Source organism: Canis lupus, chromosome 1 (genome assembly GCF_011100685.1).
Source record: "Canis lupus familiaris isolate Mischka breed German Shepherd chromosome 1, alternate assembly UU_Cfam_GSD_1.0, whole genome shotgun sequence".
NCBI classification, from domain to species: Eukaryota; Metazoa; Chordata; class Mammalia; order Carnivora; family Canidae; genus Canis; species Canis lupus.
This window is the reverse complement of record NC_049222.1, coordinates 120659550-120803728: the sequence shown is the minus strand read 5'-3', so window position 1 is coordinate 120803728 and position 144179 is coordinate 120659550. Positions and strand designations below refer to the sequence as shown.

The window sequence follows — 144179 nt, the reverse complement described above, 5'->3', positions numbered from 1 at the left end:
TTAAAATAAATAAATAAATAAAATTTAAAAAAAAAATTTAAAAAAAGGATTAATCACACAGGTGTGCAGAAGCGAATTTCCAAGCCATCTAAAGCTGCAGTGTTGATGACAGCAGAAAGCTTCAAGCAATCCAGCTGTCCCACAGCAGAGGGTGAGGAGACTAAAAACCACTGAGTAAATTCATAGAAGAACACACTGTGGAACTATTTAAGAAGATGTGGATTTGTGTCCCTGTACTTGAAAAAAAAATGCACATAATGTAAAATTAAGTGAGAAAAGGTTGCAAACAACATTTACATGGGCCCTTTTTTGTTTTAAATAATTACATATATTTTAAATAATTACATATATTTTTGTTTTAAATAATTACATAATATAACATACATAATATAACATACATATCTATGTGTATACACACACACACACACACACTCACACACACACATAATTCATGGAAGCAAAGATTTCAGTGGGTGAATACCAAACTACTAATAATGGTAATAATGGCTGTCTTTTGGTTTCTTTCTTTCTTTCTTTCTTTCTTTCTTTCTTTCTTTCTTTTTTCCTTCTTTCTACCTTTCCTTCTACCTTTCTTTCTTTCCTTACTTCTTTCTTTCCTTCTGCTTTGCTTTGCTTTGATTTTTTGCCTCTCTGTATTTTTTAATGTTTCCAGGATTATTTTTTCAATTTAAACCATAAATATATGTGTATCATATGAGCTTCCCAGGACCTTCTGCAGCTCTTGGGAAAGGCCACGCTGACCAGCAGGCCTGCACGAGTGGAAGACAAAGATGCACAGCATCACTCTGAGCATTGGCCTGGGATGCTCCTGGTCTCCTCTCCAGCTTCTGCTCACAGAGAGGCGAGGCTGGCTCAGGCCCCGACGGTGACGCCTATGACGGCGACAGGGAGGTGTGCGGAGCCGGGCTCGGGCTGTGCCAGCTCTCGCTAATCCTCTGCAGTATGGTTCGCTGCTAATTTGTCATGGCACATATTTGCCTTATGTCTAATTAGCATCAAATTGCAAACTGCTATTTGCTAACAATTTGTTGCATCAATCTGCTTGAAAATCTATAGTTTGGAATTGGATTGCAACTTGCCCTGTCTATCAAAATTCTCGTTCACACATACACAAAATAACTTCCCCTTCCCGCCAAAAACGTCGCAATGTTTGTAGTGGCACAAAAGGAGAGCGATGTGGGTTTTTTCTTTTCTTTTTTTTTCGCAAAGGGAGAAGTATAACCATGGGGTATTTCCATTTGAATGTCCGGGCTTTGATTGTCCTTGTCCTGGGAACACAGCTGGATGGTGCTCACACCCAGAGAGAGTGCTGGTCCAGGCCTCTCTTCGAGACTTTTCAGAAAAATCAAGACACATAAAAAGACCAGAAATCCAGTCTTCAATCCCAGAAGTAGGACTCCCCCCTTCCAGGTCAAGCTATGCAAGGACAATTCTCAAACCCATGCCTTCAATCAATCTTGCTGAGGTATGCAGTGTCCCCTGGCAGCATTTCCCATGCATTCACCCATCTCATGCCATCCAAGGAAGCCAGGGTTAATATTTTCTTTATTTACAAATGGTGGAACTGAGGCTGAGAAGATGAATGTCATGTGTGGAACAGGTGCCAGAGCAGGAACTGAAAGCCAGCCAGCAACATTTTATGGCCTAGTTGACCTTCTAAATACCAAAAATAGGTAGTGGGATAATGATGATAATGATAAAAATCGTATAATGAAATATGAATGAAAAAATAATGAAATAAAAAGGAAATATATTTAAGTATCACATCTCACTCGATAGTTCAGCCTTGTAAGAGCAAAACATCTAGTTGGCTATTTGACATTTTGGTTTGGAAACTTGCCCCATGACAGATTGAGGAGTCAGGCCTTCAGACTCTCCTTGTGGTCTTAAAAGCCACTCCTGGTGGTCCAGTTAGAATGAAGAACTGTAATCTCCATACTGGCAGGAGAGATTATTTCTGTGGAGTCCAAGGAGAGTCAAGAGTGACATTGGGGTGGAGATCTCCTTCTTCCCTGGTTGCCAGATGGAGAGAAATAGAAATTCCCAGCACAGCCAAGCAGCTGCTCCATTGCAGGGCACAAGCAAGATAGTTGGGACCTCCTTTTTTTTTTTTTTTTAAGATTTTATTTATTTATAACAGACAGAGAGAGAGAGGCAGAGACACAGGCAGAGGGAGAAGCAGGCTCCATGCAGGGAGCCCGACGTGGGACTCGATCCCAGGTCTCCAGGATCCGGCCCCGGGGTGGAGGCCACGCTAAACTGCTGAGCCACCGGGGCTGCCCAGTTGGGACCTCCTTATCCCAGGATGCAGTTTCCTAAAAATGCTCCCTTGGTTAGAATTCCTTAGTCTCAGGAGTGACTCAGGGGTGAGAGGCTCTTCCAGTGTGTTTCCCCTGTTTTTCTTAGCATCCCTGAACAACCCTTGCTTTGGAAAAACAAAACAAAACAAAACTCCATGCTACATGGCATGAACATTCCTCAAAAAATTAAAAATAGAGCCACCATACAATCCAGCAATTCCACTCCGGGGTATACAGCCAAAGGAAGTGAAAATAGGACCTCAAGGAGGTACGAGCACCCCTATTCACTGCAGCATTGTTCACAGTAGCTAAGATGTGGAAACAACTTAAGTGTCTGTCCACTGATGGATGGATAAGAAGAGGTGGTACATGCATATACATACAATGGGATATTATTCAGCCATAAAAAAGAAGGGAAATCTTCTTATTTGCTACAACATGCAAGGACCTGGAGGGCATTATGCTAAGTGAGGTAAGTCAGACAGAGAAAGACAAATACTACATGACCTCACTTACATGTAGAATCTAACAAAGCAGAACGCAGAGAAACAGAGAGTAAAGTGGTGGTTGCCAGAGGCTGGGGGAAGGGTGTGGGGAATGGGGAGATGTTGGTCAGAGGGTCCAAACTTCCAGATATAAGATTAACAATTCCAGGGAGCTGGGGTGCCTGGGTGGCTCAGTCAGTTAAGCATCCAACTCTTGGTTTCGGCTCAGGTCATGATCTCAGGGTTGTGAGATCAAGCCCTCCATTGGGCTCCATGCTCAGAGGGAAGTCTGCTTGAGATTCTTGCCCTCTGTCCCTCTCCTGCCCTCACTCTCTCAAATAAATAAATAAATATTTTAAAATTAACAACTCTGAGAAGCTAAAATACAATATGGCGATTATAGCTAATAATACTGTATTATATACTTGACAGTTGCTAAGAGAGTAGATCTTTAACATTCTCACCACAAAGAAGAAATGGCGATTATGCAATGGGATAGAGGTGTTAGCTGATGCTATGGTGGTCATCATTCTGCAACATGTGAGTGTATCAAATCAACACGCTACACCTTAGACACTTACATGATGTTATATGTCAATTACATCTCAATAAAGCCCTCTTTGCTGATATTTTAAATAACAATACAAGTCATTCTTACTATTATTATAGTCAAAGCCTCTAGTTTGTAGCTTTTTCTTGGAATTGCTAGGGATGGAGATAAAATATCATCTCAGAGATCTTCAGAGAAGGAGCTAGAGAAATAACAATGATCTCTATAAGCTGACGAAATAGGTCCCTCTTTACTCCCATGAATACAGTCAAGAGTAATTATTTTGGTGTGAAAGACTGATGTTCCTTCAACAAATGCTCATAAAGCACCTTCCAAGGTGCCATGACCTATCATAGGTGTTGGGATGGGAGCGGAACCAGGTGACCCCAGCCACGGCAGAGCAAAAGGAAGTGACTACTCACGGGAATGAGCCAAGTTCTTGGCAAAACAGCCTAGTGAACAAACATTGGTCTGCATCAGACAAACAGAGAAGGCTTCCCATACAAAAATGCCCTGAGTGGAACAGGAGGAATAGGATCTGGGATGAGAGGACCCTTCCAGGCAGAGGGAGGAACAGGTGCAAAGGCCCAGAGATGAGTATGTACTTGGACTCTTCTGAGAAACCGGAGCATTGCAAGCGACAGAGGTCAGCCCCTGGGCCTTGGCCTTCGCCATTTGGGAGCCTCTTCCAAAAACCAGAGTCTTGGGATGCCTACAGAGCAAGTCCTTTCCCATTCTTCCTTGAGAATAAATTTGCCACCATTTCTCCCTTGGGCTCGTTGAAGGAGCTAGGCAAAGGGAAGGAAAATTCTGAGCTGATTTATTCAGACACAGAAGCAAGTTAAGAAGCTTTCTTTCTTCACATGTGCTCTTGGAATGACTCTTCCACTCAGTAAGACTTTAAATGACTGCCCCATGACAGGATCTGAGTAGAAATGATGCTACCACCTACTGCATAGATATACATTTTTCTCTATTTGACTGGAAGAAGGCCAAACACCGCATTGATCTGCAACCAACCCAGAAGTACACTGGGGAAGTAAATGGAAAGGTGCCCAGGAAAAACAAATAATCCCTAAACAATGGCCTCTAAAAGGAAGAAGGACATGTACTCTAAAGAACTGTGCTCAGGGATTGTGTTCAAGTCGACTCAGATAAGCCTTGGAGCATCCACCACTACATACAAACACACGTGTTCCAGATCTAAAAGAAAAGGCAGGGAATTTGGGGGTCACCGAGGAGTAGTGACTAGGAGGGCAGCAAGACCGTGAGGACAAGTCCATCTGGAGGCCAAGGACAGTAGTCTGCCCAGGATGCAAGGGCCACTCTCACTCACCATGCCATGTAAGGTCCATACCAGGTAAAGTGCTTCCTCATCAACACAGCAGGAAGAGTGGTACAAGCCATCCACCAAGCCCAAGACGTGGCCCCATGGGGCAAGGTGGCATCAGGGAAGGCAAAGCCATTGTGTGAACTAATGAAAGCCTGAACAAGCTCTTAGGATTCAGTTTAAGTCAGATATCAGAACAAAAGAGCTCCTTAGAAGCCAGGGGTACAAGTCTTCTGATTCCCCCACTAGTCTGTAGAATCTATGGTAGAGGCCCCACGTCCCATCAACCCCACTCCCTGGGTGAAGTGGATACACTTTCCCTACCTGTGCATCCTCCTTCCAGGTAAACAAAAGCCCAAGATCTGAAGCAACAATAGGTGTTTTCCTGCCACCTATTGTCCTTAGGAGACGGTGGCTTTAATGGAAGAGACAAACTCAACCGTGGATATGCAGTGATCCCACTAGAGTCTCCTCCACATCAGTCTGTGGGAGCCACCCCGGATCTCTATACCCTACGGCAGGCCACTCTCACATCTCCCCCTGCCTGTGCCACACACTGTCTTTCACTTTTCTCAGTAGCTCAGAGACATGTCTGGAACTTCCACAAGGCTCCTGTCAAAATGTCGGGCTGCTAACTATTAAACTTTATTCTGATGTCTTGCTTTTCGGGAATAATTACTCTGTACCTAAAATGTTGGCCTGTTTACTGCTTGTGCAAAAAGATGACAATAAAATCAATGTTGCACAATTCCCCAAAGTCCATCAAAGTCTTTCACAATGTTAATGGATCGGTGGGGCTAAGAGGTGTGAGCTCATGCTGGCCTGAGCGGATGCCCGGCTCCAGCGAGGGAATGTTCTTTCTTTTATTGGCCTGATCACCCTGTCTGACAAATTCATTCATTCTGAAAAGCTGGCTCAGACCCTGGGGTGAGAGCAGGGGTGGGATGGGGACAGAAGTGGTGATTGCAGATTGACAAGTACATGATATCACAAGCCTGTGAGCTGGCAGGCACTTACAGGGACTCGAGCATCCACCACTCCAATTCCATTATCCAGAGACAAGGACACAGATCCAGAGAGGGGGAGTGATCCACCCAAGGCTCTACAGCCAAAGAGCCGTGAAGTCAGACCCAGAAGCGGGTTCCTACTCTGAAATTACATCCACCATTCTGCTCTCAGAGTGGAATCATTTTTTCTTTTTCGTCTTGTGGCATTCCCTCTTAGAACATAGACATGGCTCAGTCCATTAGGCATCCAACCTTGGTTTCAGCTCAGGTCATGATCTCAGGGTCTTGAGTTTGAGCCCCACATCAGACTGCATGCTCTGGAGGGTGCTTGAGATTCTCTCTCTCTCCCTCTCCCTCTGCTCTTCTCCTGCTCGCATTCTCTCTATATATCTCTCTCAAATAAATAAAATTAAAAAAAAAAAAACATGGTCACGGACATGTCTAGAGCAACATGACCCCTATGGCCAAGAGGGCAGGCTCTACTATGGCTCCTTGTCATGCAGGTTAATAAGGTTCAAGCAAGGCTTCCATGCTCAGAGATGTTTCAGGGAGGCTCTAAAACTTCCCCTTGTTTGCAGTGTGTGCTGGTAGATCAAAGGTTATAAGAAGTCTTTCAATCAACATCACATCCAGGGGCACCTGGGTTGAGCATCTGCCTTAGACTCAGGGCATGAGCCCGGGTCCTGGGATCGAGTCCTACATCGGGTTGCCCAAAGGGAGCCTGCTTCTCCCTCTGCCTGTGTCCCTGTCTCTCTCTCTCTCTCTCTGTCTCTCATGAATAAATAAATAAAATCTTTTTAAAAATTAAAAAAAATAAACAGCATGTCTAGAGTGTCCGTGAGTATGGCACTTTGGTGAGGGGAGAGGTGCAGAGTATGGGTTGGAGAACTCATCTCAGTGAGCACTGCACATTCACTCGTCACCGCATCGTACTTGGTTGGGATGGTGATGGCTGTGGAGCTGCAGGAACCGGTGTGGGAAAGGCTCTGTGGAACTAAGTCAGGTGAGGACAAGGAGAAGGAGGAGAGTGATGCTAATAGACCTCACTGAGTCATTCAAGGCCCCCGTGGGGGCCGGGGCAGTTGGAGCGGTCTTATCCTAACGTGTGGATGGGGCAGGAGTGGGCTACATGAAAGAAAGCCAGGAGCAGGGACATGGAGTGGAGAGAGACACGGCACAAGCTGTGATGGAGCAGTCCCCCCCGTCCATCCAGTGTAGGGTCACATGTGACCATGAGGCATCCAGGGACAGTGGAAGGCAGGGGCTGGGCCACAGGGCATTTGGAAGGACCAGCACTTCCCTGGGACTGATGCCTCAAATGGATGCAAGGTCCCCCAGTACTGGGGTGTTGAACAATTTTTGAAGGGAAAACTTCACGTGGCTTGCTGAAATCTGTCATGAAGCCTGCTTCCTAGATTCCCTTCTCTTTTACTCAGAAAAACTCAATTGAATCAGGGAGGCATGATTCCCCGTTAGAGAAATCATTTCTCCTTTCCTCTGGTGGGTTAGATTTGTTTAGGTGTTCACTGATCCTATACTTGATTAATCACCCCTGCTGCCTTTTCCCAGCTCCCCGGTGGGGCCGTGGAAGTTGCTGGGCTCCAGAAAGTCATAAGGGTACATTAGTCCCATGGCCATGTGGGGACCCGCTGCACCTTGGACCACCACGCCACCATTTCCCATTTGAATTTCTCCAAAGCTCCCTGGTAAGAACAAACCTGTCCCAAATACTTGTTGCGGACTCCTCTGTGAACATAGCCCCACCACCACCACCCATATACTCAGCCGCACTTGAACTAAACCCTCCCGCCTGCCCTCCTCCAGTGGAACTGGATGAAGGAGACTCTCCGGGGGAAGCAGGGAGAGAGAGCCCACCAGGACCAACAAGAAGAGGTGGGAGCCTTGAGTAAGATGGTGAAAATTGAGTCCAAGACATTAGGAATGAGGGATGGGATGGAGAAGTAGAAAGAGGAGAGGGAAATGCATATTTAGTGAGGGAGAGAGAGAGAAGCTTTCCATTGCTCCTGCAGTGGGTCCCAGCTCCGGGCATCCATCACCAGGTGCCTGATGGAGAAACTCTGTCCCCTTACCTATGACCAGCGGCGATGTTTTTTCAACGATTCCACAGGAGTCAAAAACCCAACAAAGCGCATCGCGGGCGCTGTAAAGGGAGCATGCTGCTCGTGTCTGTGACCACTGTATGCAAAGCTTGGCATTAGTCACAGCCAGGCCGGCTGTGACAGGCCTGAAGTGAGGGAGATTAATGCGAGGCTGGGGCACTTTATTATTGTCATTCTGTTCTTTCAGACTCTGCCTCTGACTTTCAATTTTGCTCCAGAATTAATTGTCTGCTCCCTACAGTATGACTGATGGAGAAGGATACGCGTAGCCCAGGCACCTGGCTCTGGCCTTGACAGTCTAAGGCCCGGCGCGGGATGTATTGTACGCGGTCAAAGCAGGGGACAGACGGGCATCTCGCAAAGAATTGGCCTGCGCCACACCTGCCTTCAATCAGATGTGACCAAAGACCATCCTTTGCTAAGAATTACCTTTGCTTGTAGAGTACCTAAAAACATGCCCATGCTCTTGTTAAGGACTCACCCTGGAGCCCAGAGCTCAGTTGGTTGGTGGAGTCTTTCCCAGCCCTGCGGTTCTCTGATTTTCTTCCTGTTTCTGGGCAATAAATTCGAAGTGCAGCCTCCCAGGTCCCAGCCTTCCCAGATGTGAGCATGTTTGCGAGCACATTACATACAGGGTCTCTGACAATAGGAAGGCAGTGTTGGCACCAGTTTCCAGTTGAGTTAAATATTCACCTCTTTTCTCGTTACCCCACATCATCATCCCTCTTTTCAAAAAAAAAAAAATTATTTATATATTTTATTACACATTTAAACCAAAATGTCTCTCTCAATATAAAATCCTGAAAGAAGTCTCCAACCAAATAGCCATGTTCTCTGCTGTTGAAGGATTTGAGAGCCCAAGGCGGGCTTGTTGAGCCGAGAAGTGAATGGATGAATTCATGCAAAGTGGTGATCCTAAGCGAATGAAACATAGAGAGGCATATTTTGTTTTCATAAATAAATAAAAAACCCTCGGAGTCATTTTTCAAGCCAAGTTCAGACACTAGCCATTGTTCTAGACCAGCAAGCCACATTCCCACTGCAGATGTGTTCATGGAAAGTTCAGTGCGATTCTTCTTTTTTTTTATGTTAAAAAAAAAGAGATATTTACAGGCTTTACAAGGAGGAAGGGAAGTCATCGTGGAATATATTCACAACATTCACCTCCATGCTCTGGTCTGGATGTGTGTGGTTGGGACTGATTTTCGACCTGAGGATTACACGTGGCCGTTATGATGCATGAGATGTGTGAGTTTTTCTGGCCCTTCCCAAATAAAGTTTTATTGAAGGGGCATCCAGTATTTCCGAGGCACCTCTTCCTCTACACTGGATCCGATTGGCACCTGACAGGAGGGAAAACCAGCCAATAAGGGAAAGGCAAGTGTCGATGAGCCGAGAAACGTTTTAAAGCCTGGTTTTCTGTAGAACCTTCAGGAGTTCCTCCTAAATACGCCGCCTGACTATAACCTGCAATAAATTATTACAGCTTTAACTCATCTGGTACTTTCATACGATTACGGTATTATGTTAAAGGGTACAGAAATATATAATATGCTCAACTGTCTCCACAGTTGATACCAGAGGGGAAATTACCACCACTCAGTGAAGAAGATCCAACCTCATTACATTAATGATTTATCACAATGGGAAAATGTGAAAAGTAACTAGTTGCTTTTATGAAAAGAGGCAGCTTTTCCCACTGGCAACTCCTGCAGGCTCTCGGAGAAGAAGGATTTAGAAGGAACTCCAGACGGTCACGCTCTCCCACCCCCTTGCGGATCTCCCTCTGCAACCCGAAGGAGAAGGTGTGCGGGCAAACGTTGGAATATCCTTCAAACTTGACATTAAGTATTCAAATGTTACTTAAGCAAAGTGTGAGCAATTAAATTAATCAATCTTCCCAGCCATGTACAGAACAGATGTTCAATAAATCCTCTTTGCTTACAGTGAGGGGGGAGAGTCCACTTTTAACTGTCCTTCAGCGATGACACTGTTCAGGCGTCCTCCGCCAGCCTCCTGGGCCACCGGCAGGCACTTCTGCTGCACTTTCCTTTATTATAAATAACAACAGGCCACCTGGCCTACCTGCGCTACCTGGGAGCCGCAAGTTTAATGATCCTTCCGACGCCAGGCTCTACTCTCTCCTGATCCCGGGTAATGGGGCTGATGGGAAAGGCGACAGAGTGACGGCTGGCAGTGACGGATGACTTCTGGCCATCTTGTGCTGCTGACAAGCGGTGAATATGGGCCAGTGTTGCAGAAAGGTCACGATCAAAGTATTTGCTTGACTTTCAAAGTTTCTCTGCAAAAACAGGCAAACAAGCCAAAACCATGGAGACTTCCAACAAGGGGGAAAGCACCAGTCTCGTTCTGGGGGTGAGGGGGGGTGGGGGGGCTGGGGACAGCTTGGTCTCAGCTTGGTCTCAGCACTAGAAGATAAAGAAAAGAAATGAGTGGCCTCAATCAGAAGCTGTGGCTTCCGTGGGAATAGGAAGCCAGACACTGGGGAGCAGGAGCCCTGCGTTCTAGGCGTGAGTGGTTCCCAATGAGTAACTTCACCCCTGGGCTTCTAGGGGCAGAGAGGGGAGCCGCTCAGTATGTGATTCGGCCTCCAACCCTCAGGTGGCCATCCTGAGTCTCCCTGCCACCCTACCGCATCACCCCAACCCCATCGGTCCTCTCGACCTGCTGCCCAGGTTGCCGATCTGCAATTCATCGAAAAGCTCCACCCTCGGATGTGCCAGCTCCCCAAGACGGCCAGACCCGACCTGCCCACCGTGGCCTCCCTAGCTAAATCCCTTGTCCTATAGGGGAGCGTGGGAAAGCACTGGGCCCCAGGCCCACAGTGCCACTCCCTGCCCCAGCCTCAAGCCCCTGACCACGACCCGCCACAGTCCACGAGGCCACTGACATTCAGAAGTGGCGGTTACAACGCCTGCCCTACAGATATATAACTTCAACCTTTTGAAGGCTGCCTTTCCATATATGGACTTTATCCACATTTTAATGAGGCTTTAAAATCTCCAAGATTAAGCTGGTATTTTATGTAGAACTGCCTGCTTTTTATGATATCCTGACATGTTGTACAACATTTGGCGACTATATTGATCCTTATAAATTCAGCATCTATATATATTCATGAAAAGTACCTTTTCTCCCCATTCGGGCCACGAGATGATCCAGACACACATTTCCCTGAGTGGAGACAATAAAACCGCAATTGTCATGGTTTTGAGCGTACACAATGTTTCAGTGTTTTCAAATTAAACCCCTTTTACCATCTGCTTGCAAAGTCCTCAGTGAGGAAATGACAGTGTCTTTCCAGGTATCGGATGGTGTAAATGCCCCTGTTTCTCCTTCAGGTGAGCCTGTGATAAATCCTGCGGGGCCCAGAGAGGGCTTCCTCCCGCGTGGGACATTATACATCTTCATGCCCTCATGTTTGCCCGACCACAGAGACCAGCCTCCCCGAGTTCCCCTGTGCCATTTCACGCTTTTAATCTGAAACAAATGATGGCAGGGGGGAGAAAAAGCATTATCACCTTGGCGAAGCATCAGGAGTATAAAAAAATAAAAAATAAAAAAAGAAGAAGAAGAAGAAGAAGGAGAAGGAGAAGAAAGGGACTATGGGCAAATTCATCTTGAGCTGCTACAATCAATCTCTCACCTAAAGAAATACACAATAACTAGGCGGGAAAGAGCCAAGATTTATGACTTAGAAACATCTACACTGACCAGCATATACCTAGTCTTCTTGGCTCCCTCCCTACCCGAATGGCTCTCTCTAACAGTTACAATGATAAACTGTCTCTCCCTACTGTTTTACAAGTACATTAGCTTTATTTAATGAGATCTCAGAGTAATTTAACAGATGTATATAGGACATAAGACTAGGAAAACTCTTGCTACTTGGGTACTTTTGCCAAGGTATTCTAGGACGGCTAATCTGAGGTGTAGCTTTATGTTCTTTGCAAAAGTATTATTCAAATTTTCGGGAGGCTTTTAAAAATGATTTTTAATAGAAATATTATATGATGATCGACGAGCGAGCCACCTGCCCATGCACTTGCATTCAGCCCATCCAAAGCCAGGATAAATGGGCTTTCAGAAATCACGGGGACTCACTTACATAGTGAACTGTCATGAAGAATGTCACTGTCAGAAATTAATAAATCTGTAAAAAAAAAGTCTCCCGTTCACTCACCTCCCAGAAGCAGTAGGGACACCCGGGTATGAGGAAAGGAGAGAGGGCGGGCACAGGGAGAAAGAGGAGGACCTCCCTGAGGGAGACGGGAGGCTCGGCCAATGTCACACGCTCCCGCAGAGGAGGGGACCCAGGCTGGTGTGGTGTAGGTGTCCCTGCCGCCTCGTCCCTGCGTGCTTGCCAGGCCCGCCTCCCCCCCACACGCTTCCTGGCCAGCCTCCCTCTTCCTTCCTTGACATCTTGTACCATGCAGGGCTCTGGTTGCTGCTAAGGGAGAAATGGCAATGGTATTCACTTTTTAAAAATTGCTTTAATAAACTACCAATTAATAAGCGAGACAAGGAAGCCAGGGGAAATTACCTGATCGTGCTTGAAATAAAATTAAAGGGGGAGGGGAACTTTTTTCCTCCTCATTTTTCCAAAAGCGCGGGGATCCTGCTCTCACACACCAGGGTTGCGATACTCAGAACCAAACCCTCCGAGACAAAAATCCATACAGCATGGCACCACACACTCATCTCAGCGTCAAGTCATCCTCACTTTCAAAGTGGAGTATTTGGTTTGCTCCGTGATTATAAAAAAATAAAAAAATACATTGAGAAAACAGAACAACAACAACAAAAAAAGGCAACTTAAAACTTCACTTAATGGCCATACCGGTTCTAATTGTGCTTGTGGCTTTTTTCTTTTAAAAACATGGTTTTCTCCATGATTATAAAAAAAAAAAAATACATTGAGAAAACAGAACAAAAAAAAAAAAAAGGCAACTTAAAACTTCACTTAATGGCCATACCAGTTCTAATTGTGCTTGTGGCTTTTTTCTTTTAAAAACATGGTTTTCTCTATGATTATAAAAAAAAAAAATACATTGAGAAAACAGAACAACAACAACAACAAAAAAAGGCAACTTAAAACTTCACTTAATGGCCATACCAGTTCTAATTAATTGTGCTTGTGGCTTTTTTCTTTTAAAAACATTGAACTAACTTAAAAAAAAATAAAAATAAAAAAATAAAAAAATAAAAACATTGAACTATCGGTTGCCTTTTATTGAAACATTTTATGTTTTTTAATCCTTTCAATTCTTTGTAGGTCTAGTTGATATTTACCATTCTGCAGAAGTGTTCCATGCCCCTGTCCCAGAAGCCTGGTACAGTCCCTCACAGATGGAGTCCCCGGGAGAGCGCTCTCACATGGGGTCAATTCTGAGCGCACAACACATAACGGCAGGTGGGTATGGATTAAAGCATGTGCCACGTGTGTCTCCATTCAAGGCAAACACATGCAGCATTCTCCATAATATAATTTTTTTTTTTACCGTGCTAATGGCTCCTTATGAATAACTTAAGAAATCCAATGTGGTCTTTTTAAAATACAGCTTTCATGGTGAGCAAAAAAATTTTGCTCAAACGAAAGGTTCTGGAACTTAGTGGTCACCCTACGAAAACGCAATGGGAAATCACAACACCCCAGCTCACTCTGGGGGTGCAGGGCTTGCAAAGGAAGGGGAAGAAGGAGAGATGGAGGGACAAGCTGACAAGTTGAGGGGGCGGAGCCTACCAATCGGGCAAGAACAAATCTGTTGCATGAAATTTCATTTCTTGAGAGCTATACATCAAGTCGGATTTGTTTAATGAGGTTGGCACCAGAAAGATGTATAGAACATGTCAGACACCCGGTACCAATGCGTAGTGGGGGAGAGATAACATCTCAGGCTCTGACCACTCACTTCGTCTTCCAGCCAGCTTCTCTATCTGGTGGCTCCTTGGGGAATAATAAATGAGAGGACAGAAGGAACAAGGAGCCAAATAATGAAAAACACACACACAAAAAGAAAAATTATAACATCGGGGAGCAAAGTAGAGCCAGATTTACTGACCTCACAACTACATAATCAAGAGAAAGTTATCACTGAAGAAACTTTTCCTAAGCGGCGTGATCTTAAATAAAACAGGGAGTCCTGTGAAATTTACAGCACTTTTAAGATATGCAAATTGAATGCAAGGTATAGACATAAGGGTAATTAATTGTAAATCTAAGAATAATGTTTCTTTGTCAGGCTGTCTCCATGTTGTGGAATACATTCTAATGTGCCTTAACTTGGAATATTTTTTTTTTTAAAAAGGCTGATCTAATTATAAGATGTTCAGAATTTCAAAATACTACTTATTCTTACCATTTAATTTAGCGGCTGTAACGTTTAATAACAGAATTCACCGATTGTGTGAAAAATATTTTAATCTTTTGCCACGAGAGCGCTGGGCTTCCAAGTCCAGGCCGCCGGGGTCCGTGTGCAGAGAGGACGCCACCTGGAGAACCTTCTGCCCCGGGTCCCGACGCGGTGTTGGGTTTGGATGATCCGAGCCACCCAGTTACCTCGGTGCCTCTCCTCACCCTTTGGCTCATGCTGCCGGCTCTCGTGGTGATTTCTCTGGGATGTTGGGAACAATGCGGCTGATTCGCATGCTTCACATTTAGCTTTCTCCTTCTGCCTGCGGATGAAAACCTCTGACATCCCTTTAATGCAAGTGGTGGGCACATCCTGCGAATCGCAGTCCTCCCTTATCCACAGGGGATGCATTCCAAGACCTCCTGAAACCACAGATAATACTGAAGCCTGGTATATTATGTGGTTTGGTTTCGTTCTGTTCCTATCCTTTCATATCTTTTTTTTTTTTTTAAATCTTTTTTATTTTTATTTTTTTTTTAAAGATTTTATTTATTTATTCATAGAGACACAGCTAGAGAGAGAGAGGCAGAGACACAGGCAGAGGGAGAAGCAGGCTCCATGCACCGGGAGCCCGACGTGGGATTCGATCCCGGGTCTCCAGGATCGCGCCCTGGGCCAAAGGCAGGCGCCAAACCGCTGCGCCACCCAGGGATCCCTATCCTTTCATATCTATGATAAAGTTTAACGTCGATGTTCGGCACAGTAAGAGATCAACAACAATAACAATAAAATAGAGCAAGTATAACAATATACTATAATAAAAGTTATCTGAGCGTGGTCTCCCTCTCTCTGTCTCTCAAAATATCTCATCGTACTGTGCTCGCCCTTCTCGTGATGATGTGACGTGGGCTGAGATGCAGAGACGTGAGCGATGTAGGCGTCATGACTTGGCATTAGGTTCTCTGACCTTGCGGGGACACTCGAGGTTGGATCATCTGCTTCCAGACTGCAGTTGACTGCAGGTGACTGATGCCACAGGAGGTGAAGCCGTGGATTCAGGGGGAAGGGGGGGGTGCTGCTGTGTGATGGGTCCCTAGAAACTCCGAAGTGTGAAGGCGGGAGGAGGAGTTTTCAGATCGAGGGAATCTGACACGTGGCTCTCATCAAGAAAGTTCTGCATCAAGATGCCCTTGGAGAGACCCGGGAAGGAGGGGCAGGGGGAGCTTCCACGTGGTGAGGAGAGGTGAGGGCTGGAGGGAAAGCAGCCCGGTCCTCTGATGAACCCCAAGCATCCAGCTCAGAGGAGTGACTACTATACGGAGGGGATGTGGTTGCCTCGTCCTCTGAGGTTAAAGACAGATAAACTCTCTGGAATCCCATCTCCTGTCCCTCGGGAAACAGCTGATCAAGAACGGACCAGGCAAGGGCAGATAGTCCGGGTGGTAGCAAGGTATGGATGGAACTGGCCCAAAGAAGAACACCATGAAAGGTGGAACTGGGCTCCTGGGCTCCAGACTGGAGCATTCTCGATCTAGAGCTCTGCACTTGGCGGCCAGCGGGCCCTACTGCCAGGACAATGCTCACTCCTGCCTCTCCTCTCGCTTTGCTCGCTGTTCTTTATTTGTTGTTGTTTTTAAAGATTTTATTTATTTATTCATGAGAGACACAGAGAGAGAGAGAGGCAGAGACGCAGGCAGAGGGAGAAGCAGGCTCCCTGCAGTGAGTCCAATACGGGACTCGATCCCAGGACTCTGGGATCACACCCTGAGCCAAAGGCAGATGCTCAGTCACTTTCCTCATGCCTTCTCTGGCTTCTTGTCTTCTGTTCAACCTAAAAAAGAAAAGAAAGGAAAAAAAGAAAAGAAAAGAAAGAAAAGAAAAGAAAAAAGAAAAGAAGAGAAGAGAAGTAGAGGAGAGGAGGGGAGGGGAGGGGAGGGGCGGAGGGGAGAGGAGAGGAGAGGAGAGGAAAGTAGAGGAGAGTAGAGGAGAGGAAAGGAAGGAAAGGAAAGGAAAGGAAAGGAAAGGAAAGGAAAGGAAAGGAAAGGAAAGGAAAGGAAAGGAAAGGAAAGGAAAGGAAAAAGGAAAGGAAAGGAGATGCTCCCCAAAGCTCTGTCCAGGGCCTTCTCCTTCTCCTTTCTCTCTCCTCTCATCACCATTCATGCAGCCCCAGAACACTCAACAACAGTGCACCGGGGACTCCTGAGTTGAAATTTCCAGCCCAGACCTTCGAGACATAGACTGCTTACAGCTTCAATGTCTACTCCTGATGACCAGGCTACATCCCTGGTGGTGCTCCCCTGCCTGGAACACTTGCCCTCCCCCCCCCAGATGATTCATTCTCAGGCCTTGGGTCAAGGCTCAGTCTTGAGTTTTCTCTAATCACCCTATCGCGCAGCCGATGCCTCTCTCGTTTCTTTGTCTCATGTTCCCCTACTTACTTCTGAAAACCATAACAATATATATTCATTTAAATCTGCATTTTCTGCTATCTGTGTGATCCACTAGGAGGGGCTGGGGGTAGGCAGGGCTCGGGGAGGACGTAGGATCTGTCTGCCACTCCTCTGCTCGTCCCGCTGCCTCTGGCCTTTTGTGTGCCAAGAGCGAGCTCTCAGTGGGTAACTGGTGAACCACGCATGGTCTGTGCTTGCACCAGGGGGGGTCACAGACATTCTGCAGCAGATCCCACGTCACCCTGTGCAGATTGCTTATCCGCGCACCTTGCGTTCACCTCTGGCCACCTGGGCTGAGCCACGCGATGGACCAGAGAGGGACCGTGTGTGTAGCAAGGGCCTTGCAACGTAAGCCATCTGAGGCTTGGGTTAAGGGACTAAGAATACTGAGCCTGGAGAAGATGGCTAAGTAGTATTATAGCAATTATTCGACAGAGAGTCTGGAAGAAGGAGGATTTCAATTGCCACGTACAACTGCAGGGAGCTCACTTTGGCTGTGCGAGTACAGGGGCAGTGTGGGGTGGTGGAAGGAGCCCGGCGGGCCCCAGAGAAAAACGGCCCTGGGCTCAACCTCAGCCCCACTGGCTCCCTGGTGGGATGTTGGGCAATGACTCCAGTTGGCTGTGACTCGGCCCAATTCCTCGTTGAAAGCATTTAGCAACATGTGTGCAAAGTCCGTAGCCTTCAGATGTTAAAGAGAGAAGATAGACATCCCCCAAAGTCTTATCCTTGTGGCAACAGTGAGATTCCATCAAGATTCATTGATGAATCTAATATAATAGTCAAGAATCTAATCTAATCTAGTCAATCTAACAGTCAAGAATTTCTTGACTATTAATTCCTCAGCAGCTCATGCCGTAACTCGAGGCTCTGGCACGGTTGAACCATTCCCTGCCCCACCCCCTCAGGTATGTTTGGGATTCATCAAGGGGCTATCTTCCCTGTCCTGAAGGATCATCCGCCTGCCGCTGTTGGCCTTGGTCACGTTGAGTCCACTTAGCCCCAGGTACTTCCAATAAATGGAGGTCACCCCAGACATTCATCCCGGTTGCTGGAGTTCTCAATATTCATGCTCTAGAACAGCTCTTAGAAGGCCCAGGATCAACGTTTCCTTCCCCCAAAAACACCATTAAGAAAATTAAGGACAAGCCAAAGCCTTGGGGAAAATAAGCACAGTACACATATCTGACAAAGCGCTTGAATCCATAATACGTAAAGAATTCTGACAAGTCAATAATAAGTTTTTAAAAATCCAAGGATCTAAGGTACGAAATGAGCAAAAGACCTGAATAGATACCTCCCACACACACACACAAAGAGAAACAGAAACGGGCCACATGCGCATGAAAAGATGTTCATCGCCGGTCATCAGGGGAACGCAAAATAAACCCACAGGGCGGTACCATCTATACCTTGCATAATGGCTAAAATCGAAGACACGGGAGACCCCAAATGTGAACCAGGACACAGGGCGATTATAAGGCATACCTGGCCCGTGGGGATGCAACACGGAACCATCACATTGAAAATCTGCCATAGGGGATCCCTGGGTGGCGCAGCAGTTTGGCGCCTGCCTTTGGCCCAGGGCGCGATCCTGGAGACCCGGGATCGAATCCCACATCGGGCTCCCGGTGCATGGAGCCTGCCTCTCCCTCTGCCTGTGTCTCTGCCTCTCTCTCTCTCTGTGACTATCATAAATAAATAAAAATTAAAAAAAAAAGATTTAAAAAAAAAAAAAGAAAATCTGCCATAAAGTCAAACACACACAATCTGACCCAGAAAATCCCACTCCTCGTGATTTCTTTATTTTTAATTGTTCAACCAAAAGACATATACACAAATATTCAAAGCAGCATTAATCCCATGATACCCCAAAACCGGAAACGACTCCGCGTCCACCAACTCAGGAATGAAGAAAGCGCGTTGTTTTACAGTGATACAACGAGAAACCGTCCAGAAACTCAAAAAAAAATTTTTTTTTAATGTAACTACAGATAATGTTCAACAATGGAAGAACCCCAAAGATGTCATCACGTTGGGTCGACCCCAAGAGGATGGAGCCTGTCCCCTTTATGCGAGGAGCTAAAGCAGGTGAAAGCAAGAGACCGCGACAGACCCTATGCCAGCGGGCGGCTTGGCGAGGAGGGGCCGGGCCCTTCGAGTTGGATGTGGTCTGACTCCAGAAGCGGGGGGGGGGGCTTCCTGGATGCCGACACTGGTCAAAACCCGCCAACCCCTACGCTTAAAGTCTGTGCCTGTTACTCCATCTAAATCCATTTTAATAAAGTTGAGTAAAATAAATGGGGGGGGCAAGAAAAAAATGAACCGAACACCCCTCCGCACCTTGGATCATGAGCGGTCTGGAAAGGGGTGCCCGGGGATATCCTGGGACCCAAAGTATTGGGCGCCCGGCAGAGGATGCCTGTAAGGTCACGTGTGTGACCCTGTTGTCCCCCAGGTGCCCCCAGGCTCCCAAGTAGGCGGGTGTACTTCGGCCCCCTCTGTAACTCAAGGCCCAAGAAAATCAGTTCATGCAAAGAGAAAACGGAGCAAGGAGCATCCTGCCAAGTACCCTCAAGAGGCAGCGACCCAGACTGGCTGTAAGGTCACTCCCCTCCCTTGGTACCGATCCCCCAGGAAGAACCACAAAGAGCAAGAAGGCCCGGACCTGCCTGTGTGCGGGGCCCCGACGGCTCCCTGCAGCGGAGCCCACAGAGGCCCAGAGCACCGGCTCCCAGCTCAGCAAGTCTTGGCTGCACCGCCCTATTAGCCGCGTGACCTCGAGCGAGCTCCTTAACCTCTCTGCGCCTCGGCTAACCCATCCCCAGGACAGGTAGGGTCCCCCCCCAACCCCTGGGAGGCATAAAGGGCTTCCAACCTCACCAACTTTAGCACATCTGTTAAAGGGAACACAGGGGGGATCCCTGGGTGGCTCAGCAGTTTAGCGCCTGCCTTTGGCCCAGGGCGTGATCCTGGAGTCCTGGGGTCGAGTCCCACGTCGGGCTCCCTGCATGGAGCCTGCTTCTCCCTCTGCCTGGGTCTCTGCCTCTCTCTCTGTGTGTCTCATGAATCAATAAAATCTTAAAAAAAAAAAAATTAACGCAGCCCATCACGTGATGGGGTGAGCCCTGGGTGCTACTCTATATGTCGGCCAATTGAATATGAATAAAAACAAATAATAATAAAAATAATGAATAAAAAATAATGAATAAAAAATAATAACAATAACAAATAAAAAATAAAGTGAGCTCAGGAACGTTAGGTAGCACTGTCACCCCGACAGAGAAGTCGGGGATTGGGAGGGAGGCGGAGGGCTAGTGAGAAAGAGAGAGGGGATCGACTACGGAGAGGAAGACGCAGCTGAGGGTGCAAGGGAGGCCTGAGACAAAGAGGGAGGCGCAGGAGAAGAAAGGACCTGCATTCGGGGTCCTGCGGCTGCCCCCCCGCGCTCCCCCCGCCGCCGAGCATCCCTGGGACGTGGTTATTTAGAGGGCGCCGGGATAATACAGTGGGAGACAGGTCTGCCGTGGAACTCGCACAATTTATCACCCAGGGAAGAGCCACTAATCTTTTGAGGAAACAAGGTATTCACAGTTATTTAAGGCTAATATTTATGCATCGCCACACGTTGTGAGCACAGCCCAATCCCCGTCCTCCGCGGCCCAGATCCGGGAAGGTCTTGAGCGGCGGCCTTCCATATTTTAAGCCCCTTCGAGAAGCCTGGCCCAGTGGCCTGGCCCAGCTGTGTTAGCAACTGCATCTGCACAGCGCTGTGCGCATCCACGGCGCTAAGGCCAAGGGCAGGCCCTCCCCAGCTGGCGGACCTGGGGGGACGGCCTGGCGTGGGCTTCCGACGGCCAAGGCCCAGGCCACGGCGGCGCTCTGCAGCGTGGAATCGATTATTCAAGCTCCGAGGCTTCTGGGCGTGCATAGACTCGGGCCCGGCAGCCCGGCTGGTCGGCTTCAAAAGTCTGCACCTCGGGAGGTGCGGGGAACAAAGAAAAATGTGGGTGCGGAGGGGGGGTGACTGCCAGCGGCCACTAGGAAGAGCCCTGGCCCCTGGGCATCCCACCGAGGACCCGACTTACCGACCGTGAGCCCGGCGGCTTCCCAGAAGAAGCGGTTTCTTTGCAGCTTAGGGGTGTTAAGAGGACAAGGTGAGCTGCTGCAACCCTTTCCGGATGGAATTGGAGATGCCGACCTGGCTCCCCGAGCCCAGTGCTCAGGGGTCCCCCCGACCGCCCCCAGCCCTCCCTCCCCTCCCCTCACCTGCTCCTGCAGCTCCACTGCCCCAGGTTCGGATTGTCTGCCCTGTGGCTCATGCTGGAAGCACCCAGAGGCCCAGGCCCTCCTCTGAGTCACCCTCGTAGCATAAGCCACGTGGAGGGGCGCTGGGAAGTGGCTCGCCAGGGGGTTTGGGCAGGGGCAGTGGGGAGGCTGCCCTGGTCCTTCCAGAGCCTGGCCACATACTACAGTCACCTGTGGAGGTCTCCAGGAACCAGGGGCAGTGGGTCCTCCAGGCACCAAGGGCAGTGGATCCCCAGGGACCAGGGGCAGGCGGATGAAGTTTTGCGTGCAGGAGGTATGTTAGGGACGGCTCCTGGCAAGCGACACGTGGGACAGGGGGAACGGAAAGAGGAGCGGGCCTCGGGAGGAGCAGGCGGGCCTCGCGGGCCAGCCATGCCAGGAGGACTCTTTACAGGGCTCTGCAGCTAGCACGGCCCTTCAGCGCTGTCCAATTGTGGTCCACGCTGGGGGACGACGTGACCCTGAGTAAGTCACCTGTCTGCAGCTGAGGCGACCCCTGAAGGGAGGGACAGCTGAAGGCCACCTGCCAGAGATGCTCCCAGCAGGTGAGGCCACACTCCACTGAGGGGAAAAGTGGGGGAACACATCCCAGTGTCCAGCACAGCCCCTGATGCCAACACGGTGACACTTCTCCTCGCCTGCTATCGCCTTGGCACAGGGAACCCAAGGTGTCTGGGCAGCACTTACAGCTTATCCTTGCCCTGTCTGGTGGCAAACCCAGAGCTGTGGGGACACACTCTCCCCCGGTGGGTTAATAGGAGTGATGGCAGCCAGGATACTCCGGATACTACCCCAGGGCTCCTGGGTCCATGACTTTTTATTATGTAGGAGGCACATATAATCATCTATGGGGATGAAGCATCAAAGAAACATCTTTGAATCCAAGTATGTTTCACATCCCGGAGGGAGGTTGGTGATGGGTCACAAATTGTCACCTCTGTGCCGGTCAGTGACTTAGCTGTGCCTCTGACAAGCCATGTTAACAGACTGTTAGGCCAGCAACTTCTGGATGGCACAGTATATATGACATGACCAGGGGCTCCATGAGCATGGGCCCAATCCCAGACTTCCTCTGCTATGGGGGCGGGGGTCTCCTAGCCCAGTGTGATAATCTGTGGGCCCCTATTCCGGTGGATCGAGTGCTCTGTAGTGAATCACTTGGAGAGGGGAAGGGCCCCCATGTAATCGACTTGCCGACAGGAATCCAGGAGGTCTTCCGGAGAGAGGGTGCTGTACCGGGGACCCGGCACTGGCCCCTATTGCAGGAGTAGCTAGATTGGCCTTGGTAAGTGGGAGCCCACACTGTTGGGCCCATGAAGCACCACCATCCCTGCCCCTCACGTTCTATTGCAGTAGACGATGACAGTTGATGCATCGGGGGCTAACATCAGCCGCTTGACTTGGTTTGTCCACGTGATCGCTAAGTGCCTCTGTGAGGATGAAAGCTTACCCTCGGGCATTAGGATACAATACCAAGATCTCCAAACTTGGCGCCTACTCCAGTGCCCATCCGCCACTCCACCCTGGTTCTCCCAGCCCCGGGCATCCACTCTTTCTACTGCTAGGCCCTGACCAGCCAGCCAAACCATTCACCCTTCAGCCCCTAAGACCATATAGAGTGGCCTTGGCCAACATCTCCACGCACAATGGGTGACCAGCGTTGCTGAAGTTTTTCCCTTTAGACGTTCCCTCACCACCATGCTTCAAGGCCATTCCTGAGAAGGACTGGAGTGTGGTTGCCGTCCTTGGTACCCTCATGCAGAGCCAGCCTTTCCATGAACTAATCTCAGGCTTTGTTATCCTCCATTAGTTGGACACACGAGATCCCCAGTCGGGGGAGCAATGTGAGGGAGAAGTGTTGGTACAGCCGCGGAGAACATGTGGACCTGGGCCACCTGCTGATGCATTTCCACCTGCTGATGGTTTATTTCTGGACGTGACTAGCCCTATGAGTTGGTGATCTCATAGAGGGGAGCTCTGGCGACATGGTCATCTGATGCCCCCTTGGTCAGGTGCTTCATCTCCACCCACAACACAATCAGGAGCCGTTCTTCAAATGGAGCTATTGTCCCTGGCAAATGACATGGCCCCGATCCAGAACCCGGGGTCAAGTGCACATTCTGATTCTTTCACAGGAGTTTGCCATAAACTCCACACAGCATGCTTTCCAAGCCCTGGGACCTAGCTCTGATACCACCGGGTTGGCTGGATTTTACAGCCCAAATGGCAGGGCTGCTTGCACCGTGGCCAGGGCCTGTGGCGGAGTCCATTCTTATTCTAGAAGCCCTTCAAACAGGATGGCCTTTCATGTCACCCAGTCTCGGAGTCAGAGCAGTACTGCCAGGTATAGATTTAGCTGCCTATGGAGCCCAAAGAGCCTACCAGACATTGTGCTTCCTCTGTCAGGGTGAGAGATGCAGGACACGACAATTTCTCCTACTCTTTGGATGGAGTGTTGTTTGGATAGACGTTCCCCTGACCACTGAACCCCTAAAATCTTTATGGGTGTGGCAGCTTCCCAAATCTTTGGAGGGTTTATCTCCCAACCTCTGGAACACATATGTCTTACCACGGCCCCCAACATGCTAGGTGCATTTCGTTAAATGTTAATCTGCTAACGTGGCCCAATGAGTTTGTTCTCAATGTAGTGAATCAACGTGATATTTTGCTGGATGTCCACACGGAGCAGATGAACGTGGACCATAGCACGACAGAGGGTGAGAAGGGTAACACAGCCCTGGGGAGAAGCGATGTGTACTGTGGTCTGCTCCATGTGAATACAAACTCTCTGATCATCCCTGATTGGGCTGGGAAGGAACACATTTGCCAAGTCAGCGCTCATGTCATGAACTTCAGGCCATGTTACTCTGTTCTAACAAAGATACCGCACCTGGTGTCACAGCTGTGATCAGGGCAACTGCAAGGTTGTGTGTGGGAGACACTGTCATCTTTCAGGATCCATTTGTGTTCAAACAGGGACTCTCCTGATGAAGTCGATGGCCACACGACACATATCTTTAGATCTTTACGAGTGGCACTAATTTTCACCATCTCCCTCATCCTGGAATAATAGACTTTGACTCTCTTGGCTGGAGGGAGGGCCAGGGCACGGTTTCCCCGCCATGGTAGCACTCAGTCTATAGTCCAAGGATGCAGCATGGGAGTTGCACCATCTATTCTGATTTGACATTCAGGATTCAGGCAAATAAACACTGGGGAGATGGTCTTTGACCAGGACTCCATTTATTACCTGGTCCCATGTGCCGCTACTCATACAGAAGGGCCGTGATGACATTTTAAGCCTCCAGATCTCAATGGCACCTCAGATGCTAGGTCCAAGACTCCAAATGCTTGACTATTCCCCTCTCCCCAGGATAGAGTTACCCAAGTACAAGGCTGGAATTGTCTTTGGGAAAGGACTGAGGACTCCTAACCAGGCACACGGCCTTAGGGCTACAGGGTCCTTCCCCCTGGGTACATGGGCTTTTGTAGTCAGTCCAAGAAAATATCTCAGGTCTAAAAACTGGGCATAATATTGTGTCATTTTATTTGGGGTAATTTCCTATAGTCTCCTGATCTTCTTCCAAAGGAAATCAAGAAAAACAGAGCCGTACTATTGAGTCATACCTGTGTGGGCTGCTCCTAGGGACAGCTCTGTTCTGTCCACCAGCTCCACATCGCAGGCCAAATTGGCCCGCCCACCTTCGTGGCTACTCATTAAGATAATTACGTCTACCTGGCTTCTGGTAGTTGAGCTTGGCCATCTGGTCTCTATTGTTCTGAGGGATCCTATCATCCCCATTACAGTCACTGAGCCTCGTTCTACAACGCCTCTCCTAAAGTCAGCCCCGGCCAACACAGATGTGCCACCACCAAACTTCCTAGTGATGGTGACCCCCTCCCCACCAGCACTTTCCAGAAGGCCTGAGAAAATCATGTGCCGCCTGGGTGTTCCTATGGAACATAATCCCCCAGAGGGTGTATCAGTCTTTCATGAACCATATACTCGGCATGCCCACATCTCTGAATTCCTTAATAATCCTAAACACTACTTTTCATGAAAATCCTGGCACATCAACCACACTTTTTCGATCTCCTGGGACCTTTGTCAAGCCGAGGCATTTTGGCAGGCCGAGGAGAGTGTTCCAAGATTGAATAAACTCTCCCTCATCAAGCCCACTAATCTGGTCCCCTCGATGCCCCCTCAGAGACTCCAATTCTTATCACACTCCTCCTGCCCCAGCGGGCACCTGCTGCCTCAGTTCTGGGACATAGAGAATCAGGCCAGGCACATCTCAGCTGTGTTGCTTACCCAAGAGCTCACACGAGTGAGTAGTAAAGGCCAGAGTAGAGTTCGTGTCACTTGCATTCCCTTCTCTCCCTGGCACATCACTGCTGCCCAAAAAGAGGTTGCCCTAATTCAGGGATTCTAAGGATTTGGCATTTCTCTGTTAATTTGGCAGGTATCATTGGTGATGATATTTATATAGAAAAATATTGGTTAATTCTCCAATGTTCCATCTCTCACATAAGTATAAAAGGAGCTCCTGGGTACCTCTGGTAACATTCCTGAACCCGTTCAAGGAGTTGTCCAGTCATGGTTCAGAGTACTGTCTCTAAAGCGTTATTGTGCTCCTTCCAGAATCTCTCCTCAAGCCATATTTACTTGGACAAGGATGCCTTTGTCTCCACTCGCCAACAGGTAATTGGAGAGGAAGAAAGAACATCACTGCTCAGTAGTGACCCCAGGTTCCCTGGGGAGGATGTCAGAAAATGCTCGGGTATTCAGTCTGGAGGAAACAACCCAAGAATTCCCAGTCCTCTGTGGGCAGAATGTCTCAAAACTCAGTTTATGGGACTATTGCCATGGGTCCCGTGAACAAGAGTCATAGAAATCAGAATGTGTTTATATTTCCTTCACTCCAAAGGCCTTTATGCACCTACGATATGCAGGTACCATGCATTGAGGAGGAGCAGGGTGGCCAGGGGGTAAAGTAGGAAAGTCACGGTGTGAGGTCATACCCCCAAGTTTTAATCCCTGCCGTGACTAGCTGAACGGTGTTTGACCGTGTCTGAGCCTTGGCGAATTCATCTGTAAAATGGAGCGGTTGTGAGGAGACCGTAGACCGTGAATACAAATAGACTACCTAAGTAGTAAAGCACCTTCTGTAGGCAAAAGATGACCATTGAAAGAAAGCCCAGGCTGTGATTTCAAATAAATACCTAGATGGGAAAGTAACAAATTGAACAAATATTCCAAAAAAAATATTCCAATTAAGGAGAACACGAGTAAAAAGTGAGCCAGGATCCCCCCCTCCTCCCTGCAAAGAGGCAGAGAAGAACTCTACCTTCGCCAGGAATAAAGGGGAGGTCTTTATGGTCACTGAGGCTTGAGGGAGGACCACTATTGGTGAGTTCTAAGAATAGGAAATGGGGAGGGGGGTGCATAAGGAGGGGACAGGGGAGGGGCCCAGGGCTAGGAAGCCCGGCTGAAGCTGGATGTTAGACGGTAGGACAGTCTTTCCCAAACTTCTGTGACTTGTACACGATCCCATTATCTATGCCACATCTATGTGCTCCCTATTGTTACTCACTTATTAGTATCCTTTAAATTTTTACACTTTACTCACTTTTACTCATAAGCAAGAATATCTGCCAATGCATGAATTTACTATGCTAGGTAATTACCTTTCTAATACACAGGAAAATTTACTTATATCTATAAAAACTGTTCCTCTGTGTCCCATCTAGAAGGCTGTGGTGCACAACCATGGTAAATGGGTCCCCCTGGGCAAAGGAAGCCACCGTGAAGAGCTTTGAGGGGAGACAAGATATAATTAGAACGGCCCCTCCTCTGGTGGAACATCTAAGACACCAGTCAGGGAGCTATTTCAATCGTCCACGTGTCCCCCCCTCACTTGGGGACAGAGGAGTGGGAGTGGGAAGGAGGAGGTGGATGCAGTGACCAAAATGGCCATAGAATGGACACTCGGGGCCAGGTGTCCAGTGGGTTGTGTGGGGCCAGGGAGAAGGAGCCCAAGAGGACACCAGGGTTTTGAAACCCATTTGCTAAAATCCACGGAAACTCCCTCAGTCTTCATGGAGTAACTGAAAAGCTGAACTTACAATTAACTCTTAACCTGAAGTTCACATAAATCCGGGGCCACTTGTTTGAGAAAACAGAAGGAAATTAATAGCGTAATTTACATACATAGGTTTAAAAATATCTACGGGAAACTGGCCTGTGAGACACCATGTGTTTTCACTCATCAAAGACCCATTTAGGGCATCAACACATCAGGAAACCATTTGTGAAAAGCATTAAGATAGCGCAGATAAATGGGCGAAGAACAGGACAAACAAGTTACAAAAGAGAAGGTCCAACTGGCCAAGAAAATATGAAGAAATACTGAGACCTACCAAGAAAAATAATCTCAATTGAAGCAACCCTGTGTTACTATTTCCAACTATCAAATGAGCAACTTTTATGACTGTGCTCGTCATGGATCCTTTTGGGGTGAGTCCCAGCCCTCTGTCCCCTCAGGACACATGAAGGACTGCGCCCCCCAGGGCTCTGCGTGGGTGGGCCACGTGATGAGCATTGGCCAGTGAGCTCTGAGCAGAAGGGACATTTGTCCCCTTGGGGCCAGATCTCTTCCCTGCCAGTGGGAGACGCCCAGAGCTCTCTTTCCATCTGCAACAGTGACCAAGCAGCATTCCAGATGGCGACTGTTCAAATCAGTCGTCCCAGAGCGAGGACACCTGGAGCAGAGCCCAGCCGACACAGGACAGACATGGAGCATGAGCAAGAAGTAAACTTGGGTTGTCACAAGCCATTAAGGACGGGGCTCTTAATAACCCCACCGACGGGCTCAATGATAACGTGCAATGACAGCACCAGAAAGATCCAACAGGAACAGAGGGCAAGTCCCTCTAACTTGTTTCAAAAACGGTGATGCCCCCGCTTCCGCTCGTGGTCGTGTACCCCCCAACAATTTTTTAACTAAAAACGTAATATGGAAAAAGCCCTATAGCCCTAGGATAGACTAATGGCCAAAAGCATGGCCTTTGTCAAACTGACATCAGTTTTCATTCTGGCGTGGGACCTTCTCTGCTGCATGATCCTGGCAATTGATTTAACTGTTCTAAACCTTAGCTTCTCATCTGTGAGATGGTTGAGTGAATATTTCCTTGCCTCATCGGGTTGCCTAGAGAATAAACTAGAAACTGAATGTACAAATCTTAACAAGAAGCTAAGTATATAGTAAGTGACACCCACCCACACACACACACACACACACACACCCTCACCCACAGTATCACTGTTAGTTGCATCGGAAAATGGGATCCAAGCCAATGAGCAACCAACAGGGAATAGTAAAGGATAGTAAACCCACAAAAATGGATGTTACACAATCATGAGAAAACGCTTACGTGACGATATTAATTCTAGAAGAATAAGGCTAAACCGATTCCGCGATGTAATCACAATTATGGGGGGGGGGAGGGGGGAATCATGAATAGAAAAATCAAGAGAAAAAAACCACAACGGGATCATCAAGAGCTGCATTTGGAAAGTGAAATTATTGGCGACTTTTTTTCTACTTTCTCGGTTTCCAGATTTCCGAGGAGACTTCTGTAGTCCTGAATCCCAGAACCCCGACGCGTGAGCTGCGTGACAGCAGACAAGTCACCTCCCCTGTCTGGCCAGGGTTCCTCACCTGAACAGTGAGAATCATACGCCCATCTCATGGTGTTGTCTGGTTAATTAGAAGATCCTTGTGAAATGGTAATGTCTGCAGCATGGTAAACAGCCACGCGGTGCCACCTATTTATATCGTCGTTGTCACTGTCTATTCCTTTTATAATGTGGGAGACGATGGCTTAAAACGTAAGACAAAGGCTTTCGGAGCAGAAGACTGCGTGTGGCCCCTCCGGCGGGGAAGAGCGTGATCCGGGGCAGACACCGGGCAACGGGCCAGGAGGTCGGGGCCGCCGCACAAAGCAGGGCCGGGGTTAAGAGAGAAGACACGGCCCAAATGCCACCCCAAGAAAGACGCGTGGCCTGGAGCAGCCACCTCCCCAAGGTCGGGGCCAGCGTGTCAGGAAGCCAGCGGAGCCCTCTCCCTGACAGCCGCCCCCGCAGCAGCTGGCCTGCCCCGTGATGGATGGGAATCAGCCGTTTTCAAGAGACCAACAGAAGGCAGGCCGTGTCCTGATCGGCCATAACAACAGTAGTAAAGTTCTAAGGAGACCGGAGGGTCCCCACAACCACACACTTCCCTCGGCCGCGGCTGCAGTAATTATGATGGTGACAGCTGGGCAGCCCAGGGACATGACAGGAATAGGCTACGGGCCCATGGCGCGGCTGCTGGGCAAGCCGGCCTGTCCTCCCTCCCCGGCGAGGGCAGCCCGGGTCAGGAGGCCAAGCCAGAGATGCCGGGGCCCTCACCCACCTTCCCCGGCGCAGGGCAGGGGCTCTGCAACCCCCACGCGGCCTGAAATAGCAGCCGAACGTTCCAGAACTCGCCCCTGCCGGGTGTGTCCTGACTGCAGGCCTTCCACGCTGGGCCCGTGCTCGCGGAACACGCCTGCCCGAAGTCCGCATCAACCATCGTGTCCCCCCGGGCCCCCCCACCCCCGCCGCGTGCCCGGCTACACCAGGCCCTTCTGTGGATCTGCCCCCCCTCCACACGCCGGTTTCTGGGAAGAGGCTGCGTCTTTCTTGTCGCGGTTCAATCATCCGTTTTCAGGGCCACCTTTCTCAGGGCCACGAACCCCCGGGTACCGGCCCGGAGAGAGCCTGCAGCCCGGGACTGGCTCGGCCGTCGGAAGGTGACCACGAAATGAGAATCGCAGAGCAGAGCCTTGGGGCCCGGGCCCTGGCGAGGAGACCCAGCGCGGCTGAGGAGATCAAGGCGGGCTTCCCGGAGGAGGTGCGTGTAGATGGAAAGAGGCCAACGCTTAATTGTCTGTGAGGAGCGGGGCTGCTGGGGGAAGGGTCAGCGAGCTGAGGAGGAGACGGGCCGGAGGGAATTACCAGCGCGGTTGCAAGACTTTGGTCTCCGAGGGAAGCCCCCCCCACGGTTAGGCCAGAAACGGGGCCCAGGAGGCAGGGGATGTGCACAGAGCCTGGCACACGCGGCCGCCTCCGTGGAGCCACACTGAAGGAGCTAGAAGCACGGCGGGCAGGCGCCGGCGGACATCCTCCAGGGTTTTCCTCCCCCAGCACCCACATCACGCGTGGGCAGCCTCAACAGGCCCCCATCTTGGGCACCGGGGCTCTGGGCAGCCTTCGGAGAGGATCCATGTCCTTTCTGTCCCTCCGTGCACCTCCCTTGCCCCCTTGGGACCCGTCACCCGGCGCAGAGAGGGAGGCGTTGGGCTCGAGGCCCGCCGTCCAGGAGCCGGGCCCGGGGATAACCGGGAGGGTGGGCCTGCCCTCCGTGGAGGGAGCCACAAGCTTCAAACCACGAAGAGGTCCCCTCCAGAGGGGAGAGCTGGACCAGAGGCCCTACACGGAGGCCCCTAGCTCCCGTCTGTGGGTCAGTGTTTAGTTCCCAACCCCTCTCTAAGCACCCAGGGTGCGGCCACTCAGGCCTGCACTGACACAGCCACTGGCGCCGCTCGTACGGACACGATGCCAGCGAAGGGGCAGGTGTCGTGGACCCACTGCGCCTCCGGACCCCCTTCAGCACCGGCACCGCGGGGCTCCTGCCACTCTGCCCCATGAGCCACCCCCGCTCACCCCGGCTGACCCAGGACCCCGGGAGGGGGTGTGCAGAGCAGATCCTAAATCCTTGCTCCCAGGCTCCGCTCTCAGAGTCCCATGAGGCTTCTTCTAAAAGCTGGAGAAGCCGTTGTCTAGCGGGGGGATGCATATCTTTCCGTTTACCAATTACCACCTGCTCATTTTGAATTTTGCAAAATACATGCAGAAAATGCAGAAGGAAATCAAAATAACCATGGTCCTTCCAACCAGACGCAGACACACGGGTAATCTTCAAACCCACACGCGCTCTCAGGGCACCGTCCATCCTCACCTAACGCACCGGGGCCGAGTTCTTGTCGTCTACGGCCCCCGTAACCACCGTATCGATTGCCATCACGTACGTGTCCCTCCACTCCAGCGGGTCGTCTGCTGTGACCCCCCCTTTGATGGAGACTGTTAGGATAACTACTGCAATCCTGGAGAGCATCCTGGAGAGAGATCCTTGAAGAGGATTTCATTAGATGTCACCAGAATAAATGTACGAATGAGAATGATCTATCCAAGGAAATGTGTTCAACACTCTGGCTATGCATTGCGAAGTCACACTTCAGAAATGTATTCGTTTATTCTTCTACCAAAAAGGTAATCCCTGCGCTGCTCTTCCGTATGCTAAGGGCACACATCTTCGTCAGCATCACCAGCATGACCATCCGATTACAAAGACTTAGTACTTGTCTAGAACATTCTGTGTTCCTGGCACTGAGCTAACTGCGTTACATGGATTGTTCCTTTCGATGATCAAGCCTTAATTTCCAATGAGGTTGAATTTTTTTTTTCTTGCATTCGTTGGCCGCTTCATTGTAAAACATCCCCCTAATTTTCTTTGCCCGTTTTCTCTTGTACGTTTGTCATTTAGTTACTGATTTGTGAGCACTTTTATTAAAGGATATTGATCCCCAGTTAAGGGTCTAACCTTTAGCTTTGTTCATGATCATTTTGACATAAAGAATTTTGTCTGTGCGTCTTTTATTTTATGGATTATGCCTTTTCGTGGACTCTTAGAAAGGACTTGCACACATGACATCAGATGAATATTCATGTATTTTTTAAAAATATTTCTGTGGTTTCAAATTTCATATTTAAATATTTTATCAACCTGAAATTTGTTAGTGCACATTCAGCTGTAAAGATCTCTCTCTCTCTCTCTCTCTCTCTCTTTTTTTTTTTCACATGGTCAGCAAATTGACTCAATTTGACTTACTGAATTCTTCATCTTTTCCCCATTGGTTTGAAATGCCACATTTATCTTACATGAAATTCATATTTACATGGGCCTGCTTCTGCTCTCTTTGTGCAGTTTCATTGATTAATCTGTCCATTCCCGCAATTAAACCAGGCTGGATATATACAAAGCTAAAAGCACGTCTTTGCACGTTGCTCACTTGGTAGTACAAGTCCCTTGTCGTCTTTCTACTTTTGCAAACTCTCTTGGCAATTCTAAAGTTCCAGATGAATTTCCCAATAATTTTATGGAGCACTATGCCCTCCGAAGTCCCACTGCTTTTTTTTTTTTATATCTATCCCATTAAGCTTGTAGATACTATAAAGAGAATTGATAACTTTATATTTCTTTTTAATTTTAATTCAATACCGTGCATGTTATCCCATTTACAATCCTTATTCTTTCTCATCATAGCTTTCCATGTTTCTTGCGAACACCATCTCAGATATCTTATAGTTTTGTTGCTATTGAGAAATGTATTTTTAATATCATCATATCCCTGGCATGTAGAAAGAGGAAAAATTTCTGTCTATGCATTTCTTTTCACCAAAGTTTGTTACTGAATTCATTAAATAATATAGTAATTTTTCAGTGCGCTCACTTCAATTTTCCCACGTAAATGACAATAACTATCTCATCTACTTTCAGACTGTCACCTTTTCTAATTTTTATTCATGCTTTATCCCATTGGCTAGGATTTAAAGAACTGTATTAAAAATGGCAAGGATTATGAGACTCCTTTCTTACTTAAATAGATGCCTCTAGGTTTTCATTCTAAGGTATGATTCAGCTGCTGTTTTGGAAGCGAAAGAATCTTTCTTTTATTTTTTCAAATGTTTATGTATTTATTTGAGAGAGAGAGAGAGAGAGAATGAGAGTGTGCATGAGGTGGGTGTGGGGCAGAGGGAGAGAACGGACTCCCTCCTGAGCATGGAGCCTGATCTTATGACCCTGAGATCATCACATGAGCTGAAATCAAGAGTCCAACGCTTAACCAACTCAGCCACCCAGGCGTCCCAAGCATCTTTCTTGATTAAAGAAGGTGTAATTTTGATTATACTGACAGGTATTAAGTTTTGAATTTTGTTTCTTAAGAATGGGTGTTGAATATTATTATAAACATCTCAATAGGACATGGGTGTAAATTTTCTCTCTTATATATGAATATAATTTAAATATATTAATCATCCTTGATCCCCTCAATGTAGAAAAGAAACATAGAGAATATTATTCTTTTTTTTTAATTTTTATTTATTTATGATAGTCACAGAGGGAGAGAGAGAGAGAGGCAGAGACACAGGCAGAGGGAGAAGCAGGCTCCATGCACCGGGAGCCCGATGTGGGATTCGATCCTGGGTCTCCAGGATCACGCCCTAGGCCAAAGGCAGGCACCAAACCGCTGCGCCACCCAGGGATCCCAAGAATATTATTCTTTATTCTCCTTAGAGATTATTATTCTCACATTATGTTCAAAAGTGAGTTGCCCTTAATGAACTGTCTTTGCCTGGCTGTGGTATTAGAGTTACCATAGTTTCATAAAAGGAATTAGGGAGTGTTTTTATAAGTTACTGTGCTCTAAAACTGTTTATATTTTTAAAAATACACTTCTGCTAAAAGCTTCTTATGTTTTTACTCTTCTGTTGGTAGTAAACTTTTGACAAGTTTTAAACATTTCCATCTTACTCATTTGTGCAAGAGTTCTAGTCTTTGGTCTTTTTTATTATAGTTTTCTCTCTCTCTCTCTCTCTCTCTCTCTCTCTCTCTCTCTCTCTCATTTTTTTAAAACAACCAATTGGGCAGCCCGGGTGGCTCAGTGGTTTAGCACCACCTGCAGTCCAGGGCGTGATCCTGGAGACCCCGGATCAAGTCCCACGTCAGGCTCCCTGCATGGAGCCTGCTTCTCCCTCTGCCTGTGTCTCTGCCAATCTCTCTCTCTCTCTCTCTCTCTCTGCATCTCTCATGAATAAATAAATAAAACCTTTAAGAAAAAAAAACAACCAATTTATGGGACACCTGGATGGCTCAGTCAGTTGAGAATCTGACTCTTGATTTCAGTTCAGGTCATGATTTCAGGCTCATGAGAGGAAGCCCCAAGTTGGACTCAGCACTCAGTGGAGAATCTGCTTGGGATCTCTCTTTCTCTCATCCTCTTGCGCCTCCCCCCCCCCCCCCCGCCACCACTCATGCGCGCTCTCTCTCTCTCTCAAATAAATAAAGCATTTTAATTTAATTTACTATAAAAATATTTTTTTAAGATTTTATTTGTTTGTTTTAGAGAGAGAGCATTAGAGAGAGAGAGAGAGAGAGCCTGAGCAGGGGGGAAGGGCAGAGGGAGAGGCAGGCTCCCCACTGAGCAGGGAGCCCGATATGGGGCTCCATCCTAGGATCCTGGGATCACAACCTGAGCCGAAGGCACTTAACCAAATGAGCCACCCAGGTTCCCTGTAAAAATATTTTTATAGGGTTTGATTACTCTCAGTTTTCTGACAACTTGTTTTATGTGTTTGTGGGAGAATTTTTTCCTCATTTTCTTGCTAAATAGATCAGAAATTCATGCATAGTTTTTAAAAAGCAGGACTTAGATTTTTTATTAATCCTGCTAATTATTTATTTTTGCTCTTGAAAATAATTTATTTTACTTTGGTTAATTTAATGTTTAAAACAAAGAATTAGCAATAATAGTAATATTGACCTGTGGTCTATTTATCTTCTTTTGTTTATCTGTATATACTTAGTATATAGAGTATATACTTATATATACTTATTAAATATGTATTTATATATTTATAAATATATATTTACATATGTGTACATGTATATATAATCTACATACATATAATAAATGTGTATATAGCTCTTGCAAAAGTTTTTTAAGTAAATGTATATCAAATATTGATTATACATATTAAGTGCTAAATATATATTAAGACTTTACCTTTGTTATATCCTTTTCTTTTGCACCTGTTTGCAGTTTCCTTTATAGTATCTTGCATTTGATACCTAGCTCTCTTACATTTATCCCTTTACACTTAATAATAAATTATACAGACTATGAATTTTCCCAAGTTCAGCTTTGTTAGCATCTCATGAGTTTTACCTTACTGATCTTTCTGTCATTATTTTGTACTCTATTATCTGTAATTGTGACTCATATTTACTTTAAAAATAAAACAAAAAATGTTAAACCATCGAAAATGACACTGACATTTTCTCCTATTTTAATTATTTCATCTTATTTTTTTCCAAATAAGGGTAATGGATGTATTTTGTAAGTAAATTTAATGTAGAAAAGCAAACACAGTTAAGGTTAGCAGATCATAAAATGATGATAGTTTTAACCACATAAAAAATTAAAATTTCTCTGCAGCACATGACACTAACGAACTAACTTTTGAAAATGACAAAGACTGGGTGACGGGCACTGAAGGGGGCACTTGATGGGATAAGCACTGGGTGTTATGCTATATGTTGGCAAATTGAACTCCAATAAAAAGAAATTTTAAAAAAAGAACCAATAGATATAAATGTATGATGATCAATATAACCATAAAATAGTATCAATAAAGAGTTAATTTTTTAAAAAAAGAAAATAAAATGACAAATCATGAAGCTTTTGCAACATATGACAAAGAGCGTTCTCATATCAGTCAATAAGAAAACAAATAATCACACAAATTTTTAAAAGTAAGTACAGGATCTAAACAGAACATGAGTCAATATTACTAATCCTCTGCTTTTAAACATTTGATTAACCAAAGCAAATAAAACAAATAAGGGACTGAAGATGACCCAGTGCAACTTGTTCACAACTGTGGCTGGTCTTTGTGTTAGTGTTGTCTTACTCTCATCAATTAGAAACTTTACACAGTAATTTTATTAATACTTGATTCTGCATTGTGAAAACTCTTTTGTTCGTGGTTTGTCACTTACGTTTTAATTTTGCATCCAATTTGCAATATACTTTGTCAAAATTAAGTAGTCAAACCTATGAGTCTGATCCATAGAAAACACTGAGTATTTCCCCCAAGGTTTGGCTTGGTATAGTTTTCATTAAATTATTTTAGCCACAGAAACCCTAAAACCCCAATGGCTTCTTGAAAATTCTGTTAATACATGTTGACGTTCACAGTGTCACACATAAGGTTTCTCTTTAAAAGCATCATCAAAATAAATAAATAAATAAATATTGAAGAGACTGTCTTTCTTCCAATGGATAGTCATTCCTCCTTTATCGAATATTAGTTGACCATAAAGTTCAGGGTCCACTTCTGGGTTCTCTATTCTGTTCCATTGATCTATGTGTCTGTTTTTGTGCCAGTACCACACTGTCTTGATGACCACAGCTTTGTAGTACAACCTGAAATCTGGCATTGTGATGCCCCCAGATATGGTTTTCTTTTTTAAAATTCCCCTGGCTATTCAGGGTCTTTTCTGATTCCACACAAATCTTAAAATAATTTGATCTAACTCTCTGAAGAAAGTCCATGGTATTTTGATAGGGATTGCATTAAACGTGTATATTGCCCTGGGTAACATTGACATTTTCACAATATTAATTCTGCCAATCCATGAGCATGGAATATTTTTCCATCTCTTTGTGTCTTTCTCAATTTCTTTCAGAAGTGTTCTATAGTTTTGAGGGTATAGATCCTTTACCTCTTTGGTTAGGTTTATTCCTAGGTATCTTATGCTTTTGGGTGCAATTGTAAATGGGATTAACTCCTTAATTTCTCTTTCTTCAGTCTCATTGTTAGTGTATAGAAATGCCACTGATTTCTGGGCATTGATTTTGTATCCTGCCACGCTACCGAATTGCTGTATGAGTTCTAGCAATCTTGGGGTGGAGGCTTTTGGGTTTTCTATGTAGAGTATCATGTCATCAGCGAAGAGGGAGAGTTTGACTTCTTTGCCAATTTGAATGCCTTTAATGTCTTTTTGTTGTCTGATTGCTGAGGCTAGGAAATGGTGCTGGGAAAATTGGACAGCCACATGCAGAAGAATGAAACTAGACCACTCTCTTTCACCATACACAAAGATAAAGTCAAAATGGATGAAAGATCTAAATGTGAGACAAGATTCCATCAGAATCCTAGAGAAGAACACAGGCAACACCGTTTTTGAACTCGGCCACAGTAACTTCTTGCAAGATACATCCACGAAGGCAAAAGAAACAAAAGCAAAAATGAACTATTGGGACTTCATCAAGATAAAAAGCTTCTGCACAGCAAAGGATACAGTCAACAAAACTCAAAGACAACCTACAGAATGGGAGAAGATATTTGCAAATGATGTATCAGATAAAGGGCTAGTTTCCAAGATCTATAAAGAACTTATTAAACTCAACACCAAAGAAACAAACAATCCAATCATGAAATGGGCAAAAGACATGAAGAGAAATCTCACAGAGGAAGACATAGACATGGCCAACAAGCACATGAGAAAATGCTCCGTATCACTTGCCATCAGGGAAATACAAATCAAAACCACAATGAGATCCCACCTCACACCAGTGAGAATGGGGCAAATTAACAAGGCAGGAAACCACAAATGTTGGAGAGGATGCGGAGAAAAGGGAACCCTCTTACACTGTTGGTGGGAATGTGAACTGGTGCAGCCACTCTGGAAAACTGTGTGGAGGTTCCTCAAAGAGTTAAAAATAGACCTGCCCTACGACCCAGCAATTGCACTGCTGGGGATTTACCCCAAAGATACAGATGCAATGAAACGCCGGGACACCTGCACCCCGATGTTTATAGCAGCAATGGCCACTATAGCCAAACTGTAGAAGGAGCCTCGGTGTCCATTGAAAGATGAATGGATAAAGAAGATGTGGTTTATGTATACAATGGAATATTACTCAGCTATTAGAAATGACAAATACCCACCATTTGCTTCAACGTGGATGGACCTGGAGGGTATTATGCTGAGTGAAGTAAGTCAGTCGGAGAAGGACAAACATTATATGTTCTCATTCATGTGGGGAATATAAATAATAGTGAAAGAGAATATAAGGGAAGGGAGAAGAAATGTGTGGGAAATATCAGAAAGGGAGACAGAACGTAAAGACTGCCTAACTCTGGGAAACGAACTAGGGGTGGTGGAAGGGGAGGAGGGCGGGGGGTGGGAGTGATTGGGTGACGGGCACTGGGGGTTATTCTGTATGTTGGTAAATTGAACACCAATAAAAAATAAATTTAAAAATAAATAAATAAATAAATAAATAAATAAATAATAATAAAATAAAATAAAAGCATCATCAAAATTTCTCTACAATTACTTACTTAGAATGTTTAAATCAATTTTTCAATTTCTACAATAGGTATTAAGCACGTGTCCCCGAATCTTACCTTAAAATAATACATAACGGTGCTTATAAGGATTACAACCATCTCTATCAATACCTGACACTCTACTACACAATCTCCATTTCTTCTGACGATAGACTTTTAAAAAACGTGTTCATGCCTCCTAAAGCTTGTATACAAGCTTTACTATACTGTTCATTCAAGGGTTAGAGCCCTGGATTCCATTAAGTGCAATATTTGAGAAATATGAAATTACTCACTGGGTTGGGGGGGTCAGTGGAACAGATAAAGGGGGTTAAGAGTACACCTACCATGATGAGCACTGTGTGTGTGTTTTTTTTAAGAATTGCAAATTCTTTTTTTTGTTTTTTTAATAATAAATTTATTTTTTATTGGTGTTCAGTTTGCCAACATACAGAATAACACCCAGTGCTCATCCCATCAAGTGCCCCCCTCAGTGTCCGTCACCCAGTCACCCCCACCCCCCGCCCTCCTCCCCTTCCACCACCCCTAGTTCATTTCCCAGAGTTAGGAGTCTTCATGTTCTGTCTCCCTTTAAAACTGTATTTGGTTGTGGAATGGAGGTGGGCGGGGGGGTTGGGGTAACTGGATGACAGGCACTGCGGAGGGCACTTGATGGGATGAGCACTGGTGTTATACTATATGTTGGCAAATTGAACTTAAATAAATACAAATGTAAAAATAAACAAACAGACAAATAAATAGATTAACTGTATTTGGCCATATTTTAAGTCTTGAAAAACCAAACTTTGAACTCTACGGTGCCATATTTTAAGTCTTGAAAAACCAAACTTTGAACTCTACGGTGCTTCTAGATACTCTGAATGGTTACAGGAAGCCTTGTGCACAACACTTAGACTATCAGCTGAACTCAAATTGCAAGCAAACAAACATACTTAGCGGCTGGAACCTGTATTACTAGAGAGCAAAGGATTAACTAGTAAGCTAATGTGGTAATGAGGTCACCATTTGGTCACAGTATCGTTGAATGATCATACTGTAACCCGAAACTAATATAACACAGTATGTTCATTACACTTCAAAAAGAAATATGAAATTATCAGTCGCACTTAAAATGAAACATGAATAAATAAGATGTGTTCATACGTATTAACATTTTTAGGACAGGATATAAGCTCTGTTATACCTGCTACAGCTAATACACCAAGATTTTTACATGCTCGACTCATTTATAAACTCAGGCCTCATATTTAACCTCACTGGTCTCACTTTGGATTTATGGAGAGCGTGCCACACCCCTGTGATATTTGCCACTTAATAATATAGTTATAAAATGCGTCGATGTGACACATTTACATCCCTTCACTCCTACCCCCAGTAGTCTCTGGTCGAAGTTTTAGGTTTAGTCTTCACTCTTATTTTTCCAGATAAACTAAGATTATTGCGTCTATTTCAAAAAGAAGTAAGTATGGGAGAGACAGGGAAAGAAAGGGATCACATCATGGTTTGGATCAGCGTTCTGCTAATGCTGAAAGCTTGGAGAAGAGGCCTCCCCTGCCCCCTTTGCCTGGCATCCCATCCCCATCATTCATGTTTTGTCCACAGTTGGGTTTCCTTTCATCGTGTCTACCAACACCTGGCATCCTATTATACACTGTCTGGATTTCGTGTGTTGCTGTCCATCTCTCTCCCCAGCTGGAACATAGGCTCCGTGAAGGCAGGGACTCTCTCCTGCTCCTCGTTGCATCTTCAAGGCCAGGCCTAAGGTGTGAACTCAACAAACACTTCTTTCCTCAAGTGTTCAACACGTGATATGATTATGTACGGGAAACGCTCAAAGGAAATCGACCCAAAAACTATAAAGCAACGGGCCCATGATGTCAGCGTAATCTTATCATTTTATTCTCACGTCATTTCCCTATCTCATTACACTGCCTAACATTCCAGAATTCTATGAAATAACAGCAGTGATGGAGCGCATGCTCTTCATGTAACTGGTCTTAAAGAATTTCGTAGTAGCTCACCTGGCGCTGCATTTGAGACAGAGACATTTGTTAATCGTGTTAAGGAAGGATGTTCCTTTGTCTAGGCGACTGAGAAAATGCTGGAGGAGCATCTTAAATTTTGTTAAAGGTCAATAATAGTAGTGACAGAAGGCGCCCTTGAACGGTTGCCCGTTTTATTGTAAATGTTTGGATTGCTTTGCCATGAAATCCAAGGCCAGTTATGGATTTTGATGCATATATTTATTCTCATTGAGTTACCAAGAATATTCTTGATTTCCTCAAAGTTGTTCCTTGAAGGTTGCAAAAAAAAAAAAAAAAAAAGGAGTATCTGGCCCTACAAATCTTTGAGGGTGGCTCCTTGACAAAGCTTTTAATTTGTATGTATTTGTCTATTAGCTTTTGTTTGTTTGTTTCAAGATTAATTCTTCATATTTTCATATAAAATTATCCATCTCATCCATGCGATCAAAGTTTTTGCATCACAATTTTACAAAGGATTCTCTCCTTGAGAGTGACTGCACTTTAGCATTTTTTTCTTATTGGCTTCTCTAGAAGTTTACCTATTTATACCGTTCTACTGTATCCAGTTCCTTGTTTTATTTTATGCCTCAATCGTTCTTCTACTTCCCAATTTATCAAATTTCCACTTTTATTATTATTAATGTGACTTTCTATTTTGCTTGGGTTTAACGTGTTGCTTTTTAATCAAGCTTTTGAGTTGAATCCTTAATTTATTTTCATTTTTTTTAACTTAAAGGGTAAGGAATATGAATTTTCCTCTCAGTACCACACTGAGAGGAAGATATTTTATAATTGTCATTTTGAGTTTATCTTCAGCCCCAGGGTGTGGTTCGGTTTTGTTTTCTTTCTGGATGACATGTGTTATTGTCTTATTTTCTAAATGGTTAGTTAGGTAAAGAGGGCATTTTTCTATTACCATCTGATACTATTCTTAGATGGTCAAAGAATGTAATTTGTAGCATATCTACTTTTTAATCTACTGACATTTTGATGGCTTAATTGTGTTCTAAGAGAAGCCAGTGGACTCCCCTTAGAGGTCAAGGCACTGGCGTGGGTCTCAAAGCACAGACTTTGAGCTGCTTTGGGTTTGTTTGGTGGGTCAAGGGCTGAGAGATTGGCATTAGGGCTCCACCACTACAATTGTGCTTTTGTTCATTTCTCTTTATTCCTTGGTACAGCTTAATACTTTGTAATTTGGTGCATAACATCCATGGCAGTGACTTTTTTGGGGGGAATTTGATTTCATCATTCTTTTTTTTCCATTTCTTTTTTTTTTCATTTTTTTATTTAAATTCAATTTGCCGACATATAATACCCAGTGCTCATCCCATCAGGTGCCCTCCTCTGTGTCCGTCACCCAGTTACCCCAACTCCCCACTCTCCTCCCCTTCCACAACTATTTGCTTGTTTCCCAGAGTCTGGAGTCTCTCATGGTTTGTCTCCCTCTCAAATCTTTCCCCACTCAGTTCCCCTCTTTCCCCTTATAATCCCTTTCACTATTTCTTTTATTCCACGGAGAAGTGAAACCATATGATGATTGTCCTTCTCTAATGGACTTACTTCACTCAGCATAATACCCTCCAGTTCCGTCCACGTTAAAGCAAATGGTACCCACCATTCATCCTTTCTGATGGCTAATATTCCAGTATGTATATAGACCACGTCTTTCTTATCCATTCATCTGTCAAAGGACATCAAGGGTCCTCCCACAGTTTGGCTACTGTGGACATTGCTGCTGTGAACATCAGGGTGCAGGTGTCGTGGCGTTTCACTACATCTGTATCTTTGGAGTAAATACCCAGTTGTGGCATTGCTGGATTGTAGGGTAGCTCTGTGTTTAACTTCATCATTCTTATTGGAATATAATTGACCTATGATATCCTATTACTTTCAAGTACACCTCATTTCTTTTAAATTGTGATTTTCATCATTCTGGGACCCCTTGCACCCTTTTTAAAACTTTTTTCTTATGATTTTATTGTTTTAGAGCAGGTTTAGGTTCCCAGAAAAATTGAGCGAAAGTACAGAGACTTACTATGTACCCCCTGCCCCAACTCGTGCACAGCCTCCACCACTGGAGAGTTATTGTTACTATTGATGAACCTACATGAGCACATCATTAACAAACCAAGTTTATAGTTGCTTTGTACATTGTACAAACCCTGGGTTTGGACAAATGTATAATGATGTGTATCCAACATTATGGTATCATACAGAGTATTTTCACCACAGTAAAAATTCACTGTGCTGTACCTAGTCAGTCATCCCTCTCTCCCCAACCCCCGGAAGCCACTGATTTTTTTACTGTCTCAATAGCTTTGGCTTTTCAAGAATGTAAAAGTTGGAATGATGCAATGGGTGGCCTTTTCATATGGGCTTCTTTCATGTAGTGATATGCATTTATGTTTCTCCCATGTCTTCTCATGGCTTGATAGCTCATTTCCTTTTTTTTTTTTTTTAATTTTCTTTATTTTAGAGAGAGAGAGAGAGTAAGGGAACGAGCAGAGGGAGAGAATCTTCAGGCAGACTACCCACTGAGCACAGAGCCCAACGTGGTACTTGATCTCACGACCCTCAGATCACAACCTAAGCTGAAACCAAGAGTTGGACAATTAACCTACCGAGCCACCCAGGCACCCCAAGAGCTCATTTCCTTTTAGCAAAGAATAATCTTCATTGTCTGAATGTGCTACAGTTTATCCATTCACTGACCGAAGGGAATGTTGGTTGCTTCCGAGCTTCTGAGTTTTGGCAGTTATGAATAAAGCAGCTATAAATATATCAGTGTGCAGGTTTTTAGGTGGACATAAGTTTTCGACACTTTTGAGTAAATACCAAAAGAGTGAAACTGTTGGATTAAATGGCAAGAGGAAGTTTAGCTTTTTAAGAAACCATCAAATTATCTTCCAAAGTGGCTGTACCATTTTTTTTATGCCTACCAACATTGGGTGTTGTCAGACTTCCAGATTTAGGCCACTTTAATAAGTGTGCTCTATTTTTTTTTTATTTTAAACATTTTATTTATTTATTCATGAGAGACACACAGAGAGAGAAGCAGAGACATAGGAAGAGGGAGAAGCAGGCTCCCCAGGGGGAGCCCAGTGTGGGACTCGATCCTAAGACTCTGGGATCATGCCCTGAGCTGAAGGCAGACGCTCAACCATTGAGCCACACGGGCGTCCCCAAAATTGGTTAATTTTTAAAAATCAGTTGATGTAATTCACAAAAAATTGAAAAAGAAAAATCAGATGATAGTCTTAATACATGGCAAAAACGGCAAATCACAAGACCTAGTCATGCTAAATAACAACAATAAAAATTAATCAACAAATGAGAACAGAAGGAAATTTCCCCAACCACTCAGTAGCAAACATTTTTTGCTAAGATAAGGAAAAGGAAAAGGCAGATGTGTTGAATATCATCACATTTATTGAACATTGGTTTTAACCTGTGAAATATGACAAGAAAGGGGGGAGTCATACATGTTAGAAAGGAAGAACTACAACTGTCTTTATTTGAAGATGATGTGATCATCTATGTTGAAAACTCTAAGGAATCTACAAAAAAAGGAACCAGAACTAATATGGAAGTCTAGCAAAGCCACAACATGGAAGTTCAGGATATAAAATCGGTTGGATTTCCATGTTTTTGTTACAAACGGTTCAGAATTAAAATGGAAAGACTATCAAATACAATAGCATCAAAAATATGAAACAGGAAGGGATAAATTTAACATAATATGTGCAAGGCCTTTAGGCTAAAAACTATAGCATATTGCTATGAAAGTAAGGAAAATCTAAATCCATGGAGAGAGATTCTGTGTCCATAATATTCCATGTTAATACCACAGTGTTGTCAATTCTCGCTAAATCGATTGACAGATTTGATGCAATGCTTATCAACATCCCAACAGAGTTTTCATAGAAACTGATAAGACTTTTATATTTACATATGGAAATATGTAAAGATTTATATGGAAATTGAAATGACAAGATTAATTAAAATAATCTGGAAAAGGAGAACAAAGTTGGACATTACCCGATTTCAAAACTTATTGTAAATCTACAGCTGTCAAGTCAGTGGACATTGATGAAAAGATGAACTTACTGCTCAACAGAATGGAATAGAGCTGAGAAATACACCCTGAAAACATGGTCAACTGATTTCTGACAAAAGAACCAACACAGTCCAGTGGAGAAAGGTTAATCCTTCCAAAAAACATGCTGGAAAAACTGAACACCTATATGCAAAGAAAAAAAGAAAAAAAAGAAGAACCTTGACCTCACTCTAGACACAAACACTAACTCAGAATTAATTAAAGACCTCAATGTAACTAATTCTATATGCTTCTGGAAGAAAGCACACTTTTATACGAAAGAATGACCCTCAGTTAGGCAAAGATTTCTTAGTTAAGACACAAAGAGACCTGGAAAAGAAAAAAAAATAATAAATTGGATTTCATTATAATTAAAAACTTTTGTGCTTCCAAGGCCCCATTGTGAAAATGAAAAGGCCAGGCTCGGACTGGGAGAAGATTCTTGCAAAACAGTATCTGAGAAAGAACTTGTATCGAGAATATATAAAGAACCCATACACTGCAATAAAAAATAAAAATGCACAAAAGATTTGAATAGCCATTTCACAAAAGAAGATATACAGATGGCAAATAAGGTAAATGCCAATTAAAACCACAGTGAGATACTCCTAGGCACCTATTAGAATGGCTTAGAATGTGCTGCCAAGAATGGGAAGCAGCTGAAATCCCTGTGAGCTGCTCATGGGGAGACGAAATGGTGCAGCCACTTTGGAAACTAGTCCAGCAGTATGTTATAAAGTTAAACATATAAAAAAATTTTAATTTAAAAATTTAAAAAAAAACATACACTTAGTGTCTCCTGCAGCAGTACTTCTCCTCGGTACCTGCTGAAGGGAAATGAAGACATTCATTCACAAATACTAGAACACGAATATTTAGAGAAGCTGGAATATCCAAACCCTGGAAACAATCGGTTGTTTCCAGGGTTTGGACACTGCCCTCCTGCTGGTGAGCAGATAAACACATGACCCTCTTCTGATGAGTAGATAAACACAATAGACGGTGTTCATACAGTGAAATACTACACAGAAATGAAAAGGAATGAGCCACACTGATACACTAAACAATATGGATGAGTTTCAAAAATATTATGTATAAGGAAAGAAGCCACAGAAGACTACATGTTGTATGATTCCATATCTGTGAAATTCTAGAAAAGAAAAGGAGTCGAGGGAAGTGGAATGATTGGAAGGGAGCAGGAGAGGGCTTCCTGGAGTGATAGAAATACTCAGCATTGTGATGAGGCGTACGTCAAACTCATTGAATTGTAAGACTAAATATGGAAACTTTGATCGTATGCAAATTTTACTTCAAGAAAACTAATTTTTGAAAAGAGTGCCCAGCAGATAAGCTTTCTCAAGCCCTGAAACCGACCTCCACTTTCAAGGGATGGTTCAACTGAGTATGGATTTCCAGGCCATATTGATTTTTCTAATCTGAATGTTGAAAACACTACTTTCTAGAATCCAGTACTGCTTATGGAAAAGCAAATACTAGTCTGATTCTCTTTTTTCTGATTCTCTTTCCTATAGGGTGACGTTTTCCTCTTTAATTTTTTATAATAATGCTATTAACGTACCATTACTGAGAGCTTAGAGTGCTCCAAGTCCTGTTCTACGTACAATGTTCCCAGCAACTTGGAACTTCTCGGTGATAAATCCAGTTGTGATGGCTTTTTCATTACTGTTCTAAAAACTCAGGGAACTGTTTCAATATACAGACTCCTGTCCTTTGGGGGAAATTTCTTCTGTTGTTTCCTAGCCATGGCTTCTGTCTCTGCATCCTCTCTTCTCCCCTACTAGTTCTCTAAAATAATGGGGACTAGACCTCTTGGGGATTGATCCTGGATTTCTCTTATCTCTTATCTCCTAATTTCCCCTCTTTCCAGACCTTTTATTGCTTCTTTAATTTTAGCAACCACGTTTTTAATCTCTGAGACATTTCTTGTTTCCTGAGTGATCTTTTTCCCTCAACTACTATTCTTGTTCTTTGAATGTAACATCTCGGATGTCACAGAAGGTGCTTTTAGAATATATTTTTGTCTTGCTTTTCATCTTGGTTTTGCTCTTCTATCTGATACGCACACATACACACATACATTCTCTCTCTCTACCTGGTGACCCTTGGTTGTCTATTCACATATAAGAAGGATGCTCGAGTTTCCTCACAACCTCCCCCTTGCCTCACTACTGAGCTCCAACTAGAATACTTTTGGAGGCAGGAAATGGCAGGGAAATTTGAGCGACAGACTTTGGATTAGATGAGGAGGGTGATGAAGAGAAGAAGGCCCTACTACCTACCAAAATGAAGAAAGGTTAGTCAGTTTCATGCAATATCTTCCAAGGCAGAAGACAGCATTTGCTAGATCATATGTTTGTTTGTTTGTTTGTTTGTTTGTTTGTTTGTTATAAAGGCCCCCACCTCCCCTCCTCTAGAATTAAATTCCAGCAACCTAACTCAGCTCAGAATGCGGAAGTGGGAAAGGGATCCTGTCGCCAGCCAGGATCCTTACACTGTGCCCTAAACTCCAACAACTCCATCTTCTCCTGGACCAGCTCCCCTGCCCCACCCTCTGGATGACCAGCTGTGCTGAACCAGGAATCTCTAAGGGCACCCAGCCCCCTACCTCTTCAGTGGCCCTCTTGGTGAATCTCCTGGTCTGTGCTGTCCTCAAATTATGTCATCCTTCAGCCAACTGCGTCCCCTCTTAATCACTCGGCATTTGTTTTTCTGCATTTGAAGACCTGCTCCCTGCTCTCTTTCATTGATTCTTCTTTATATATGAGGTTTGGACTTGTTTGCTTTTCATGCATTTGTTTGCATCTCTATCCACCATCACCACAAGATCTTAGAAAGCACAGGGCATAAACACCTCTATGTCACTCTCTTAAAAAAAAAAGAGAGAAAAAAAGTCCTCTTCACCTTTCGTCTTTTACTTGTCAAAAACCACCCCTGCCAACGAAATCCACCATCACAGCCCTGGATTAGGTCACTATGATGAGACATCCTTAAACATCCTATGACTGTTTTAAAGCAACAATAACCATTTGTGTATTTTTCACAAGTTCTACACATTTGTCAAGTAAATCAAGATTAATTTTATAATAACAAAGATGAATTTATGTAATTTAGATGAATTTTTCTATACCTTATTTAATATGCTGTTTGATTTGTTAAAGAATGAATGGTTTGTTTAAATCTTTCACTACAATTTTGGTTTTATAACAACTTTAAAAATTGCTATATACATATATACTTAGATGTCATTTAGGACATAAAAGTTTATGACTACTCTAGCTTCACAATAAAGTAAGCCCTTTATCAAAGTAAGATAATTATGTTTTATTTAATTATTTTAGCTTACATTTTACCTTTTCCGATACTAATACTGTCAATTCAGCTTTCTTTTAGTTTATATATTAACATATCTTTAAAAATTCCTTTATTCTTAGACTTCCTTTGAAACTTTACTTTAGCATTTCTTCTGAGCAATAAAAAAAAACCTCAATTTCAATTTATTTCTTGAACCACTAAGGAGTTTAATCTCATTCATTCATTTGACAAATGTTTGTTGGGGAAATACTATGTATTAGAGCTGATATTCAGAACAGAAAAAACATGGTTAAAGCCATTACAAATTTTTTGCATCTTATTTTCTCTGTTTAGATATACAATGTGTTCACTTTTTTGTTTCTTCTATGAGCCCTTACCTTTGAATCAAAAGAGGGAGAAATAAGAAATATAAGGATTCAATATTCATTCATAATTTTTTGAGAAATATTGTTAGCAAGCCAGCTAAAGCCAGATTTTTTCTTAAACTGATAAAGATTATTGATTGAAATACCTGCCTACAAGTGATAAAAGGTGGAAAGCTTCTTTTCCAAGATTAGGAACAAAACAAGGGTGATCATTCTCACCACATACATTTAACATGGTAGTGGAAGTCCTAGCTTGAACAATTAGGCAAGAAAAAGAAATAAATGACATTCAAATCAGAAAGGAAGAAGCAAAACTATCTCCAGCTGTCAGTGATATGACCTTAGATATAGAAAATCCTAAAGATTTCACCAAAAAACTCATAGAACTAATCAACAAATCAGTAAACTTGCAGGATACAAAATCAACATTAAAAAAATAAGTTGAATTTCTATACACAAACAACAAACTATTTGGAAAAATAAAGGAAAAATGTCACTTATAATAGCATCAAAAATAATAAAATATATAGAAATAAATTTAACCAAGGAGGTTAAAGATCCATACTCTGAAAAGTATTAGACACTGATGAAACAAATGGAAGAACAAAAAATGGAAAGATACTATGTGCTCATGAATTGGAAGACTTAATATCGTTCAAATGTCCAAAGCTTTCTATAGATTCAGTGCAATTCCTCCTAAAATTCTAATTACATGTTTCACAGAAATAGAAAAAACAATCCTACGATGTGTATGGAACCACAAAAGACCACAAATAGTCAAAGCAATCCTGATAAAGGACAAAGGTAGAGGCATCACAATTCCTGATTTCAAACTTTATTACAAAGTTATGGTAATCAATATAGCATAGTACTGGCATAAAAACAGACACATAAACCACAGAACAGAATTGAGAGCCCAGAAATAAACTCATGCATGTACAGTCAATTAATAGTCGGCAAAGGAGATGAGAAGATACAATAAGGAAAGGACAATCTCTTCAATAAATGATGCTAAGAAAAATGATAACCACATGCAAAAGAATGAAGTTGGATCTCTGTTTTACACCACTCACAAAAATTAACTCAAAATAGATGAAATACTTAAATATAAGACCCAACAAAACTACCAGAAAAAAAATAGGGAAAAATTCCTTGAAATTGCTCTAAAAATTTTTTTGGATATGACAGCAAAATAATCACAAATAAACAAGTGGGACTATACCAAGCTAAAAAGCTTCTGCACTGCAAAAGAAACAATAAACAAGATGAAAAGGCAATCTATGGAATGGGAGAAAACTTGCAAACTATCTATCTGATAAGGGCTTAAGACACAAAATAAGAAATTCAATCAACTCGATAACAAAAAAAACAAAACAAAACAAAACAAACAAAAAACCCTCAGTTTAAAAGTGGGCAGAGGACTTGATAGACAATACAAAAGGACAAATGGCCAATGGACATGTGAAAAGACACTTAATATCACCAATCTGGAAAATGCAAATTAGAAACATTATGAGATAACACTTGGCACTCATTAGAAAGGCTATTATCAAAAAGACAAAAGACAGCAAGTGGTGCTGAGGCTGTGGAGGAAAGGGAACTCTTATATGCTATTGGGGGCCTTCAACTTGGTATGGCCACTATGGAAAATAGTTTGGAGGCTCCTCAAAAAATTAAAAACAGAACTACCACATTATCCAACAATCCCCTTCTAGGTGTATATCTGAAGGAAATGAAATCACTACCATGAGGAGATATCTGCACCCTCCCATTCATTGCCATATAGTTCACAGTAGCCAAGACTTGGGAAGAATCTGAGTACCCTTGGAGGGATGAATGGAAAAAGAAAATATGAAAATATATAGATGTGGATACACACACCTACCACAATGGAATAGTATTCAGCCGTAAAAAAGAAAGAAATTCTGCCTTTTGCAACAACATGGATGGAACATGAGGGCATTCTGCTAAGTGAAATAATTCAGACAGAGAAAGATAAATACTGTATGTTGTCTCTTACAAGTAGGATCTAAGAAAACTGAACCCATAGAAACAGAATAGAATGGTGGTTGCCAGGAGATAGGATGAGAAAATGGAGAGCTATTGGTCAATGGGCATAAACTTCCAGTTAGAAAATGAGTAAGTTCTGGGGATCTAAGGTACAGCATGGTAATTATAATTAACAATACTATGTTGTATACTTAAAAGTTGTAAGAGAGTAGATCTTAAATGTTATCACCACAAAAAGAAAATGATAATTACATGAAGGAATGGAGGTGTTAACTAATCTTATTGTAGAAGCCATTTTGCGATATATCAAATCATCATATTGTATATCTTAAAATTGCATAGGTTATATGTCAATTATACCTCAATTAAGCTGGAATAAATAAAAGGTAAGATAAATTAAAACATGCTGAAAAATTTTTCCCTTGAAATCAGAAATGAGAGAAGGATGTACAATTTCATCACTTATATTTTTAACATTTTACTGGAGATTCTAACCAGTGCAATAAAGCAAGAAAAGTAAAGAGAAGATTAGAAAGGAAAAAAATACTAGTGTTTTCTGATGACATGATTGTGTACAAAGAAAGTCCAAAGAATATATAGACAATTAAAAGTAATGGAGAACTTAGTGAAATGTGCTGGATACCAGAAAATATGCAAAAATCAATTGTATTTCTATATACCAGCAACAAAACACAGATAATAAAATATTAAAAATCATTAACATTTATATTAGCATCAAAGATCAACAAATACCTAGAAATGAATTAAGGTAAAATGGGTCTTAAACATTTGTGTAAGACCTTGACCTTTGCATTGAAACCTACAAAATACTTTTAAGAGAAACAAACAAACAAACAAAAAAAAAACTAAAGAAATGGAAGACTTGAGCAGCCCCAGTGGCTCAGTGGTTTAGCACCATCTTCGGCCCAGGGCGTGATCCTGGAGACCCGGGATCGAGTCCCATGTCAGGCTCCCTGCGAGGAGCCTGCTTCTCCCTCTGCCTGTGTCTCTGCCTCTCTCTCTCTGTCTCTCTCATGAATAAATAAATAAAATCTTTTTTAAAAAAAGAAATGGAAGATTTGATTTTACAAATCAAATTGATCTAAAAACTTTTCTATAATCAAAATCCAAGCATGGTTTTCTGTGTGTGTATAAATTTACAAGCTCATTCTTAAATTTCTGTGGAAATTCAAATAGCCAAGGCAACTGTAAAGAAAAACAAAGCTGAAGGACTCTCATTGCCAAGTATAAAGACTTATTATAAAGCTGTAATAAATAAGACTGTGATATTAGTGTAAGGACAAACCAAAAAATTCAGTGGAATAAAGAGTCTAAAATTTAAACACATAATGGTCCACCATCTAATTTGTAAAAAAGTTGACTCCATAGTGCAGTCTTTTCAATAAGAGGATCCCTGGGTGGCTCAGTGGTTTAGCGCCGCCTTCAGCCCAGGGCGTGATCCTGGAGACCTGAGATCGAGTCCCACATCGGGCTCCCTGCATGGAGCCTGCTTCTCCCTCTGCCTGTGTCTCTGCCTCTCTCTCTCACTCTCTCTCTCTCTCTCTCCCTCTGTCTTTCATGAATAAATAAATAAAATATTTTTAAAAAATAAGTGATGCCAGTTCAACAGAATATCTATATGGGAAAAAATACATCTTGACCCCCTATCTCACACTATACACAAAAATCAGTTCCAGGTGTACTGCAGCATCTCGTGGACATGGGGAGTATATAAAAATTCTTTTTATTTTTTGAAGATTTTATTTATTTATTCATGAGAGACACACAGAGAGAAAGAGGTAGAGACACAGGCAGAGGGAGAAGCAGGCTCCATTCAGGGAGCCTGACATGGGACTCGATCCCGGGTCTCCAGGATCACACCCTGGGCTGAAGGCGGTGCTAAACCGCTGAGCCACCCAGGCTGCCCAGTATATAAAAATTCTTAAACAAACTACACACACACACACACACACACACACACACACACCTCTGGGAAAGGTCTCTTATGGAAACATATGCATACAACTCCTATAAATTAATAAGAACAAGACTTTTTAAATAGAAAAATGTTTCAAAGACAAAAACAGATACTTCATAAAAGAGGATCCCACAATGTCTACCAAACATGAAAGAGGATCTAACCGGTCATCTGCGAAAAATAAATTAAAACAGCTATTCAACACACTAGCCATTCGTTGGAAAGGCTAAAATGAAAAAGATGGAAAATGCCAATGGCTATAAAAGAAGGGAAATGCTCATGCACTCCTCTTGGTGGTGTCAACTGGTACAAACAGCTTGGAAAACTGCTTGGCAGTTTGATGAACCTGAACATGTGTGTTTCTTTGACCCAGTAACTCCACTTCTAAATACAGACTCGACTAAACTGCATGCATCTTTTTAACAACACCCATGGATTGGAATATCCGTGGCAGTGCCATTCATACTAGTCGAGAACTGGAAACTCCTCAAATGCCATCAAAGGCACAATCGAAAAGTAAATTGTGATGCATTCACACAATAAAATGCCAACCTGCTAAAGAAAGGGACAACCTACAGCCACGCCTCCTGGATACATCTCGGAAATGTGATGCTGAGAAGTAGACGCCAGTAGGAAGAATGTGTGTGGTATGATTCAGTGTATCTGAAGTCGAAGTGAGATAGTGATAACCCCTGGGGGTGACAGTAACTAAAAGAGACCGGGATGTATTCTCTGGGGTCCAGCCATGGTCTCCATGGTGGTGGTTGTGAAAATTTACCAAGCTGAACACAGAACACTTTTCTGCACGTATGTGATAATGCCAATGAAATGAAACAAGAAAGGAAAGGGAAGGGAAGGGAAGGGAAGGGAAGGGAAGGGAAGGGAAGGGAAGGGAAGGGAAGGGAAAAAGAAAAGAAAGAAACCACAAAACAAACTAAAAAAAAAAACTCACAACAAGACACACCCCCCTAAAGAGAACGCCGCACAAAGAACAAGCAAGACAGAAAAGAAAAAAGAAAAAAAAGAAAAGAAAAGAAAAGAAAGAAAACACAACTTACCCACCTTTATTTTTATAGTTGGCGCTACCTCTTTGTCAAATGAAAATATTAATATGGTTCCCCTATGCTCTTTCTGATTCTATTAGCACAATTAGAAACACTTGGGCCCAGACTATTGCCACAATTTTTAGCGACTATCAAATCATTTTATGTTTCGAGCATTATCTTGCATTTTGTTTTATGGCTACATGTGTCACAATTAGATAGACTTACTTAGATATTTCACTGGATTTCAATTCTGATTCTAGGTTTGCATAGCTTCTGTTCTCTATTTCTGACTCACAGATTTTTGATTTGCTTCTCATTTGACTGGGAAACATCTTCTGAGAGATTCTTCTAGAAAGAATAACCAGTTCATGGTTTTTGGCATGTCTAACATTGATCTTTTTTCCCCATCATCTTATTTAACTGTTTCCCAATTATTATTTGTGTTTTGTTTTTCATTTTTTGTTTGAGGACCTAGCTTTGTTTGCTCTTTTTTAAATAGTGATATGGAAGCTAAATAAATCTTATTTTTAGACCCACTTGATTGGGGCACTTGACGGGATGAGCACTGGGTGTTATTCTGTATGTTGGCAAATTGAACACCAATAAAAAAATAAATTTATTATTTAAAAAAAAAGAAATACTAAAAAAAAAAAGAAATGTTGAGAAAATACATTTGAGTTGACTGTTCTCTACCAATATTGAAAATGATACACTATCAATTCTATCCCTTATATAAAAGGATACATTCTGTGTCCTCTTTCTTCCTGCATCTTCTCTGCCTCTCATACCCCGATTTCAGTTGATATAATAAGGAACTTAAATATTTGCATTAAAAACCTTATTTTTGCCTTTGCCGTAAACTCTGTAGCCACATTTTAAACAACTAATCTGAGTAAATGTTTCCTTTTCAGTGCTTTGTGCCATTTCTTTTACACTAATTCTTCCCATTTCTTGTGTTCTTTGTTATTTATGTGCCATTCTTTGAGCCGGAGCAATTCTTTGAGTATTTTTTTAATGAAGGGCACATGGGTGGTATACTTCCTAAGTTACTTCCATATTTCTAAATCTGCAAGGTTGTCTCAGGAATGATAGGTTGAGGGAATGCAGAATTGTGTTTTCAATTCAAAATAATCTTTTATTATTGCTAAGGCTGTATACGTACACTGCAGAAAATTAGAAAATACAGGTAAGTAAGAGTAAGAAAATAAAATCTCGTTTTCCTACTGTTAACCCTCTAGACTACACCCTCCCAGATCTTTTTTCTATTACACACATGGGTATACGTCTGTTTGTTAAAGTAAGGTCGTACTGTACACACTGTCTCATAACATGCCTTTATTCCATATATAAATGTCCACCTTTCCATAGCATTAAACTGTGATGTCACCTAGTGCTCAGACTCGACTCAAATCTCCCCAGTTGCCCTTTACTTGTCCCAACTAGATGCAACTCCAATGGTTACTTCTTTAAATTACTTCCAATCTAGAAACAGCCCCTTCTCATGAAGATGGTTGTTGCATAGATTGGGACAAACTCTCCATCTTGTAGGTTTGTCTGCTTGCCCACTCACGAGTCATGATGAAGGCCCAATCATATTTCTCCAAATCTCTGTAAACACCTCTGTCGCATTCCTGCCATTTAGTTTGGCAGGAGAAAATTCAGATAGCAGCTTGATTTTTCCTTTCCTTCCTTCCTACTGCTTCCTAACTTATTTTATCTACCCTTGAAATTCACAAATGTCATGAGGTGCTATCTCCATGGGACTCTACTCATTAATTATGACCGGTACTCAGCGAATGTTTTCATCTAAAAGCTTAAGCTTTTATTGAACTCAAAGACTGTTTCCTTTCTTTGTCTCTATGTGATTTCCTTCTGGAATTGCTATCATATGTGATTTGAATCTCCTGGACTTTATCTCCTGAATTTGTTCCCTTATGGCCATCCCATTTTCCCTTTCATAAGAAACTGACTCTTCACTCATAGATTTGGGAGTAAGTCTAGGATGGGATTCTCCATCCTGACGCACTTGCAGAACACAGGCATGGTCAACCCTACCCAGCATTTGTTGCCTCCTTCCCCTGGACCTCTGTTCTACGTGCTCTACAAGGATCCCATCCGTCAGTCTTCATATCAAACATGTTAGGTTGGGATGATGACTGACTCCATTTTAGAGATGATGAAATTAAGTCACCACGTTAGATGCATAACTTACCCAACCTCATGGATAACAAGTGGTCAGACCGGTATCCAATTTGGAGCTTCCTGTCTTGCCCTCTGCACTGTGGGGAACCCAGACTGGCCCAAACTTCCTGCTTCTCAGCCCCGTGGCACCCTCTCTGCTACAGGATCCCCTATGAGATCCTTCTAAACTCCTTCCAGGTAAGCTGCCCATTTGCTTGAAGCCAGTGGTGGACAGGTCCTCCCCTTGGACTGGTGCTCATGGTTGTATATTTCACAGAAATTTTCTTCAAAATGTTGTGATATGGCTGGCTGTCTTCCCTGGTTTCCAGTATGAACACAGATTTTCCCCTATATTTACATCCTTTTGGCTATTTCCATGGAAAACTCCATGCCAAATGTACATTTAGAGATTTTTGTTTCTTATATTCTCTATCAAAAATGTGAGCTCCAGTCATTTCATCTCCCTTCTGGGCCTCCCCAACTCACAGTGAACAACGTCCTTAACTTAGAAACCAGTCCCTCCAAGAACAAGCCCAGCCTGACTTTCCCATCATAATCCCCATTGCTTTGTTAATTCTCTTTATTCTCAGAGAAAGCTCCATGTCTCTGCTCTCCCTGCCCTGGTGCCGTGTGTCAGCACCATGCTGTCTCCTCCGAGTGGAATGCTCTTTCTCTCACTCCATCCCCTCTCCTTCTTCAGTTGTTCCATGGAGAGTTTACCTCTCCACCTCCCTTGTGGCCTTCTCTCAGTCAGGATCCCATCAGAAAGCAGTTGGCACACTCCAGTGAGGATGCTCCAGGGAAGATTTATTTACAAACAGGTGCATTACAGGGTGGAAAGCGGCAGTAGAGGAACCTCAAGACACAGTGTAGAATCCAATGTCTAGGACTAAAGGAATGGGGGAAGGGGAGGTTCCTGCACCTGGAAAGAGAGAGTCTTGTACTTTCTTGAGAATGGCTGGGATCTTCAGCCAAGGGAGCATCCACAGGAGGGACCCAGCAGCCTAAAGACTTTGACCTCAGTTGCCCTGCCAGCCCTCCCTTCCAACCTCCTGGCAGGGCTCCCCTCCATCAGGACCCAGCCAGAATCCAGATGACACAAGACCCCTTGTTGCAATCCATACACACCAGCCCCCTGAGGCTGAGGACAGGGTGGAAGGGGAAAAATGTGCATAGATGGGCAAAGGAAGAAACCTGCTGTGGACGCTACCACTTCCATTGTTTATAGTAATCCTGTGGGTCTTAACTTGCCCACTAGCTCGGGTGAGTCGTACCACGACTCCGCATCTAACAGCGTCCACTGTGCACTCCACACTCATGGACGTTGTGTTGAGTCAGGGGAACAACATATGATTATAAGTCATCAGGTGTCCTACTCTGGAGGTGGCAAAGGTTGACTTGGGCCATCTTCTCTCCCATTTTAGTGACCAATAGTACAGATTGAAGGATTCGAGTGGGGTCGCAGATAGATGCTTCTCACCATGTGCACCGATCTTCCCAGCTAGTAAGTCCTGGGCTGCTGTCATCCGTCATGCACCTCAGCTGTGGGACTCCAGCACCCTCACCCAGCACTAGAGAACCCAAGCGCCCAGCAAGTGACCCCTGTTGTTCTTGAAGTCATTTGCAGTTTCATGTGCTCACTCCTTTGTTAAGCATTCACTAAGCACCTACCTGTGTATAGCAAGGGTTTTAAGCCTGTGAGCCTAGAGGGGCCTGGCAGGAGAAGATAAACAAAAGCAGGTGCCCTGGTCTAAGGAAGAAGAAGTGGGGCCGTGGCTGAAGGGAGAGTACATTCCCCTTTTAAGAGGACAGCGCTGGCTGTAGTAGCTGATTGCTGCTCTGCAGAAATGCAGACCCAGCACTGGCATCTCCTCCTCTGCCCTTCCTCTTTTCCTAAAGAAGACAGATTTCCAGCTCGATCTAAAGTCTTTTTTTAAATGTAAGCAGCTCATTCCATTTAAATGTGTGTGTACATGTGCACGCATGCCTGCGTATGTGCGTGTGCGTGTGTGCATGTGTGTGCGTGTGTGCGCGCGCACAGTGGGCATCAAATGTGTTTTCTGATTGAAACTGACCTGAGGGGCACCAGGTTGCACCCCCTGATGGCCAGGGAACCAGGGCAGATACCACAAAAGAAGAAAGGACCCTGCAATCCCACAAGTAGATCTGATAGAAAGTAGAAAAAAAGCGTCTAAAGGGAGTAGAAATAACACATCGTGGGAAATTATTCCTCATTCTGCTGGTAACAAACCTCCCCATGGCCAACCACCCATGCAGTCTTGGCCCAACTGCATCCTGATTTGGAAACCTAATTTTGGAAGCACAACATGTGAGACTTTGTGATTTTGATTAGAACGACATCAATATGGGACAACGGTATTTTTCCCAAAATGGGAAACAAAACCAACCAACCAACCAACAAACAAACAAAAGAAACAAGCCTTCAAAGGGTGAAAGAAAATCACTATTTACCTACACTCCCTTCTTCTTAATTTCCAATATTCTTTTAGACTCCTGCCAAGTCCAAATGAAGACAGTTATATAATAATAATCGTCCATAATAACAATAGACTTTGACCCGACATTCACCAAAGCCTACCCTGAAGAATTTCAGAGCAGAACCAGGAGAGGAACAAGTCATGAAATGGTTGGGAGTCTTGACTTTTTAAAAAACTTTATCAATAATTTAGTCTCAAGAGTTAAAATGAACTTTTCTCTAGAAGTAAACTCTCGTCGTAAACACTTCAAATGATATTTTGTGTAACATTCCATTTTTCCTTATGATGAGCGTGGATTCCACACCCAGAAGCAAATGCGTCACTGTTGCTGCCCTCCAAGCAATGCACCCACCATGCCCTTGCCTTCACACGGACGACCTTGGGACAGGCTCCTCGATTCCCCTACTCTGGGTCCGTAGTTGCAGTCGGCCTTCCAAGTTACTCAGGGTAATGTCTCAAATGCCTGCTGCCCTAATCACCTCCTGGCCTGGAGTGATGATGTGATCTATCACACCAACTGGGCCACTTTGCAGATTAAAAAAGGCCTCGTTACATGGAAACAAGCGTTAACCATGACTGACCTGGGCCGTCACTGGCGTATGGCCATCCTACCTGAAAACAAGGTAGAAGCATCAATAGTGTGGTGTCTTTCTGCCAAGCTGGTGGAGACCTCTGTACTCAGGGCTGCAATGCAGCGTAAAAGGCAGGGAATGGTTGGTCATGGGGGGCTCCCAGTGGCCTCCAGTACCCCACTCCAGGGAGAGCAGAGCAACGGGAAGAGTCATGGAGTCTATGCCCGGGACCCCAGTACTAGGGGAGGACCCACTTCATGCTCCCTGGTATCCCTCTCTCGGCCAGCCTCCCTACACAGTGACCTGAAATATTCTGCAGCAATATTTATGATGTCACTCTGTCTCTCACCGTCTCTGTCTCTCTCTCTCTCAGACACACTTGTGTGCATTCTGACATCGATTAAATGAAGTATAGACCAGATCTAGTTTCTCCAGAAGTTTCCAAGTCAACAAATGATCTGGGCAAAGAGATGGCTGGGGACTTCTTAAGCCGGCAAAGAAACTGGCAGCTCAGCATATGGGCCACACTCCTGAGGCCCCTGGCTAGGAATGCCTGGCTCCGTTTTGCACCTTCTTGTGGTTCTCCGTGTCTACAACATTCAGACATGCATAAGATTCTAAATACTGTTATTGACATCATAATGGATGTGAGAATATTAGTTCTCATGCGTTAAGCACCTGTTCTGGGCCAAGCATCCTACTAGGCACTTACCTATTAACACTCTAATCCTTACGATCCTATAAAGGAGATGTATGTATCTCCATCCTACAGATAAAGACACTGAGGCTCAGAGAGGTTAACTGTCTTGCTCAAGGTCACACAGCTGGGCAGCGCTGGTACCGACTCCCCCCAGAATCCGCCAAAAGGTGATAAATCCCAAGCCATATCTTTGCCTTAAAAAAATTAGTTGGTGTCTCGAGCGGTCTCGTAAATCACCGCAACTGCTGGTTAAGGTTTGCATAGACTAGTAAAGAGGGTTACGTCATTCTCTCTCCCCAAACACCGGGGAGCAAGGTGGCAAAACCGTGTGGACCCTAACGACGACAGCAGCTTTATTGTGCCGTCACTCGAGTGGTCTCATTTTCCCACCAGCGCACTGGCTGGACACTTTCTAAATGTAAAAATAAGAAACATGACACCAGAACTGCTATTTTGGGTGCATTTAAATTGACAGTTGTGTCCGCGGCGTGTTGCACCTCATTTGCAAGATGCGGCCGCCCTGCTCAGGCCTTCTGCTGACGTCGTGTCCCTGGGGGCTGCACGTGCGATTGGGCCGCCGCTGCTGACCCCCAAAAGGCGCCGGTTCCCGACCCCAGCAGCTGGAAAGAGCTGGTACCTGGGAGCCGAGCATCCTTAGCAGGGTTTTCCTGCTTCTCTGGCTTCTCCGCCTTCCTCGTCTCCGAGCAAGGGCCCGAGGGGTGGGTGCTCACGGCTGATTCCTTCTCCCCGAGGTGCTCCCACAGCCGGGAAAGGGGACGCGGGGCCTTGAGACACCCGGGGAAACAACCGGGGGGCCGGACTGAGGGATCCCCGGCGTGAGTCGCCGCGGATGTGCCCTCCTTCCGTTGTGAGCACAATGGGTGCTTAAAACTTTAATGAATTGAACCCTATGAGTAAGGGACGTTAATCATTTTAATTACCCAGCCGCTTGAAATCAGATATAACAGTCCAATAATGTATCTTTAAACGAACACAACCCTGCCCTATAAAATATCCCTTCCAAACCCATTCTAATAATTTCTATTTATCTTTTCTGACGTTAACTGTTACCCAGCCCGGCCGGCCAACAGACAGCCTTCCCCTCGCACTCGGTTTCAAGGCGACGCCGTCTAGTTTTTCAATATCATTAGCGTCCCCCTGGTGGGCAGAGAGCAAGGCGGTGGCACTGGTCACACTTCACTGCTTTATCTCATATGACAAAGAGAGATGATCCACTTCAATCCGGGCCGGGCTGGCGCAGGGGAAGGTGGCTGCGCAGATCTCCCCCTGCTGCCGACAAACACCGAAGGGCCGCTCCATGTGACTCGCTAACAGCATGAAGGGGCAGACAAATAGATTTTCCTCTATATTTATAACCAGCATCATTCTTCCTTCTAGGGCGTTCAGTGCAGGTAGCTGTTTTATATGAAATGAACAATCTTTATAGACGTACCAGAGCCATAACAAGCCTGATTTTCAGCGAAGCTGAGGTATATAACTCTTACCGAATTGTCAGGCTACTTGCTCAACAAATCAAGCCTAACTTATGATGTTTGCAGTGTAATCTTTATTCCTGTTTGACTAGCCAACTACCCGGTGGTAATAGGATGTTAGGAAAGGGCAGTGGCCATGTTTGCGCAGGCCGTGATTGATAGGCCAACGCGGCATTTTTCATTTATATCTCCCGATTCCAAATCAGTTAAGTTTAGGAAAAATGAAACAAAGTGGCAAGAAAAATGTTTGCAGATTGCAGGCCGGCGCTCCCGCGGATCTGAGTTCAGCCCACATCTGCCGGGATTGTCTGGAAACATTAAGATATCTAAATGAAAATCAATACTGTATGTGCCAGGCATTTACTACCAGGAACAAGCATCAAGAGACCTGAGCTAATCAGACTTCCAGCTTGTGCCTCAGCCATACACTCAACCCCAGGGGTGTCCTAATTGCCCAGACTAATCATAGAAGAGTTAAATTTATAACCAAGAAAGACATCTTGTTTTTCTTACCCGTCATCATCGAGGAGCGGGAAGGTTCACCTGTGAGGTGGGTGCCAGATGTACAGGGGGGACCCCCCGGGCGAAGGAGGGCCGCGTCTCACCTGTCAGGAGAGGGAAGACGAAGTCACCGTCCGCCGTAAAACCAGGCAGCCTCATTCAAGCCCTGGGTGGGAGAGACTCCCACCAGCCCGCCCACGGATCGCAGGCTTCCTTCCCGAAAGCCCCTTAACCACTTAACCCCCATGTTCTGGAAGGAACGGGAGGAGAGGGCCATGTGTCCGCCAGCCCCCTGCCCGCGTGGCCCGCCACCTCGGTTCTTGGTCTCGGGCACACGGCTCACAAAAACAGGCAGCATCGTTGATGTTGGAAATACACGTCTCTGGTTTTCCCTGAGTTCCACTCTCGGCTTTGGTGCCCCGGAACCTCTAGGGCCGCCAGTGTCATGTCACCTGGCACCGCGGAGCTCCCTCGTGCTCTGCACGCACAAGTGCCGGCAGTCTTCACGCCCCCACAAACCACGGAGCCGGGCGACAGCTATTGGCCGAGCCCGCACCACGCTGCTGAAAAACCACCGTGTATCAGGGGACCGGATTCCTAATATTTGCATTCTAGATGCCAACTGTGAGCATATTTTGTGCTATTTTCGACAAATTACACCAAAATATGCAAAATGTTTATAAGGCTGCATCTTCTATTTTTGGCTCCGGTGTATTTGCAGCTTAATAGCCCCTCAGAGATTTGTTTGTCTCCTCTGGAGAAATGGGAAAGTGGAAAATGCAAAAAAAAAAAAAAAGAGAGGGAGAGAGAAGCAGAAAGAAATGAATATGCTTTGTTCACGCAACAAGTTGAGTTCTGCAAGTTTTTTTGTTTTTTGGTTTTTGGTTTTTTTTTTTTGTAAAAGAGCAGAGCCAGCTGTCCCAGGGGACCTTCCTCAACAAGAAACTTAATAACATTATTTGGATTCTTTGTGCCCCGGATTTCAGATGTATTTTTAATGCATGTGTCTTAAAACAAAACAACCATTGTCAAATGCTGTATTCTCTGCTCACCGGTTTAAATGGTTTCCTAGACAGCACAATTCTGGGAGCATCGTAAGGGTTGTGATCAATGCGAGCTTGTGCCTTGCATCCCATGGCTTCCCAAGGACGCCCCTCGCTTACTGGGGGCCGGGGTGGGGGGGTGACAGTTTGTCACTTGTCTTCCTGAGAAAGGTGTCTCTGGCCTGTCTCTCTGATGTGAACGATGACAGCCTCTTGCCTCCTGTGCCATCGACACGGCTTGGGCGCTCATGCAACTGGGTGCCAGCACGCATCTCTGTCTCCACCCCGGTGACAGCGGCGTCCTGAGCACCTGCATGTGTGCAGCATGAAGGCTGATGTGCTGGAGCAGCGTCCAGGATGCGGGAGCTGGAGAGACGTCTGGGTTGGAGGGCAACAGTTTCCAGCTGCCGGGCCACGAAACCCAGTCGAAAACGTTCAATGCAGCTTCTCCAGTGGAGAAGCTGTTGGACAGGGGCGCCTGGGGGGCTCAGTGGTTGGGCGTCTGCCTTCAGCTCAGGGCGTGATCCTTGGATCCAGAATCCAGTCCCGCATGGGGCTCCCCGCATGGAGCCTGCTTCTCCCTCAGCCTTGGTCTCTGCCTCTCTCTCTCTGTGTGTGTGTCTCTCATGAATAAATAAATAAAATCTTAAAAAAAAAAAAAAAAGGAAATGCTGTTAGACAAAAAGGAAGGGGAGGTGGATTATTTTCCAATTTTTTAAAAAAGATTTTATTTATTCATTCATGAGAGACACAGAGAGAGAGAGAGAGACAGAGAGAGGCAGAAGGAGAAGCAGGCTCCCTGGGGGGAGCCCGACGTGGGACTCGATCCCAGGACTCCGGGGACATGCCCTGGGCAGGAGGCAGACCCTAAACTGCTGAGCCACCCGGGCTGCCCTACTTTCCAATATCCTTTCTCACCGACTTAACCCAGGAACTGGGCCTCATGCCCTCGCTCTTTGATAACTGGACCAAATTTTTCCAACACCACCGAAGCTTCCGCCAAATGTCATTTCGCCAAAACAGATACAGTCAGGGGAGGAGAGACGTCAACGGCCGAGTCCCCATTCCTTGCCAGCCTCCGCCTAGAACAAGGGGAAGCAGGCACGCATAGCCTCCCGCGCCTCCGAACTCCGGGCCGGCCCTCAGAAGGGCCCGGTGCGTGGGATCCCCCGAGGGCGCCGGGGAGGGTGAACCTGGCAGCCAGGGAAGTTAGACCCAGACTCAAAAGGGGGTAAAGAACCATCATTCAAGCGCCGAGATGAAGGAGGGCAGGAGTCCCGGATCGGGCGAGGCTGCAGACCGGAGGCCCTGCCCTCGGAACGCCGGGTGGCTCTGCGCCCCGGGGCCCAGGACAGGGCTGCGCCCCCGAATCGGCCGTGAGGCCAGAGGCCAGCACCTCTGCACCCCTGTGCAGAAGGCAGAGCTGCCCGGCTGGGACAAGGCCTGCCTCCCGATGCTGGGGAGGCAGCGACTCCTCAAACCCCAAGTCCGGCCTGCACCGTCCTCACCTCACCTGCTCCTGCGGCCGGGCATCTGGGGGGATGGAGAAAGGTCCTGGGGTCTCGGCAGAGGGAAACCAGCTACAGGACAGAAGAGCCCAGGGGGTCAGAAGGAGCCCGGGAAACCACAGCAGTCAGGGAGCTTCTGCTCATGGAGGGTCTACACCTGCCAAGCACCATCCTTGGGGTCAGCCACGCGGCGGCTCCTTTACTGCTCCCCGCGGCTCCCAGGGGTGCCCACCGCAGGCCCACGGCATCTGGCCAGAGCCACGGAGAGCCCTGGGGAGCCCACGCCGGGCCCCCCTCGTGCCCTGCTGCTGAAGCACGGAGGCCGTCACCAGGGGGTGAGAGGATGGAGAGGGGACCCCAGATGGGGACCAGACCACATGTGCATCCCCTGCAGCCTGACAGTAATAGCCACGGACTAAGCCCGCGCCAAACAAAATGCTTTAAAATGGGTGCCAGGCCAGAGCGGTGCTTCGTTAAGTGAGCTTCCTGGGGGGCGAGGGGGGCGCAAGCGATCGTGCAATGGAAGTGGTTACACGAAGAACATTTGGGGGCATCAGCAGTGTGGTTCCCTTGGGACCCGCTCCCCAGTCGGACACTGGGGAAGAGGACTGTGTTCTATTACCAACGGCTCTGGCTTCATCTCTCCAGCCCCGCCCCGGCCCTGCTTGAGACCCGCTGTGCCCCGTAGCCCGCCAGCGCTGGCCCCGGCCCAGTGGCACCTGCTTGGCCCCGCTTCCCACAGGACATGGGGAGCATGTTGTAAAGGGCCCCTTCCCTTGTCTTGTGGCTTCGGAGGGAAGGGGCCGGAGAGCGGGGCGGAGGGGTGGCGGGAGAGGGAATGTTCATCCCGGGGATTGAGTCAGGAAGAGGACATGGCTTGTTTAATCCTAATAAATCAGCGGTCCCTGGGAGGTAGAGCAACAGGGGATGGCATGCTAGGCGAGCCGCACATTGACCCAAGGCAGAGCTTGCAGAGAAATGATGTCCTCTCCAGCAGACTCCTGGAGAGATGGTCTGCATTTCTTCTGACAAATTAGAAGTGCCCTGAATGCAACCATTCCTCAGAAAATAGGCCTGATTTAGCAGTGTGCAAGCTGCCATTATCCTGCTGCATAAAAAGACCATTTAAGCAGGGCAGCCTCCAGAACACTGGCCCGCTGGAGGCAGCATTTCTGAGAAATTACCCCCTCGACTGCCACCTAAGCCAGTCACCACCCAAGGGGGAAGCCTCATTTACAACCTAGAAGACCAAGCAGGCTTTAATCAAAGAAAGGACTCGTTTGTCTCTGGTCCCTGCGTGAGCTCCCGAGCACCCCTGGGTCCCCAGCCCCTCGCCTCACCTCGGACGACCTCGCCACGTCTGGGGCTACCCCATGGGGACCCCCCTCCCAGCTCCACCCCACCCAACGTCCCTTGCCCCGTCTGGAAAAGCGGAGCCTTCGCCATCCCCGCCGGATAGCAGAGCCTTCACGAAGCAGATCTAGTGGCAACCACGCCCCCAAGATGAGACAATCCATTTGCACAAAGTGTTCGTGTTTCAAAACTTTGCGTGCGAAGATTACAACCTGTCACTACGTTCCCCGGGGACGCACTACCTTTTTTAAAAAGTATCTCTAATGAGATCTACAAATCTATGTTGAAGACAGCTTACTTTATTGTGTTTGTAAAGATGAAAATGTTTTAAATAGGTTATGGCTCCCGGGACTGATAGCCTCACCATGAGGGGAAGGTCATTTCGAAATGTTAATAAAAGTTTTCATAAAATATGACGGCACTCGAAGAGTAATGTTTGGATGTAAAAATAACTATAAAAGTATAATTTCTACCGGGGTGCTCACGCGGTTTTTCTGCGTCAAGATATTTGCCCGAATTCTGGTTCAACGGGGGTTGCAGCTTCTCCAGCTGTTTTGACGGCCGCGCTGGGATTCGATCCTTATTAGTCAGGGCAGCAGCAGCCTCCCCCAGCCCTTGCCAGCTGCTTAGATTAGAAACTTGCCCGGGAAGCAAAGCCTCGCCCTGCCCTGACCGCGACGCTGGTCTTCGAGCGCGACGGCTCAGTCTGCTCGCAGGGGGAAAGCTCTCCTTATGCCCAACAAGTGAGAAAGAGGGATAGAAGCAAAGCCACTAGAAGGATCTAGAAGGGGAGCCCTGGGGGCTCAGCCACCACGCTTTGGGGAGAGCGTGCCAAACTGGAAATATTCAGTTATTTCCTATTCGACGAGCACCTTGGGTTTTCAAGCCAAGCAGCACGAAGGAAACGTCCCCGAAGCCATTACTAGGCCGGAGCTAACCGATGAGACCCATCCATCCTCTGTTTGCCAGATTCCGTCGGCTTCAATCAATCCTGGATGTTTCTCTTAGGGCCCCGGGGTCACACGGGGTCCTCAGGAGTCACAGCTGGGAACGAAGCACCCCACGGATACTAGAGGAGAGGTTCAGGTACTGGAACCTGGGCTCAGAAGCTTAGGGCAAAGGGCACAGCCCCAGAGCTCACCTACACAACGTCCCCGCTGCATCGCCGTCATCGTCAGCAGGAGACTTCCTTTCTTGGTACCACCCACACGTGCAGCTGGAAATACCCACCGTTCACCGTGGCCAGGGACTGCCGGGGACAGACTCAACTCTCCTTACCGTCCCACACGACCCATGGGATGTTCGTCTGCACCCCGGGACATCTGCTGCTCACTGTCCCTCCGGGCTGACCGTTGATGACATCAACTTCAAACCCCGAGGTCTTAAGGACTCTGCTGTCCACCAGGTCTGGCTCTGACAAAGCAAAACCTTTGCCGTGAGTTTTAGAAGCTGTTCTGAAACTTTTGAAGGTGTCCCTTTGCTCGCACTGTGGTTCGGCCCTGGCAACTTTTTCTGGAAGCAGGGTGGCAGGATGACCCAGGTCCTGAGGGGTCCGGGGAACACAGGGACGATAAGAGACCTCGGTTAAAGTCTCAGAACATCACACCCACGGGTCTTCCTGGTTCTAGAAATCACTGAGTCCATTCACCACGTTGGTCAACGCCTCCTCCCCAGGGAGGGCTTCCTGACCATGTCTTATAGGACAGCCCCATCCATCTCCACCCTTTCCCCTTCATCCGCTGTGTTTTCCGTCTCGGCGTCTGTTATCTCTGAGATATTACAAAAGGGACTTATTCATTTATTATTTCTCATCCTACCCCCAGCATTAGAATGGAAGCTACGGGAGAGAAATGACTTGGCCTTGTTCAGTGCTCTTCTCAGTATCCAGAACAGTGTCTGGCATATGGCGATGGTTCATTAGGTATTTGTGGGTAAGTAAATGGATGGGCCGTGTGAACAGGACACTGTCATCTCCCAGGCTCTCACGAGACAGAGAGGAGACTCAAAGCTGATGCTCAGTGCCAGAAGCCACCTCCTGCATCCTGTGTCTGGGTGGAGGAATCCAAACTCACACCCAGAACCCACTTGCACACACAGCTTTGTTCGTGGCACGGCTCTGTGCAGCCGATCCAAAGTCCTATTGAGATAGCTTTCTACTGAGTTCATTCTACAAAATTCCAGATTCAGATCTGATTGAAACAAACAAACAAAGATGCAAACAAACAACCTAAAGAGATGTCGCTAGGAACAGGGAACAGGGCGCATAGAGTGAGCATCGGCGAGTGGACTACGACGGGGCGCGCGATCAGAGGGTGATGCACATCTATCAGGAATGCTTCAGAAGGAATTCCAAACTAGTGGGAGGTCAGAGATTAGAATCTAAGATTCCTTTTTAAATGTTACAGTCTGTAGCACACAGAATAATGACCCCCAGAAATGTCCACACGCGAAGCCCACAAACTGTAAATACGCTACCTTACATGGTAAAGGCGCTTTGCAGATGGGATTAAGGATACAAATCCTGGAGGTAGGGGAGATTATCCTGGATTATCCTGGTGGGCCCAAACTAACCACTTCAAGCCTTAAGAAAAGAAAAGAAAAGGAAAGGAAAGGAAAGGAAAGGAAAGGAAAGGAAAAAAAAAAAAAAGGAAACCTTTCCTGGCTTTGATCAGAGAAAAAGACATGAAGAGGAAAAACAGTGTCGGAGAGATGCCACTTCGCTGCCTTTGAAGATGAGGGTCATGAAACAGAGCATGAGGGCAGCCTCTAGAAGCTAGAAAAATGCAAGGAAATGAATTCTCCCCTAAAGCCTCGAAAGGAATGCCTTGATTTCAGTCCAACGAGACCTGTGTCAGACTTCTGACCAAGAGAACTGCGATATACTATGCTTGTGTCGGTCAAGCCACCGAGTTTGTGGTGATTTAGCAGAGCGGCAATAGGAGACTCATACACGGTCTTCTGATGTCTTGCCCAAACGAAAGAAAAACTGTTGGTCAGAAAAGTCTGAGTTCCAAGGCTATTCCCCTTCTGATCTCCCTCACGAGATCCGTGAGTTCCAGAGAGGTGAGTCTTTACCCTGAGCTGAGCCCAGTAACTAAAGATGGCAGAGAGGACACGTCAAGTTTGGAAGGCAGCTGCTGACCCCAGAAAGTTCACCATTTAGTCCGTTTAGACTCTAGAAGGCATTTTCTGTTACACATAAATTTTTCAGAACCGGAAGGTGAAGTCTTTTCCCTCCCGCTTAGACTGGAGGAATTTGGGTGGCCCCTCTGGGTTCCCAGCTCACACCAGTTACACACGCCCTCAAGACCCAGAGGTGGGCACATCACCTCCAAGGTGGGGACCAGGCTGGAGAAATAAGCTAAGAGGACAAAGCTCACTGGTTCCTCCGCAGGAAGCTGTCCTACTATTTCTTGTCTCAGAATAAGTCCTATTTCAGAGTTGGAGGAAGACAATACTACAAAAATCAGCCACTTGCCACGCCATCTCTGTCTCAGCTCCCACTCAAGAGGCTTCAACCTGTCCATCTGGGAACCAGCAAATATTCCAACACGTTGAACTGAAAAAGGAACAACTTTCCCACCTTGTGACTCGCTCTGACTTAATACCACGCCCTTATACTATCTAACACCATTCACACGTCCCACACACTGGGACACCCCAAGCTACTTCACCAAACCTCCCGCCAGCCTCCTCAGTCTAGGACTCAAATCTGACTCAGCCCCTAGCACTCAATACCTCCAACTTCTCTCTAGAAGAAGAGAAGGGTCACCCTCTCTGCTTCCTAGCAAAACAACCTGAGTGTGCATACATGAGGGCCAGGCGAAAAATGAAATCTTGGCCTCGATCCGGCTCTGGGTAGGTCTGCCTGGTGGCAATCTCCAAGTCCCGAAAATGTATAATTGAAATGGACATACTTGGAAGTTGTTAAACCTCTAAATTGGAGCCTCGGTGTCCATCGAAAGATGACTGGATAAAGAAGCTGTGGTCTATGTATACAATGGAATATTCCTCAGCCATTAGAAATGACAAATTCCCACCATTTGCTTCGACGTGGAGGGACCTGGAGGGTATTGTGCTGAGTGAAGTAAGTCAATCGGAAAAGGACAAACATTATAGGGTCTCATTCATTTGGGGAATATAAAAATTAGTGAAAGGGAATAAAGGGAAAGGAGAGAAAATGAGTGAAAATATCAGTGAGGGTGACAAAACATGAGAGACACCTAACTCTGGGAAACGAACAAGGGGTAGTGGAAGGGGAGGTGGGTGGGGGGTTGGAGTGACTGGGTGACGGGCACTGAGGGGGGCACTTGGCGGGATGAGCACTGGGTGTTATGCTATATGTTGACAAATTGAACTCCAATAAAAAATATGTATTAAAAAAATAAAAATAAAAATAAAAATAAATAGGGCAGCCTGGGTGGCTCAGCGGTTTAGCACTGCCTTCAGCCCAGGGCGTGATCCTGGAGACACGGGATCAAGTCCTACATCGGGCTCCCTACATGGAGCCTGCTTCTCCCTCTGCCTGTGTCTCTGTCTCTCTCTCTGCCTTTCATGCATAAATAAATAAAATCTTTAAAAAAATAAAAATAAAAATAAATAAATCGGTTCCTTGGGCCTTTGGGTAGGAGCTCTCATAGTACAGAAAGCCAAGTGGAAGTGTCTCAAACAGCTCCTGTGCCCAGCCAGGAGGATAAATATGTGTGTGGCTCCTGGCATATCTCATTTAATTCACCAGTCTGATCCCGACAGAAATCCAGCAGATCCCAAAACATGACGATGGGCAAACTTCATCAGATGCATGCCCTCCAGAGGGTGAGAGATAAACCCTAAGAAAATTCAGGGACCCATCAAATCAGCAATGGTTTTTGGAATCCCGTGGTCAAAGACACACAGGGACGTCCCAATCGAAATAATTGCATCTCACATTTCCCACAAATAAAAAGAAAGCACTCTCTCAGCTCACCCCCACCCCCCACCCCCAGATTCTAGAGACAGGTATTCCGCATTTCAGAACATCGCTCCAATCCATTTGCTGAGTGATGAGAGTGTCTTCCAACTTTGACAGGGACCCCAGATCAGGAAAAGGCTCAGCAGCAGGTCCAGGAGGCAGGCGATCCCTCACAGCCCGGAAGACGCGGTGTTATTAGAAGTGACTCCGGTGGGAAAAGACTATACAGTGTATGCAGCAAGGAATTAGACACCGTATGAACAACACCTCAAGTGTGCTCCTGGGCCCTCATGGAGACAAAGTGCCTGCCCGCGGAATATCACGCATGCAATCAGAGCTAGCTGTGGTGAACTAGGTTTCGTCAGACCTACCAAATTGTAAGATCAGGTAAATCCAGAGCAGCCCATTGTAATATGGAAGAATTTGACGAAGGATTGGCATTAGTAGGGCCAGCGAGCAAACTGGTATCCCAGACCCCGTGTCATCCACTACTGTAGCACCAGGGCCTCCCCCAGCTAACACCTCCGGTATCATAGGTACCCTTGTGACCAACTAATGGAGAAAGAAGAAGGCTGAACTCAGTTCTCTGATCAGTATGTGGATATAAGCTTCAAAGAGACCACTGGTGACTATGGTCCCACACAGCAAAGGCCTTAAGAGACAGCAGGGAGGAAAGATCTTCCCAATAGCCTGAGCTTTGGGTGGTGATCCTGGTAATTCACTCTATAGATGGAAAAAAGGTGACTTGACGTATGAATATATAGAGAATCATGGGCAGTGGAGGATGGCTTAGTTGCATGGTCGAGAGGCCTGGGAGGAAAAAAATTGGAATATTGCAGACAAAGAGATCAGAGAAAGAGGTATATGGATGGATATGGGAGGGCACACAGGGTGAGGGTGTTTGTAATGCGTGATAGTGCCCACTAGGGAGCACGGAGGAGGTACTAAGCCATCAAGCAGAAGGAAAGACATAGCAGGGGATAGCAGGCAGCCTCTGAAAGGAGCAGAGACACGGTAGCCCAAAGGTGATGCATGGACCCAGTATCGTAGGACCCTGTTTCTCTAAGACTAATGTAGCTACTATCACCGCCAAATGTCCAACTTGCCAGCAACAGAGACCGATGTTGAATCCTTGATATGGATTCACCATACCACAAGAGGGTTAACCATCCACTTGGCGGTAACGTGATGACATCGCATGGCTTCTACCCGGGAAAGGTAGTGATTCAGTTTGACCAGAATTGACCCATACTCTGGATAAGAGCTTGCCTTTCTTGCCCACAGGGCCTTAGCTAGGACTAGTGTGCAAGGGTTAACCCCAAAGCCAGACCTCACATAATGTTGCACATCATGCAAGGGCCCTGCTTTATAACATGGGAATATCGGCCATGAGATCCACTGGTCCTTTCACTCACCTCCCCACAAGGGAAGCTGCCAGCTTGATAGAGGAATGGAATGGCCCAGGCCGGGCACCCCCTTGGAGGTGACATCCTGAAAGAATAGGATAGCCTTCTCCAGGACTCAATAGCCACTCTAAAGCCATGAAAATTATAGGATTCTGTTTCTCTAACAAGTAGCATATACGGGGTCAGGAACCCAAGGCGGAAGTCAGTGGGCCTCCACTTACCGTCCCTCCTGATGATCTGCTTGGAGAATTGGGCCTTATTGTCCCTACCACTCTAGGCCCAGTACATCTAGAGGTCTGGAGAATTTAGGTGTGCTGTCCCTGTGACTCTAAGCCCCGTATATCTAGAGGTCCTGATTCCCAGACCAGGGACTGGTCCCCACCGGGGGACTTAGCAAGAGTCCCATTACATATTTAGCCGTAATTGTCACCTGTTCGTTTGGAGTTCCTATGCTAAGAGTCGAGCAAGAAAGGAAAGGAGGAGATAGGATTGTTGTTAAATAATTCGGGCAGCCAACCGACCCAGAGCCCTAACTTGGAAATAGACGGATGAATGAATCAGCCGTGGATCAGAAAGGGCATGGTGACCCGAAGGCCTTTAGAGATGATCATTGCAGCAGGTGAGTCACTCAGACCAGTAGACTTTCGAGCCAAGGATAAGAATAATGCGTAGCAGAAAACAGAAATGATGACTCACAGAAGTGGCCAAAGATCAGCTTCAGGGGTGGGGATTGTCGCTTGTCCCACTAACTTTCCCCTAGTCGGTCCCTCCTGGAGAAGAGGCCAACCAGGATCCTGGAAGAGCTGTTTACCACACTGACTATATGAAACGAGTAGATGCGTGTCGCACAAAGGGTGGACTGTAGTGGCCTGAGTGTGATTTACTCACCCCGGCTCCTGAGACTATTGGCGGCTGACAGCCCTCAGCCGAGCTCCCCTGTGGAAGCTGTCCTCAGATGATGGGACTTAGCCAAGCCTTACGCAAGATCACACCCCCTTCCCAGAGGCAGCCGACATCCAGGGGCTGGTTGGCCAGATGGGAGTAGTGGTAGAAGGACATTTGTACAGAGCCACCCCGGCTCCAGAAAGCTCCAGAGGATTTGCTGAGGCCTCTGCTGCAGCTCCATTATGGTTTGATATCTCCCTCCGTCCGACCCTGCTCTCCTTACACTTCGCAGGTGTTGCTCCTAAGAGATTCCCCCCAGTGAACGTTCTACACACAAATCTCGGAATCTCAGAAAATGCTTCCTGGGAAACCCAACTTAGGACGAATTCTTATTTTAAAAGACAGGCCTATTTGCATTAGCACATGTAGACACCCACGTGCCTAAACTCTTCTCGTTTCCTGTTTCACTGAGGACAAAGACCAAACGTCTCGCCCTGGACCATAAAAGCCCGCTTGGCCTGGGACCCAGCGATCCATGTGTGCAGTTCCCCTTCACGCACCTCTCCTCCCTGCTCTCCGTGTTCCACCCGCCCTGGTCTTCTGCGGGTTCCTCAGTTACGACACGCATTCTCTTGCCCCAGAGTCTTTGCACGGGGGTCCTCTGTTATATGCCTCGTTCAGACGTCAAGCCAGAGGAGTCCTTGGTCTTCCCTAGTCTTGGTCAGATGACCATTACATGTACGTGCTCACAGAACCTTGCACTCCTCCTTCATGACACTTTTTAGTTTGAATTACATATCTGTGTCCTCCCCTGATTAATGCTTCTTTTGCTCACCATTATACCTCCAGCTCCTCGCACAATGCCAAGCGCAGAGCTGACAATAACTATCCATTAAATTAAGACACTCATTCCGCCTTAAACCAGGTTCAAACGCAACACATACATAGAGCCTTTTTCTTTTCTTTTCTTTCTTTTCTTTTTTTTTTTTCATAGAGCCTTTTTCACTATAATCTGTCTTTTGTGGGTATTCTCCTTGTCCGGTGACTTAGAAGATAATCACGGGGCCTAGTACCCAGTCGGTGCTCAGGAAATACAACCTGAATTTACTGTTACGCTTTAAGCAGTTAGTACATATTTCGGGGGAGGAGGGTTTGGTTTTTTCCCATTAGACTGTGAGCTCCTTGAGAGAAGGAGTTCCCTCTTGTCTGAGCTCTAAGCAAGGAGCTTGGCGACTGTTTATTGAACGACATCCTCAGGAAGTGTGAATGTAAACATCTGGCTCTTTTGGAGATGATTCTTGTTTTTTTATTTCTTCCAGACAGTTGCTATCACAGAGACACACACACTGCTCACGTAGGGTCAGAGGGTGCTAATCAGCTCACATTCACTGACCCTAGTCTTTTGTAGGAGAACTCAGGGAATCTCACCCTGAGGGAAATGCCCCCTTGGCATTCGCTGTGCCAAATTAACAAATATTTCAGATAGGTCGCAGCTCCCCACAGATGCTGCCAAATGCCCTACAACAGGGCCAATGAACCCAACGCTCGCTGGGCTGAGGCGACTGAGAGTGGAGACCCCATCCAAAGAGGCGGCAGGGACCCGCTCCAGGCGGGTAGGGGCCGCCACGCGGGATATGGGTCCGGTGCTGCCAGATATTTGGATTCTTTCAAAAGAATGCAAGCAAAACTGGGTTTTTATGGGACTCTCTCGATTTTATATTTATCCTCAATTTTAAAAAAGAAGAAGGAGACCAAAAAAGACATCACGCTATCCAGATAAAATAAGCCCACAGAGGAGCCAAGTTCATGGATGGGCTTTGGCAAGCTTTGGGTTGGAAGTCACACCAGGCAGCCTCTCTGAACTCCCCGGAAGAGGAGACAGGGCCCCAAGATTCTCTGTGTCTCAGTTTCCCCGTCTGTCAAATGAGCCGACTGGGCCAGATGGTCCCGCTGTCCTACCCTGGGCGTCCTTCTCCGTCCTGCTCTCTCTGCCCCTCACCTCCGCACAAGCCACGTTCACGTGTGACTTGAAGCCAGCAGCTGGAAAGGTATTTTGCCGGGATTTCCATTTCTTTGAAGGGCTAATTACGACAGACAGGGGGAAAACAGGCACCTCGCTCTCTTTCACATCTCATTACATTTATTCGGCTTTATTACTAATTTCTTTGTTCATATAATTTTCACCCTGGGATCTGCCTTTTTGTGTAGTTACCCCAAGTCAGGGAACCCGCCTGAACTCAGGAGGCCCCGCTCACCTCCTCTGGTATTTGTGGATGTTCGAGCGACAGTTCAGACAAGCCGCCTGAGCCACGCGCGTCTCCAAAGGGCACGCGGGCTGCCCAGGGACGAAGGTGCAGCCCCCCGGCTTCCTGCAGGTGAGCCTGGGGACGTGCGCCCGCCACGGGGGTCCACCCGGGACCCACAGGCAAGGTCAGGAGGCCTGTCCCTCAGACGCCCCCACCCCAGCCCCCCAGCAGCAGGAGGACGCCGCAGCCGCCGCGCCGGCCGGCACCTGCCCTGGGTGACAAGCTGACGTTTTCTCGTGGGAAGGTCCAGCCTCTCCCGTGGACCTCCACGCCGCCTCCCAGGCACCCGCGGACACACCAGCCCGGCCACCTGCCCTTGGCGGCAGGGCAAAGCCGAGCCTCGGGGTATGGAAACTCATCTCCAGTTACTCTACAACGAAATTCACGAAACGGGTCCCCAAAGAAGCAGAGGCCGAAAACTGCAGGAAATGTGCGCACATTCACCACGAAGTGCCAACCCAGAGGACAAACTCGGTAATCCCACCAATGATGTTCCAAAGCCGTGATGGCTAGCAGCCGACAAATGCCCGCAGACCTCAATCCATTTTTATTGTATTCAGGCTGCAGTGTTGTATTTCCTGCCTCCCCTTAGCACCACACATACAGTGTACTTGAAAACAAAAATCTATAATATTGATCCCGCAATGTCACCACAATTATTCTTTTGAAACAGCCATTGAAAACAAATTACATCTGCACTGCCTTTTCATCCGCCTGCTGCGAGTGAGCAATGCTCACCCTGGCCTCCAGCACCGCGGCGTTAGCACTGTGTCACCGCCGACAGGACAGCCCAGGGAACGGCGGGGGGGAGGGGGCGGCCGGCAGGGAGACGGATCGAAGGGGGGGGTCCGGACCCAGGGCGGCTGCAGGCTCGAGGATTCGCACACCCAGGCGGCTGCCAGGGGCCCCGGGCCCCCTCCCGGCTCGATAAACCAAATGCGGTCGTTGGACTGTTGGAATCGACAGAGGTTTAACCGAGGCCTCATTTTCGGATGCTCCGTTGAAAATCTACTGACAACAAGTATTATTGGAAGCAGCACGGTCTTCACCTGGTGGCGCGTGATTCCACTGACGAATCGAAGCCGCCTTCCCGGAACAGTGGCATTTCAGGCAGGAGACAACGGACACGGCCCCCACTCCCTGCACCCCAAATCCCAACGGGCACCGAGATGACCCGCCCAGAGGAGGCCGGGGGTCCCCGTTCTCAGCAAGCTGCATCCCCAGAGCCCCCAGAGACGGCAGGGACCCCCGGGCTCCTCGGCCGTCACGCGGGAATGCGGAGGCCACCTGCAGCCGTGGTGTGCGGGCCCCCCAGCAAGATCCCGCACCCCCCTCCGCAACACCCCAGCCAGGTGTCCTGGGAACGGCGGCCTGTTGGGGGCCTGCCTGCCTGTTTTCGATTGTCATACGTGGAAAAATTCTCCCTACGCAGTAATTAAATTCCGTGCCACCGCGCGGTGGGCAAAGGGAAATTCTTTTGTTAAGGTTTGACCACACAAGTCACAGTGGTGGCTCTTGCAGGCGGGAAGTGATAACTTTGGAGCATTAAAAAAACCAATAGCCTTGTTGACATGGACATGGGAACCTAACCCCTGAAGCCTCCTGGTATGACGCATTGATTTTCCTGTCCGTGTACAGTTCTAAAGCCATCCATTCTGCATGGTCAGGACTCAAAGGGCCAGAGAGAGGAAAAAAATCTGTTCTCTCCACTGTACCTCCAGGCAAAGTTGAGAAATAAATTCTACGTTTTGAGAGATGATTTGTTCAAGCCATGTTTAAGAGAATATGATTGCATTAAGAAGGGAAAAAAAAAATATTTGGTTTCCCTGACCCTCACAACCTGTAGCCGCCGACCCTCGTGCAAAAGCCTGACGCCATAGGCATGGCCTAGAAGGGCGCAGAGAGCAAGGGCGGGGAGAGGGGGGCGGGGAGGACCTCAGGAATTGGGGGACTTATTTAGCGTTCTCCAAATAATACTGCCGAGGTGCCCGAAAATTGCTGAAATGGTCGTGTCTGTCCACCTGTCGTTCCTCGGATCCTTCTGGCTGCTGTTATTTCGAAAGGGCTGCATTCCTCCTTGCTGGAGGGCCCCTTGTGATATGGTTACTGTCCTGCTTGCTTTCCGATCCTCTTTTTTTTTTTTTATTCTACAGATGGAAGAGGCCAGGCTGACTCAGTCTTCAGGGTCTATCTGTGAGCCTTCCCCAGACACACGTGTCACGCTGCCCCCCACCGCCCGACACACTGTCCCCGTGTGCGGTGGGGCTGCGGGGTCCAGGCAGCTAAGGGCTCCCCTGCCAGCCTCCCGGACCCTCCTCCCATTCTCCTGTGCACTTTGGGGTCCATATTCAAAAATGCCTCCTCCGTGTCACCAAAACCCCTCCCCGCTCATGGCTGTGACAGGGAGGGCCCCTGGGTGACGGGGATGGAGAGAGAGAGAAAGAGAGAGAGAGAGGCCAGGCCTTGGGGAAGTTTGCTGAGACACCACAGGGGACTCCGTGTGTAGCCGGTCTCACATGTTCGGGACTTTCTGAGTGTTTAGCTATTTTAGTTCCAAATAAAGAAAGCTCCAGTGCCGGTCAGGACGCTGAGCTCCTGGAAGTGGAAGACTAGTGTTTGAGCTGCAAATTTGCAGTGCCGCTCTGCAAAGTATTACATACATCATTTCCTGGTGCAGAGGGATATTGAGCTATTTCAGTGGAGCCAAAAAGGAAAGACCGAAATGGTGTAATTTCCCTGACCTAGACAGAACTACGGACTGAATACAGAAATAGAAAATGCTAAAGCCAATGTTCCTACAAGGTTCGTCTCTATCAACGTAGACTCCACATATCCCAAGTGTATACAACGTGAACCCAGCATCAGCACGCGTGCACACCACTGGAAGCCATAAACCCAGTCACACAAAACATCCCTACCAGATGATTCCGTCTTGCCAGACCTACAGAAGTATCCTTAAATTAGGTCGGTGCGAATGTGTGCGTATATTTATTATTAAAATACTTACTGTTCTGCCTTTTGAAGTAGATGGACAAATGATTTAGGAGTGGGACTAGACCAGAAACAAAATTAATGCAAATAATGTGTTGATTTTTTTTTAGCTTGATTAGCCAAGCCAATGGAAAATTCTAGAAAACGTATACAATTATTTTAACTGTCACAGGCTGGCAATTGTAATTGACATGATTTGTACGAGATGCAGTGTAATAACTGAATATATTAAAAAAAAATCTCATGCCTTGATTACCAGGAGAACATTACTAGTGCCACAATATTATTAACAACACAATTATCGTGGCATCCCTAGGATACGCTCTTAGCACTTCAATGCATTAGTGAACCTTTGCTAACGAAGAAAAAATTAAAGTACAGCAAATTTCAAAGCACCAGTTGTACCCAATATCATTAAAAATTTATAAAACTTCCCCTGAACATGACAAGTGTTTGGTTTAAATGAAGATCAGCCACAAGGAGAAAGCAGAAATCTTGTTACTCTTTGTCTCCTTCCTTACCCTATCTCTCTGCCTCTCTCTCTCTCTCTCTCTCTGCCTCTCGCTCTCTCGCTCTCGCTCTCTCTCTCCCACAGACCTCCCCCAACCGGCACCACCTCAATCCAGCTGAAATATGTAACCATTACAGAGTGACAGCTTGACACACAATGACCCGTCAGAACATTCATCTCGCAATGTTTTATTTTAGTGAGGAGCCAAACTGCAGAAAAAATAAGCAAGTTGTTTCAAGGCTTGGAAGGAGATCAAACATTTCTGGCATCCCCACTTACCAGACCTTTGATTTACAATGGACTTGTCAGAGCCCGATTAGACAGTGTGTGGTTAAAACCCTACAGAGGCTCCTCCGTGCCCCAGCCCACCGACCGCCACGGCCCCCACAGAGAGCATCCCTTTGTTCCCGGAACCCGCGAGCCGGGCTCAGGCACAGAACTTTGCCCCCTTGCAACAGGGCCCCCCGCAGCAGCACGGAAGAGCCAGTCCCGCTGCAATTAAGTCCCTTCTGCCAAGGTGGAGAGAGAGAGAGACAGACAGACAGACAGACAGACAGACGGAGAGCAGAGAGGAGAACGCGTGCAGGCTGAGCGCCTCTGCCATTTTCTCTCCTCCTCTCCCTTCCAAGTCAAAAGTTATCATCGTCCCCCCCCCCGCAGAAGGCAAAACGTCCCCCAGCGACTGCTACCACCACCACCACGAGTGAGCTTTCTCAACCTCATTCAAATGGAAACACTCAGCTTAAAAGGGAAAGAAAAAAAAAAAAAAAACATATATACGCGTCGGACCAAAAGTGCAGGTGTTTAAAATATGTTCGCGGTATTACGATTTTTGCTAGTAATTACAACTATGAAAATGGCTGGAAATATATTGTTTCAATTTGTATGGAGAACAATTGCAGAGAGAGAGAGGGAGCAGCGTGATCTGTGCCTGGCATTGGAATGTGTAATTCCTTAACCCTATATGGCAGCGTAGGGCTCGCTGGAGCAAATTATGAATACATGTGTTTGGAGAGCCTGAGTAGTAAATTTGGGTTCTGTGCATCCGTAACAATGCGATCTGACATGTGTGATTTATGGAATATTAAGTTAATACAGTATTATGAAATTAGCTTAATGTACTAAAGCTGTAATTTTAAACTGAAAAACAATGCAACCAGACGTAAACAATATCAACATTAGCATTTTGTGAAAGCTGAAACCAATTCACTCAAAACGTGTCTGGAGAGCCATAGATTCGCCTCGCCCAGACAGGCCCAAGTCTCGGGAAAGTTTCAGACCCCAGGACAATACTCTGTGCTCCGCAGGCCAAGCGGCCCGCTCTCAACCCAAAGCAGGATGCGCCCGCCACGGGTGCCAACCCGGGAGCCCGCCCCGCCACAGCCCTCCGGGAAATCGCCGGGAATGACCCCGAGCTCTTCAGACCAGAAGTCAAGGGCTTCGGCCTGCAGTGTCCTCGAAATAAACTCTGGAGAGGCAGGCGGCCGGGGCGCCAGACGCGGTCCCAGCAGCCTGGGAGTCCACAGCCTGGAACGAGACCTGGAGGCCCAAGCAAATCGTACTGATTAAAAACAAGTCTAGCAGCTTAGCTCTTCAGCTCCCGGGAGGGGCGGCCTGCTTGGGACCCGAAAGGGACCCCGAAACCTTGGGGTTAGGTCAGGATAAGCCATCCCCGCGCCAGCCCGGGATCCGTGCGATGTGGGCACTGGGTGAGTAGCGGGCTTCCCTGGAGGCCTCCACCAATGACGACGGGCTGGGTGGCCCGGGCTAGGGCCAGATGAAGGTCCTCCCTGTTTCCCAGACCTCCCCCGTCTTCCCTCTCACCTCCCCGGGGCCGAGGACCCGCTGGGATTGGACAGGAGTCGAGTCGGTGCAAGAGCGGCCCCGAACCAGACAGAAGTCTACAGCCAGGCTTCAGGAGGGCAGCGAGAAAGAAGCCGGTGGTTAGAAAAGACTACCAGGGCTTTCTGGGCTTTCAGCTGAGATTGCTGGAAATGTCACGAGCCTCAGAAGGGATATGTGTGGAGCCCAGATGGGGCCCTTTGGGGCATTTTGCTTCCTCGGCCCAAGCACGCCACCCCTTGGGGAGCGTCAGGCTGGAAACCCAAACCCAGATTTCCTCAAAGCCTCGAGAAACGAGAACTAAAGCATTGGGCCTGGATTCCCCGGGGCTCGAAGGGCTTCCTCGTCACCGTGGACTTAGACTCTCAAGATTTGGGGTTAAGCGTAGGCCTGAACCTCCTCCAGGCGCGGAGAACCAGGCATGTTGGTTCCTGCCATCTTGATGAACACCAAGCCTAGTCGGTAAAGGACAATGTGCCAAAGGACCACACCCAGCCCGTGGACAAAAGGACGCTGTCTCGGATGAAATGCCCCATGACCCTCCTTCGGAAGGGACCAGACACCGAACCCTACGCTTCTCCCCACGTGGAGAGGCCCAGCGCACACACGTGCTTAATGATGCGAGGGTCAGCGTATTCACGGTAGGTGTTTCGGAGCATTCCCGTTCCGACGTCCCCTACATAGGGTTTAACGTGGCAAGCAGGATTATTCCATCTATCAACATGTCACAGGGTCTTCATATACCCGTAGTAAAAATAAAAGCATTCTACTTAAAATAAATGAAAAGTGTATGTCAAACTTAGAGATGAAACAGTTGCCGGAGTTCACACTGGAGAAAATCAATTCTCAAATCTCGCAGAGAGGTTTGGTGCCTCCTCTGTCTTGCAAAGGCGTCTGGCTGTGTTCTCTGGGTTTGTTGGCTTTTATTTTTAAGATGCCCTGCATTTATTACGGGAGCCAGAGAGGCAAGAGCTGAAAGCCAATACTAATGTTTTAATTCCATCAAGTACGTTTCAATTCCCATTTTGCATTTTGCATTAGGAACCGAGACTCAGTCAATACTTCACAGCACCGTTGCTCGCGGTCGGGCACCGGGGCTTCACCCAACCTGACAAATGCTTCTGCTTCGCAGCACGAGGATAAACGGGGCTCGGAGTTAGGAACCCACTCGCTGCTCTTTCTTCCTGCAAACACCTTGTCTCGTCACAACGCGTTTATACGGAGACACACCACGCATCTTGCTCCTCCTGCGAGTGCCTCTTGAAGAAGCCACCTTTTTTATTATTATTATTTTCCCTCCAGAATTATTAATCTCCAGAAATCACATAACCCTCCACCGGAGAGCAAGGTGCTCTATCCCAGCGTCAGATCCCAGCACACCAGATGTTTTTACTGAATCCCCGTCTCCATATGCTCGCTCCCTGGGCTCCACGGGACTAGCCATCTCTCTCCCCTGAGCGGACAGGAATGACAACGTGGGCAGCTTGCTTGATTCTGAAAGATAAACATGTTCCCAATGAAAAAAAATTAAAAATAAGTATACATCTGCTCCCGGCTCAAATCTTGTGTTGTTTTTTTTGGGGGGAGGGGAGTTGTTTTTTGTTGTTGTTGTTGTTTTTGTTGGTTTTTTTTGGTCACCTCTTTAAAAGCAGGAAATGCCCATTTTCTTAACGTCTCATTTTTTTCCTGTGTGACACATCAAAATATTTTAACTGAGGGAAAAAAAAGAGAGAGAGAGAGAGAGAGAGAAGAGTGGTCGCAGACCCTGACACCAAGGCTCACCCGTGAAGGTTTCCTAAATTCGAAGTCACACCACTTAAAAAGGAGCGACGCACCCCAAATAAACAGCCAAAACTGTACACAGTGTACCAAACGCATACAAGGCAGTGTGCGTGCACGTGCGTGTGCGTGTGTGTAAAACAGATGGGCCTCCCAAATTCTTTCTATTCTAGCGACACTTTTAAAATAAAAACCACAATCCACGCCTTGATTTCTAAAAAGCAGTGTTTTGATGGACTTTTCTTCCAAACCGGTCCTCAGCTTCCGCCACACCTGGCACTGGCCGGACAGCCCTTGCCAGTCATTAGCTAATGACTCAGCTCCAGAGCTGCTGGTCGGTCGTAGAAGAGCAAATTCCTCCTTAAAATCCATCCCTCCCGGGACCCGTGGGTGGCTCAGTGGTTGACCGCCCGCCTTCGGCCCAGGTTGTGACCCCCGGGTCCCGGGATCAAGTCCCGCGTCGGGCTCCCTGCATGGAGCCGGCTTCTCCCTCTGCCTGTGTCTCTGCCTCTCTCTCTGTCTCTCATGAATAAATAAATAAAATCTTAAAAAAAAAAAATCCGTTCCCTCCATCACAGGACAGGACTATGCTGGTTACCTGTCGTGTAATCGACGTGGCTCAGAGGGGGGAAGCGATGGGAGGGAGAAAAATCAGCCTAAATAGGCCCAACTGTCCCCAGACCCGGGCCTGGGGGGGTCCTTGTAGCCAGCAGGTGCGTGCACCCCATTCTCACCCCCACTTAAGCCAATTACGTATAAACAAATTAACTTCCCAGGCCGGTTCCCTCTGAATTACTCCCTGGTCTCCGAGTGGTTTTTCCATCAGGACAAACCTTTTCCTTTCCCTTATGCACCAGCAAACATACTGATACAATTTAAAGGTCATGTTCTTTTCAAACTGACAAGAGCCCTCCAAAGTTTTGACGAGCGGCCCTCCAAGCCTCACACCCCTACGGGCGAAAAGGAATTAAGTAAAGCATCACTTGGTGGAGGCTCAATCATGTGAACTGATTAGAAAATGCATCCGGGGAGGGGGGTGGGGTGTGGGGAGGGAGGGGGTGCGCTCAGCAAGGTGACAGCAGCTCATCCCGAAAGGAGATGTCACGCCGCCAGGCAGAGAGCCCCCGACACCGGGCTGGGGGAGCCAAGGAGGGGTCAATGAAGATATAATTACCTTCCCGCAGAAAGCCTCCGCTTGCCCGAGTCCCCGGTGGGCACCGCTGCATCAGCCTCCCCTCTTTTATTCCCTCAAACTTTACCCCAAACCCCGAAACTGAATTAACTGTGTCGTTTCTTTTTTTTTTTATTTAAGATTTTATTTATTTATTAGAGACACAGAGAGAGAGAGAGAGGTAGAGACACAGGCAGAGGGAGAAGCAGGCTCCATGCAGGGAGCCCGACGTGGGACTCGATCCCGGGTCTCCAGGATCACGCCCTGGGGTGAAGGCGGCGCTAAACTGCTGAGCCACCAGGGATGCCCAATGGTGTTGTTTCTGAGGCCCAAGAGGACGTTGGTTTGATCAAAGCTAAAGAATTACCCGAAGTATGGATTGTGCGTATGCGTGCATTGTGTGTGGACAACTGACATGTTTATTTGCAGTTGTGTTTGCATTATCAGTGATGGGGGGGGTTAGATAGGCAGTCCATGATTTGTTTTTTGGGGTGTTTTTTCTTTTTCCTTTTTTATCTGTCCCTGGAACAAAACCTGGCACCGTGTTGTCCATGGCGTCGGCAGACGCTCTCCCCCCAACTCCGGGAATCTGATCAACGGCGTTGAACTTTCTTCCGGTATTATTATTATTTTTCTGGTTACTGTTATTATTATTTGACATTTTTTCTTTTGATTACTTTGTTCTTCCACCAAAGCCCGCTGAGGATCACTGAGACATAACGGTGCTTGATGGTCAGAGACACTCCCCATGCTCGCTGTCCCAGCCCGTGGGCGCATGGTGATGTCCGCAGTCCATGAGGGAGACGGGGGACCTACCCTGCCCTGGCCCTCCCTCCTGGCCTCTCCTTCCTGCCCTCTTGCTTCCAATTCTTCAGAAGCTCTCTCTCTCTCTCCAAGGGAGGCTCTCTGGGACTCCAGGACTATCTTTAGGGGTAAAAACACTTACCCACCAAGAACTGAAATAATGTCGCCCAGAAAAAAAAAAAAAAAAGGTTCTGTTGTGATTGCACACGTCCTCAATGTCGGCTACCAGCTTGTTCAATGTTTTCTGGGGTCACTTTCATTTGCAGCTTCCGTGTGGGGGTTACTGTCTGGAACCGGGGCTGCCGTCCCCAAACTCAGCCATTGGATAGGTTTTCCTTGACTTCACAACCCTGTCTTTCCAGGCTCAAGTGCTCCCCTTCCCTCTCTCTGCCGCCGGCGCAAGCTGCCCCAGCCCCTTGCCGGATCCCTCAGGCTGCCCACACCTCCCTCCCCAGGCCTGCCCTCCCAGCCCTCTTCCCGCTGACACCCCTTGGCAGGTCCCAGCCCAAACCTCGTGCACTGCCCACGTCCACCCTGCACGCCGCAGGGAAGATATCCCGGAGGAGCAGGGGAGGTGCGATTCCGTCTCCGGCGCGGGGCGTGCACAACGGCACTCAGAAAATGTAAGGGAAAAAAAAGCACCGATGTGCTCATGAAGAAGATGCTCTGTGTTCTTAAAACCAGACCATCCACGCGCCTCCTGTCCCACCTCCACTCAGCCTTATGGGGAATTGGGGACAGGGCAGCCGATTCAAAGCAAACCGAATCAGCAATCAGCATCCCTCCGTCAACGTTTATAACCAAGTACGGCCTCCACTGGCCGGAGAGGCAAAAATACAATACGTCCGGCTCCCTAGGAGCTCAGTGAGATCAAGAGGTGTGGTCTATTCTGGAAGCCCTGTGGGTTCACAGACACGGGTCACAAGTACCTGAGGGTCACCGCAGAGGCAGCAAAGATTGAGGCCCCCACACGTCCACTTGGTCTCCATTCCTAGCACCCACGTCTGGGTGCCACACAGGTACCCGGCTCCACGAAGGATCGTGGAGTAGCGGGGAGCAATGCAGACGTGCTTCCGACCCCTAGGGTCTATCGTCCTCGAGGGAAGAAGGGCTTCACCTCCCGGGGGGCGTGGGGTGGGGGGAGCTCGGGGGGTTTCACAGCAGTGGGTTCTCTGCGTACGTGCTAAATCCGTCTCCCTCCATTTCTGGAGGGAACTTCAAAATCTGCACGCCGGCTCACAATTGCCAGGAGGGAAGGAATCCAAGACCCCGATATAGCAGAGGCTCCTTCCCTCATGTGAAACTTTTGTTCCTGGAAGAAGTTGAAGTTTGTTTTATAAACGTTTTCAGTACGCGGCGCGGAGGCCCAGCCTGCTACCCCGCGGCGGGGAGCCTGTCCTTGCGTTCGCTCTGAGGACACGGGGCCTGGGTTCGGCCGGTGGGGAGAACGGGGCTGCTGAGCGTTCCTTGCTCCTGTGCTCCCTGGGATCGGGGTCGGGGTCGGGGTCGGGGTGCACGGCACACGAGCCCGCTGTTCTGCGGGCGAGCCCAGGCTAAGCATTTGAGGGGAAAAATGTTCTCAGGTGCATCCGTAAGAAACAAGGAGACGCACGGCGAACCGGTGTATAAAGTCGTCGACCCACAGTGGCCGCCCCCGTCCTTGAGGCCTCCTGGCCTCGCGGTTCAAGGCCTGTGTGGGCCAACAAGGGAGATCTCCCGGGGTAGCCCCGGCCTGTTCCCTCGCGGGTGTAGCATCAGGGAACTGGACACTATTCTCGCCTCCGGTGCCAAGGCAGTAACAGCCACCCACCCGGGCTGTGTACCCCGCCCCCCGTGCCACTAACAAGACATGTCCCTTTCTGTCCGTGGCACCGAGTGCACGTTGCTGTCTAACGTCACAATTTCTGACAAGTGCTCCAGCACAAAGACAGCATCTTGGCACCAGGAAAATGACCATGGCTCAAAAGGGTGAAATTCCTAGGACGCCAGAAGGGTAAGATTCCACGGGAGGCAGAAAGGCCAGGCCTCCCCACGTCCCGAAGACCAGCCTGCGACTCGGGTCAGAATTGTTCCTCTCGGGGCGTCTGGGTGGCTCAGCAGTGGAGCATCTGCCTCCAGCCCAGGGCATGATCCTGGGGTCCCGGAATCGAGTCCCGCATCAGCCTCCCTGCATGGAGCCTGCTTCTCCCTCTGCCTGTGTGTCTGCCTCTCTCTCTCTCTCTCTCCCTCTGTGTCTCTCATGAATAAATGAGTAAAATCTTTTAAAAAAATAAAATAAAAAGAATTGTTCACCTCTTGCCAAACTCCCCAGGGTTCAAACCAGCCCACTCGGCCCCGGGGATGGCGTTTACACTTCCCACGTGGCGGCCACAGCACCCTGACCGGGAGGCCGCACCAGGGACCACCTTCTTCCTCCTTCCACTTTCACAATTCGTTCAATTCTATTTTCCTTCTGGATCTTTAGGAAGAATTGACCCCTCGGTCAAGGTATCACTTGTCAGTTGGAAGCCCAGAAGCCTTGTTGCCTCTGGAGAACCTTTCAGAGGGAGCGTCTCGATGGGAAGCACACACAATGGCTTCGGTCGTCGATCCCTGGCCACCTCCCTTCTTAAAAACATACCACGGGTTGCTCTAGGAAACATGACACCTGCGAGCATGATAATGTCTTGAAGACGCACAGGGGCACCTGGTTGGCTCCACAGGTGGAGTGTGTCACTCTTGATCTTGGGGTTGAGAGTTGGAGCCCCATGGTGGGTGGAGAGAGCCCTTAAAAATACATCTATAAATAAATAAATAAATAAATAAATAAATAAATAAATAAATAAATAAATAAATAAATAAAATCATATATATACATCTTAAAGAGGAACGATAAGAAAAAGTCACATTAACTGAAAACTGGGGGGCGCCTGGGCGGCTCAGTGGTTTAGGGCCTCCCTTCTGCTCAGATCATGACCCCAGGGTCCTGGGATCGAGTCCCACGTCGGGCTCCCTGCATGGAGCCTGCTTCTCCCTCTGCCTGTCTCTCTGCCTCTCTCTCTCTCTCTCTGTGTCTCTCATGAATAAATAGATAAAATCTTTTAAAAAAATTAAAAAACTGAAAACTGGGACTTGTTTTTTTTAAGATTATATTTATTTATTTGAGAGAGCTTGCATGCCTGAGGGGAGAGAGAGAATGAGCGAGGCGGAGGGAGGGGCAGAGGCAGAGGGAGAAGCAGGCTCTACGCTGGACCCCAGGATGGGGTCACGACCCGAGCCCAAGGCGGACGCTCAACCCGCTGAGCCACCCCGGTCCCCACACTGGGACTTGCTTACGCGCTGGAGGCCTGCATCCCGCAGGGTGCTGCGGCCACCAGCCCCAAATCCATGACCAGTGACCACCGGCACCACGGGATCACGGGAAGAAGCCGGAGCTGAGCCGCGAGGGGAGGCCGGCCGGAAGCGCAGCCCCAGCCCTGGACACAGCAGCCGCCCACACGTGGGCCGCACGGAGCACCGGGCAGCGCACCCGAGACCCTCACTCGCCACCCACACCCCTCGGTCGCCCTGACGGGGGACATTAGTTTGAAAGTCAAGGTCGTTTCTGCAGAAGAAGGGCCGCCGTGCGAGACAGTTCAGATGCGACATGCTGAGGCCCGGCGACACCGAGGCTGACCACATAAGCCGTCTCTCCTATTCCTGCTTTAAGAGTTGCCGACACGTGTTCTCGCCCGGGTCAGAATGCGGTTTGCAGTGTGTGGGTGCAGGTGCCCAGGCTAGATCTTGTTCCAGCGTCGCCCTCAGACGTGCAGAAGGCCTTGCTCCAGAGGCCGGCGGGGTCCCCCAGGAGCCCCTCCTCATTTTGCAGGGCACCCTCCACCAGCAGCGCCCAGGTCACCTGCATCCCGGGTTTCCGGTGCCCAGGGGCGGGCGGGTACCCCAGGACGGGGCGCACCTGCCCTCTCCGACCTGACATCCCAGCCCCCCCGGGGAAACACATCGCCCCCTTTCCCGCTCACATTTCAGGACCCCCTGCCGGTGACATGCTCCCACCGGCCTCGGAGGGACAGCTTGGACCCCCAGCCCAGCGGGGCCACGGAGCCCTCCCCACTCTGTCCCCACGGGGGGAGACAGCGCGGTCTCCCATGACCGGCGGAGCCAACTCCCAGCCCAGCACAGGCTCCGAGCCTTTTATAGAATGGAAATGAGTCACCCTTAAATAAAGAAAATGGGCGAGGGGACTCCAACTGTCCCTCCCCTGCAGAGCCTGAGCCCGCGGCCACCGTAAGGGCCTGGGCATTCAGCTGCTCCCCTCAAGAGGCTGGGGCAGGAAACCTGCCTGAGCGACCCTCCCCGGGAACGCCAGACGGGGGGCGGGGGCGGGGGACATATCGGGCAAAGAACATTCCCGAAGGGCGGCAGACGTGCAGTCGGGGAAGCGGGCAGCGCAAGGAGACAGGTGTATGTATGTCTGTGTCTTTCAACCAGGCAGCTCAATCTCAGGTTATTTTATTTGACAAATAAAACTAAACTGCATATTTATGGACTAATGATGTGAGATATTGCTCTTTTATTCATACCCACTGCCGTTTAAAGACCAACTGTAAATATTCCTGAGACTTTTTTGCAACTTGGTGCGGCCCAGACAGGCGGCCCTGAGCACAGCCCTGGGGCTCTGTTGACAACGGCACTGCCTCAAGGTCAGGGTCACGGTTTTACCCCCCTCAGCGACGCCGGCTGCTGATGGAGACCTGCTCCCCTCCAAAGCCACGGGGGCGGTTTCCAGCAGGGACTCGGCGCCGGGTTGTGCGCTGGGCTCGGGGCTTCGGAGCCGGTGCAGGGCGCGGGTCCCTGGTCCTGATGCCCGGCACCCCAGGGGCACGCGTAGGGCGCTTCGTGAGCCGCTGGCCCAAAGGGCCAACCGTCCTGTTCTCTCCGCGTTTTGACCCTAAAAGTAGGAGCAGGGGAAAGAGGCCGGGTCACCCACGGAGGAGGAGGAGACGGGTCTCTGTCTCTCCAAGGACAGCAGCCGGAGAGCTGAGAGCGAGGGTCCCCGCGGCTCCGGGCACCTTGCTCGGAGGACACAGGTCCCGGCGGTCGGAGCGACGGTCGGAGCGGAGCCCGTGCTCGGTGGGCTCTGTTGGAATAAACGCCACACGGTGGATCCGTGTGTCACCTCCTCGGGGCTGGAGCGGGGGCACTGGAGGCCGGGGTCGGCGGGGGGGTGGGGGGCACAAGGGAAATCCCAGTGGGACTCCATCTCAGGATGCTCAACTGGTAACTGGGAGTGACCCTCCCAGAAACACCACCCCCCGGGCCCCCGGGGACACCTTGCAGCTTAGAGACGACCCAGACCAGCCGTCACAGGCCGAGGGCCTGCTCGGGGAGGGGGTGGTGCCAGGAATCTGGGGTCCATGCTGACGGACGGCCCTACACAGCGCTCATCTGCAAGAGGTTGCCCCCACCGGGGCACCTCCTGCTCAAGGACTAATGGATTTTTTTTTTAATTTTTATTTTTTTATTGCCCGGGATGAGAAAGACACACCTCACCTTTGGCTGTTTAAGGACAGCTCTGGGATCCTCCGTGGGACAGGGCACATCTCGGACAAGTAGGATTCCAGGGGGCAGAGAAGACGTCCCTGGGGTGGGGGGGGGTGGCAGGAGCAAAGCCGCGGGGACGACGGGAGCTGTGCCCTCTGGGAGCCCGTGACTGGCCGAGCTAAGGATGCAATCGGGCTGTTGGGTGCGGGTGCCGGGCCCTGCACGACCCCGTTCTGCCCGCCTGTCTGACTCCCCTCCAACCGCGGCCTCGGTGTTTTCTCTAAGCTTCCGTCACACCAGCTCCTCTGACCCCAGGGCCTTTGCATGTGCCTTGCTCCCCCCGCCCCCGCATCTTTTGTCAGGCCTTCCCTTGGTTGGCTCCCCTCAGACTCCCAGATCCCAGAGGCCCACATAAAGCTGCCCATCACCTTCCCCGGTGGGGAGAGTACCCCCTACTCTCTGAAAAGCTTCCTATTTCTTTGTCCATCGTCCACTGCCCCGAGGCATATAACCTCCAGGAAGGCAGGCAGCGTGCTTAGTCCGCTACCTCCAGAGAGTATCCGGTGAACCCTCAGTCGCTGAATAACACTTGGGGGGCGGGGGGGGGGGCGGGGAGGCACAGCCTGGCCCATCGCGGAGTCCGGGGCTGCCCATCCTTCCTCGGAGTCTGTGAAGCGGCAGGAGGAACGTGGCTCGGGCACCTGGGAGCCACCGAGGCAGAGCCAGCCGATGCGTCCCTGCGGGAAACCCTGGTCATTTTCCAGCAGGGACGGTTGGGGCCACGCAGGCCCCCGGACCAACTCAGACGGAGGGTCCCTGGGACCCTGGAGCAGGGCAGCGGGTGGACACAGCACAGGCCACCAGCCCCCCTCCACTGCCCAGGCTCGTGGGGTCTTTGGGCCAGGGCTCCAGGCCCCAGGGCGGCGCGGACAACAGGCGGCCAGGGCCAAGGCGTGCTGCCGGCCGCGGCACCGACCCCACGGCGCACGGGACTCAGACTCAGACTCGCGGACCTTGGCGGGCCCCTTAAATCCGTGTGAGCGCACGGACACGTCCCCAGTGCCCGGGACGGCCTCTGGGACGCGGGGTTCCTGCAGAGGAGGGCGGTGTGCAGGGTGCAGGGAAAGACCCCACGGGGGACACCGCGGCTCTGTGCTTGGGCCGCCCGGGCCCCTGTTAGGAGGGGGTCACCTGCGGAGGAGTCCCCGCTCCCGGGAGCACCTGCTGGGGAGGAGCCGGCCTGTCTTCAGCCTCTCCGCCGCCCAAGGTGCCCAGCACGGGTCTGTGAACTCCGGTTGAACCGCTGCCTCGCTCTGTGATGCTGAGCAAACGAGACGACCTCCCAGGGACTCAGCGTCCTAACCTAAGGCCTGAGACCGTCACAAGGCAGGAGACAAGCGGCTAGGCTCGATGTCACCCACCTGGGAGCTCGGCAGTCCCCCGCCCGCGGTTGCGTGCTCGGGGGCTGCTCACGTCCCTGCTCCCCACCACCCCGCCTGCCTCCCTGTGGGCGCCCCGTCCAGCGGAAACCCCGTGCGTCCTTAGGTCTGGCCGGGGACCCCCGCCTCCCCTGTGTCTGCCCCCATCCCCTCCCACCGCCCTCCAACCTCACGCCCCTCCTCTCTCGGTGCTTCCTCCCAGATGGGATTCTTGGCCCGTGTCTTCCTCGATCCGGGGAGTGGATCGTCGGAGCCTCGAAAAGCTGGCATCACGGGAGGCTGAGATTTGAGGCCACATCAGAACATCAGAGATTTGGGGCCACATAAGGACACGCAAAATTCCCACTCACAGGCTCTGTGCAGCTGCTCCGCTCCCAAAAGGAGTCTGAAAAGGGACGCCGTCTATAGAAAGAACATTCCAGAATCACGATTATGTAAGTCTCCTTTGACCAGAGGAGGTAGGCTGCTCTGGGGGGCGGGTCGGTGGGGAGAGGGGCCTCCCTTGGCACGCACAGGATGGGAAGCCGGTGCGGCTGGGGCACCCCCTGCCCGGGAGGTGCAGGGAAGGGGGGTCCCCCCGAGGAAGCAGGGGATGAGGCGTCTGTGTTTTGTTTGAATTGATAATGATGTCAGTTTCGGTTATGGGCTCGTTACAACAAACGTGGGACATATTAACAGCCCTTTAATTGAATTTGGAAATAAGAAGGAGAGTCTTGAGCGGTCTCGTAAATAGCGGAAGCACCGGGGCCTCCACGCAGACAGGGGGACCGAGGCGTCCCCCCGCCCCCCACAACCGCCACCGTGACTCCCTGTGACCAGCCACCGGGCCCCGGGTGTGCACTGGGAGGATGCCCTGGTCATCACTGCTGGGCTCAGGGGCTAAGGAGGAAGGTCAGGCCCAGAGGAACTCCCAGAGCGGGGATGCAGACCCGAGGAGATGCAACCTGTTATTTATTTTTTTTAATTTATTTATTCGTGAGAGACTCAGAGAGAGGCAGAGGCACAGGCAGAGGGAGAAGCAGGCTCCATGCAGGGAGCCCGACGCGGGACTCGATCCCGGGACCCCAAGGTCACACCCTGTGCTGAAGGCAGGTGCTCAACCACTGAGTCACCCGGGCGTCCCATAACCTTTTATTTTTTACCCCAAACCAGCAACCTGAGAACTGCCGACTGTCCGACCCATGCAGAGACCCCCCCCTGCCCCCGGGAACCCCGCAGGGCCCGTGGCAGCCCGCTCCCTGTGGGCCTTCCCCTCCGGGAGGCGAGCTCGTGGGGCCAGGGCTCCAGCCATGTCCTCGCAGAGCCCAGGCCCGACGCGGGGAATCTAGAACACTCTTCCTGTTTCGCCTCCCCCCCCTGCTTCTGCCCTGCGGCTGCGCCCCCCACCCCACAGTGTCCTATCCACCCCTACGCGGCCCCTCCCTTGTGAAATTATCCTTGTGCGTTCTCTCGGATGTGTGTTTCTTTACTCACGCCTGTCTAACCGCATACTAAACAGGCCGCGTTCGCACACATATTACACGTTAGGGTTGGGGGGGGTGTGGGGGGGGCGGGAGTTGCCAAGTTTAGCAAATAAGAACAGCAGACATATAATTAAATTCGAATTTCAGACAGCCAAATCATTTTTAAAACTATTTTTAAATAGTTTAAATGTATTGTTTGCCCGAAATTCAAATTCAGGGGGCACCCGGGTGGCTCAGCAGGTTGATCGTCAAGCTCTGGCCCAGGGCGTGTGACCCCGGGGTCCCGGGATCGAGTCCTGAGACGGGCTCCCTGCACAGAGCCTGCTTCTCCCTCTGCCTGTGTCTCTGCCTCTCTCTGTCTCTGTGTCTCATGAATGAATAAATACAATCTTTAAAAAAAAAAAATGAAGTTCAAATTCACATTTACTGGGCATCACGTGTTTTATGCAGCCTCCCGTGGGCAGAGGGTGGTTTTGTCCTTTTGCGAAGTCTGATCACGGTGTTCACCCACTTCACCCTCAAGGGAAGACACATCTCTAGGCCCACAGGTATAGGACAGGCCACCAGCTCCCCCCACCAGCCCCCTCCACTCCCTTCACTCTCAACGGAAGACGCATCTCTAGACCCACGGGTATAGTCGAGGCGCGTTCCTGTTAGCGGATCCACACTGCTCGGTGGCGGGCGTGCTCCTCCCCTGGGGTGCGCATCACAACAAGGATGCTTTGGGGAAGTCCCACCGCCGGCCGAAGGGAGAGAAGGACAACAGGACTGGCTCTGTCCTGGCTGCATGAAACAGCTGAGCAGCCGGGCCCCAAAGACGGCTCCCCGGGTGGGGAGGAGGGACAACGCAAGGCACTTCCAGACGCGCCTCCTCGACGAGGAACAACGGAGACACCGAGATGCCTCAGGTGCGGAGCCTGAAATGTAGAACTGCACACCCACCTGCCCGCCAAAACCCACACCGGCCTAATTGTTCTGCACACACACACCCACCCACCACCACCACCACCACCACCACCACCACACCTCTCATCGGTCGCATCTTTGACTGCATCCTTGTTGCTGAAAACACAAAAATAAAGCGCATATAGCAGCCCGGTTGACATTACAGCAACAGCGTACGCCTCATTTTACCAACCATTTAACTCCCTCTAAGGACCCCGCGCAGACACGCGGGCACGTTGATGGGAGCTGTACAAAGGTCAGTGATTTGGAGGCTCTTTCCGACAATTTGCCAGGATTTTGGCATTTGTAAGCATCCATAGGACAGCTCTCTAGCAAGCTGACCTTGACAGCGAATGGGATAAATAAACCTTCAATTTACCCCCTCCAGCTCTCCGCGAGCCGGGCCGGTCCCCGCGGAGCCTTCACCTGTCCATACCGTTCAACTGCCTGCAACTTCCGACTGACGATCATCCAGCGCTCGGCGGCCCAGTGACAAACACCATCTAACAGATAAGGCTTCTGAAAAGTCAAAGCCAATACTGCTTCCATTGAAAATTTAATGCCGGCTCCGTCTTGGCCCATCATTCTTCCGACTGTTGCGCGTGTCCCGAGAGGCCCTTGAAGCTAAAGCTCTGCTCCATAACAGGTAATGACGTGGCATTTAATGATACTGTCCAAAGTGATCCCGGTCTTTGGGAAGTAATGTGCACTCATGTACCAGATAAGCACCGCCGAACGTACCGAGCCGCCGTATCTTTCACGGCCCTGTCACCAGACTCGATGTGACACGTCCCCGGCCATCCTACCTGCCGCGCCTCCGACCCCCGCCGCCGCCGGCCCGATCGCACGTTCTCCGCGCAGGGCTCCAAGGCGCCGGGGCAGCTCAGGCGAAAGGTAGGACGGGAACGTACCCGCAATTAAGTACTCACGGCCTCTTTCAATACTTCAGTGCTCTTGGATCCGCTACTAAAATCTGTGCTTTATACCTCACCGAAAAGTGTCCTTAATCGACTCTGACATGTTTTATTGGAGGCAGAAAAAATGTTTCAGGATGATAGATAAGGTTAAAGATGTTACTACGCTGATCATTTACTGGAGCGCCGGGCACCACACACACACACATAAAAAAAAAAAAATTCCAAACAGAGCCAAAAACCATTTACATCATTCATCGGATGCAACAGAGAAAGGAGGGGAAAAAAAAAAAAAAACACCCTTATCTGACAGCCCGTTTTTGCTGATGGGACAAAGCGCACATTTTCAATTTTCTGACAAAGTTCTGTTGTTTACGCAGATAAGGGGGAAAACAACTGGAATGTTCCCACCACCTGCCCGTAAGGGTGGCAACGCGACCTCGGCGGCGCAGGCCCTGGAAGGCGGCACCCGCAGCAGCACCTGCAGCAGCACCCGCAGCAGCACCCACACCGACGGCTTCACCCGGACGCTGCAGCCCCGCCTCCGGGCGCCGGGCAGCCTCAGGCCCCGTCCCCCCACCCGGGCTGGGCCCCGTGACTACTCCCCGGGGGCAGAAAGTCCTGCCCCGACGGCGCTGGCCCCGCACAGCTGCAGCGGGGAGCCCGGGAGCCGCCAGCCGAGGGGCCTTTGACAACCTGGCTTTGCACGGACCCCGCGTGTGGCTGTCCCTGGGCGCTCGGCTGGCATGGGTGGCGCAGAGGTGGAGGCCCGCGCCTTGCCTGGGGCGGCTCTGCTGCCACCTCGGGGGGGCTGGAGGCCCCACAAGCCCCGGCAATGCTCCAGCAGGTGGGCCTGCAAACACCACCCCCCGCCCCCCGCCAGGCGGCCACCGAGCCTCCGGGGCCCCCCTCCACCGGCAAAGCCCAGAGCCTGCGAGTCTGGGTCCCGTGGCCACGGGGATGGGGCAGGTGTCAGGCCCGGAGCAGACGCACGTTCACGGGCCAGCGCCCTCGGCTGCAAAGGGCAGGGCACAGAGGCAGCAGTGAGGACTTGCAAGCACCATCCCTAACGCCCTGGTGACAGGGGTCCGGTGGTGGCCGATGGCTGCGGTCGAGGGGACCGTCCCCCCAGCCGGGCCCAGGAGGGCGGCCTCCACCCAGCACACCCCGCGTGGAAACACGCCCCTCACATTTCGGTGCTATTTTCTAGAAGTCTCTTAGAGCAGCGTAGAGACAGGACTGTTTCCCAAACAACTCCTGCCCTGAGGGACCGACGTTCCTTTTTTTTTTTTTTTTTTTTAAATATTTTTTTCTTTATTTATTTATGATAGTCACACAGAGAGAGAGAGAGAGGCAGAGACATAGGCAGAGGGAGAAGCAGGCTCCATGCACCAGGAGCCCGACGTGGGATTCCTTATCAACCTGGCCCATCCGCACCTGCCAGGCCCACCTTTGGGGCGGAGGGGGCATCTCAGCTGACCCCGGTCACCCGGGCCAGAGGAGGCCGAGCTCGGCGGGAAGACGGTGGCAGATGAGATAATGTGATTGAACAGTCAACCTCACGGACACCGAGGGGAAACCACGCAGAACCTAATAAGGTTGCTTCTTTGCAAACCCATCGTCCTGGGCAGCCAGCAAACATCGTCGGGCGAACAAAGCACTCGGGCCACAGCCACGCGGTGCGCAGGGCTGCGGTGTGACTCTAGGGCACGTATGTGCCTTTAAAAATGCTTAACGGTGGGGCACCTCGTGGCTCAGGGCGTGACCCGGGGTCCCGGGATCGAGTCCCGCATCAGGCTCCCCACAGGGAGCCTGCTTCTCCCTCAGCCTGGGTCTCTGCCTCTCTTTCTCTCTCTCTCTGTCTCTCAGGAATAAATAAATAAAATCTTTAAAAAAAATAAAATAAAATGATGGGGCACCTGAGTGGCTTTGATGGCTAAGCATCTGCCTTCTGCTCAGGTCATGATCTCAGGGGACTCTGCGTCTCCCTCTGCCCCTGCCCCCCCCCCCCGCCCCACCATCACTCACACTTGTGTGCACTTGCTCTCTCTCTCTAATAAATAATTTTTTTAAAAAAATGCTTCATCAGCAGTTCCCTTCTTGTGATGACCACGGTCAAATCACTACGTTGCACGCCTGAAACTAACATAACACTGTGCACTCACTAACCTAGAATTAAGATCTTTTTTTTTAAGATTTTTTTTCTAGATATATTCATTTATTTATGATAGACATAGAGAGAGAGAGAGAGAGAGAGGCAGAGACACAGGCAGAGGGAGAAGCAGGCTCCATGCACCGCGAGCCCGACGTAGGACTCGATCTCGGGTCTCCAGGATCGCGCCCTGGGCCAAAGGCAGGCGCTAAACTGCTGAGCCACCCAGGGATCCCCTAGAATTAAGATCTTAAAATAATAATAATATAAACGCCTAAAACTGAAATTCTAAAAATCACAGATTAACATGCTTGATTTTAGGTGTATTGCAGAGCTCCACCGACGACCGTGGACGTACCACCTCTGGCGTTCCCAGAGACTTGATGCAAATGGGGCCTCGTGACCAATAGTCGTCACCGGCATCTATAAACCAGTGACATTTAAAAATTAGGAAGTTCCTCTTGGAAATATCCCACCTGTCGGAGTAGTTTTTCTAGACCTGCTGTTGCTTCTATCAGAAGGAGGAAGAACATTGTACATACCTGGCTGGGATCCATCGAGATGGTCAAGTCACGGGAAACAGGAGACACGACGACCACATTGACTATGGGATCCTAGAGCGGCCTCCCCCAACACACACACAAAAGGATGTTAGTGGGACAAACTGGTGGAATCGCGACAAAATTGGGACTTGAGCACTGGTATCAGGATGCAGGCTGGTGTCTCGGTTCTGACAAACGTGGCCTGGGAAGGGCAGTCGCTGACGTTCAGGGGCACCAGGTGAGGGGCGTGTGAGGACGCCGTGTATCAGCTTCGAGACTCATCTGCACACCTAAAGTCATTCCAAAAAGAAAACAAAAAAATGTATCTGAGAAAAAAAAATGGGAAGAACCAAACCAAGATGACCGCGTACCTCCTCGACACGCTCCGACTTCACTCGCTGGTCCTGGCGCTTAGAGCCTGGAACCTTCGGGACCCCACACCCCCATCCCCGAGGTACGTGTCCACAACACCCCACGCCATACCGCACCCGTATTTTCTGGTGGGGGTGCCGCCGTGTGCATCACGGTCAGCCCTGGCCCGTTGCCTCGGCTTGGCGTCTGTGCGATGGCAGGGAGGGAGCACAACAGGGAGCACAGCCTGGTCTGTGGAGCCCACCACTGACCAGAGGAAAGGACATTCAGGGGCACCTGGGCGGTTCAGGGCATGACCCCGGGGTCCTGGGATCGAGTCCCGCATCGGGCTTCCCATAGGGAGCCTGCCTCTCCCTCTGCCTGTGTCTCTGCCTCTCTCTGTGTGTCTCTATTGAATAAATACATAAAATCTTTATTAAAAAAAAAAAGAAAAAGGAAACACAACACCAAGGCGGCTCAGTGGCAGATACGTGGACCCCACAGCCCACAGGGATGTTCTCCGCTGACACCCTCCCTCGTGGCCGCCCAGCCGCAGAGCCCCAGCTGCTCAGGGCTCTCCCCACCACCCCTTTCCCGACTCAGAGCCCCTGGGGCCGGGCAGAGAGGCTCCTCGGGGTGGGCAGAGGGGTACGCTTGGCTTCTCGTGGGCTGCTGACTCCCTAGCTCTCACGCAGAGGGCTTGTTGCACCCCCAGCCCCCGAGTTTCTCACTCAGCAGGTGTGGGGCCGCGCTTTGACAGCCGCCGCTGTGGGCAACGCAAGACGTGAGGCCAACGTATCCTTAGGGTCAGAACTCACTGTTGACGCGCTGGCCTCGCGTCTTGCGTTGCCCACAGCAGCGGTTCTCAAAGCGCAGCCCCGGAACGGAAGCAGCGGCACCACCGGGGACCCTCAGGACGTGAGAATTTGTGGGTTCACCCCAAACCTGCTGAATTCACCCTGGGGCCCGGGGGACCCCTAGCTTGGTTCTCTTAACCGTGGAGCCACCCACATGTTAACGAGTTCTACTGCCCGTTCAGAGCCCGGTGCGGGGCTCGATCTCACAGCCCCGAGATCATGAGCTGAGCTGAAATCAAGGGTCAGACACTTAACCGACTGAGCCACTCGGGTGCCCCAGATGTACCTCCGTGCTTTTAGTCCTGTTTGGATAGTTCCCTCATCATAAATTTATTGTTATTTATATTTGTTTCAGGCCTCCGTCCCTGACCGGGTCGCTGGCAGTCTGTAACCAGAGCCTGATGCTGGGGTCTGGAGCTCCGCCCCGCTGGGCACCCTCTGGGCCTCCCTGTCCTCATCTGTAAAGCGAGGGGAACCTCACCAGCACCCATCTGGCGGGGCTGCCGTGAGGATTACAGGAGCCGATACGTGTGGACTGCTGCTCACAGGCCCCGGCGGCGCCCAGGGTGCGCTGGTGAACGGTGCCGGTGCACCCCAGGCAGGACATGGGCCTGGGAAACGGAGCCAGGAACACAGGTGGGAAGGGGCTGATACCCTCAGGAGGACTCTGAGCAAGATGGACTTCGGAGGGGCCACAGGGAGGGGAAAGCAGCCCTGGGGTAGAACGAGGTCACGGCCGGCCGGCCAGAAAGCTGGCTCCACCACCACCAGGGAGGCCTGGCCCAGCCCGGCCCAGGCCTGGACCGGCACCCCCGCCCACCGGCTCGGGCAGGGGGAGCTGCTGAGCTGGGGTCCCTCCCCAGGCCCAGCCATCAGCCTCTCCTCCGCCGCTCAGCACCTGCCCCGGGGACAGCCCAGCTCGCCCTCATGGGGCTTGTCCACCTTCTGTCCCCCAGGCCTGGCTTGTCCACAGCCTGTGCCTTGTTTTGTTTCAGAAACAATATAACAAAATGAGTGTATCTTTCGGGTTATTAATTTTCTGACTTGTTGTTGTTGTTGTTTACTTATCTAAATGGAAGCTGCTTTAATCCCCAACCAGCTGCTATATGAAGTGTGAGGAGCAATCGAAAACCCAGCTCTGTGTGTGGCTGGAAGCTCACCCGTCGAGGCTGGAAGAAACATTTTCTCCTCTTGCCGGAGAGAAGGCCAAAAAAAAAAGAAAGACAGAACCTGTGTGATTAGGTCTAGTCCGCTGCACCGTGACTCGGGTACTTGGCTACTCAGGCTGGGCCCCCGAACCCCGTTCCTGCCCTGTGTGGACCAGGCCCAGCTGCAGGTGCAGCCACGTCTCAGCCCCCAGGAGCTCACGAGGGTCTGGTGTGGGCACATGGTCCACAGAGGGGGTCGGGGGTGGTCGGCCAAGGCCTCAGAGCCAGCCAGGCCTAAGGCGGGTGGGAGAAGATGGGGCTCAGGGTCGGGGTGGGCATGGCTTGCTGTTGGTGGTGAGAGACAAGAGTCCTCAGGGCTTGCAGGGCAGTTGGCATCAGGCTCTGCACAGTGAGCCCCGACCCCAGGCTCAGATCCTGGGACAGGCGAGGCCCTGACCCACCTGGACAGAGAAGAAACCAGGTAAGTCCTTCCGCTTCATCCTTACACGCCTGTGCCGTCACCCGCCAGGTCAGGTGGGTGCCTTAGAGTCTACCTCCCTGAATGGCACCTCACCACCTCCCTCCAGAGGAGAGGCTGAGGCTCTGGCTCCCAGTAGAGGAAAACCCAAGGGCCAAGCAGAGAAAAGCCCTGACACCTCATTCCTGCCCAAAGCACGGCTGGGAGGGTTCATCTTCGCCAACCTGCCTGGGCCCCAGGGTGCCCAGATATTTGGTGGGACTCAGAGAGGGTGCTTGGGTGCTTGAGCTTAGCATCTGAGTCAACAGCTCGAGTAAAGCAGGTGGCACTCCGGAGCGTGGGTGGGCCCCGTCCAACCCGCTCAAGGCCTGACCGCAACGGGAAGGCTGACCGCTGCCCGGGTGGCAGAGAAGGCCTCTTGCCCGGCAGCCCGGGTGGCAGAAGGTCACCTCTTCCCGGGCCTCCAGGAGCCTGCTGGTTCTGCTTCTCTGGGGAACCCTGACAGCTCAGCTGCTCCCCTGAAGACCCCAGCCAGAGCCTGAGTGTCAGGCTGCCGCGGAGGGAGGCCGGGAGGCCGGGCCAGGGCCCTCTCCGCAGAGTCCCTCCGACCAGTCTCAGGACTAGTCCCACGGGGTTGCGGCCGCACCGAGCCGGGAGACAGGGCACAGCACGAGCCATGGCGTGAGGGGCGCATGTCTTCCTCGAGTTCACTCTGTGTGATGTCATCAGCCTCAAACTCCCTCTTTCACACTAAAGCAGACGTAGCTATTAATAAACACCATGCAAACTCTGCGTGACTTAAAAAAAAAAAGAAATCACAAGATGATAAAGTTCAGCATTGCAGTAGGAGCCATGGGCTCTGGCTTCAAGATTCCCTTTTTGCCCCCGGAACGGGCTGCACCCACAAGGGGAGGAGCCCGGGGTGCCAGGGCCAGGGTGGATTGGTCGGTCAGTCTGTCTGACCACCTTTTCCATCCCGAAGAGTCAAATTGGCATGCAAGGGCCCCCAGAACCCGGGACAAGGCTTTGGGCCCTCGGACACAAAGATTCTCTTTTGTCTACACGCAGCCCCATGCTCAGGAACTGAAATTTGAGAAGAAGGAAAGACACCCTGGAAGTCCCTTTGAGACCCCAAGGGAGGGCCCTCCGGGTTCACCTCGCCCCCACATCAGCCTTCCCCCCCAAGGACCCTCCCCACCCCATGGTCTGGGCTTCCCTGCACCTGGCCTGGCCCCAGCCCCTGGACGGAAAGCACAAACTCAAGCTTGCGTGTCCTGGGCAAGGAGAAAGCCAGCTGCCATCGCTGAGCCAACCTGAACTCAGATTCGAAGTATTCCCAGCGGCCCCGGCCCCTCGAGGGCTTCGTTAGGTCAGGGGGCCTGTGCTGTGCGGAAGCCGGGGCCGTGCGGTGAGGACCTGGCTGGAACTCGGCCGCCTCCTGCACACGCGTCCGCGCCCCCAGAAGCGGGCGGACCCGGACCGGGAGCCGACTAGCAGAAGAGGCTGATTCGCAGGAACAGGCCTCTTTGCTGAAGGATGGGGCTTGGCCACCAGGATCAAAACCTCCCTTTAGGGGCACCTGGGGGGCTCAGGGGTTGAGCACTGCCTTCAGCCCAGGTCATGACCCTGGGGTCCTGGGATCGAGTCCTCCATCGGGCTCCCCGCAAGGAGCCTGCTTCTCCCTCTGCCTATGTCTCTGCCTCTCTCTCTCTCTGTGTCTCATGAATAAATAAATAAAATCCTAAAAAAAAAAAAACTCCCTTTATTTCAACTCTGCATATTATTTTACTTAAAATGTGCACACAGGCACGTGCACACAGGTGCACACACACCCCGCGCTGGACAGCATGCCTCTGAAACGTCACAGGCTGTCCCACGAGCCGTCCCACTTGCCCTGGATCTCCCCGGGTGCCACACAGCCCTACCTGGCCCCTGGCCCCTGGCCTGCAGTCCCCACTTGGACACGGGTCTTGGTGGCACTGCCTCATCACCCCTTCTGTGACTGCGGCCTCCTCTCCTCCTGCTGTGACAGAGGAGGCTCTAGGGGGCCAAGGAAACTGCAGCCAGGGCATCTGCTCTATGCTTACGGGGATCACGTGCCCTCCCGAGCTCCTCGCCGTCTCAGTGGGGTCCCCAGCATCCATCTCCCGTGGTTACGAGACCAGCGAAAGGAAGGGGTGCTCCATAATCCGTGAGCCTAAGGATGACGGGGTGACCCGCTTGCTCTGTGGCAAAGCCCACGCCGGGCCTGCACCCCACACTGTCCCTTAGCAGCACAGCTCCAGGATCCCCCGCTCTCTGCCCTCCGCTGTGTCGCAGCAGGCTAGCAAGGACATTTTCTGGAACCTCCTGGAGGCTGCCAGGGAGAACTCGCCCAGGCATTTAGGAGGCCGAGGCCTGGTCACTGGCCCTCTGACAGCGGTGGAACTTTGGTGGCAGCCTGCGGAGCACCGGGCTGTGCGCTGGAGGCACCTGCAGGTGCTGCCCGTGGTCCCCAGCACAGTCACGGCTCCCGGGCAGCGGAGCCCAGCACCGACCATCATTCTTCCCGCCCGTCTGTGCGTTTTAGAGGCACGACCCCCCGCCCCCGTATTAACCCTCTCCCTCCTGGAGACGTCCAGAGTCACTCCTGCTTCCTGCAGAACGTATCTGGTCACGAAAATACGCAGAGCACATGCCTCGTGTATTTGACTCGATGTAAAACATTGCCTTCCCTGGGACCATCCGAGAACATTCCTCTGGGGGCTCTTTTTTTTTTTTTCCTTAATTCTTTTTTAAAGATTTTATTTGTTTATTCATGAGAGACACAGAGAGAGAGAGGCAGAGACACAGGCACAGGCAGAGGGAGAAGCAGGGAGCCCAACGCGGGACTCGATCCCAGGACCCTGGGGTCACCCCCTGAGCCGAAGGCAGATGCTCAAGGCTGAGCCCCCCAGGGGCCCCTCCACTGAGGGCTCTTGGCCCAGTGAGGGACCGACACGGTCAGCAACAGGTGCAATCCTGAGGGTTTTCAATCACAAGGATTTTGAAACGTTTTATCCCTTGTCCCACTTCACCTTGTTGCTCCCCGAACCCCCAGACGGCAAGAGGGGAGCTCTTCTTTAGGTTCAAACCTGCTGGGCCATAAACTCCGGGTCACTATGCAAACCATCGGTTGTCCTATAACCTTAGGGTATTAAATCCTGTTGGCAAAACATGTTCAGCTCTCTGAGAATCTGAGATCATCTCATACGAAGGTGGTAGCCAGAGGGGGTTCACGCCGGTTTCCCCAGGGTCTCCCCGGGAGCTGGGGACTCCGTGCCGGCCGGGGGCATGCGGGCTGGTCCCCGCTGCTCCACCCCCCTCTGCCCTGCTGCTAATGTGCAGACTTCATCCAGTCCTCTCTAAACTGATGGCCACAGTCTGCTTTTTCTTTTTTTTTTTTTCTTTTAGAAAGCAGCAGTGGGGTGGGGGGTGCAGAGGGGGAGGGAGAGAAAGAATCCACGCTGAGCGCGGAGCCCCACACGGGGCTGAATCTCACGCCCCTGAGATCATGACCTGAGCTGCAATCCAGAGTCCGCGCTTAGCCGCCCGAGCCGGCCAGCGCCCCGAGCACAGGCCACTTCTGAAAATGTGTCCACCGGAGAGCTCTGTCTTTAGGTCATCCAGGACAGGCCAAGCTGCTTAGAGGCAGAGAAACGAAGACAAGAGGCCAACCCCTCCCTTCCAGGGAGCTATGCAAGCACCTGCCGGCCCGGGGCACACGGGAGCACGCGGGAGCACGGCGGCAGGGCAAGACCAGCTCCCGGCTCCCGTTCTTAGCAGGTGACCCCGCCGGGAAGCAGCCACACACAGGAGCAAGCCCGATCGTCTCAGCCAGTGACAAACGTCGTGCGGGACACAAACCCGTTGATGTGATACAGAGTGTCCCGGGGTGAGCGCGCAGGCGGCAGGCGTGTCTTCAGACACGAGTGTGCAAAGGCCTCTCCGGGGACGTGAGATGCAAGGGGCCACCTGCCAGAGGGGCCGGAGCGGAGCATGCGGGCAGAGGGGGCGGCCGGGCAGGGGGACCCGCATGCTGGGGGGCGGAGAGGAAGGCCTGTGTGGCCAGAGCGGCGCCAGGGCCGCGGCGGGTGGGAGAAAAGGAGGCGCGCACCTGAGGCCTGGGGGTGCATGTCGGGCCGGTGGGTACCTGGGCCGGGCGGGCTCTATTCCAAGGCACGGGGAAGCCTCCAGACGATTCCATCCAGCCGCTGGCCCATCAGGCTTATACCCCTGCCCCGCGCCACTGTGCCCCGCGCCCGCCCCAGGCCTCCCAGGCTTGGGCCCCGTCGCCACACCTGGAGATGAAGCGTCCAAGCCCTAAGCCGCCTGGTGCCTCCCTCGGAGATGAGCCCGGGGCCTTGCCGACCTCCGCACCCCACAGAGTCTAGCACCGCTGCGCACACGCTCACTCCAGCCGGTGACCCGGGACCCACACGGTGGAAACCTGGGGCCGTGCTGGGGTCAGGAACCCCTCCGTCGTGGGCCTCCCCGAGCCCGCAGGCGGCCTGAACCCCACGGACTGCGGAGGTACACGCACGACCCCCGTGGTTTTCGGCAGCAACACAGCTCCCCGTCTGTCCAGCACCTGCCCGTCCACCGACTCAGCAGACAGACTCGCGCTGGACACTACGCGGACAGGCCGTGTGCCCGGCGCTAGGACGCCACATCGAACAGGCCTGCATGAGTATTGCTGTACACACACTAGTGCAAACTCAGCAATTAAGGCAGCCGTTTGTTAGCTCGAAGGTTCCCTGGGTCGGGCATCGGGCACAGCTCAGGGGAGTCTCCTGCTGAGGGTCTCACTTGGGCTGCAATCAAGATGTTGGCCGGGGGGTCTGATCGCCGCTGAGGCCCAGGGGCCCTCTCTGAGCTCCCCGGGTGGAAGCCGAACCCAGTTCCCTGCGGTGGCAGGAAGGAGGCCCCCGGCTCCCAGACCCCCCACAGGCCCCTGCTGCAGCGCAGCAGCTGCTTCTCCAAGACCCACAGGATCTCTGCTGCTTCAAGGCCCCGGCTTCTTCTCTTTTAGAGCGTTTGCCTGATTAGGTGAGGCCCACCCAGGATCGTCGCCCTCTTGATGCACCTCGAAGCCGACGCCCCTGGGACCTCCCTTTGCATCTGCGAAATCCTTTCACCTTTGCCATGTGCCCCATCAGAGTCGCGCGTCTCCCCTAGGTTCCCGGGGGGGGGGGGTTCCGCGGGGCACCCGCCCGGGGCAGCGGGAATCTCGGGGCCACCTGGCACACCACCCTGACGGAGCTCCGCTCGCAGCCGGGGAGGCCAACCTCAATACTGGCTGTGGAGGTGGCGGCGGCGCCAGGGCCCCGTGGGCCAGCATCTCACTCCATCCCTGGCTGGGTGCCATGCCCACCGCTGCCTGCCACCCCGGGTGCAGCGCTGCCTCCCCTCGCTCACACATGCTCTCACACATTCTGTGACAACTGTCAGTGGCTTATTCATCATCTCAGATTGCAACTTTCTGTTTTCTCAGACACCCACTTTAATACCCTGACATTTCCGTTCAGCCCATAACATTCTGTCAATTGTTTACATCCTCCTCTCACACTGATTGGCTTTTCAGTTGCGCTCTTGGTCTTCCCAGTCCTGGTGCGCGATGCTGACGGGGAGGCTCAGAGTCACTCCCTCACCGGCCACGCCGCCGGATCCCCAACGGAGTGCGCCCCGTCCCCGCGTCAACCGTCCCCCGAGTCACTCACAGCTTCTGCTCTGGGCTCAGGGTGGAAGCCGCCTGCGAAAGGGGCAGCCCACCCACGCAGAAATTCCTTCGGGGTCCTTCTCCAGTTTATAGCTAAAGGCCCACTTCCAGAAGCTGTAGGTGGACAGAACTGTCCCCGGGTTCTTCACCTGCCTTTCCATCTGCCCCAGGTCTGGGCCATCAGCAGGACCCGCTACCCATGCCCCGGCCACCGCCCTGCCTTCACTCCAGTTTGGACCGCCACCACCACCAGCAGCCCTCCCCGACCAGGCAAACGCTTGCCAACTTGTGTTCCGCCTCCCCCCACTTGGCTTCTCCAGGAGTTTCTCCACACCACAACAGGAGACGTCTTCTGAAAATATAACGCCTTCCTGTCCTGCAGACGACCCTGAAGGGGCTTCCCACTGCCTGAAGAACTCATTCCAAATGCCCATCTTAAAAAAAAAACAAAAAAAAACAAAACAAAAAAAAAAACAAATGCCCATCTCTGGTCTACAAGGCCTGGCAAGAACTGTTGCCTCCTTACCTCTTGCCCCTTGCCAAGCCCTCCTGTGTGCTAGGTACAGGCCACGCAGGCTTTCTCTCAGCTCCTCGGGCTACCTTTCCACGGCAGGGTATGCCTGCATGTGCTATCCTTTTTGCACGGACTATTTCCTCCCACTCACGTGGGAAAATGATGAATTTTAGGATGAATGGTGTTGGGACAAATGGACAAGTGTTTGGAAACAAAAAGCAATGTTTAGCTGCATGGCTGCTGCCTACCTGCAGGCTTTGACTTACCATCAAACAGAACTCTTTCAACCACACCAGCTAACACAGGCTCCCTCTGCTATTCTCCGCCTCACCACCTTGATTGTTTGCTTCATAGTCAGGGTTGTCATTTTCAGTGATTTTATTAATTTGTCTGTTTGCTTTTTTCCCTGCCTCCATGCTAGAATGCAGATCCCAGCAAGGTGGAGACCAAGATGGCATGGCTTGCCATCACACCCCCAGCCACTGCATTGCCTGGCCCCTTCTCAGGTGCCTTGTGCAGCACAAGCTCACAAAACATCTGTGGGATGAAAGACTGGATGCAGGAGTGAAGGAATGCATGCTAACTTTGTGGTGTGAAAAATGCAAATCCACCATGTGATTCGAAATGTAGGAGGCAGGAGGGAGGGTCTCGTCACACTTTATGTTAGACTCTGTTCTAAAGGTATAATAATTAAAACCGTGGCATTCTCAGTGATGAGTAAAAACAGAACAAATGGATTGAATGGAATAAAAAGTCAAGTAAGCAAACATATCACTCAAATACTCAAACAGTTGTTTTTCAGATCAGCAGGAAAAAAAAGAGATTATTTTCAAAATGGGATGGGACAGCTAACTAGCTAAGAACAAAGAGAAAAAAATAAGCTAGAGCCCTACCTCTTTACAAAGAAACAAATAAATTTTAAATAACTAAAAATTTGAATGGAAAATTAAGCCATGATATTGTAGAATAAAATTTCTGTTAATTACAATGTAATCTTGGGATAAATAAATCCTAAGTAGGACACTAGGGAAACCACTGAATATTTGACTATGTGAAAATGAACAAATCAAACCTAAAAACAAAAATCATGGTAGGGAGACTTCCAGCCATAATGAAGAAAAGAGATCAGCCACCTTTTGTCCCATAAAACAAACATAAAACTGAATCAAATACAAACATTTAAGGATTCTGGGAAGTGACCAAAGGTAAATGACTAATTGGAAGTGGTTATGCATGAAAAACTCCTAGAAGTTAGAGTCAGTGGGAGTCTATGGTTTTCTTCCTAGGGCTTCACCTCTCCACTTCCCTACATTGGTTGGCTCCATAATTTTGTCAGGGCAAAGCTAGCTATTAAAAAACATCATCTCTACTGCCAAAGGGGCTTGACCTGTTTTGGAGTGGAAGACAATCCTGTACCTGGTGGTACTCTCAATAAAAGTGCAAACTCAGAAGAAAATTAATGAAAGAGATCCCATAGATTTATAAATGTGAGGTTGCAGCCACACTTGATGTGAATGGTGAAACAGCCAGAAATTTAATGGGGAGATATTAGAAGAGCTAAATAAGCTACTCACACATCCATGGCTACCCAGAGAAACTCTGGCAAGTGCAGGTAAGTCTCAAAAGAACCCAGAAGAAATTAAAATAAACCTTAAGGCAAAATTAAAAATTGCCTAAACATAGACTGTACCCCACAAGCTAAGTACAAATCAATCAGCAGAATGTGGTTCGTGGAAGAGCCCAAGACATATGTGCACAACATCTTCCCAATCATCATCTCATTACAGATCTATGCAGATACAGTGGAAACTCTTAAGAAGCCAAGCTAAAAAAATAAAATAAAAATAAGAATTTAAAAACTAAGCAAATACTTTTAGCTACACATATATAGAAGACAAATCCTACAGATTAAGCTCAGGAAAAAGACCCTTCAGGAAAAACACCCCAATCCAGAGTTGCTACAATATATTTTTTACACGTCCAGTTTTCAATTTAAAAAAAAATTGCAACACACAGAGAAATAGGAAAGTATGAACTATACTCGGGGGGGCGGGGGGAGGAATCATTATAAACTAATGCTGACTTGGCCCAGATGTTGGATTTGGAATTAGCAGACAGAGACTTCACAGCAGCTATTATAATAAACATGTTCAAAGAATTAAAGAATACTATGTTTAAAGAATTAAAGAAAAACTGCTGTTTCACACCACCATTTGCAAATTATTAACTCAAAATGAACCAGGAAACTAAATAAGAGCAAAACCATAAAAACCTTAGAAGAAAACATAAGGGCAAGTCTTCATGATCTTGGACCTGGCAATGAATTCTTAGATAGGACACCAAAAGTATGAACAACAGCAACAACAAATTAGAGAGACACTTACCTGGCAGTGGAGATACCATGATCAGGAGGGTGGGTTTCCTGGGGCAAACTTACCCATTGCACTCTTCATGTTGACCTCTATGATTTTCCCAAATGTGTGAAATGTGACTGCATAATTTAGGGTAGTGGGGTACTGTATTCGTAAAGTAGTATGGTATAGCCACTGTGGAAAATATGTTGGTGATTCCCAAAAAAACTATACATAGGGCAGCCTGGGTGGCTCAGTGGTTTAGCACTGCCTTCAGCTCAGGGCATGATCCTGGAGACCCAGGATCGAGTCCCACATCGGGCTCCCTGCATGGAGCCTGCTTCTCCCTCTGCCTGTGTCTCTGCCTCTCTCTCTGTGTGTCTCAGGAATAAATAAATAAAATCTTTTAAAAAAAGGCTACACATAGAATTGCCATATGACCCAGCATTTTCCACTGTTAGGAATATACCCCAAAGAGTTGAAAACACATACACAAACAGAAACACATACATGCGTGGTCATAGTAATAATACTCATGATAAGAAAAAGATGGAAACAACCCAAATGTCTACCAATGAATGAATGGCTAAATAAGTCGTGATATATACACACAATGAAATATCACTCAGCCATAAAGAGAAATGAAATATAATGTAGATGAGCCTCAAAAGCATGCTCAGCAAAAGAAACCGGACACAAAATATTGCATAGTTTTGCATTTATATGAAATTCCAAGAATAGGTAAATTAATAGAAACATAATACAGATTGATAGTTTCCAGGGACTAGAGGAAGGGGGAATTGGAAGCATCTGTTTAATGGATACAAAATTTCTTTTTGGAGTGATTAAATATTTTAGAACCACATTGTGAGTGTACCAAATGCCACTGAATTATATACTTTAAAATATTAATTTTATGTATGTGAATATCACCTCAATAAAAAAAATTGATGAATTAAAGGAAAATACAATGACAGTGACTCCAAAGAGGAAAGAACATAGAGAGTATAAAATTTAAAAATAACAGAATAAAAATGTTCTGTCTCCCTTTATATATTTCCCACTTGGGAAATATCATAAAGGAGACAGAACATGAGAGACTCCTAATTCTGAGAAACGAACAAGGGGTGGTGGAAAGGGAGGTGGGCGGGGGGTGGGGGTGACTGGGTGGCGGGCACTGAGGGGGGCACTTGAAGGGATGAGCACTGGGTGTTATGCTATATGTTGGCAAATTGAACTCCAATAAAAAAATTTTTAATAAAAATAAATAAAAATGAAAATTCTAGAGGGAAAAATATAATAATCAAAATGAATATTCACTAAATGGCCTCAATATCAATATCTGAGATGTCAGAATAAAAACTCAGTAAACTTGAAAATAGCAAAATAGAACTCAGCCAACATGAAGAATAGAGAAAGATTTTTTTTTAATAAACAGACATGTAAAGATTTGTAGGATAACATCAAGCATACCAACACATATATAATGGGAATCCCAAATTTGAGAAGAGAGAGATACAGAAAAAAAAAGAATACTCAAAGAAATAAATTCCAAAAAGTTCCAAAAAAGCCACAGAATTCCAAAATTTGGTGGAAAACATCAGTCTACAGGTGCAAGAAGCTTATGCCAAATATAAGATAAATATATTGTATTAAGCCAGATGAAAGACAAACAAAAAGTCTTGAAAGCATCAAGAGTGGGATGTCTCAGTATGTACAGAGGAATAATATGATTAACAGTGGACTTCGCACCCAAAACAATTAAAGACAGAAGGCAGTGGAATGACATATTTAAAGTGTAAGGGGAAAATTAAAGTTGTTAATCAATAATTCTATATCCAGCAAAATAATTCTTCAAAAATAAAAGCAAACTAAATATATTCCTAGATAAGTACTAAGAAAGTTTGTTATAGCCAACCTGCCATACTAGAAATGCTAAAAGAATTTCTTCAACATGAAAGGAAATGACACCAGATAGGAACTCAAATCCACAGGAAGAAATGCAGAGTCCAAAAGTACTAAATATGTGGATAAACATAAAGGACTGCTTAAATATACATTTTTTAAAATTTTCTCTTCTCTTTGTTTCTTCCAATAATATAAGATTGCAAGGGTAATTATAAAATCATATCATTGGGCTTATAACACATATAGACATATACGACAATAATGCTAGAAAGGAGGGGGAAAGGAAGGAGCAATACTGAAGCAAAGTGGCTATATTTTACTTCAATAAGGTCGATATTAGCCTAAAATAGTGGTATCTCATTATGTGTATTTTAAATCCATAGAGAAGTCACTATGAAAAAAAATCATGTTTAAAAAATAGAAGAATAAAAATGATACACTAAAATGCTAATTGAACACAAAATAATGCAATAAAGGAGGGACAAAAATATAAATAAGACATACTGAAAACTAACAGCAAAATGGCAGATGTAAATCCAGCTACATCAATAATCATATTAATATGAAAGGACTAAATTCTACAAAAAAGGCAGAGATTATCTCATTAGATTTTTTTAAAGCAAGATTCCAGTATATTCTATCTATGAGAGACCTACTTTAGACTCAAAACTACAAACATATCAAAGTAAAAGGATAATGAAAGGTATAACATGTAAAGATTAATATAGTTAGAATGGCTATGTTAATTCAGACAAAATCACTTTTAAGAAATTTTTCTAGAGAACAAGAGATATTTCAAAATGGTGTAACACATCAGAAAAGTATAAAAGTTGTAAATGTGTATAAACCTAATAATGGAACCCCAGAACCAAGAAGAAAAACCTGACAGGACTGAAATAAGAAACAGAATTCAATAATAATAGTTGGAGATTTTGATAATTCACTCTAAATAATAGAATAACTAGACAGAAAAATCAATAAAGATAATAAACCATTTGAGCAATCTATCAACTATATTGATCTGACATGGATAGAACACTCCTACAACAGAAGGATACATTCTTTTGGAGTACATGCAGAACATTCTCCAGGTTTAATGATATCTGGCCATAATATAGGTCTTAGTGATTTAAAGAGACCTGAATCATTTAAAGGATATTCTCTGACCACAGTGGAATTAAATTTGAAATTAAAAGCAGAAAGAAATCTTGAAAATTTAGAAATTTAACAACACACTACTAAATAACTGATGGCTCAAAGAAGAAACCAGAGGGGTAATCAGAATATATTCTGAATGAGAATGATAACAAAACATATTTTAAAATTGGAAGCAACAAGGAAGAGTGAATGGATGGATTAAAAGGACCACTAAATTTTTGAAGGTGATAGAAATGTTTATTATTTTGAGTGCAATTCTTGGATATTTTTACAAATGTCAAAATTTGTAAAAAAAAATTGTGTTTTAAATATGTGCAGTTTTTTACATGTCATTTATTTTTCAATAATGCTATGAAAATGTGTGGGATGCAAGAAGTTAAGCACTTAGTGTAAATTTTCCAGCATTAAAAGTTCATATTAAAGAGAAAAAAGAAGGGCATCTTGGTGGCTCAGTTGGTTTAGCATCTGCCTTCTACTCAGGTCATGATCCCAGGGTCCTGGGATCGAGCCCCACTTTAGGTTCCCTGCTTGGTGGAGAGTCTGCTTCTCCCTCTGCCTCTCCCCCCTTCTCATTCTCTCTCTCTCTCTCTCTCTCTCTCTCTCTCCCCCTCTCTCTCTCTTTCAAATAAAGAAATAAAACCTTTTAAAAAATAAAAAATAAAGAGAATAAAGACCTCAAATAAATACTCAAAGTTTCTACCTTAAGAAACTAGAAAAGAAGGGCAAATTAACCCAAAGCAAGAAAAATAAAGAAAATAATAAATGTTAGAGCAGACATGAATGAAAAGGGAAACAGAAAAACAATATATAAGAATCAATGAAACAAAAAGCTGGTTCTTTGAAAAGATTAACACATTTGATAAACCTTTATCAAGACAGGGCAATCAAAAAAGAGATAATACACACACTACCAAACAAAAGTGAAAGAGGTTTCATAACTACCAAACCTACAAATATTAAAAGGATTAGAGACTATCAACAACTTTATGCCAACAAAGTTAAACAACTTAGAAAAAAATGAACAAATTTTTAAGACAGACACAAATTACCAAAATTAAAGAAGAAACAGAAAATCTAAATAGAACTGTAACAAGTATATACAATGAATTAATAATTTAAATATCTCACAAAGAAAAGATTGGACCCAGATGGCTGCATTAACAAATTATATCAATATTGGAGAAACAATATCAACTTACACAAACTTGCAAAAATTAGAGGAAAGGGAAACATTTCCAACTCATTCTTTGAGGCCAGTATTACCTTGATATCAAAGTCAGGGGAAAAAAATCACAAGGAAAAAAAACCTAAAGATCAATATTACTAGTGAAAGTAGGAAAAAAAGTATTGGTGAAAGTTAATTAATATTAATTAATCTTTATTTAACCCAGCTATATTTTTGAAGGATTATTATACAAAATTTTAAATGGCATTTATCCTAGGAACACAAGACTGGCTTAATATCTGAAAATCAATTAACATAATACACAATACTAATAGAATCAAGGACCATTAACCCACACAGTTTCCTCAATTTGACAAAATCCACATCCATTTATGATAATAACTGTCAACAAATCAGGAATAGAAGGAAACTTCCTCAACCCGATAAAGAGCTATAGGTTTTTCATAGATGCTCATGATTTCTCCCAAGAGCTGGAATAAGGCAAAGATGTCTGCTGTTACTTCTACTCACCATTGCAGCAGACTAGCCAATGCAATAAAGCAGGAACAGAAAATGAAATGCATATGGATTGGAAAGAATGAAGTAAATCTCTTTCTAAGAAACATTAGAAGCAACTAGAACTAAACAAATAGTTCCCCAAAGTCACAAGATACAAGATCAATATACAAAATCAATTGTATTTCTATTTGCCAGCAATAAATAACCCAAAAATAAAATAAAAAACACTTTCATTCATAATAGTATCAGCACAAATACTCAGGAATAAACAAAGTGAAAGATCTGTGTATAAGAACTATATTACTACCAAACCTGTGCACTGAAAACCACAAATCATTACATAGAACAACACCAATGAACCTCAACATCATTATGATGAGATGAAAAACACCAAATGCAAAAGACTACAAATGGTACGATTCCATTTAAATGGACTTTTTAGAGGGCCGCCTGGGTGGCTCAGTCAGTTAAGTGTCCAAGGCCTGAGCTCAGCTCAGGTCTCGATCTCAGGATCGTGAGTTCAAGCCTCACATTGGGTTCCATGCTGAGCATGGAGCCTACTTTAAAAATTAAAAAAAAAAAATAAGTGGATCTTGTAGAAAATGCAAATCCATGTGATAGCATGTCAGTGGTCGTCTGGAACTGAAAGGTGGGAATGAGGCTCGATTGCAAATAGGCATGTGTAATAGATGTGTTCTAAAACTGAATTGCGATTATTTTTGCACAACTCTGCACATTTACTAAAACTCACTGACTTGTACATTTATAATCTCCAGACACTACAGCTATAAATTAAACCCCAATAAGGTGTTAAACATTTTTAAAATTATTGTGACACTTCCACTTTTGATAATGGTGGAATAGATGCTTGGATCCTCTGTCCCCCCAGCAACTAGAAAAACTAGATGGCACATTAAAAATTAAGAACTAAGGAAACACAAAGCTAACAAAATAATGAAGAATTACTAAGCTATGACCAATGGGAAACAGAGGCCCAGAGAGTGATCAAGGGTTGCTGCCCAGCACTCAGCAAGATGGGGTGGAAGAACCAGCTTCCAAAGATAGAACACCAAAAAGCTTCCTTTTGAAATTGACAATGAATCAAGAAAGAGAAATAAAAAATACATGAATTGGAAAGAAAGTAAAAAGTTGTGGATATATAAAATCCAAAAGAATCTATAAATAGGTAAAAATCAATACATGAGCTTAGCACCATTGCTATATTCAAGATAAAAAAAAAGTTGTTTTTCTTTATAAATCACAAAGATAAAACAAAATTAATAAACATCCTTTATAACAAACCTCAATAAAAGTATATAGCAAATGTAATAAACCCTGTAATAAACCTAACCCTCCCCAAAAAAATGAAGAGCTCTACAGCAAAAATTAAGATACATTGTTAAAAACATTATAAGCCCTAGAGATATTTCATGTTCATAGATTAGAAACTCAGTTTTTCAGAAATGTCAGTTTTCCCCAACACTATAAGTCTAGTGCAATCCCAATAAAAATCCCGGCCCAGTTAGTCTTCCTGTTGTTGTTTTAGAAGTCGGACAAGCCGGTTGTATTAGTTTCCTAATGCTACAAAACAAGTTACCACAAACTCAGAGGCTTTAAAAAGCACACACTCATAATCTCACATTTTGTGTGGATCAGGAGGTCAGGCACAAGTTAGCTGGGTCATTGCTCAGGGTCTCATGAGGATGCAAAGTGTTGGCCAGGATGTGTCCTCCTCTGGACATTGGGGTTCTCTTCCAAGCTTGTATGGTTATTGGAAGAATTTACTTCCTTGCAGTTATAAGATCGAGACCCAAATTCCTATAAGTTGCCTAATTTCCTGCCACGTGTTCTTCTCCAGAGTTGGTCTACACAATAGCAGCTTGTTTCTTCAAGGCCAAGAGAAGAGTCTACTTGATGCTAGCAGGACTGCGTGGGTGTGTGTGTGTGTGTGTGTGTGTGTGTGTCCTCATCAAGGGGATGACACCCCATTACCTATATTTTATTGATCAGAAACAGGCCAAGGGTCCTGCCAAAGGTCAAGGAGAGGAGATTGCACAAGAGTGTGAATATCACAAGCAAGATCATGGGGCCATTTTAGGATTCTACTTACCATTCTAATCCCAAAATGTATTTGAAAATGCAAACAGCAAAGATAGCCTTGAAGAATAAAGTGAAGAGAAACTTGTTCTACTGGATATCAAGATATTATTACAAAGCTAGAGTAGCTCAGACACCACGGCCTTGGTTCAAGGACAGATCAATTGATCAACAGAACACGATAGAGAACATGACATATCCATGCATTTAGAAATCTCTGCTTTATGGGAAAATGGTGCTTCAGATTCATAAGGAGATGGTAATGTAACTACTAGGTATTTATTAGGGGAAATAACTGATGCCTACCTCACACAATCCACAAGAAGCAATTCTCAGAGGATTGTAGATCTAGATAAAAGGCAAGCTAATAAAGCTGATGGAAAACGACATGGGACAGGGTCTTCGTGACCTTCAGGCGCAGTTTACTACATTAAAACTAAGAACTTGTGTTCATCAAAAGACACCAGAAGAAGAGTGAAAAAACAAGTAATCCGGAGAAGATACCTGTCGCATATAAAACTAACATAGAATCTTAAGCAAATGTGCAAAGCTGTAAGAAAAACATAAGGCGGAGAACACACGGCCAGGCATGTTCAGAAGAGGACATTCAAATGGTCGACAAACATGTGAAAAGGTGTGCAACCTCATAGTCATCTAGGGAATGCCAGTTACAACCACAACAAGATACCACTCTGCACGTATCTCGATCGAGATTGAAAAATTGAGAAAAAAAAACTAAAAGTACTTCATTTTGACAAGGACGTGGAGCAACAAGAACACTCATACGCTCTGAGTGGGGTGTAAATTGAACAACCATTCTGGGGAAATGTTCGACAGCATGTACCCAAGCTGAAGTTACCCATGCTTTAGCATCCTTTTTGTTACATACCCAGAAGAAATGCACACGTATGTGCACCAAGAGACGCATACAAGAGTATTGGTGGCCAGGCTATTCATCGCACCAAAAGCTGGAAATTACCTAAGTGTCCACCCACAGAATAATGGAAATATACGTCATGGCACAGTCAAAAAAAGGGAAACCCACCGAGCAATGAAAAGCCAGGATCTAGATCCACAGCCAATAAACGTGAAGAACACAGGGCGTGTTCTCATTATCCAAAGTTCAAAAAACTAACAAAACTAAAGCTATAGTGTTTAGGGATACACGCTCAAGTGGTAAACTATAAAGCGAAAAAAGGAATTTCACGCCATGAAAGTTAGCACAATGTTTTGTTCCATTTTGTTTTGCTTTTGCTGGGGAAGAGAAGGGAGTGAGCAGGAAGAGACATGGGGACGTTCCAGATTGTTGGCGTGGACGTCAGGTGCGTGGCTGTTCACGCGTGATTGTTATTGAACCACATGTTTCTCCCTGGGGTACGTGTGTGTTACATTTCACAACAGCAAAATTTTAATCACGTTAAACAAAAACGTACTGCGACATAACGTGACAAAACATTTTTACACTTGTAATCCATAGTTATCACGAATCAAATGGGAAAACGATTGTCAAATAAAAAAAAAAAAAAACAGGAAATTCAAAAAACTGGAAATGCCAGGGTCCAATGAACACATAAATAGTCAATCTCAGTTCGAAATCAAAGAAAGTTCGTTTATTATACAGTAAAAATATCCAACAATAAGGGAATTTCCATGTAATAGGCAAGTATTAACCATTAAAATGATATAATCATCAGGACGTGAGGTGTGACCAGAATCATAGTTTATGACATATAGTAAGTGAATATATAGTATAGGCTAAAGAAATATTTGGGGATGGTGAGGGAAGCCATCGATATATTAAAAGAAAAGCCCACATTATAAAACTGAATATAAACTGACCCATTTCTAAACAGAAATCTATACATGGATATGTAGTAATATCTATGCACAGGAAACAATGAAATGATGTATTTCAAAGGCTGAGCTCCCATCTCTGAGTGCTGAGATTACAGATGATTTTAATTTTTTAATTTTCTTTATGTGAGTGTTCTAAATTTTCCACAGTGAGTATGTATTAGTTATGAACATGAGAAAAAGAAGGTTGATTTTTAACAAGAGGCTGAGAATCACAGAACATTAGCAGAGAAGTGTGGAGGCACGGTGGGGTGGGGAAGGCGGGTGTCGTTTCCTGCCCCGCCACTTCCGACACCCATTTACCCTATACGTCCGCACGGACCCTCCTTATTAATAAGCAAAATCAATTAGCACTTCACCTGTCTGGCTAAAAAAGATGGCTCATCAAAGAGATGATTCCTTGCCCCAGTCGCGGTGCTCAGGCAGGCAGCAAACACGAACACCCCTGCTGGAGCCTCTGTCCCACCCCCCGCACAGAAAGTGGGGAAAGTTTCCATAAATGAAAACATGCATAGGCCTTATGGGTAGGGTCAGTAAACACAGCAGCTAAAAATCTAGAACAAAGATGATGTGGAACCACCTTAATTAAAATAAGTAAAATCCTAGGTATTTCATTGTTCCTACTTTTGGGCCACTGATCAATTTTTTTTATATTTTTTAAAGATTTTATTTATTTATTCATGAGAGACACAGAGAGAGAGGCAGAGACACAGACAGAGGAAGAAGCAGGCTCCATGCCAGGAGACCAATGCGGGACTCGATCCCAGAACCCCGGGATCATGCTCTGAGCCGAAGGCAAACTCACCTGGTGTCCCAAACTTTTTATTATTAAAGTATAAATTAATAAGCAGCATTCTATTAGTTTCAGGTGTACAATGTACTGATTCAGCAGCTCTATAGGTGACTCAGAGCTCCTCACAACACGTACACCCTTAATCCCCTTCACCTATTTCACCCATGTCCCTCCCCCACCTCCCCTCTGCAAACCACCAGTTTGTTCTCTGTTATTTAGAAGTCTAATTTTTGTCTCTTTTTCTCTTCCTTTGTTCGTTTTATTTTGTAAATTCTACCTATAAGTGAAATCATATGGTATTTGTCTTCCTCTGATCAACTAATTTCACTTGGCATCACACCCTCTAGGTACATTGAGATTTTTTTTTTTTTAATTTTAATTCTATGTCACTATTCACACCAGGAGGTGAACCAAACCTGCTGTCTGAGCCACGTACAAGGTGCAAGGACACGGCCAAGCCCTCGCCACGTTAGCACACCAGCCAGGCACGGGGGACCGCAGCCATGCAACCCCACTCGCCCCTCTTGGGCAGGGGGTAATAAAGACATCTACTGAAGTCTTTCACTGCAAGGCACTTGGTGGAAGGGCACCATTTGGGAATTATTACAACCATGCAGTGAGTCTAGATCATCTAGACAGAAACCAGCTCTCAGAAACTTCGTCACTCTCTCTCTTTTCCAATGAGCAATAGGAGCCCGCCGGCTGTGCCCTGAGACCCACCCCGGCCAACAGAAGCAGAGAGTAGGAAAGGACACCAGTGGGGGGGCAGACAGCAGAGATGCCTCCGCCAGCCTCTCCTGGCGTGAGATCCACCCCAGGAAGATCCCAGGAAAGAGCCCGGGGCTCCCCAACTCCCCTCCTCCACAACGCATAATTAAAAATCTAAATAATAAACACACATTAAGTCCAAGAGAGTCCAGAAAGGCCCAGCTTTTTCCCCGTGACGTCATTCTGATTCTTGACCGTAACAAATTTGGTTTTCCTCATTGTGCCCTGCCGTGAGGTGTCTCAGGCACGCTGTGAAAGGACAGTTCATGACACTGCGATGGCCTTATCTCCCACCGCCCCTTTGAGAAAACTTCTGAGTTCAACTTTCCTTCAAAATGCAATGACCTGCATCCTTCTGGAAACTCATCAGAAAAAGTGGGCACATTCCTAAAATATCCCAGGTAAAGGGAGCCCAGGCACCCCAGGATGGCACTGTGTCACCAAAGCATTTGCATTTAAGCAAACACAAGCAGGAAGTCACCTGCTGGAGGAATCTAAGGACTAGAAATCAGGTTGTCCTTGTTTGTTACTATTTTCTTTCGGTTTTATTCTTAGAACTCATATGTGTTTAAAAATGGAAAATCGTCTCGGATGGCTGGGCTTTTTCAGGCTAAATGTTAGGCAGGGATGGTTATGTAGCTCACTTGACCAGAGCACATGCCCTCAAAGAAGAGGCGGATTGGGACTTTGGGGCAGCTCGGCCACCTCCAGAGGACTGTCGACCGGACATTAGTGGGCACTGACCAGAGTAACCCCATCAGCAAATACCTCTTCCCTTCAAAAGCACCCGCCCCGCACAGAATAACAGAAATGCTTTGCCTGCGGCCTACTGCACCCAGTGTGGACGCAGCCCTAGGTCTGACGGTCATCCTTTCAACTGAACTGCACTGAAGTGCTCTTGTGGCCCTGACAATATTCTCTCGTGCACCAAAGGAAGTGCATAATAATTAAAGAGCCCTTTGGACAATATCCTTCTGTCTGTGGAATCATATACTCAAATAATCTAATTTATAAAACCTCTTCACTACCTTACTACCCAGGTTCCATTCTCTTTTGCATATATTTTCACCACTCAACTAATGATGGATAGAGGGAATTAAGACATGGTTGATTGCATCTCATAAAGGCACTTGGACGTGTTTAAGATCGCTCGCATCTCTTTCCTTTCCAGCACCTTCTAACGTAATGTGCTCTCGGAACATACATGTAAGACACACACTGATATTAAAGGCTGCTTTCTATGCAGCCTAATAAAAAGGATGCCGCATCAAAAGCCAGAGTTAACATCTAACAGGTACTATAATCATTTAAGAGATTAAAGGACCTGGTGTGAGGGTGATGCCACCACACAGCCTTCGCACTCACTGTCCCTGGGGACAAAGCTAAAGAGCCATGGGACAATGGCAGGACGGCAGGTGCCATGAAGACGTGACGTCTCTGCAGCAGTGCGCGTGTTGTCCTCACTTGGCCCGGCTATTTCTGACAATGTGAACAAATGCATGTAGCCATAAAAGACGCTCAGTGTATCTGGGGTGGCCTCTAGAAGCAAAGGAGGAATATGTTGCTGGAAACATGTTTTAATAGCATTCCTAAGTCAGCCATTCAACCTCAGGTCCTGAGTCCTTACGCAGAACCCAGGCAGTAGGACGATGTGGAAGTGAGCTGGGACTTTCCCTTGGGAGGCAGAGGAGTGGGGTGGCTATGTGCTTAGGATCTGCAGGGGACTTCCCCAGGGGAGAAAAAACCCTGGCTCTACTGCACCCTTGCTGTGTGACCTTGGGCACATTACCAACCTCTGCAAGTTCCACTTCCCTCATTGTGACAGGGGACAACCCTTGCCTCCCAGGATTTTTGTGAGGATGCAAGGAGTGAGTCCATGCACATCAGCACATGATCAACCTGAGGATTGATTGGGGCAAAAAAATATATATATATAATATAAATAAATAAATAAATAAATAAATAAATAAATAAATAATCCTATGTCAACTTAAAACCATCACTTCCCAAACTCCATCCCAGGGAACAATCAGGATGCTCGTAGGTGCATCACAGAGGGAATGAAAACACCTGGTCAGTGAAGGGAGGTAAAGAAAGTGGACTACCCCTTCCCCCCGCAAAAAAAAAATTAAAACAATTTAAAAAAAGAAAGTTGACCTCCCCAGCTGCCCCAGGTCAGAGTTCGTGAGTATCTCACAACTGACCAGGATTCCCTGAACACGATTTGGAAACAATGAGCTAAACAAGACCTGGAGATGTCCAGCACATTCAAGAACCTTCTAGGGCTGGATTCTGGTCAAGAGCTTTAGCATGCAGCCAAAGCAGAAGCAGGAACATGTCCAGGATGACCCTGACGTCACCTCCAAATCCCAAAGTGGCCAAGCGCAGGGTTCTGCTTAGATGGAGAAACAGGCTCAAAAAAGAAGCATGAGCACAAGGAAAATAGCCTCAAAGATTGCTCAGGATGTCAGGTGAGGAATGGAAATGGGAAAACTTGACATTTGTTTTTTGTTTTTTGTTTTTTTTTAATTTATTTTTTATTGGTGTTCAATTTACTAACATACAGAATAACACCCAGTGCCCGTCACCCATTCACTCCCACCCCCCGCCCTCCTCCCCTTCTACCACCCCTAGTTCGTTTCCCAGAGTTAGCAGTCTTTACGTTCTGTCTCCCTTTCTGATATTTCCCACACATTTCTTCTCCCTTCCCTTATATTCCCTTTCACTATTATTTATATTCCCCAAATGAGTGAGAACATATAATGTTTGTCCTTTGTTTTGATCTCTCAAGGGGAGCATGGTTTTGAAGGAAATAGTAGCCAGCAATGATTTTTTTCTTAAGCTGTGGCCTTCCTACAATGCTCTTACACTAAGCTCCACTGCCTAAGCAGAACCCTCACACTCACTCCCGACACTCGGAAGACCTGCACCAAATCCCAAAGGGGGAGCCCCAGGGATTGGGTCTTTGCCGTAATGACCGAGCCTCTCCTCCCACCCTCAGGTCTTAAACATCGGCCGGTTTGGCTACAAGGAAATCCTACAACACTTGCTGGACCCTGTGACAGGCAAAAGGAAAACACTCTGGCCCACAGACCATCTCGTTCTCTTCTCCAGGAAATACCTTCTTGCCCAAGGGGACCAGACCCAACTTGACTGCCACATGAGGCTCAGGATGACTTCTGGCCATTCTGAAACCCACCTGAACACTTTCAGGGCATAAAATCGTACCAGTCCAAAGGCATCCACCGAAAAGCAGGCATATTCCTGGGGCATCCAGCTGACTCTATCAGTTGAGTGTCTGACTCTTGATTTCAGCTCAGGTCATGATCTCAGGGTCCTGGGATAGAGCCCTGTGTCAGGTTCTACACTCAGAGTGGGGCGGAGGGGGGAAGTCTGCTTAAGATTCTCTCTCTCTCCCTCTCCCTCTGCTCCTCTCCCAGCTCATGTGCTCACTCGCTCTCTCTCTAAAATAAATAAATATATTTTTTGAAAAAGCAGGTATATTCCTAAAGGTCTAAAAATGCTTCTGACAATAATAGCTTTGTTTTGCTGAGTACTATGGATAATAGGACTATTTATAGGAACCCAATGACCAGTTTTAAAGTTTATGTCTGTATTTAACAAAACTGCAACGACTACTAAATGCGATATACCACGTTGTCTCACTAATTTATATTAAACGGCCTCTATTTCTTTTAAAAGTCATACGGGAGGGACCCCTGGGTGGCTCAGTGGTTGAGCGTCTGCCTTCGGCTCAGGGCATGATCTCGGGTTCTTGGGATCAAGTCCCTCATCAGGCTCCCTGCATGGAGCCTGCTTCTCCCTCTCCCTGTGTCTCTGCCTCTCTCTCTATCTCTCTCTCTGTGTGTGTGTGTGTCTCAAATAAATAAATAAATAAATAAATAAATAAATAAATAAATAAAATCTTTTAAAAAATAAAATAAATAAAAATCATACTGGAAAGCAAAAAAAAAAAAAAAAAAAAGGCACACTTCCTGTCTGAGCAATCCATGTGCATCTTCTACAAGATCCTCCAAATTCACCTAAGCCAGAGTCGAAGACGTGCCTGGGATGAGCTTGTGCGTCAGCCCCTGATGCCCCCATGAAGCTAAGGCAATTGTTTGACCACCGAAGTTTTAAATGACGGGAAGGGCCAATCCTGATGAGCGAGGAAAGGTGGCACCCCAACTCCCAACGTTTCCCCAGATGATGCCAATAAGATCCTAAGGAGCTCTTTTCTTTTCAAGGAAACACGTCTTCCTTGAGAAGGAAGCTGTGCGGCCGATTAAGACATTTTCCAAGCGTCCGCTAACCTACTTACAGGCATCATTGCTCCCTTGGGCCTTGGGACCCCTCCACCTTCCTGAACGGAGTAGCTGAATAGGTAAATGGGTTATATCAGGCCAGGAAATCAATGTGTATACTGTGTTCTCAGCCACAGATGAGCATGTCGAAGCCATTTTATTATAGCTCTAGGAGCCGTATTGATCCAGCTGTAACTACTCGGAGGTGGCTGGCAATCCAATGAGGATGCACCCTTCTGTCCATCCAGCCGCCTCTTTCCCCAAGTAGTGCTCGGAGAGTATGTGTTTGCAGATTGGATTAATTTAATGTTTGCTTAATCAAAACTGACTGCCCTGGAACTTAAATGCTATTAATTACTAAGAGAATCCAGAACTAATCCTCTAACACCGCAAGGCCAGGGAGGAGCAGCTGCTCTGCAGGGAAGGGGCCACGCTCTTAAGGAAATTCTCTTTGTCGTGCTTTGCAGATACTCATGCCATGTCCCTCTCCACTCCTATCACCATGTCCACCCAGCCTCCTGCCCCGACAGCTTGCCAGAAAACACCTGTTGCTTTTGTTGCCCTTATTTGTGGCACAAATGGTGCGTGCGTTCCAAGTGCCATCTGGACGCGGAGCCCCAGCCACTGGTGTCGGGCCTTATCCATCGCGTCTTCATCAAAAAGTGCCCACTGCACCGCACGGCCAGTCCTGTTAGTGACGGAGGTGGTGCTTCCCCAGAGCACCCAGGGCCCCTCCAGGATACTGGCTGCGCTGCATCCGTCTGCGACAATGCCAGCGCCTACCATGGTGCCTGGCACATCGCGGGCATCCATAGGCATTGGCGGAATTGAGTCTGGGGAGGAGACAGTGGTCCCCGCTGTGCTGACACGTCTCCAGGGACGGCACTTGTGAGGCACCCCCATCCAATCCTCCACCTTCCCTGCCCCTGGAAAGACAGGAACATGTCCTTGGAACCCGAATCCAAGCATATTTTGCTTAACCCACCCCCAACAGGAGAAATGTGCGGGGTGTGCTGGCCCCCAACTCCACTCCACTGCTTTGCCAAAGGGTGGCCACGAACCCGCAGGCCTCCCCGCAGCTCAGACGTAGGGCCAGCATGCACCGGGGGGGACCCCACTGATGCCCAAAACCCCTCCAGCATCCCCAAGGCTTTTAATAACAATCCTGTGCATCCGCAGTTTGGCCACAAGCACAAGGCTGTCTCCTGCAGCGCGGCAGGTACTCAGTGGTATGGTGCCCGGCCCGCCACGGGGGCCTCTAGCAGTTCCTACGGGGTCGCAAACTCAAGCACCTGCTTCCCCGCAGAACACAGGCCCGGCGCGAGCAAACCCGGCTCCCCCAAATGCAAAAGGCCCACCACCCAGCCAGTGGAAGAGCCCACGTGGGGAACTCCAATAGGCCCGAGAGGGGGGAGCCCGGGGGGCTCAGCGGTTTAGCACAGGTCCAGGGCCTGATCCTAGAGACCCGGGATGGAGTCCCACGTCGGGCTCCCTGCAGGGAGCTGCTTCTCCCTCCACCTATGTCTCTGCCTCTCTCTCTCTGTCTCTCATGAATAAATAAATAAAATCTTAAAAAAAAAAAAAGCCTGAGAGGGGCGAGTCATTGTCAGTTCCTGGTCGTGACACTGTCCTGTAGTCGCGTAAGATATCGTCAGTGGGGGAGGCTGGAGTAAGACGACCCAGGGACCCTCGGTACTATTTTTACAGCTTCTGAAATCCCTCCAGAGTGGAAAGCTAAACAGCCACGGAGTGCCGTCCAAGCCACACACCTCAGCAGCCTCAGGGTCCTCCTTTACGTTCGCGGGACTCCGTGGATCGAGTCCCAACAGGCGAGTGGCGGCCGGGCCTCACGAGCAGCTGGGAGAAGGACCCGAAGATCTGACGTGTGAGCCCCACGGGTGGCCCTCTAACCTGGTGACCCGGACGGAACCTGTCCTGCCTCTAGCCCGTGGATCGCCCGCCCGCGGGGCCTCCTCCCGATTTCTGAAATCACATCACCACGGCGCCGCTCGACGCCTACTAATTCGTATGCATTTTGCACAAATAAGTCTTATTTGATGAATAGAGCACCAGACTTACAATTCCGCCGCCGCGTGGTAAATCACACCGGCCAGATTCGCCGTATAGAGAACACGTCTCCAAACAATGATTTCACTTCAAGCTAAGGAGGAACAAGTGCCCTTTCTTTCATTTCTAAATTACATTTTCAATCATAAATATTGAAAATTATGTTTCTGATCACTGCTGTCACCCCGTGAGTAGTGGCACACGAGCCCCACCGACACTCGGGTTTTTACAAAAGGCGAGCGAGGGCCATTAGAACACCCAAACCACTTTGAGCTTTAAAGGGCTCGCTCCCCCTCCGCAGCCCCCAAGATCAGGAAAACACGGCACCCTTCGGAGCTTGCCGAGGCGGAGACCGGCAGCCCCGTGTGCACATCGGTTATTAAACATGTGAAATGATTACTCTGGGTGCGTTTTACCCACTATTATGTATGAGCCTCTTCAAATGTTTCACGTTTCACGGGTAGGCACGATACAGCCATCACCCCAGAGAGCCAGGCAGCCAAACGGCCTGCCTTCCACAAGCAGACCCCTAACGCATCAGCGCGACAAGCAAAGGAATGTCTTTTTTTACTGCTGTTTTGGGGTTTTTTTTTTTTTGCTTTGTTTTGTTTTGTTTCCAATTTGTGCATGTTTTCCTTTATTTTTTTATTATTATTATTTTTAATATGTATATTTTTTACTGGAGTTCGATTTGCCAACATATGGTATAACAGGAATGTCTTTTAAATGTAAAACGTGGCCTAGCAAGCGTGTCCTCCTCTCACATAGTAACAACAGTCAAGGTTCTGAGGATGGAGGGAGCCTTCAAAGAAAGAGACGGTGGGATGCTATGACCACGTGGCTAGAAAAGCAGCAGGGAAGACAGCTGGCCCCAGGGGCCTGGCCTGGAGAAGGGAAGGATGGAGAGCCTCTGCCAGTAACGAACACGTGAAAGAAACAGAGCAAGTTTGAGAGACTGGAGTTTGCTTTGTTGCCCGCGTTTGGAAATCCACAGGGAACCAGAGTTTGCCTACAGAGAAGACGCCACGTGCCACCATCAACTGAGGCTTCTATCCTCCAAGACCCGCAGCCCGGGAACCTTCAGATACAAGCCGCACTGGGTTTAACTCTTCTCTGACCCACACTCTTGCCAGGCATGTGGACGAGCCATCCACAGGTTCCGCCTGTCTCTCCATCCCACTCACTCCACAGCCCACACACGCTGACCGCCGCGCCAAAGCAAGGCAAAACTAAGCTACGGCAAAGTGACACGGGGAATAGCTCCTGTCGTGGAGATACAGCCCGTAATGTATTCTCTGCATTCCTGAATGGTGGAACCCACCACCAGATGCGTAAGTCTATCACTTTGAAGGGTAAAGGTTTTTTTTTTTTTTAATTTTTTTTTTATTTATTTATGATAGCCAGAGAGAGAGAGAGAGAGAGAGAGGCAGAGACACAGGCAGAGGGAGAAGCAGGCTCTATGCACCGGGAGCCCGACGTGGGATTCGATCCTGGGTCTCCAGGACCACGCCCTGGGCCAAAGGCAGGCACCAAACCGCTGCGCCACCCAGGGATCCCGAAGGGTAAAGGTTTTTTAAGCATAGAGTTCTATAGACCTACACCATGGTCTGGAGCTCTCCATGGTCCACCATATTTCTTAGTGGTCATGGTTCTAGAACAGACGCCAAAGGGTTTTTGTTGTTGTTGTTCAGTTTTTTTGCTGCAAGCAGGTGCTGGAGAGCTAATGCTCCCAGGACAGCCCTCTGCTGATACCACAGAAGTCGGGGGGCTAATACCCCAACCATCTCACCTCGCAGTTGGAAAAACCCTGAGGCTTGTTTTACACCCTTCCGGAGTTCCCACCCGACTACTCAGAGCAGAAACCTACTCCTTAGCATAGTCCACATCAGCTTCCTTTGTGATTTCACAAAGACCGCAGCATTCCTGGAAGTGACACGGATCCCAGGAACATGCCGTCCACGAAGTCCCTCTGCCGTGCCACTGGCTCGTCACTTCCCCGTGAGTCAGCAACCCCCAAGGGGGCCAAGCCGCTGCCCCCAAGTACCCCACGGAGCCGAAGGCAGCAGCTATTGCATTTTAAGACAGCATCTTTTTTTCCAAGGGTTTAGAATATATTCTTCAGGAAAAAAAAATATACAGGGGACGCCTGGGTGGCTCAGCGGTTGAGCATCTGCCTTTGGCTCAGGTAGTGACCCTGGGGTCCTGGGATCGAGTCCCACATCGGGGTCCCTACAGGGAGCCTGCTTCTCCCTCTGCCTGTGTCTCTGCCTCTCTCTCTGTGTCTCTCATGAATAAATAAATAAAATCTTTAAAAAATATATGTTTTTTGACATCCCTAAAAATACATGATCATATCCTCTGTGGCAGGACGAGACCAAGTGACTCACTAGAGTTATAATCACTGCAAACTGCAGTATTGTTGTCTCTGAACGAAAATTGCCAGAGGACTCATGTTCCGTGGTCTCGAGAACCCTAGGCAGTCATTTGCTGCATCACGAGACCCAAATCATCTCAAGTTGAAGATCATCTCCTCCTCTTTGTATTTCATTAGCGGGGAGCAGGTTAATAAAAAGTTTAAAAGTTGACTGCCTTCCCCCTGAGATTTATTTAGGCCTCTCCGCGGGGATGAGGCAGGGATGGCAGCCGACACTCTGGTGTCTCCGGAGCTCTCTCTGTCATCTCCCTCTGCGGTCCCCGACGTCTGCCAATTAAAGACCCCCCGGATGACATTCCGCCGCCGAAGTTATGCACACATAAATCACTGTAATAAGAGAAGATTGTTATCTTAACCTCCGTCATGCAACCCTTTGCCTTTTGTGAGAAATGTGGAGAAGACTCGCTTGTCTGGCACAAAGGAAGCTGTTTCCCAACAGATGCCGGGGAGCCTGGGGGGTGAGGGGGGAAGCAGGGGGGCGCCCCTTGCTCGTGGTCAGGTAAGTGGTGCCCCGGGCACGACTCCCCGTGGGACGCAGAGCATGCAGTCTCAAAGGTCACTTCTCCGGGAGCCCGTGCTGGGAAGGACGGTCGCGGACGTTCCACAGCAGTGGAAGGGATGCCCCCCCCACCCCGAGGTGGCACGCGGCTGCTGTGACTCACACCATGTCCCAAGACGTTGCATCGTGCAGGTGAGGCCCAGGGAGCAGGTGACACAGCGGGAGCCCAGGCCATGAGGCTCCAGGTGGCCTCCTGCCCCTGCGTGGCCCCTCACTGCCTTGGCAAATCTTGGTAGGCTGGGCTCTAAATTCCCCCCAGGAATCAGCTTTAAAAAATAAATAAAATAAAATAAAATAAAATAAAATAAAATAAAATAAAATAAAAAATAAATTAAATACAATACAATAAAATAAAATAATAAATAATTTTTTATCCACAAGAGAATAAATATTAATGTTGCATTAATTACTTATATCTAGATATGCCTGTATATGTGGCTAGATCTAGATCCACAGATACGCTTATATATTTAGAAGCTGATATTAAGGGAAAATTTTGGAAAATCTTTGTATTAATCATTTAACTCTAGATATCTGGATGTAATTATTTGTACTAATTACTTACATCTAGATATCGGGATTATTTGTATAATCACTTATATCTAGATATGCCTGTATATGTGGCTTCATCTAGATCTATAGATGCATCTATATATTTAGAAGCTGATATTAAGGGAAAGGGTTGGAAATAAACGTCTAGGCGTGAACTGGGCTCTCCTTGCTGCACTCTGCGACCCCCCTCTTAGCTGAGCTAAGCCTGAGGGGCCCCGGCCTATGGCTAGGGACGCCCTGCCCCTGGACGCAGCCCCTCCTGCAGAGGCTGGCTCGCTTTGGACCCCTGAGTGGGGGCACCTGCCTCGGTGCAAAGTCCCCCCGTTCCTGCCTCTAGACACCTGACATCCCAAGCTGCTCCCAACGCACCCACCTCTGTGCGGCAGGTCCCCAGCTTAGAGCATCCCTAGTCCTGAACGTCTCGGGTCAGGTGTCAGTAGAGGAATGACACCCGTCTGCAGATGAACCGAAAGCGGCGTATTAAAGTGGTTGGTGGGGAAGGAAGGGCCCACCGATTTCCCCAGTCGCTGGGTCTCAGCATCCGAGCGAAGCTTCCCTCTGCGCCAGCGGCCTGCATCCCGAAGTAACCAATCACACCCGATTCTCTTGAACTCTTTGCGCTTCGCCGTATTATTATCTCATCCTCTTGTTTCCTGCTGGTTTGTTTGTTTTTTCCTTCAACATATAAAGGAGTGAGATGCTCTTCTCTTTATCCCACGGTGGCCAACCCTCAGGGCTTCGGGACACGGCATCTTCAGCTCTCAAAGGAGGACAGTCCCAGGCAGGCGGTGGGGGCTGTGGCCCGCGTTAAGTAGACACAGAGGTCTTGGTGTAAACCTACCAAAACATGCGAATCATCAGAGTCTCCAGGCTTTGTGGTGGCCCACGTAAGGGCGCACCCACCAGGCTGCGGAAGTAGGTCCCACTGGGCTTCTGAGTGAGCCCAGGCGAGGCCCAAGAACAAATCCGCCTCGTACCAGAAGGAGGCTGGGGCTTTCAGACGATGCCACATGGGCATGAGGAGGCCCCAGCGATCAATGGGCAGAGAGAACAGACCCTCTTCCCCAGGGGTCTTGTAGATGCTTCCAAGCCACAACTCGTACAAGTTTTGCCAGGCAGCCTCAGCCGGCCTCAGAAACAGAATTTCACCTGCGCCTCCAACACGGTATGGGATCCTCCTGCTGGTCTCTGTGGCCAGACCTCTGTCCCCTTGCAGTCCCTTTTTACTTTTAATTAAAACAGAGAGGAGCAATTAAAGCATAAAACCAGCATACCTCGACCTTTGTGGGCCAAAAATCAAAAAAGTTTCAGGGGTTTTCACCTCGACAGCCGGGATAAGCCTCACGCTTGCGATCTTTTAAACCGAAGAGCATCGTCAGCGCCGTCACACGGCTCCAAAGATGCACAGCTTGGAAACTGGCCTTGGGGTTGGCCTCATTCCCGCCCGCCTGCCGGGGCTCAAGGGGAGCCCGAGACGCCTCCACGGGGCACGACACATGGATTTGCACGTTCTCGGTCAGATCACTGTTGGGCTTATTTTTCTTCTTGAGTTGCCAGCAGCTGGAAATCTGAGTTCTTTCACTCACCTCAGGTCCAAAACTAGACTTGCCAGACCTTGGAGGCCTGGGCTGGAAGACGGAGAGTCACAGCAACCCCTGGCACCGAGGGCCTACCAAGGGCCAGGGGCCTCGCTCAGTGCTTCTCGGGTCACCGCCCTAAGAAACGGCCGTTTTTGCAGGTCCAATTTTTTATATTGCTCATCCTAATACATCAGCCCCTATAGCCCTCGCAACAAGCACAGTGACACCGTCTTCACGCGTTTTTGCAGGAGCTCGCCGGGGTGGGAGGAGGACACAGTTCAAGCACGTGGTACATAGAGCCCGGCCTGTTCCAGGTCACCCTCAACCTACCCGAGAGTGCTCCTCCCCGACCCACTATCCCATCCCTTTTATCCTCTCCCCGTCCCTCCCCAGCTGCCAGTTCTGGTGACACATGACGAGCAAACACAGTGGACTGAGATGTGCCACATGGGCAGTCCCACGCAGGCGGCCACACAGAGGACTGTCGGATGAAGGCCGGCCCGGGCAGCGGCGCCTTCACCCCGCTGCTCCGGGAAGCCCAGCCTCATGGCACCTGAGCTCCCCCAGACCCTCCCAGGCGCTCAGAGGGGAGGGGAGGGCACGACACCATCTCGAGTCCTCTCTCCGCTCCAGGTCACCGCGGCTGGCGACCCACGCCTCGAAGCCAACAAGGCCTCCACCGGGGATGGCCTGATGCCCCGGCTCAGGGCCGGGTCCGCACCGTCCGCTCCCTGCGCTGAGGCTCATCACACAGTCTGAACCTCGCCTGTCCAACCTCGAAACCATCTCAGCTATGTCTATACTGTGTTCCGAAGCGCTTCCACACACATTTATTTATTAGTCACTTTGATCTCATTCGTCACACACAAAAATCTCAAACGAGCACCGAGCGTCCTTTCCGGGGGCGGGGATGGGGGGTGGCCGGGTGGGGACATGTCGAGGCAGCAAAAGCCGCCCAAGCCCCCGTTTCCCACAGCTCGGCCGGTTGGTGCCACGGGTTCAAAAATGCAATTAAAAGAAGCCCGTCGATTTAACCGTTGTCAAAACGCCCTGTCACCCCCTGAAAGAGAGGCGCGCGTGAGCCGATTTCCCCATCCGTGCCAAAGTTTCGCAGAGACCCTTCACTTTATAAATCAACTCACAGCTTAGAACATCCTGGCAGCCCCTTCAAGGAACCAATGGGAATGACAGGGAAAGAGCGGATAACCATCATAGCTTGACTGGATACAGGTGTTTGCGTTTACAGACGAACCGCAAACGCCTGGCTCCTTGACAGGCGTTGATGCTATCCGCGAATCGAGGCTATTATTGGCTCCGGTCGCCAAGGGCTGGGGGGCCTTTCCCTTAGCAACATCTCCGAGGCTGATAACATTTGGCTGAACTTTTCAGATCTTAACCTCCCTTCTGACTCCGCGCAGTCAAACCCGCCTAAACTGATCAGAAGAAGAGACACGCAGGGGGAAGACAAGTAAAATATTATTGACTGGACTGTTTCATGTCTATTAGGAAGAAAGAGCAAAGAGGAGAGGGAGAGAGCCTTACAGCTTGACAGGCTTCAAGATAATCAGGGGAGGACTCCGAGCTGCAAAGTAACCCTCGGTGAAGTCGGAAAACACGGGCTTCCGAGAGGTCATTGTTCTGTGTGGGGAACAAACGGGGCCCCAGACAAACAAGGGCAAGATCGCGTGCCTTGGTGGGCCCCCCGCTCCGCTCCGTGGGCGCCCTCTCTCCTGCAGCAAAGCACGGGGCGGGAGACAAAAATCACAGAGTCAGAGGCAGGTGGCACAGGAGGAGGCCGGCCTCACCCGCATGCGGCACACGTCTGGCCTCCGTGGCCACCCCGGCCTACCCCCAAAACCCCCCCAAACCGCCCCCCCCCAAGGATTTGGCTTGGCATTTGGTGTTTTCTATGCGTATTTTGCTTCCCCGCCCTCGCCCTGACCCTCCAGCGCCCCCACGCTGTCCCCAAACGCACGAGGAGGACAACACCCCCAACTTGGTTAGCAAACGCAGGGTTGGGTGTGCCACCTGAAGCAGAGGCCAGGAGCTGGGGGGCTGCTGGGAAAATTCTGGACAGTGAGGCCACACCATGCCCTGGCCCTCCATTCCCCGTCCCCCCATCCCCACGCCACGCAGCTCCCTTGGCTTTGGTCGGGTCAGAGCACCGACACCCAGACGCTGCTCCAGGAGGCCTCGGAGAAACCTCACACCGCGTTCCCCCACCGTCCCACGCGTCTAATCCTCCATAGAGTCGTCGCACTTTGGGGGACAAGGCCTGTTTCCACCCAAAATGCTTGTCCTTTATATGCTGCAGCGTCCTTGATCTGCGCAAGGAGCTTCACAGTGGGGGAACCGTGTGGTCAGGGGAACCCGGGCGGCCCCGGAACCACGAGCCTCCGTCACCGGGCACTTCCCACCCCGAAGGGACGGGGAAACAGAACCAGAGGACGGGGGGCTGGAGGGTACCAAAGCGGCACCTTCTCGAAAGCTCCATCCCACCTATGGGGAAACGGAGGCAGGAGTACAGGAAGGAAGAAACCCTTGGAACTACAGAGATGGTAAATCCACCCCCTTGAGCCTGCCCCTGCCTCACAGCCCGCTCAGGCATGCACCCCTCCGTGCTCCAGACACCCCCAGGGCGGGGCCTGCCCAGCAGGTGCACTCTCATCCCCCTAAGACCTGACCAGGCTCTACAAGAGGCCCTCGTTGGCCTTGACCCCACATCCTGGGCCGTGCAAGCCCCCATCTCTAACTCCCAGCCCGAGGGACCTGTAAGCTCCCCTCCCCACACTCTGCCCAGAGTTTCCCCAGCAGGGTGTTGTCTCTACAGCAGGTGCTGTCTCCACAGCAGGTGTTGTCTCTACAGCAGGTGTCACAGGTGCAGGGCCTGCTGCTCTCAGAAGGCCCGCACCCCCACACCCGCTTGTCTGACTGCAGCTGCTTTACCTCCCTGTCTTCAGGACACCCTGGTTTTGACTCGCTGGAGAGCCCTGGAGCTCGATCCTACTCTCCCTTTCTGTAGCGGCTCCTCCGAGCAGCCGCTCTTCCCAGCTCAGCCTGGGATCCACCTGGTTGGGGTAAAGCCACTGCTCCCAGCCCCTCACCCATTCCCTTACCTCCTCCATCTCTTCCCTCCATCATTAACCTCCGCCGGCCGAATTCTGCTGCATCTTTCTTCCCTTTCCTAAACCCACACTGCTGAGCGCTAGCAGTGTAAGTGAGGTCTGCCCCCAGCTCAGCCATGCCCTCCATGCCCCCATCAGGGCTTCTCACCTCGGTCTCCCAACGGGCTCCTCATTCCTCCCAATGGCCCGACCCAAGCATCCATCAGCTGAAGACCGGCCTTCCCACCCTGCTCTTTTCCTGCCTCCCATGGTCCTCTCTCTCCTCTTCTCCAGTCTCTGCATCATCACTGGCCGAGGCTCTCCCACCCTAAACAAAGAAGCCACCCTTGACTGCCCCAGTCACCCATGACTTCCCGTAGGCAGACCTAAAGGACAGTTCTTGGTCCTCATACTCCTGACATCTCTGCACACTTGCGACTGGTGACCACTCCTGCCATCTTGAAACCCCGTGGCCTCTGGTTTTCTTACCCCCCGAACCCTGGGCTCAGTTCCATCCATGGCTTCCTAGCTCTCAACCTGCCCTTGGGTGTTGGTGCTCCCCAGACACCCATCAACAATTCACCCTGCTTCCCCCACTCCTCTCCCTGCCACCCCAGGAGCCAGCCCGAACTCTTCCCACAGACTTCAGGCAAAGGTCCAAACTGGCTGGACATCTCCAGTTGCCTTCAACAAAAAGAATGTGCTCACGATAAGAACCCAGTGTCTGTGATTTTTTTTTTTCCATGGAGATTTCATAAGTCTGGTTTCAGATTACAGCCTGGCTTCCTGGGGTGATTGACCACGGAGATAAAGTGTGCTGATAGCACCAATGGGTGCATTTCTGGGTCAGGGTCATTGTATGCTTCGTGTCAAATTAATGGTTAGTTCCTCCAGTACCTGTGAGAGGTGAAAGTCCATCTGGACTCTGATAATCCAGCCTCTGATGGGCGATCAGGGTCAGCTATCCTCCTTGCCATGATAATCATGGCCATGTCCATCTGTCCTTCTCTAGACGGGTCTCCAGTTACACCGATTCTGAATGTGAGCCATTGATTTAGAGAAGAGTTGAGTGTTGACAAGAAGAGCAGAGCCGGCCTCTAGCTCTTCTGTGCTTGGTGTTTCCAGGGCACACGTGACCCAAGGGGTGGCTCCCCCCTGGTGCACAGGGAAGGCCCCCATTTGCATTCGCTCCACCGGGGACAAGGAAGCCCCTGCAGTCATGCCATGTCTCAGCCCCAAGGAAGTGCTGAGAGGTGGCCACTGGAAGGAGTTCCCTCTTCAAGGGTTTGATGTCACTCAGTCATCATGGAGATGACACGGGGCCATTGATATTCTCTGTTGCACCTCTTGGAAGCTCTCTCTGGGCCTAAAAACACAGAGGGCAGTGGAAGGAAGTTGGAACCAGGAAGCTTGCCTTCAGGTGTCCCCTCTGCTGCTCATTATCTGAGTGATTTTGGGAAAGTGGGGTTCATTCAAGGCCCCCACATGGTTATCACCAGAACTATTAGGGGTCAGAGAAGACAGGGTGTGACCAATGGGGTGGATCTTCACAATCCTTACCTGGGCTCTCCCTAGGAGGCACCCTCTGCGAGTCACCCACCCATGGCAGGCTCCTTCTCATCTTCAGGCTTCAGGTTCCCAGTCTCCTCTTAGAGAGGACTTTCTGCCACCCAATCTAGGGGAGCCGCCAACCCTTGTCACTTCCTCAATGATTTCTCTGTGTCATTTTCTAAAGAAAATACAAACAGCCATTATCACCAAGTGGGGTTTTTAATTCACTTATTGCTTCTCTCGTTTATTATCTGGTGGTTGAAATCTGATCTTAGTTACGGAGGTAGGACGTGCCTGGCTCACACTAAGTCCTCAGTAAGCATTCATTTAGCAGTGAATAAAGGAATGGTGAAGTTGGTGTCCTCTGACTTAAGAGCCTGATTATCAGGGTTTGGTGGGTTCTGCTTCTTGTCATTTGCTCCTCCAAACACTTCGCCCATGAGGTAAAACCCAGGGTTCCTCCGATTTGAATTCTGAGAACCTAAGACCATATCAGATCCTACAGGGGGCTCCGAGGCCCATCCTGGATCCAGTCCCCTGGGCACCTCTGTGAGCTCATGTCCCCTGTGGAAAATGAGAAATCCTGTCTGTTAGATAAGATCAGACCATTATCCCTGAAGAATTTTCTGTGGATGCCTTCTTGGAGCAGTGTGCTCAGCAGCCAATGGAGCTGGAACTTTTACCCTCCTCAAGCCAACCTTACAAAGCAGGGCCAGGTGCCTTCCCTTCCCAAAGCCCTTCTTCCCTTGGATCTCATTTGATTCTCCCCAAACTCGTGAGGAAACAGGAATCTAAGATGTTATTTGACACGTACAGCAAATGCAGTGCCCGGGGTCGGTGTTCCTGTATCTGAATGTACCATAGACGTTCCACTCAAACCTCCAGCTGAACAAGAGCCCTTTGCTGTCTGTTCTCTGTGCCCCTGACCATCCTTCCTCTCCACCCACACTGCACCCCCCCCCCGAGGGCTGACTTTGGGGTACCTCCTTCAGCACCTTGAGCGGAACATCCCCATTGAGAACCCTGACTAGGCCAGGGAGCCACCCTATTTGGCCGAAATACACATTCACCCTCAGCTTGGCCATTGACGGAAAGGTGGGAAAGGAGAGAAGGAGAGAAAGCCAAGGAAGAGACAGTGAGACAAAGAGGAGCTGGAGAGACACCCTCCCAAGAAAGGAGAAAAGACACAGGAAAATAGAAAAACTACTTTGGAAGAGAGGGAAGACATCAAGGAGTCCTATATGGAAGCAAAGAAAGACTAAGGGAGAACATTCACCAAGATCTTTCAAAGGGAACCCTCTGTGGTATGCGAGGGAGTGAAGAGCAACGAGTTGAAGGTTAAACAGCGCTGCCCACTTGGCCTGAGGGGTCTAAAGCCTTACTCACCTCCGCCCGCCATCCTCCATGGTGCGCACCATACAAAGCTCCCTTCCAACTCAGATAACCAGCAGTCCAGCTCCAGAAAAGATCATCCTCCAATGCAATGATGCTCATCCGAGCTTTGGGGGAAATCAAGCCATAGGTTTCTCTGGCCCCGGCACCCTCGGAAGACCCGCAGTTGCCAGGAGGACAGAGGGACCTAACTTGCCCCCCACTCCCAGCTTCATTACTTCTAGGCCCCAACCCTACCCTGGCCTCCTGAGGAGCCAATGGCCTGAAGTCATAGCCAGGAGCCCAGTGCCTCATCCCCGATGGGTGCGCACAAAAGTTATCCAAGGTCCCCACTTAACATCACTCAGAAACCTGAGGTAGGCTGTGCTCGGGTGATAGTACAACAGGACTCCAAGGTGGCTCCTGCCATCTCTGTGGCCCACACCAGAGATCAATAGCCTGGAGGTCTCTGGCAGGCCCCATGGGTGTCCTCTTTGTCACCAAGAGCCTGCCCTTGTCTGCACATTCTGAAAGTGCTTTTCATAAACACAGACTCCTTCATCAGCAAGTTTGAATTTATAAACAGTCACCCTTATTCAGGAAAGCAGAGATGAGCCGTTTTATATAAAAGTTACATCTCCATTTAAGAAAGAATATATAATTCCACATTCCACTGTCCCTCGAACTTTATTCCCGTTTATGTAGATCTTAATACAGTTATATAGTCGCGGGGCTAACGTCCCCTCTGGATGGTAATGAGGTCCTCTCGAACCCTTTAGCTGCTATAAAGTATGCAGAAGTTAAATGCACAGATGGAAAAAAATTTGTCTCAATTTTATACTTCTGCAAAATGGTAATTTTGTACTTAAAATGTACAAGATGGATGTTCAGAAATATAGGCTGATAGCCTAAATTATATTTGGTCATAATTTATGTAGTACAGTCCCAAAGAGATACAAAAAGGCAGAGCATAATTTATCTGCTGGAATCAGCGATAGCTTTGCTAAAACTCCCATTTATTCCATCCCCCATAGTTTTAAGCAGCCTCCGTCCTCAGGGCTCACTCTATTTAAGTTCCCCATACTGCTGTTTGATCACATATTGTAGTCTATAATTTGCCTATCATCTGAAGCAAATTTGGGTCCCAGAAGTTATGATCTCTACATAGCAACCACTTTATTTGGTAAATGCAAAATATTTATAGCAATAAAAAAAACAGATGAAAATAAAATTCCTATAATCATTGGAACATACACACTTTATCATCGGGGCTCATAAAGACCATTAGCGCAGGACTAGCATGTTGCCTAATACAATTACCTTGGACACGTTCTTGAATTTGCTGATGCTTACGAACCAGAGAAACTTTTTCTCCGGCGTCCCTTCCGTCGTGCCAAGGGGAGGAGACGTCGGGCCTGAGCTCCGGATCGAGCTCGGCCCAAAGGAAATTGGGCGAAGGGGGATAGTCAGGGGAGTCCTCCTCAGGCTTCAGATGTGGAAAGGGAGTTCCCAGTAGAAAAGCAGAAACAAACCACTTGGGGAGGGCACCATCTGGGCGTTGCCCATAACCTCGTCTTTGGGCCAAGATGTGTGAATTCCTATTGATCAGATGACCTGGCTTCTTCACTGAGCCTTCTTCTGATGCTAGACTTCACACACCTCTAGCTCCTTCTACTTTTCCAGAACGTTAACCCGGAGACGTTCGGGCTGGGGCCTCCGATACGGACTGGAACCACAGTTCACCACTAGCTGCTTTGAAGAGCAACTCGCTCTTCCAAAAGGTGGGAGGAGAGGCGAGAAAGGACAAACCCCAGCTGGAACGGGCATTGGAAAACCGGAGGGGATGCTAGCAATCTGTTTAGGAACATGCACCTGTTAAGCACCTGCTCCATATAATCTCTCTATTCTTGCAACAGCCCTGCAAGGTAGAGCTCACCGTTCCTACTTGATAGGCGTGTAGCAAATTAAAGCCCAGGGACGTCAAGCAAGGGGTCCAGGTGAGACCAACACCCAGGACTGGTGCCACTCAAGCCGGCGGCCTCGCCTAGTGTATTTTCCTTAAGCCAAGAGAGGACACCAAGTTTCCCAAGGCACCTCTGCAAGAATATTGCTTCTCTATCATCAGACCTTTCTCCGCCCACCTCAACCCCCTTCCATCCAGCCCTCAAGGTTGCCTTCAGCTGAGCGAAGATGAAATAGAGCCCCAGATACATCTCTCCGATAAAAACTTCAACCAAAGCCTCGTATATTTTGTAGATACTACAGATCTCATGGCTCTTTGAAGACGAGTGTTCATATTAATCATTGTAGTTTTTCAGATTATTTCCTCATTTTTAACATCGCCCAAGCCCTCCAGGCACGGAGGACCATTTCTGTGTCCTAAGCAGCCAGACCTGACGCGATGCACAGGATTTCTCTGGATACTTCCTTCCTTCTTCATCGCAACCTCTCTCGAGACTCAGCTACCTAAGTCTAAGGAAAGATCCCCTTTCAATTCTTTTTCACCCCAAACACGCTTAAGCAGGAATCACCTGAGAGCATACTGGAAATAGAATTCTGGTCAAATCCAAATGTTTTTCTATACTATTTAAAACCCTGTGTTTTTCACACTTAGGAGGAGAGAGAGAGAGAGAGAGAGAGAGAGAGACCCAAAATAAATGCATAACCCAAAATTAGAGAGGACATAAAGAGGGCAAAGGAAATACCTTGGGCTAATTTATCCCCCAGTTCTATACTTGTTTCAAGACAAATATGGGCTCATGAAGTATCAGAGAAAGGGAAGGAACTCCAATGCACAAGAACTACTCATTCTACAAGGGGTGAAACAGAGGCTCAGAACAGAGAGGGGACACGTCGCTAAGGAGAACAGCTCGGATTAGCATTGGGCTCTTCCCTGGTAGCATGCAAGCGACGGGTATGTTCTCAAAAGACAGTCACTCCTGTAATCGGGGGGAATCTCAAGAACATCTGATAGACAGAACCAGCCAGGACAGTCACCAAGCTCCCGTCTGGAGGAGAAAGACACGACGGCAAGCCCGTGGGAGGAAATGGCTTTCAGTTGTCTGAGGCCTGCCAATCAGCTCTCCTCCCCGGGCAGACACGGAAGGACCAAGGAGACACGCCGACTTCGCCAAGAGCCTGTGTGCTGTGCTCGACACTTGGTCCGTGCAGTCCGTCCCTCTCTACCTTCAGGCAATCATGTGAGTGGCCCCGTGGCGGAGGCCCCGTCCAGGCGCGGTAAAGGCCAGCTACCTCCCCAAGGATGCCCAGGAGCAGAGGGTGGTAATACACCAACGCCGCCACAGAGGTTATTGTAGAAGCAAGAACAACTAATGACACCCGGGGGGAGTAGGAGACCACATTCAGGTTGAAGCCTGCAGGACGGGATGGTAATTGGGGATAGGAGATAATCGGTGGACAGAGCTCCTAAGACCTCAGTAAATGCTTGTCAGATCACAGTGCAAGGGTAGACCGAGGTGCAAAGGCCCAGGGCAAAGAGGCTAAAACCCCACAGGAAGGGCTTCTCCGAGTGTTGAGCAAAGGTTGTTCATCACCTTCTCAGGAATCACGCACACCGGCCCTGCCTCCCCAACACCCTGCAACCAGGAGCTCCTGATGGGCAATATTATAGAGTGCCGGAATGGGAAAGGCACCACATAAAATCAAATTCTCTTCTATTTTAAGTTGAGTGGTGCACCGGTTCAGCTTTAAAACCTAATTTCTTAAAAGTTTCAGAGGGGAAAAAAAATGTCCCTTTGCAATTGGAATCGAGTCCACATAAATTAACGGGCCAGCTATACGTATCCATCTTCCAGAACTTTCCTTGATTGTTCATTTTAATCAAGAGGCCCACATTCTTTGACTTTTCATCCTTCACTGCCCAGAATGATGCACGGCAGCTACTGATGACACGCAAATGCTAATTCCGTTCAAGTTCAAACATCATCCAAAAAGGGCCTATTTTAAAGGCTGCTTTGCAAACACCAGCTGAAAATGAGGATGAACGGAATCGGACCCCACCAAGAAATTCAGAGGAGGGAAAGCGTTGGTCTTGCGGAAACTCCTACGTTTTTGTCCCTAAACGTCCAATCTCTTCAAGGTCAAGGGCAGGATCATTGATCCCTAGAGCTGGAAGGAAACTCAGATATCAGTGCAGCCCTGCTGAAGACCACCGAGCCTGGTAGGAGGAGGGCTGGCTCACCTGAGTCTCCCTTGGTAAAGGAGCCTTCCGTAAAACGTGAAAGTCCTTCTGCCGCTTAACGGGGTCTAGGAAGAGCGGGGCACACCTTTCACATGCACGCGTGCAGGTGCACACGCACACGTTTAACTAACGGGCTTATTTGAGGCCCCAGGCCTTTCCCAATCACCCCTACCTCGATCCTGTCTCCTTCAGCACGGGATGGCCCCAGGGAAGGACACGGGAGTGACAACTGCTCAGAGGGACCACACAAGGAATCGCATGAGTGAGAGAGAAGCGGTCAGCCAAGCTCTTCTCCAGAACTTGTGGGGAATTCATAGAGTCTGATCAAGGAAGATCCAGATTCCTATCCCTCCGTCACTTATTGAGCACCTACTGTGTGCCAGGAGGCCCCGCATGCTGGGTATTTATGCACATACGGTGTCGTTGAACACACCCACACTCCGGCAAGTTACCACGCGATACAGCCACAGGGCTTTCCTATTAAGGTAGAACGGAGCAAACCCTACAAGCACGCAGGGCCCACTCAGGACCCCCTGAGAAACGGGGCCGACTTAGTCTTACTGCTTCCCGGTCGTTCTCCGTCAGGATGACTGTGTTTTATTTTCTTCATATGTCTATCACAGCTGAACACGGCTGAAGCCCGTTTGTCTGCCTCCACCCTCCACGAAGCTCCATCAGAAGAGAACCTCATCCGCATCAGTCACTCCTGCATCCCCAGGCCACACGAAGACTTTCGAACGAATGAACGGAGGCAATAATCTTAGTCTGTTTTTCGCCAGGGTTCTCCAAAGCAAAGATCACGCTTATGTAAAGACCCCGAGCAGAAAGGACAGGGGGTCCGAAGGTCCCCGAGACCTGGAGAACCCAGAGAATAAAGCCAGCCGAAGGCCGGGGCCGGGCATCCCGGTGGCTCTGCGTCTCGAACACCAGCATCCCGTGAAACAAGCCATCAGCGGTGCCGATTACCGGTTTCCACAGCCCATCAGACTAAACTGTTCTCCGTGGCAGCCCATCTCTTGGAGGAACAGGCAAGATGCTTCCACGGCAGGCGGTGGCAGAAAAAAAAAAAAAAAATGACTAGAGCTATTCCCTGAGCGACAACAGCCGATCTTGAAATGCAGGACATGTTTCATTTGCTTATAATTATCGTGCTCTATCTTTTAACCCTCAAAGTGTTAAGTGTCGTCATTTCCTCTGGGGCTGGAAAGATCTGGGGTTAACAACTTTCTCTTTTAAAAATTCATAAAGGTGCGAACAAACAGCAGCGCATCCAGTGGCGCACGTTGGAAGAAGCCAAGGAAGAAAGAGAGGGGGGCAAAAAAAAAAAAAAAAAATCCCCCCCCCACAGGACACTTGGCAATTAACTCCAGCTATGTCAGCAATTTTTTGAAAGATTTCCTAAACATGGAGAAGGCTCATCCTCACCATATGAAAGACAAAACCACTGCAGTGACTCCCCCATGCATTACAATGCGTGTGTCTTACTTCTTAACCAAGCCGCTAATCACGCAAATTATTGCAACTAATTACATCTGAAGGTCTAATTAATTCTTTCAGTACCACATCATTTAGTACGCATTCACAACACAGCACCTGTTTTGAAAATCCTTGCAGTTAATTTGTTTATAAACAAACACTATTTGCATAAAATGTTTAATGAATGGTTTAACAGTTAGTACAATACTCCAGTTTTGTCTTAGTAGATTCGAGGTCACCAAAGGCCACAATAAATTAATTTTAAACTATACAAATTAATTTAAATAGAATGTGTGAATTTCTCATTAATAAAGGAAACATTTCCAACATGTTAATTAATATCTCTGTAACAGGCTAATTACTCTGTGCACAACAAGCACATCTTGCAAGCAAAACTTAAAGATTTGAGGGGGCATGGGGGTGGGGACTACTTTAAAGCTACAAAAAAAAAAGTGCAATTGAGGAGAAAAACAACAACAACAACCATGCAGGGCCCAATTATACTGAGGCGTTCGCCGCTCAGGGCAGGCAAACCAGGGAAAGAAGCCATCCCCCTGTTTTATGGAGACAACACATTTTAGTCACCAAGAACAGGACGGTTGAATCGCAGACTCTGTAGAGATGGTTAGGGGACGCCTGCCTTCTGGTAGAAACATGCAATTAATGAAAATATTAGTCCGCAAAGTCAATTTCTCTCCTGTGAATTTAGGACATATTGGCTGTATCTGTGCCCCAGTGTAAACACGGATTTCATTAAACAAATCTGCATCTTAACACCAGAATCTGAGCCTCAGCCATCATAATTTTCCCTGTGGCAAAGCATGGAAAGACACTTCGTGTAGAAACTAAAGAGGAACAACATTATTGCTCGGCATCAAGCACAGCCCTTGCAAAAGCCGTCGCTGAAATATGTTCACGGCCCTAAAGTTTGTTTCTGATTTGCAAGCATTTTCACATTTGATAAGCACCTGTTGTAAATTTACATCCACTCAGGAAGTATTCTTACGATAGGGAGCTGAGAATTGTAAAGCATATTTATATTCTTACCCTTGTGCGGTGTTGCCGCGTAATGCACAGGCTGATGAAATCACTGGCTGCACAGGACCCAGAGGGACGCGCTGCGCCACCTGGTTCTCACGGCATCCGCCCCTGAGGAGCCGCGGTCCCTTCCTCCCTGGCAAGGGTCTTTATCAGCACTGATCAACAGCACTTGGTTTTTGTTTTAAGTCCGTTAACTTGAAGACCGTGTGTGTGTGTGTGTGTGTGTGTGTGTGTGTGTGTGTACACGCAGGGTGTGGGGGTAGAATGGCAGATAAACAAAGAGGTTCACAAAGACCTCACAACACTTCCCTGGGACCTGCCAGGATCCATCCAAGAAAACAATGGAAAAATAAGTGGGACTCTCGTCTCGCAGGGGCGCCAGGGGAAGGCAGGCACCTGCCCAGCCCTCCAGGTCCGGCGCGGCTGCCTGCAGGGGGACACACCGGGCACCTCGTCCCCTCGCTCGTGACCTTTCTTTGCAGACGCGTGAAGACGGAAACCGTCCCGAGCACCCCACTGCCAGGCGGGGCGTGGAAGCCCCCGGCCTGGCCGTCTTGCCCGATCGGCGCCAGGCAGCCTCACTGTCCCTGGGGAGAGGCCTCTGCACACCCCCCGGGCCTCGCGGGCCGAGGCTCCACCCAGGAGCGCGAGCATTTCCTATAAACCGCAGGCATCGATGGGTGACGTAGCGGAATGAGCGATCTCACAAAAGCCAGACGCTCCTTCCTCTCCTTAAAATCATTTTTATTGTTTCCAAGTTTCCCCCCAACAGCCCCGCAGTAAAAAGTCGGTGCTTGAGAGACAGACGTTTGTAAGAGCACAGGCTGTGACTTGGAGAAACAAGCCGTCCCCCGTCTCTATGTATCGGGACACAGATACAAACAGGCTCCTCTACCCCCAAAATGCAAAAAAAAAAAAAGAAAAGAAAAGAAAAGAAAAAGTAATGGCTGTTGGCACAGCGCTCGGGACTACAGGCCCATTTCCACTCCGACTTCCCTTTGTGAAAAGGATGCTGGCCCGAGCCCCGTGAGGGATGAGGGCGCCAGCTGGGGAACTGAGGCTGGGGTGCAGGGCAGAGCTGGGGCCGGGGGAGGAGGGGGCTGCCGGAGGGGACCCCCCCACGCCAGAACACGTGGGAATTGGCACCCCACTCTGCAATTTTTAAAAAAATAAATAAAAGGGGGAAAGTCGGCAAGCGTGGCAGCGTGGGTGGAGTCCAGGGAACCCGGCCCAAAGCCCCTGGCGGTGCCCCCACCTGAAGCGGCCAGGTGACGTGCTCCTGCCGCCCCTCTCCCACCAGACCTGGAGCCTAGCGGGCTCCTCTGCCCATTAAAACCCACCAGCATTTTGCAAATAAAGGCGATCGCCATGTGAAAAATTATCTTTTAAAATGGAGTTTAATTTGCATATAAGGAACGAGAGATTTATGACGAGCAACATCGTCCAGTACTGCATCTGCCTAGCATCCGTCGTAATTTAGATTGTTTGTGACTGATCTTAAATTCTAAAGCTTGGAGAAGATGAAGTACTCTGTTGCTGTATTATTGTCAGGAGTCTAAGACTTACCAGAGATTTATTAGTAATCTTATCACAAACATGTCTCAAGTTTTTGCTTTTAATATGTGCCAAGCTCCTCTGAGGGATTTTCTTCACTGCAATTATATTCCTCAATGCATGCATTCTGAAACTC

The 144179-nt window shown here is 48.3% G+C and overlaps 2 long non-coding RNA genes and 1 other non-coding gene across 3 annotated transcripts; 1 reads left to right on the top strand and 2 right to left on the bottom strand.

Moving 5' to 3' along the window:
- Positions 1-9565: 9565 nt before the first annotated feature.
- On the bottom strand, positions 9566-58913 carry LOC111098384. The gene is made up of 3 exons (XR_005354812.1): positions 58373-58913; positions 10963-11008; positions 9566-10115 (listed from the first exon to the last, which is right to left on the bottom strand). It is a non-coding gene; the product is annotated as an uncharacterized LOC111098384 (long non-coding RNA).
- Positions 58914-81126: 22213 nt separating this feature from the next.
- LOC119870073 lies at positions 81127-143088 on the bottom strand. Its single transcript, XR_005353236.1, has 3 exons — positions 142496-143088; positions 96552-96841; positions 81127-81316 (listed from the first exon to the last, which is right to left on the bottom strand). It is a non-coding gene; the product is annotated as an uncharacterized LOC119870073 (long non-coding RNA).
- LOC119869896 lies at positions 108013-108173 on the top strand. The gene has a single exon (XR_005354883.1). It is a non-coding gene; the product is annotated as a U1 spliceosomal RNA (small nuclear RNA).
- Positions 143089-144179: the final 1091 nt, after the last annotated feature.